Genomic DNA, 144179 nt, shown 5'->3' with positions numbered 1-144179 from the left:
ACAAAACGCTGGCCGCCGGGCAGGCCAGCACCTCCAAGGCATAAAAGGCTAGCTCTGGCCACGTGGACAATTTAGAGACCCAGAAGTTGAATGGGGCCGAACCATCAGTCAGTACGTGGAGGGGTGTGCACACGTACTGTTCCACCATGTTAGTGAAATGTTGCCTCCTGCTAACACGTTGCGTATCAGGTGGTGGTGCAGTTAGCTGTGGCGTGTTGACAAAACTTTTCCACATCTCTGCCATGCTAACCCTGCCCTCAGAGGAGCTGGCCGTGACACAGCTGCCTTGGCGACCTCTTGCTCCTCCTCTGCCTTGGCCTTGGGCTTCCACTTGTTCCCCTGTGACATTTGGGAATGCTCTCAGTAGCGCGTCTACCAACGTGCGCTTGTACTCGCGCATCTTCCTATCACGCTCCAGTGCAGGAAGTAAGGTGGGCACATTGTCTTTGTACCGTGGATCCAGCAGGGTGGCAACCCAGTAGTCCGCACACGTTAAAATGTGGGCAACTCTGCTGTCGTTGCGCAGGCACTGCAGCATGTAGTCGCTCATGTGTGCCAGGCTGCCCAGGGGTAAGGACAAGCTGTCCTCTGTAGGAGGCGTATCGTCATCGTCCTGCCTTTCCCCCCAGCCACGCACCAGTGATGGGCCCGAGCTGCGTTGGGTGCCACCCCACTGTGACCATGCTTCATCCTCATCCTCCTCCACCTCCTCCTCATCCTCCTCGTCCTCCAGTAGTGGGCCCTGGCTGGCCACATTTGTACCTGGCCTCTGCTGTTGCAAAAAACCTCTTCGTCACTTCGTCACTTCGAAGAGACTGGCCTGAAAGTGCTAAAAATGACCCCTCTTCCTCCTCCTCCTCCTCCTCCTGGGCCACCTCCTCTTCCATCATCGCCCTAAGTGTTTTCTCAAGGAGACATAGAAGTGGTATTGTAACGCTGATAACGGCGTCATTGCCACTGGCCATGTTGGTGGAGTACTCGAAACAGCGCAACAGGGCACACAGGTCTCGCATGGAGGCCCAGTCATTGGTGGTGAAGTGGTGCTGTTCCGCAGTGCGACTGACCCGTGCGTGCTGCAGCTGAAACTCCACTATGGCCTGCTGCTGCTCGCACAGTCTGTCCAGCATGTGCAAGGTGGAGTTCCACCTGGTGGGCACGTCGCATATGAGGCGGTGAGCGGGAAGGCCGAAGTTACGCTGTAGCGCAGACAGGCGAGCAACGGCAGGATGTGAACGCCGGAAGTGCGAACAGATGGCCCGCACTTTATGCAGCAGCTCTGACATGTCGGGGTAGTTGTGAATGAACTTCTGCACCACCAAATTCAGCACATGCGCCAGGCAAGGGATGTGCGTCAAACCGTCTAGTCCCAGAGCTGCAACGAGATTTCGCCCATTATCGCACACACCACCAGGCCGGACTTGAGGCTCACCGGCAGCAACCACTCGTCGGTCTGTTGTTCTATACCACGCCACAACTCCTGTGCGGTGTGGGGCCTGCTGACGTTTACCCCGGGCTGTGCTGAAGTTGGTGGTGAAGGTGTTTGGCTGACTGGATGAGCAGGTGGAAGAAGAGGAGGAGGAAGCTGAGTAGGAGGAGGTGGCAACAGGAGGCAAAGAATGTTGCCCTGCAATCCTTGGCAGCGGAAGGACGTGCGCCAAACAGCTCTCCACCTGGGGCCCAGCTGCCACTACATTTACCCAGTGTGCAGTTAGGGAGATATAGCGTCCCTGGCCGTGCTTACTGGTCCACGTATCTGTGGTTAGGTGGACCTTGCTACAGATGGCGTTGCGCAGTGCACACTTGATTTTATCGGATACTTGGTTGTGCAGGGAAGGCACGGCTCTCTTGGAGAAGTAGTGGCAGCTGGGAACAACATACTGTGGGACAGCAAGCGACATGAGCTGTTTGAAGCTGTCTGTGTCCACCAGCCTAAATGACAGCATTTCATAGGTCAGTAGTTTAGAAATGCTAGCATTCAGGGCCAGGGATCGAGGGTGGCTAGGTGGGAATTTACGCTTTCTCTCAAATGTTTGTGAGATGGAGAGCTGAACGCTGCCGTGTGACATGGTTGAGATGCTTGGTGACGGAGGTGGTGGTGTTGGTGGTACATCCCCTGTTTGCTGGGTGGCAGGTGCCAACGTTCCTCCAGAGGCGGAGGAAGAGGCCAAGGCGGCAGCAGCAGAAGAGGCCGAGGCGGCAGCAGCAGAAGAGGCCGAGGCGGCAGCAGCAGAAGAGGTAGCAGGGGGAGCCTGAGTGACTTCCTTGGTTTTAAGGTGTTTACTCCACTGCAGTTCATGCTTTGCATGCAGGTGCCTGGTCATGCAGGTTGTGCTAAGGTTCAGAACGTTAATGCCTCGCTTCAGGCTCTGATGGCACAGCGTGCAAACCACTCGGGTCTTGTCGTCAGCACATTGTTTGAAGAAGTGCCATGCCAGGGAACTCCTTGAAGCTGCCTTTGGGGTGCTCGGTCCCAGATGGCGGCGGTCAGTAGCAGGCGGAGTCTCTTGGCGGCGGGTGTTCTGCTTTTGCCCACTGCTCCCTCTTTTGCTACGCTGTTGGCTCGGTCTCACCACTGCCTCTTCCTCCGAACTGTGAAAGTCAGTGGCACGACCTTCATTCCATGTGGGGTCTAGGACCTCATCGTCCCCTGCATCGTCTTCCACCCAGTCTTCCTCCCTGACCTCCTGTTCAGTCTGCACACTGCAGAAAGACACAGCAGTTGGCACCTGTGTTTCGTCATCATCAGAGATGTGCTGGGGTGGTATTCCCATGTCCTCATCATCAGGAAACATAAGTGGTTGTGCGTCAGTGCATTCTATGTCTTCCACCGCTGGGGAAGGGCTAGGTGGATGCCCTTGGGAAACCCTGCCAGCGGAGTCTTCAAACAGCATAAGAGACTGCTGCATAACTTGAGGCTCAGACAGTTTCCCTGGTATGCATGGGGGTGATGTGACAGACTGATAGGCTTGGTTTTCAGGCGCCATCTGTGCGCTTTCTGCAGAAGACTGGGTGGGAGATAATGTGAACGTGCTGGATCCACTGTCGGCCACCCAATTGACTAATGCCTGTACCTGCTCAGGCCTTACCATCCTTAGAACGGCATTGGGCCCCACCATATATCGCTGTAAATTCTGGCGGCTACTGGGACCTGAGGTAGTTGGTACACTAGGACGTGTGGATGTGGCAGAACGGCCACGTCCTCTCCCAGCACCAGAGGGTCCACTAACACCACCACGACCATGTCCACGTCCGCGTCCCTTACTAGATGTTTTCCTCATTGTTATCGTTCACCACAACAACAAAAATATTATTTGGCCCAATGTATTGAATTCAAATTCAGGCCTTTTTTTACAGACACCTAACACTATCTGGCTATCTATTTAGGTACCGTATTACACTAATACAGGCACAGCAGTAACCACAGATTTAGCTGAATATAAATTTGAGGCCTAGTATTTAGGCGCTGGGTGACAGGTATAGGTTTACTGACAGAATTAGACTTGGAAATGCACAGTAGCGTGTGTGTGAAGTTATTCAGAATGACCCTATGTGCACCTTGAATCTGATATACCCTTTTAGGGATAAATTTAAAGTAGGCCTGATACAGCAGAAACCACTAAATTAGGAAATTGCTAAATTGGGAATTGTATTTCAACCCAGAACAAAAACTGTGCTTTGACGGACACTAAATAACTTAACCAGCCACAACAGTACAGCAGTAACGACAGATTTAGCTGGATATAAATTTGAGGCCTAGTATTTAGGCGCTGGGTGACAGGTATAGGTTTACTGACAGAATTAGACTTGGAAATGCACAGTAGCGTGTGTGTGAAGTTATTCAGAATGACCCTATGTGCACCTTGAATCTGATATACCCTTTTAGGGATAAATTTAAAGTAGGCCTGATACAGCAGAAACCACCAAATTAGGAAATTGCTAAATTGGGAATTGTATTTCAACCCAGAACAAAAACTGTGCTTTGACGGACACTAAATAACTTGACCAGCCACAACAGTACAGCAGTAATGACAGATTTAGCTGGATATAAATTTGAGGCCTAGTATTTAGGCGCTGGGTGACAGGTATAGGTTTACTGACACAATTAGACTTGGAAATGCACAGTAGCGTGTGTGTGAAGTTATTCAGAATGACCCTATGTGCACCTTGAATCTTATATACCCTTTTAGGGATAGATTTAAAATAGCTCTGATACAGCAGAAACCACTAAATTAGGAAATTGCTAAATTGGGAATTGTATTTCAACCCAGAACAAAAACTGTGCTTTGACGGACACTAAATAAATTGACCAGCCACAACAGTACAGCAGTAACGACAGATTTTGCTGGATATAAATTTGAGGCCTAGTATTTAGGCGCTCGGTGACAGGTATAGGTTTACTGACAGAATTAGACTTGGAAATGCACAGTAGCGTGTGTGTGTGAAGTTATTCAGAATGACCCTATGTGCACCTTGAATCTTATATACCTTTTTAGGGATAGATTTAAAATAGCTCTGATACAGCAGAAACCACTAAATTAGGAAATAGCTAAATTGGGAATTGTATTTCAACCCAGAACAAAAACTGTGCTTTGACGGACACTAAATAACTTGACCAGCCACAACAGTAACGACAGATTTAGCTGACTATAAATTTGAGGCCTATTATTTAGGCGCTGGGTGACAGGTATAGGTTTACTGACAGAATTAGACTTGGAAATGCACAGTAGCGTGTGTGTGAAGTTATTCAGAATGACCCTATGTGCACCTTGAATCTGATATACCCTTTTAGGGATAAATTTAAAGTAGGCCTGATACAGCAGAAACCACTAAATTAGGAAATTGCTAAATTGGGAATTGTATTTCAACCCAGAACAAAAACTGTGCTTTGACGGACACTAAATAACTTGACCAGCCACACCAGTAACGACAGATTTAGCTGGATATAAATTTGAGGCCTAGTATTTAGGCGCTGAGTGACAGGTATAGGTTTACTGACACAATTAGACTTGGAAATGCACAGTAGCGTGTGTGTGAAGTTATTCAGAATGACCCTATGTGCACCTTGAATCTTATATACCCTTTTAGGGATAGATTTAAAATAGCTCTGATACAGCAGAAACCACTAAATTAGGAAATTGCTAAATTGGGAATTGTATTTCAACCCAGAACAAAAACTGTGCTTTGACGGACACTAAATAAATTGACCAGCCACAACAGTACAGCAGTAACGACAGATTTTGCTGGATATAAATTTGAGGCCTAGTATTTAGGCGCTCGGTGACAGGTATAGGTTTACTGACAGAATTAGACTTGGAAATGCACAGTAGCGTGTGTGTGAAGTTATTCAGAATGACCCTATGTGCACCTTGAATCTTATATACCTTTTTAGGGATAGATTTAAAATAGCTCTGATACAGCAGAAACCACTAAATTAGGAAATAGCTAAATTGGGAATTGTATTTCAACCCAGAACAAAAACTGTGCTTTGACGGACACTAAATAACTTGACCAGCCACAACAGTAACGACAGATTTAGCTGACTATAAATTTGAGGCCTATTATTTAGGCGCTGGGTGACAGGTATAGGTTTACTGACAGAATTAGACTTGGAAATGCACAGTAGCGTGTGTGTGAAGTTATTCAGAATGACCCTATGTGCACCTTGAATCTGATATACCCTTTTAGGGATAAATTTAAAGTAGGCCTGATACAGCAGAAACCACTAAATTAGGAAATTGCTAAATTGGGAATTGTATTTCAACCCAGAACAAAAACTGTGCTTTGACGGACACTAAATAACTTGACCAGCCACACCAGTAACGACAGATTTAGCTGACTATAAATTTGAGGCCTATTCTTTAGGCGCTGGGTGACAGGTATAGGTTTACTGACAGAATTAGACTTGGAAATGCACAGTAGTGTGTGTGTGAAGTTATTCAGAATGACCCTATGTGCACCTTGAATCTTATATACCCTTTTAGGGATAAATTTAAAGTAGGCCTGATACAGCAGAAACCACTAAATTAGGAAATTGCTAAATTGGGAATTGTATTTCAACCCAGAACAAAAACTGTGCTTTGACGGACACTAAATAACTTGACCAGCCACACCAGTAACGACAGATTTAGCTGGATATAAACTTGAGGCCTAGTATTTAGGCGCTGGGTGACAGGTATACGTTTACTGACAGAATTAGACTGGGATATGGCCAAAAAATAACTACACTATTGATGGTTAAATGCACTTGGTGTGACAGCTTGACCAACCACACTACTGAGGGTTAAATGCACTTGGTGACAGGCGCAGCTTGCCCCTGATGTAGTATATGGCCAAAAAATAAACAGACTATTGCTGGTTAAATGCACTTGGTGTGACAGCTTCACCCTGATGTAGGATTTAGCCAAAAAACAACCACACCATTGAGGGTTAAATGCACTTGGTGACAGGCTCAGCTTGCCCCTGATGTAGTATATGGCCAAAAAATAACCAGACTATTGCTGGTTAAATGCACTTGGTGTGACAGCTTCACCCTGATGTAGGATTTAGCCAAAAAACAACCACACCATTGAGGGTTAAATGCACTTGGTGGCAGCTTGTGCTGGCACACCACAAGACATAAAATGGCCGCCGATCACCCCAGAAAAAAGTGACTGAAAAACGCTCTGGGCAGCCTAAAAACAGTGAGCAATTCAATAGCAGCAGTTCAATCATCCACAGCTGCAGATCGATCTCTGAATGAAGTCCTTTGGAGGAGTTAATCACTGCCTAATCTCGCCCTAACGTCGCGGCTGCAACCTCTCTCTATGCTGATCAGAGCAGAGTGACGTGCGGCGCTACGTGACTCCAGCTTAAATAGAGGCTGGGTCACATGGTGCTCTGGCCAATCACAGCCATGCCAATAGTAGGCATGGCTGTGACGGCCTCTTGGGGCAAGTAGTATGACGCTTGTTGATTGGCTACTTTGCAGCCTTTCAAAAAGCGCCAAGAAAGCGACGAACACCGAACCCGAACCCGGACTTTTACGAAAATGTCCGGGTTCGGGTCCGTGTCACGGACACCCCAAAATTCGGTACGAACCCGAACTATACAGTTCGGGTTCGCTCATCCCTAATCAGGATGTCTTCAGTTCAGTCACTGAACGGCGTTTTGGACGCAGGAAATACCGCAGCATGCTGCGATATTATCTCCATCCAAAATTCAGGATCAGTTGCCGGAATGCCAGATCCGGCATTAATTTACATTGAAAACACTGCAATGCCGGATCGGTCCTTCGCATGCGCAGATCGGTAAAATTGTGAAAAAAATATATAACGGATCCGTTTCTCCGGATGACATCTGGAGAGATGGATCCGTTCTTGCAAGGCATTTGTAAGACAGAAAAAAAAAAATATTAAAGAAGTGTTCGTCTTAATATTTTTGGTGCTCCATATGACAGCATGCTTATCAGTTAAAATTTAAGATGATGCCATCTATAGGTTTAATAAATCTGCTCCACTGTGTCATGTTTTGGGTAAATTCTGAAGGGTGGGGCATGATACAAGGATGCAAAGAACATCAGAAAATCCCTTTGTAATCCTCCACCCCCTATGGTCATGCAGTAGAACAGGGGGCAGCAACCTTTGACATTCCATCTATTGTGAAACTATAACTTCCAGCATACTTCATTCTCTTCTGTGGATGTTCTGAGAATGGCCAAGCAAGTGTACATGCTGAGAGTTCCAGGGTTTGCTGACCCCTACACTAGGCCTAAGTGGGACACAGTGAGCAGATTTAGTAATTCTATAGATTGTGTAAACTTAAGACCTCCATACACATTAGTGTATTGTCAGTGAGACCGTCAGATCTGGCCAATGGTCTAATATGTATGAGGAGCTCCTGACTCTACCCAACAGTTGATGTCAGGAGAGAGAAGAAAGGGGCAAACTGAATTTTTTTCACCTTTTTCTCCCAGAACATAAGCCACTGCCAGAAGTGTCTGGCAGCACCTTTCTCCACTCTCCTTACTGAAAACAGCAAAACTGAGCATGTGCAGCGGGCGTCTCCCCCCAGGGCCCTTCAAAGGGAACCTGTCAACTAGAAAATGCATATTAAGCCGCCAGCAGTACCTTATTGCAGCCTGTAGTATGATTATAAAGGTGTGTGTGTCTTTTCTGTGCAATGCGGCAAAAGTCTGTAAAAAGACTTTTATTCAACTGGTCACGCTATGTAAACGATTGTCTTGAAGTCAAGGGGGCAGCGGCTTTCTCGCCCGAAGTCAAGCACGCCCCGCCCCCTTTACCTCTTCATAGCGTTTGATTGATAGGATTTCCTTCACTACTGGACAATGTACTTGAATGTAGTCTTGCGCGTTCGCTGTGTCCCTGCAATACCGGCGCCTGCACACTGTTCCATTCCGCTATGAGGTATTGTTCAAAAGCTCAATGCTCAGGCACTCGCACACAAGAGCCCGCGCATGCGCAAGACTACATTCAAGCAACCAGCAGTGAAGGAATCGGGCATCCTATCAATTAAACGCTATGGAGAGGTAAAGGGGGTGGGGACGCGCTTGACTTCAGGCGAGAAGGTCGCTGCCCCCTTGACTTCAAGACTATTGTTTACATAACGTGGCCCGTTGAATAAAAGTATTTTTACAGACTTTTGTCACATTGCTCTAAAAAAACACAGACACCTTTATAAACATACTACAGGCTGCAATAAGGTACTGCTGGCGGTTTAATATGCATTTTCTAGGTGACAGGTTCCCTTTAAGGGTAAAAAGTACTTGTTTTTCGTGATGCCAGTTGCAATGAAGCAACAAAGGCACAGGTCCCTTTTAGTGATATACTATATGGTACCCAGGTGTAGGAATGCCAGAGTGGTGTAGGGTAGCCTATAATATCCCTTACAGTTGGTGCACGTGTCACGGTGCTCCTACCTTTATACGCTGGACCCCAGGCGTTGGCTCCGCAGCAATGAAAAGGGGGTTTATTGATGAAGGGCATGATGAAATAAATTGAGTCCAGACCTTGTGATGAAGTTCAATAACAGCTTTACTTCCAATAAATGTTCTCCAAAACGATTTACAGGATTTAACTTGGTTCCAGCAGGCGTTAGCATTAACTGTGGCAGGCAAACTCCTCTCTGCTGTGCTGACAGGATAGCTGTATAATTTAGCTTTCTCTGGGTGCTGCAACTTATTTCTTTAGTCTGACTCTAAACTGGTCCAGGGAACTTTACTCCTGGCTTCAGAGGCTTCAAGCTGTGGCCTTCACATCCAGCAGAGCTTGAAGGGGCTCTGTCTCGCTGAGACAGGGCTTCGCATGGGCACATCACACAGTGACGTGCCCAGCCCTTGCTTCCTTCCCCTAGCTGGGGGTAAGCTAGACTCAGTAGAAACTGAACTCCACCCTTCCTGCAGCAAGTGGGACCCGCCCACCACACTACAGAAGGAGGTGTTAGAATGGAAAGCTCCATTCTATCTACCTGTGGCTCTGCCATTTATGCTGCTGGTGAACCAGGCACATTACACTTAAACAGTTACATAACAATATTATGAATGCACATTGTGGAGGACCTGGGAATACACAGGATGACATTAGGCTAACTATAGGAGATAGTAGTGAGGTGCAGAAGTGGTAATGTGGTGTTGACATGTATGTGTATGGCCAGATAAAGACAAGCTTTCTAGATATGCAGAACATTTATCATCATTGCTCAGGTTGGATGATAAATCTGGTGCTAGGCTAGACAGTTTTGTCTACTTTATATGAACTATTGGTTGGCTTAGTCTGAGACAGAATTTTCCAGCAATTTAGAGCAAATATTTGGCCACACCCTTTCCCATCATGGCTAGCCCTTTTTCAGGTAAGCCACACCCCTTTTCAGGCAAGGCATAATAGTTTTCTAGATGTGCCAAACTGAGACATAGTAGGTTTCTAGATGTGCCAAACTGAGGCGAAATGTGGGCCATTTTATGTTTTACTTGGAGTGTTTAAAAAAAACAACTATAATCTATGCACATTTTTAAAGGGTTTTCCAGGAGTTTTATACTGATGACCTATCCTCTGGATAGGTCATCAGTATCTGATGGCGGGGGTCCAACACCTGGGAACGCCTCCAATCGGCTGTTTGAGAAGGCACTGGCCCTTGCAGTAGTGCCATGGCATTCTCTCAGCAAACCAAGAACAATGCCGTACATTGTATAGCTACCTTCTCAAACTGCTGATCGGCAGGGGTCTCGGGTGTTGGACCCCCACTTATCAGATACTGATGACCGATCCAGAGGAATAGAACTGAGTGTTAAACCAGCGCTGAGGTCCATAATTCTCAGGATTGGTAGGGGCCTTAGAAGTTGGACTCCCTAAAATCATAAGGTGATGGCACATATCCTAGTTACATGCCATCAGTTGGCAACATAGAAATAGCACTAACTTCCTTTCAGTCTAAGCACTGAAGTAAACTGAGGTGACCACTTCCTAATTTCATAAAACAACGAACCACAGTGATGGTCACCAAACTTTGACCCGCAGAAGCGACATGAAAATACCTTAGTATGAGTTAATATATGTTGTATTATAGAAACAAAGACTTTTGGTATGGCGGGGAAAATGTAAAAAGTCTAGAGAACCCCTTCAAGGAAATCAAAGATTTTCCTTTAAATACTAAGCATATCTAGAGAGATGCTATAGATTAGATTTGTAAACCAGGATGTGACAGTGAATTAGCTCAGTACGTCTTCCAAAGAAATAAAACACACAAATCTTATGTGGATTAATAATTGAAAGAGAGTTTGGAGCCTGGATTGCAGTAAATATTATCTGTCGCTTTACAGGATTCAAGTCACATCACTCATAGGTGTCACAAATCTTCTTTTAAAGTGTTGTGTCTCTTAGCAACATATATTAATCTGAAAAAGTAGCAGTACCTGATGAGTACACCCCTGCACTATGGAAGCAAGAAGAATTGCACTGAATAGGATTCTTTAAGGAAAGAAATCTCATTGTGAACTCTACAAAATGCAGACAGCAGTCATTAAGGCCTCCTGCACATGACTGGTGCGCCCCGCGACTGTGCTGCGGTCTGCAAATTGCGGGCCGCAATGCACGAACAATGACCGTGGGGCAGCCGCAGCAGATCGCGGACCTATTCACTTTATTGAGTCCGCGATCCGCCCGTTCTGCAAAAATATAGGACATGTTCTATCTTTTTGCGGAACGGAAGTACGGGACGAAACCCCACGGAAGCATTCCATGCTGCACCATTCCGCATCTCCGGATTTGCGGACCTATTGAAGTGAATGGGTCTGCATCCGTGATGCGGAATGCACAAGGAACGGTGCCCGTGTATTGCGGATCCGCAAATGTGGTATGTAATACGGCAACGGGCAGCACATTGCCGGAGGCCTGAAGTGGCCCTCTGATTTAACAAACAAATTGCGATGAACTGGAGAAGAAACTGAACACTTACACAAGGTGCCCTCCTTTTCATCTTTTCAGCTGCAGATCCATTGATTCCCGACCTTCTCTTCTACCATCCAAGATGGCTGCACCACTGAGAGGCCGGTGCTTTTTCCTATAGTATGCAAGCACGGCCACCACTGATGGATTGTACGGTGGTCGTAAGCCCTGGAAACGAGAAGTGTATAATGTGATGAAACAATGAATCAGGCCAACAAAGGAGGCAATATGGACAATCACAGTACATTAGTAAGTGCCTTGTGTTAACTTTATCTACATGATAAATGTAATTTGTAGAAGTGAGACAACCCCTTTAAGGAAAATGGAGCCAATGGAGCAGGTTACATAGTTACATAGTTAATACGGTTGAAAAAAGACATAAGTCCATCAAGGTCAACCAAGCGATAGGTGGGGACGCGAATCCCAGAAGGAAGTGAGACTCAGATTTCTACATGTTTCCATAAGCATTAATGTTGTTTACTTTTAAGAATTCATCTAAACCCTTTTTAAAACTGTCCACTGTTCCTGCTGTGACCACGTCCTGAGGAAGTCTATTCCACAGCTTCACAGTTCTTACAGTAAAGAAGCTTTGACGCTTTCGGAGACTGAACTTTTTCCTCTCCAATCGGAGGAAGTGCCCTACACTATTTTTCACCGTATTTTTTGTATGGCCCATTTATATATTTGTATAGGTTAATCATGTCTCCCCTTAGACGTCTCTTCTCAAGACAAAATAAATTCAATTCTTTTAATCTTTTTTTATAACTAAGATCCTCCATGCCCCTTTTCAGTTTAGTCGCTCTCCTCTGTACTTTTTACAGCTGCAGAGAGTCCTTTTTATGGACTGGCCCCGCGGGTCCATGCCTCGTTTAATGCATGATAATATCCTGGTGGCCTTAGAAGCAGCTGATTGACATTGTGTGCTGTTATTCAATCTATGATCTACAAGGACACCCAAATCCTTCTCTATAAGTGACTCCCCCAGTGTTATATCCCCTAGGACAGTGATGGCTAACCTTGGCACTCCAGCTGTGGTAAAACTACAACTCCCAAGATGCCCCCCTTGCTTGGCTGTTCTCACAACTGTATAGAAATAAATGGAGCATGCTGGGAGTTGGAGTTTCACCACAGCTGGAGTGCCAAGGTTAGCCATCACTGCCCTAGGACATATGAAGCACAGAGATTATTACTACCAAGATGCATAACTTTACATTTGTCCACATTGAACCCCATTTGCCAAGTTGATGCCCAGTCACTCAGAGTGTTTAAGTCAGCTTGTAGTGTGTGGACATCTTCCATAGACTGTACAGTTCTACATAGCTTGGTGTCATCTGCAAAAATAGAAATGGTGCTATTAATCCCATCCTCAATATCATTAATAAATAAATTAAATAATAGAGGGCACAGCACTGAACCTCGGGGTACACCACTTATAACCTGGGCCCATTCTGAATAGGAATCATTGACCACAACTCTCTGGACACGGTCCTTCAGCCAGTTTTCAATCCAAATACATACTATACTTTCCAAGCCTATAGACCTTACTTTATCTATTAAACATCTATGAGGGACAGTATCAAAAGCCTTAGCAAAATTAGCAAAATCCAGAAGCACTACATCCACAGCCGCCCCTCTGTCCAGGCTACTACTCACCTCTTCATAAAAACAAATTGGGTTAGTCTGACAACTTCTGTCCTTGGTAAACCCATGTTGGTTATCACTGATAATATTATTTACAGTCACATGCTCCTGTATATAGTCTCTTAAGGGTCATTCAAACATTTTTCCCACAACAGAAGTTAAACTAACCAATGTGGATTTGAAGCTCTCCCATTTATCCTCAGTATTATTATGTGACAGTAGCTGCTCCCAGTCTATGCCCTGAAATGCTGCCCTCAACCCTGGGAAATTAGCCTTTTTAAAATTTAGTGTCTTTTCTCTGCCTGACAGTGTTTGCTTTTTATAGTTTAGGGGGAATATAATTATATTGTGGTCACTATTACCTAGTGTTTCTCAAACAGTAACATTTCCAAAAAGCTCTGCATCATTAGAAATAATAATAAAAAAGAAAGCACCCGGCAGCCTGCGTCACATGAGCCAGTTATAGGTGGGACTCACAGCCTCCTCCCTCCTCCCATTGTACGTGTGATTTCACGCTGGAGGCAACTGGGAGCTGCTGGCTGTGTGTCGGACTTTATGCACTTATCATAAATTGCCCATACGGCATAGGTAGTTTAGCGTTAGGTCCTGTGCCATTTTGAGAGACCTTGGGGAAAGTTTCATTTTAATATCAGCGTGAGGGTTTAGCTATATATTGTCAATTGCATTTAACATTGTAGTGCACCATTTCAGTGTTTTTCTTATAGCTACATCCGCAAATTTGTCTTACATGTGGTCCGATATGGGCATCCTCCATTGTATTGTTGTGGTAAAAATATTAATAGTTGTAATCAGCCCGCATCATAGTTAGTGTAAGGAAAAGGCAAGTCCATCCTCCATCAGCCGCAGCCAGAGAACCACACAAATGCTACCATCTTCATTCAATTCTGAGCAACTCCTTTCTCCTCCTTGCCCAGTATCCGTCTTTTATTGACTACCACAAAAGGTGTAAAAGGGGCTGGCCCAAGACAAGGATACAGGAAGTGATGACATATCAAAGGACAGGGAGGGGCAGCCAATGTGGCTGTGCAGACAATGGACACACCCCATACAAACACATGTATACAATAATCTACCATTACCACTGAGAGACATGATGACAATCTATAAAACACACACACATCCTAAGATAAAATGTCCGCATAATAAAATTTCCACAACAGTATGCATTTTTGCTGGGGATTGCTGTTAGCAACAGATCACATGGGCAGGATTTGCTCCTCCGGATAAAAATGGGCAACAGAATTTGGGGTCTTGAGCATCTTTTGCCTTTTAGACCACTTTATTCTGTGATTTTATCATTAGAAATTACCAGATCCAACAGAACATTGCCCTTAGTGGGAGTTTCTACAAGCTGGCCCATAAAGTGTTCCTGCAGCAAGTTGAGGAATTTTCTCCCCTTTGCGGTTGAGGCAGAACCAAGACCCCAGTCAATATCTGGGAAGTTAAAATCTCCCATTATGACCAATGTGCCAGCCTGTGCAGCCCGCTCGATTTGGTTATACAGTTGCGTTTCTATCGCCTCTGTGATGTTAGGGGGTCTATAGATTACTCCAAGTATTCTTTTTTCTGTGTTTATATCCCTTTGAAATTCCTGATTTCAGAGTCCCAAAACCTTGCAGAGCGATGCATATACACCAGATATAGATTTCAATGGCCACAAAGTAAGGCCTCATGCACACAACCGTTTTTCGGGTCCGAATCCGAGCTGCAGTTTTTGCAGCGCGGGTGCGGACCCATTCACTTCAATGGGGCCGCAGAAGATGCGGACAACACTTCATGTGCTGTCCGCATCTGTTGCTCCGTTCCGAGGCCCCGCAAAAAAAATATAGCATGTCCTATTCTTGTCCATTTTGTGGACAAGAATAGGCATGTCTACAATCCGTTCCGTTCCGCAAATTGCGAAAGGCACATGGGCGGCTTCCGTTATTTGCAGATCCGCGGTTTGGTCGTGTGCATGTAGCCTAAGGCTTCACTTATCATAAAATAATAATTTTTTTAAATCACATTCTTCTGGGAATACTAAATAATAACAAAAGGTCTTGAGGAGCCAACGTCAGGGGTTTTATTACACTTAAAGGGAATGTGTCATCAGAAACTGACTCGTTTATATCATGTGTTGAGCATTGGTAATGTTATTTTTAACTTTTCATGTCAATATCTATATTTTTGCATCGGCCGCTAAGCCTTATATAATAGCTGCCAGTTCTTGGTCTGTACAGATCACTTTACTGCAGTCATCTCCTTATTACAAGCAATATTAGAATCAAAGATATCACACACATATATATATAAATATACAGTATATATATATATATATATATATATAGATTACACAGGATCCACCATTCACAATAGGTGATATCACAGCTTGTCTTTTCCTTCCTGACCTCTACACAGGTCACTGGGCATGCCTAGAGAACACTACCATAGAAGTCAATGAGGCCCCCTGTCCATTGTGTTTAGGGCCTGTGGTAGCTGTTGTAAAGCAATCTCTAAATGTAAGATGGCGGCCCCCATAATAATTTTCAGGAAATAGAATAAAAAAGTCTCCAATAATTAAATAATAAAAGATTAGTAAAGTATGAGTAGCTATCTGGTTTTAACTGGCATACAAAGTTGTCGGTGACACATTCCCTTTGATGTCGAGAATGGCATAGATAGGATTCAGCACTGTTCTTGCCCTCAATATTATGGAAAGCCCAAGTTTATCTTGCAGACCCCGTAATATACCTTTACATTAAAAATGTTGTAGTATCTTACATTTATATTCAACTGTGATTATTAGAAGTTACAGATCTACAGCCCTAATGGAGAATCTGGTGGCAACATAACCCTTCTGATCTCTGCCAGATTCAGAGCTGTCATGGTGACCTTCTGTGAATTCATATGAGTACATGTAAATACAGCAACTTCCTATCTGCCATGAATCATATCTGTTATATGTCCATATGTTGGGAACTAGATGCTTGTAGTATATGGATCAACACATGGCCCACATTTACTAATGTGTATGTCCCTAGAATTTGAAAAATGGTACAAATTGGTGCAAATTTAGTGCAATTTGAAGCAACTAGCGTTTCTAGAATTGCTTAAAAACGAGTTAGGCTTAGCGGGAAAAGGCAGAGCTTCACAGGAGATGGGGTGGGGGCTAAGAAGAACCTATTTGTGCCTGCTGGTCAACTGCAGGGAGAGTGTATTCAGAGGTGCACCTAGCCTTTCTGCTGCCTGGGGCAAAAACTGAAATGGCTCCTTCCCCCCTCCCCAGTGCCAATTTCTGTTTACATCACTGTGCATTGCAGTAACATGCATAGCTAGACAGGTTATTCACCCCGATTTGAGTATCAAGGGCAGGCCTAATAGAATTGTTTATCTACACTGCCTGTCCAGAAAAAAAAGTCGCCACCTGGATCTATATAAGCAAATAGTTATGAGCCTCCTATTGGATAATTACTGCATGGGCGATTATCTTTCAGCTGGCAATAAGTTATTTAACTCCAACTGGTGCAATGAGTTGCTTCTCATTTCGTAAGCAATGTCGAAAGACACATCTCGTGGTCGTGGAAAAGACCTGTTTGAAAAGGGTCAAATCATTGGCATGCATCAAGCAGAGAAAACATCTAAGGAGATTGCAGAAAATACTAAAATTAGGTTACGAAATGTCCAACGCATTATTAAAAACTGGAAGGATAGTGGGGACCCATCGGATTTGAGGAAGAAATGTGGCGGGAGAAAAATACTGAATGATCGTGATTGGTAAACACTTAAACGTTTGGTGAAATCAAATAAAAAAAACAACAACAGTAGAACTCAGGGCTATGTTTAATAGTGAAAGTAAGAGCATTTCCACACGCACAATGCAAAGGGAACTCAAGGGATTGGGACTGAACAGCTGTGTGGTCATAAGAAAACCACTAATCAGTGAGGCAAACCAGCAAAAAAGGCTTCAATTTGCTAGGGAGCATAAAGAATGGACTCTGGAGCAGTGGAAGAAGGTCATGTGGTCTGATGAGTCCAGATTTACCCTGTTCCAGAGTGATGGGCGCATCAGGGTAAGAAGAGAGGCAGATGAAGTTATGCACCCATCATGCCAAGTGCCTACTGTACAAGCCTGTGGGGGCAGTGCTATGATCTGGGGTTGCTGCAGTTGGTCAGGTCTAGGTTCAGCAACAGTATGTGCTCCAAGAATGAGGTCAGCTGACTACCTGAACATACTGAATGACCAGGTTATTCCATCAATGGATTTTTTCTTCCCTGATGGCACAGGCATATTCCAAGAAGACAATGCCAGGATTCATCGGGCTCAAATTGTGAAATAGTAGTTCAGGGAGCATGAGGCATCATTTTCACACATAGATTGGCCACCACAGAGTCCAGACCCTAACCCCATTGAGAATCATATTTTTTTTTTTTTTGTGGCGACAGGCAGTGTATTAAACAAGGTGGACACCCCAATAACTGTAGAACAAAACAGGTTCCTCAATTTGGGAATCAGGGCCTAATAGAATTGTTTTTGTATTAATCACTGTGGACACCGTTTAGTTAGATAACTTTCTGCGCTACACAGTGATTTATTCAAACTGTGCTGTCTCCTATGGATCCCTCCAGCTTCAGATTACAGTCCCTGCACTGTCCCTTTCACACTGGCAATTCAGTATTCTCTTTTTCTACAGATTCAGCACTACTATCCCTAGCGCAACAGTGCTTCCACGTCTCTCCCTATGCTCAGCTCACAGTGGAATGATGGAGACTGCACGGAATAAGGGTTTTAAAGGGCTGTTGCATTGCAGAGGATGGCTAACTGCGGATTGGCTGGCTGCATGGCATTATGGGTGATCTCGCGTTCACTGGCTTCTTACTTTCACTTTGTAACACGTGTAGCCTCCATTTTAGTAACAAAACGATTTATTAACACAAAGCATGATAAAATTCGGATTCGAGGAAATTCTAAACTTCGGATAGAATTCCACTTTGGATGCTTTGATTCGCTCAACACTAACTGTAACATCAAGTGATAATATCTCTGCACAAAAGTAAGATATTCGAAAACATTTACAATGTACCGTAAAAGGGTCTTTTATATGTTCGTCTTTTAGGTCTGCTTTTATTTTTTAAATAAAAGTTTTTATTTTGTAAAAGTAGTAAAATATAACAAAAATGATGTAAATTTTCTAATGCCATGATTCTACAAACACAAAACTGAACAAAAAATACCATAATATGTGCAATCAGTGTTTTATCCATTCTAAGCCACCAAAAAGTTTTGGTGCTGAATATGGTGCCATTAAAAAGCAACTCATCCTGCAAAAAACATGCTGTAACTCCAAAACTAGAGCACTCTACTTCTATGGAGCTCTGAGGTCCTGATTCAAACATACTCATACATGTACATACAAATGGCTGCCTTCTTCCATCTATCCATGAGTAGTGACTAGTATTGGAACTCTGCCCCACTGAATACATAGGGCTTAGCTGTAAGGCTGGGTTCACACCTGAGCGTTTTACAGCGCGTTCCTACGCGCTGTAAAACGCTCAACAAGGAGAAACCAATGATTCCCTATGGGAATGGTTCTCACCTGGGCGTTTTACAGCGCGTACGATCGCGCTGTAAAACGCCTGACGCATAATCAACTACTTGAGCTTCTTTGGGGCGTTTTGACGCGCGTTTGTGGCCATAGGACACTGCAGTCAATCACACAAACGCGCGTCAAACGCGTGTTTACTATTACAAAAAGACGCGCATAAAAACGCACGTAAAACGCGCGTTTGAGAAACGCTCAGGTGTGAACCCAGCCTAAGGCTATGGCTATATTTTCAGATTTCCTGAAGTAGTTTTGGTTGTAAATCTTTGTTTTATTAAGGAAAATAACAAAAAGCATTGTAAACATTATGAAATGCAAATTAGGGTATCCTTCACCATTATATAAGCATGGATCTAAAGGCAATGTCGATCAATGACAAAACTTAAATGAGTATAGTGTGTTCAAAAAGAACATATGATTAATATATCTAACGTATTCAATAATATTTTTAAGCTGTAAATATAGCATATAATGATAGGCAATCTTTATTTACGGTTACATAAGAAACCTAACATATAGTAGTCAAAATAGAAATGTCGAATGGTGAAAGTAGGGAGAAGGGAGGGGAAGGGAAAGGGAAAGGGAAGGGAAGCTAGAAAAAAGGAACAAAAAGAAACAAACAAAACAGAACGATGGAAGGAGTTTTGGAAGCCAAATAGGTCCTTTATACTTTCTCTCCTTTTATGATCCATTCCTGATTTCGGATCTGTATCTGTATACTACACACAACCTGTGGACAGGTGTAGTGCTGTTTTAAGAAGAAAGCAGCCATGTTTTGTAATCTTGTACAATGAGAACGTATAAACCCTATGAGGATGGTGACCTAACTAGATCTGAAACACTGCTCTACTTTACTAAGGCTAGTTTCACACTAGCGTTCGGCTGTCCGCTCGTGAGCTCCGTTTGAAGGGGCTCACGAGCGGACCCGAACGCTTCCGTCCAGCCCTGATGCAGCCTGAATGGATGCGGATCCGCTCAGACTGCATCAGTCTGGCGGCGTTCAGCCTCCGGTCCGCTCAGCAGGCAGACACCTGAACGCTGCTTGCAGCGTTCGGGTGTCCGCCTGGCCGTGCGGAGGCGTGCGGATCCGTCCAGACTTACAATGTAAGTCAATGGGGACGGATCCGTTTGAAGATGCCACAATATGGCTCAATCTTCAAGCGGATCCATCCCCCATTGACTTTCAATGTAAAAGTCTGGACGGATCCGCTCAGGCTAATTTCACACTTATAAAAATGTGTAGGAAGACTGAGCACTCACCAGCTGGACCAATTAGAGAACAAACGGATATATAGCAAAATATTTATTATTTATATATAGCCCTATATCTAAAATGCAGCAGAATCAATAATAATATGGTATATAAAAAATTGATGTTCAAAAATAAATACACCTATAATAAAATGCAGTCATATATATATATAACTTAGACAATATTAAAAATATAATAGGCCTAAAAAAAAAAAAAAAAAAAAAAGGGAGCAATTATTCACAGTACATATACAGATGATTAGAATAAATATTTGGTAGACTGCTGATAAGTTCGGGGAGTACGCCAAATAAAGTGTCCAGATCGGAATATTGTAATGAATGTGCGATAAGTCACTGGTTAGTACAATAGATGCGCCAGATATGGTATCCAATAGTTGTCAATAGTCAAAAGCAAATTAGTATCCCTGTGTTAGTTCACTTCGTATAAAGTGCTTTGATTCAATGTGGCTAGGTGGACATATATTTAAATGGGTATAATACACCTGTTATACGCCGTCTAATGTGAGTATAACCGTGGCGTCCCACGAGGCTCACTGTATTAGAATTCGGCGGTACCTGAGTCTGGTCGCTTGCTTGAGGTGGTTGAAATGAGCGTATAGCTCTCGGCGTGAGAAGTCTTCTGATGATATTCACCGATGCTGCAAGCCTGGACCTGGTTGATGAGTAACAAGGTGTTTCTTCCACACTAGCAAAAAAGGGTATACTTCCGGCAGAGTCAAAGTTCAATTGTCGGGATGTTGGGGTCTCGTGAGTTTTTTCATCAGCTGATGTCCGAGTGCAATAACCAGACGCGTTTCGGGGTCCTTTCCTGGCCCCTTCCTCAGTGGTGGTCTGTAAGAGGGTTTTGACCCTCTTTTTATACCCAACATCCCTTAAGGTGAGCTAGAGCAAAAAAGTGGATTTTGGATCTGATCGTATGGAAACTCTGGCATGGAACAGTCTAAATAGTTGTTATTTTTATATAAGGAAAGGTATTTCCAAGTATTGTACTAAAAATCGGTTTTAGCGGTCCTATTATCTGGCGTTTCTCAATTAGATCCCGTTTTCATTTTGCAGTGATTTCTATATAATTTATCAATGCAGTTTTTTTAAACGCAGATGCAGTTCCTTTGATGCATATGCGTTTTACTGTCCCCTATATTTGTGGGTGCAGGTTATGCTGGTTTTCAATAATTTTATATCATACAATGCAATATGGGGATAAAAAATTAATAGAGAGTACAAAATTTGCAATAAAAGAAAATATATATAAAAGTAAAAGTCTTGAATATAAAATGTTCAAAAATATACATTCATTACATTTATAAGCTGCAAATGTTTATCATATATAAAGGCACAGGATATAGCAGTTCTTATCGGTTCTATATTTTAAGCTGCTGCGTTACATGTGATGTAGCAATATTTCAGATATAACAATATGATTAAAATGATGCAGAACCTGTTAAAACTGTATTGATACTGTAATTATTGTTCATTGTTTCTAACTTGTTTGTAGGGTCATTGGAGAGGAGAATATGCGGATGGGGGCCGCCCACCCAAGATGGACCAGAGTGGGTATTAATTCCACCTCTGGGCCACATCGGGAGGGGGGCCTCCACCCCCACAAGAGTACTTTATAAGAAGCCGAAGAGTTCAGATTCAGCATTTAAGCCCAGGGGTATAATTGAATTAAAATTAAATATAAATCGTGTCTCAACACGAGACATATGTTTGATGTTATCGCCTCCTCTCCAATGAGGTTTGACTTTTTCAATAGCAGCAAGAGGAAAGACAGTCTGGGTTTTGATCATGATACACTTTAAAATGTCTCGACACTGTATGTTTATCAGATCCACCCCTAATTTTGTAAAAATGTTCAGCAATTCTTTCTTTTAAAGTTCTTTTCGTGCGTCCTATATATTGTTTTTTGCACGGGCATTGAAGGATATAAATTACATTTTTGCTGTTACATGTTAAAAAATCCTGTATTTCATGTTTAAAACCATTAGAGGTGGATGTGACATTTATTGTTTTTTTATTAAAATGTGTCTTTTTACAATTTGGACAGGTGTTACATCTGTAGAAACCTTTCAGATGGAGCCATCCATGTATAGATGGATCCTGAGTGGAGATACTAGATTTTACCGTAGGGGCAATTTTTAAGCCCAAATTTGGGGCCTAGGGTGTAAATTATAATCGGTTTATTAGGTAGTAGTTCTCCAATGGTTTTGTCTTTCTGAAATAAAGTGCCAGTGTTTGTTTAGAATTTTTTCAATTTTTTTGTATTGTGTGTTAAAAGGAAGAATTATGTTTGTACGTTCCAATCCTGGCATTTTTTCTTCTTGTTCTGTCAGATTTACAGTGTCTTTGGGCGTTTTGTTAAAAAAGGACTGTCTATCCAATTGTTTGATCTTGTTTAATGATTCTTCAATACATTTTATGGGGTACTTTTTATCCTTGAAGTGTAATTTTAGAAAGTTCTGCTTCTTGCTCAAAGGTTTCATTCTGAGTACAATTCCTCTTCAGACGTCTGAATTGGCTGCTTGGAATATTGAGCAGCCACCTGGGTAAATGACAGCTAGAATACAGGATAAAACTGTTTCTAGCTGTGGGTTTTTGGTATGTGGAACATAATAATTTGTTCTGTTCAACTCTAATATTCAGATCCAGAAATTCTAAGTTTGTCTTACTGATATTAGAGGAGAAACGGAGGTTCCATTCATTATTATTAGTTTGATCCAGGAAGGAGGTTAATGTCATTTCACTTCCCTTCCAGATAAAGATCACGTCATCAATATAGCGGTACCATAGCACCAGGTCCGACCCCAGCTTGTGGTCTATATTTAATGTTTCCCACTCGGCCATAAATAGATTGGCATAGCTGGGGGCGAACCTGGTGCCCATCGCTGTTCCGGTAATCTGTAAATAATAGTCTGCATCAAAATAAAAATAATTATGTTTTAAAATCAATTCTACTCCCTCCGATATAAAATCAATTTGTTCATTATGAAACAATTTACTGTTTTTAAGTTGGTTTTTCATCGCCGCTATTCCTTGTACATGATCAATTGATGTATATAATGTCTGTACATCTAGGGTACCTAAGATCCATTGAGGATCAAATTTTAATTTTTCAATAATATTTACAATTTGTGTTGTATCTCTGATGTACGACCTAGTTTTTTTCACAACTGGTTGAAGTAGGTTATCAATGTATTGGGAGAGGTTTGCTGTTAGGGAGCCAATTCCCGAAATAATGGGGCGGCCCGGTGGATTGATTGGGTCTTTATGCACTTTGGGTAAACAGTAAAAAACTGGGAGTTTACATTGTGTATCTAAAATAAATTTAGCTTCACGATCTGATAAAATCTCATTATTTGTGCCTTTATTACAATAATTTTTTAAAATAGTTTTAAAATCATCTGCAGGATCTGCATGAAGTTTAACGTAAGTATTTGTATCCGACAGTTGTCTCTTACATTCGTTAGTGTAATTTTGGGTATTCATAATTACAATAGCCCCGCCTTTATCGGCAGGGCGTATTGTAATATTTTCCATTGATTGCAGATTTTTTATTGCTTGGACTTCCGAATTTGAGAGATTGGACCTAGTATTTTTAAATTTTAATAATCTTAATTCCTGTTCTACATTTTTTCGGAATGTGTTCATTTCGGTACTTATTTCTTGTCTGGGATATTTTAAAGACTTTGGTCTTAAGTCTGTATGTCTATATTTTAAGTTTTCCTCTAGAGTTGGGGCAATTGGATTTTTGATGAAATATTTTTTAAGGCATAATTTTCGAATATATTTTTCGATTCCTATATATATGTCGAATTTATTCGTTTTAGGGGTAGGGGCAAATTTAAGGCCTTTGTTCAAAAGTTTAATTTGAGATTCGGTTAAATTGACATTGCTTAAGTTAATTATGGCATCTTGTTCCAATTTTATTTCTTCTTGTGATTGTGCTCTCTTTCGTTGGCTTCTCCGTGTTTTCCTCTTCCTGTTTGGTGTATGTGTTTTTTGTGAGTTTTCTGTTGTCTCTCTGGTGACCAATTGTGTTCTTGGTATTCGTTGTGTCTCTGAGATAGTGTTTCTCGATGAGTTCTGTGATCCCACATTATATTCTCCTGTCCGCTCCTCAAATTGTATGGGTGCAGACTGGGTGGGGGAGAGTAGTGTGTCCTGTTCGGTGAGTGTCTGGTATCTTTGTGATAGTGTCTCGTCCGTACTCTGTGGTGTGGTGGTGTACGGTCTAAAAAATGATCATTCATTAAAGCCTCGTATCTATTAGAGGTAGGAATATTAGGTTTCATTTTTGTAGTGTCTTGTGTATGATGATTTATATTTGTGTTAATTAATTCTAGAACTCTTGTGTTAGAATGTGTGTCTGGGGATGACGCATTCCCAGCAAGTTGGGTCTGTGGATAATGGTTTTTTTTTCTGTCATAATTAATAAATTTATTAAATTTTTTATCTATGATGTCATGTTCTAATTTATCAATACTTTTGCAGAGTCTTTCTTGCCATATGTTATATTCCTCATTTTTTGGAAATTTGTCTATAGTGTCTTTTACTTTAGAGATGTTGGTCGTAGTCTCCTCCAATATTTGGGTTCTTCTTCTAATAATAAGTTGGATCAGTGCTACTGATTGGTCAAAGAAGAATTTATCCCATTCTTTAGAGAAATCGGTATTCACAAGGTCTTGTGCTGGGATTTTTGAGAATGTTAGGCCCTTAGGGATATAGCCCTTTTCTATAAATTGTGTGAGGGATCTGATTTCCCATCTTTGCCTGAGTTGTTTGTGGAGGAGAGTCTCAAGCTCTCTAAATACCTCTGTGGTAGTTTGGTCCGTATTTATCCTTTCTTCTCTAGAGTCGAAGTTGAATCTTTCAACTTTTTGACGTTTGGTCTCCATATGATTCCAGATGTCCATAACTGGATGTAGAGGAGCTCACCAATTGGGTGAAAAAGATCAAAAGGAGTATATTTTGATGCAGACTATTATTTACAGATTACCGGAACAGCGATGGGCACCAGGTTCGCCCCCAGCTATGCCAATCTATTTATGGCCGAGTGGGAAACATTAAATATAGACCACAAGCTGGGGTCGGACCTGGTGCTATGGTACCGCTATATTGATGACGTGATCTTTATCTGGAAGGGAAGTGAAATGACATTAACCTCCTTCCTGGATCAAACTAATAATAATGAATGGAACCTCCGTTTCTCCTCTAATATCAGTAAGACAAACTTAGAATTTCTGGATCTGAATATTAGAGTTGAACAGAACAAATTATTATGTTCCACATACCAAAAACCCACAGCTAGAAACAGTTTTATCCTGTATTCTAGCTGTCATTTACCCAGGTGGCTGCTCAATATTCCAAGCAGCCAATTCAGACGTCTGAAGAGGAATTGTACTCAGAATGAAACCTTTGAGCAAGAAGCAGAATTTCTAAAATTACACTTCAAGGATAAAAAGTACCCCATAAAATGTATTGAAGAATCATTAAACAAGATCAAACAATTGGATAGACAGTCCTTTTTTAACAAAACGCCCAAAGACACTGTAAATCTGACAGAACAAGAAAAAAAAATGCCAGGATTGGAACGTACAAACATAATTCTTCCTTTTAACACACAATACAAAAAAAAAATTGAAAAAATTCTAAACAAACACTGGCACTTTATTCAGAAAGACAAAACCATTGGAGAACTACTACCTAATAAACCGATTATAATTTACACCAAGGCCCCAAATTTGGGCTTAAAAATTGCCCCTACGGTAAAATCTAGTATCTCCACTCAGGATCCATCTATACATGGATGGCTCCATCTGAAAGGTTTCTACAGATGTAACACCTGTCCAAATTGTAAAAAGACACATTTTAATAAAAAAACAATAAATGTCACATCCACCTCTAATGGTTTTAAACATGAAATACAGGATTTTTTAACATGTAACAGCAAAAATGTAATTTATATCCTTCAATGCCCGTGCAAAAAACAATATATAGGACGCACGAAAAGAACTTTAAAAGAAAGAATTGCTGAACATTTTTACAAAATTAGGGGTGGATCTGATAAACATACAGTGTCGAGACATTTTAAAGTGTATCATGATCAAAACCCAGACTGTCTTTCCTTTGCTGCTATTGAAAAAGTCAAACCTCATTGGAGAGGAGGCGATAACATCAAACATATGTCTCGTGTTGAGACACGATTTATATTTAATTTTAATTCAATTATACCCCTGGGCTTAAATGCTGAATCTGAACTCTTCGGCTTCTTATAAAGTACTCTTGTGGGGGTGGAGGCCCCCCTCCCGATGTGGCCCAGAGGTGGAATTAATACCCACTCTGGTCCATCTTGGGTGGGCGGCCCCCATCCGCATATTCTCCTCTCCAATGACCTTACAAACAAGTTAGAAACAATGAACAATAATTACAGTATCAATACAGTTTTAACAGGTTCTGCATCATTTTAATCATATTGTTATATCTGAAATATTGCTACATCACATGTAATGCAGCAGCTTAAAATATAGAACCGATAAGAACTGCTATATCCTGTGCCTTTATATATGATAAACATTTGCAGCTTATAAAAGTAATGAATGTATATTTTTGAACATTTTATATTCAAGACTTTTACTTTTATATATATTTTCTTTTATTGCAAATTTTGTACTCTCTATTAATTTTTTATCCCCATATTGCATTGTATGATATAAAATTATTGAAAACCAGCATAACCTGCACCCACAAATATAGGGGACAGTAAAACGCATATGCATCAAAGGAACTGCATCTGCGTTTTAAAAAACTGCATTGATAAATTATATAGAAATCACTGCAAAATGAAAACGGGATCTAATTGAGAAACGCCAGATAATAGGACCGCTAAAACCGATTTTTAGTACAATACTTGGAAATACCTTTCCTTATATAAAAATAACAACTATTTAGACTGTTCCATGCCAGAGTTTCCATACGATCAGATCCAAAATCCACTTTTTTGCTCTAGCTCACCTTAAGGGATGTTGGGTATAAAAAGAGGGTCAAAACCCTCTTACAGACCACCACTGAGGAAGGGGCCAGGAAAGGACCCCGAAACGCGTCTGGTTATTGCACTCGGACATCAGCTGATGAAAAAACTCACGAGACCCCAACATCCCGACAATTGAACTTTGACTCTGCCGGAAGTATACCCTTTTTTGCTAGTGTGGAAGAAACACCTTGTTACTCATCAACCAGGTCCAGGCTTGCAGCATCGGTGAATATCATCAGAAGACTTCTCACGCCGAGAGCTATACGCTCATTTCAACCACCTCAAGCAAGCGACCAGACTCAGGTACCGCCGAATCTAATACAGTGAGCCTCGTGGGACGCCACGGTTATACTCACATTAGACGGCGTATAACAGGTGTATTATACCCATTTAAATATATGTCCACCTAGCCACATTGAATCAAAGCACTTTATACGAAGTGAACTAACACAGGGATACTAATTTGCTTTTGACTATTGACAACTATTGGATACCATATCTGGCGCATCTATTGTACTAACCAGTGACTTATCGCACATTCATTACAATATTCCGATCTGGACACTTTATTTGGCGTACTCCCCGAACTTATCAGCAGTCTACCAAATATTTATTCTAATCATCTGTATATGTACTGTGAATAATTGCTCCCTTTTTTTTTTTTTTTTTAGGCCTATTATATTTTTAATATTGTCTAAGTTATATATATATATGACTGCATTTTATTATAGGTGTATTTATTTTTGAACATCAATTTTTTATATACCATATTATTATTGATTCTGCTGCATTTTAGATATAGGGCTATATATAAATAATAAATATTTTGCTATATATCCGTTTGTTCTCTAATTGGTCCAGCTGGTGAGTGCTCAGTCTTCCTACACATTTTTATACATTATCTAACCTATGACTGGGTGAGTCATATTAGACTTAGTAGCACCCATTTCCACACCTGTATGTGGAGTGAGCCACCATACTATAAATATACTAATTTCACACTTAGCTTTTTTTTGCCAATATAATGCAGACGGATCCGTTCTGAACGGAGCCTCCGTCTGCATTATTATGATCGGATCCGTTCAGAACGGATCCGATCAAACGCTAGTGTGAAAGTAGCCTAAGCTGATTTTTTGGGTATCTCTCCTCACTTATGTACACACTGACTAAAACATTAGTCATGGCTCATAACTAGCTCTAGTACACGAGGCAACACATTATAAAGCCGTATGCTGCCCTTCTTCATTCCTACCTTCATTTTAATTTACCTTCTCCTCAATTCAACCCTTTTCAAAGACCTACCAGAAGAAAGGTATAAAGGGTTTAAAGTCACTGTTAATGTATATTAAACACTTGTATGTATCCAAATCATCATTTATGTCAATTACCACACATATACAGTACATACGGTAGATCTTAGCTACTATTAAAGCCAGCTGTTACTGTTAAAGTAGATGTTGGGTCCATACCATATCGCTGTGAGTAGCATAAGGCTTCGTTCACATCACTGTTCAGCCTTTTCGTTCTCCTGCTCCGTTTAGGAGCAGGAGAACGGAAAGGACGGATTCGGCACATAACTGAGCCGAAAGGAACTTAAGGAACCCATAAACTATAATGGGGTCCGTTAGGTTTCCGCTCAGAAGATGATTTTGGAGCGGAGAAAAATTGTGCATGCAGGACTTTTGTCTCCGCTTCAAAAATCTTCTTCTGAGCGGAAACCTAATGGACCACATTATAGTCTATGGGGCCGTGGGCACCATTGGCCTCAGTTATGTGCCTAATCCGTCCTTTCCGTTCTCCTTCTCCTAAACGGAGCGGAGAACGGAAAGGCTGAACGGTGGTGTGAAGCCTAAGTTTGACAGAAATCAGGATAAAATAATCTAATTAAAAGAGCTTATGAGCAGTGGCGTGCTTAGAGTGTTTGGCACCCGGGGTGGGTCATTTCATTGGCACCCCCCCCCAATACTTGAGCACATACCTGTCATGTAGACCTTCTCTTTCCTCTTCTCCTCCGTTAGACCGCCATGAGAAATTCTTTCAGCCGCATGTCGTCTCTATGAATATGAAAGGTGAAATCTGATTGGTTGCTATGGGTAACTAAGCCAGTTCTACTTTACACCAGTTTGATAAATTATCCCAAATGTCCCTATAGTGTCTACAGCAGCTATAATGTCCCCTAGAGTGCCCCCAGTAATAATAACACCTTATATTGTGCTCCAGGTAATAATCCTTGTATAGTGCCCCCAGAAATAATAGAATGGCCCCTACAGTGCCTCCTTAATAGCAAGGCCCCCATGCTTCCCCCCACACAGTAATTTCCCCCATACTGCCCCCCACACAGTAGTGTCCACCACACAGTAATTTCCCCCACACTGCCCCCACACAGTAGTGCCCCCCACGCTGCCCCCACACAGTAGTGCCCCCCACGCTGCCCCCCACACAGTAGTGTTCCCCACGCTGCCCCCCACACAGTAGTGTCCCCCACACAGTAATTTCCCCCACACTGCCCCCCACACAGTAGTGTCCCCCCATGCTGCCCCCCACACAGTAGTCCCCCCACACAGTAATTTCCCCCACACTGCCCCCCACACAGTAGTGTCCCCCCACGCTGCCGCCCACACAGTAATTTCCCCCACACTTCCCCCCCCACAGTAGTCCCCCCACACAGTAGTGTCTCCCCATGCTGCCCCCCACACAGTAGTCCCCCCACACAGTAGTGTCCCCCATGCGGCCCCCAACACAGTAGTGTCCCTCACACAGTAGTGTCCCCCACACAGTAGTCCCCCCACACAGTAGTGTCCCTTATGCTGCCCCCCACACAATAGTGTCCCCCACACAGTAATTTCCCCCACACAGTAGTGTCCCCCCACGCTGCCCCCACACAGTAGTCCCCCCACACAGTAGTGTCCCCCACACTGCCCCCCACACAGTAGTGTCCCCCACGCTGCCCACTACACAGTAGTGTCCCCCACGCTGCCCCCCACACAGTAGTGTCCCCCACGCTGCACCCCACACAGTATTGTCCCCTACGCTGCCCCCCACACAGTAGTGTCCCCCACACTGCCCCCCACACAGTAGTGTCCCCCACACTGCAGTGTCCCCCACATTGCCATCCCTCCTATAATAAATTGCCCCACCCACTGTGTCACACAGTATCCCACCATATTCCCCCCACGTCCTCCTGTGTGCACCCCCTTCATGTCCCCCAAAGTTGCCACATTATAAAATAAAAGTTTTCCCCCACACGTCCTCTGTCCACCCCGGCCCCCTCATGTCCCCCTAAGTTGCCACATGAAAGAAAAAAGAAGGAAAGAAACCCTAAAAGCTAAATACTTACCTGCACTTGCTTGCAGAGTCCCGGCACTGTGCTGCTGAGTCCCGGTGTTCTGCCAAATCTCTATACCTTGCCAAAAGTCTATACCGGAAGTGACGCGGCCGCAACCGGAAGTGACGAGATCGCCAAGGAATCAGCTGGAGGAAGGTGTGCGCGGCGCTGCGCAAGCGTACATCCACCGGCTTAGCAAATAATTAGTTCACTACCGGCCTGAAGCCTATTGCGGTGATCGGAGGCGGGGCAGGGAACTATGCGCTCCACTCCCTGCCCTGCCGCAGTATGTGGGACTGGGTCACGGGTGTCAGTGCTTTAGCAATGAGCGCTTCCATCTGTATTGATGGAAGCGCTCATTGCTTCTGGGCCTGCTGGGCCCTGTCGGAGCCGGCACCCGGGGCGCACCGCCCCCCCTCCCGCCTTCCCCGGGGCACGCCACTGCTTATGAGTAGTGTAAAGTTTTCGGTTTGCAACTTTCAATCTTCATGGTTCCGCATAGATGTAAGATATTAAACAGTGTGTTGTCCTCTGGAAGGTCTCCCTTAATACACTATCTTGACTTTCCTACTTATGATTACCGTAATTCATGTTAACCTATTTTCCTTCAGAGTATTTATTGCTTTAAAGCTCTTATTTTCCTCTTACAGTATCTTACAAAAGTGAGTACACCCCTCACATTTTTGTGAATATTATATTATATCTTTTCATGGGACAACACTGAAGATATAACACTTTAATACAATGTAAAGTAGTCAGTGTACAGCTTGTATAACAGTGTAAATTTGGTGTGCCCTCAATATAACTTAACACATAGCCATTAATGTCTAAACCGCAGGCAACAAAAGTGAGTACACCCCTAAGTAAAAATGGCCAAATTGTGCCCAAAGTGTCAATATTTTGTGTGACCACCATTATTTTCCAGCACTGTCTTAACTCTCTTGGACATGGAGTTAACTAGAGCTTCACAGGTTGCCACTGGAATCCTCTTCCACTCCTCTATGACGACATCATGGAGCTTGTGGATAGTGATGGACGAACATCGATCGTGATCGCACGAACGTGATCAAATGTTCGCGAACAACAAGTTTCGCGGCAGGCCCCATTCACTTTAATGGTAGGCTAACCTGAAAAACCTTCAGCTCATATTTTCAGCCACCAAATACTTAGTAGAAGTTACAAATAGTCCCACAATGACAAAAATTCCAACAAAAAATATGTATCTTAATCAGGGGACATTTTTAAGCATCTTAAAGGGACATTTTCTGAAATGTGCCCACGGGAGTACGGGCCTTAAAAATTAGGCATTCACCTGACATAAAAGAAATTCTGATTATGTGGCTCGAGGTACATTATGTGGTCAATGGATAAAAATTGTACTGTAGGCCACAGGACTACAGGCCCAAACATTAGGCATTCACAGGACAGAAAAGATCAAGTGATTATGTGGCCGGAGGTATATTACACGGTCAATGGATATCAATTTTACTGCAGGCCAGTACAAATACAGGTCCAATACGTAGGTTTAAAATAACTAAAAATATAAAATTGGGTTAAAAACCTGGCTAACGAAATCCCCCCTCTGGAAAAAAAAACTAATGATAATAGTTATAATTTGATAACACAAATGCTGCACTACCCAATTGCGCTATATAGAAAGTATATTATTGGTATATCACACCCCTGCCTCAATCAGTTTTTTGGGGGGCAACTGGTATATCACACCAGTAGAAATTATTGGTTCCAATGTCGTTTGTCACTCTGTGTAGATGCGGTAACGCAGCAGAAGCGCACACAAATGCTGCACTACCCAAATGCACTATATAGAAAGTATATAATTGGTATATAACACCCCTGCTTAAATCAGTTTTTTTGGGGGGGCAATTGGTAAATCATACCAGTAGAAATTATTTGTTTCAATGTCGTTTGTCACTATCTGTAGCTGAGGTAACGCAGCAAAACCGTAAACAAATGCTGCACTACCCAAATGCACTATATAGAAAGTATATTATTGATATATCACACCCCTGCTTCAATCAGTTTTTTCGGGGGGCAACTGGTATATCACACCAGTAGAAATTATTTGTTCCAATAGCGTTTGTCCCTCTGTATAGCTGCGGTATCACAGCAGGACCGCACACAACTGATGCACAATACAAATGCACTATAATATATTTTCTATGTTAGAAAGTATATTATAAGTATATTACACCCCTCAGTAAGTCACACCTATCGATAGCACAACTGTACCAGTCCTTAAAAGGACTTTTGTGGCCCTATTAGCTAGCGTTTGGTGTCCCTAACAGTCGGTCCCTGCTCCACACAGCAACCTCTCCCTACACTGGCAAAAGACTGAATGTAAAATGGCGCCCAGATCAGGTTTATTTATAAGGTAGGGGTGTGTCCATGTGCTGAAACGTCTCAATTGGCTGTCCTGTACCACCTGATGGATGTGTCATGGGTCAAAGTTCTTCACAATGTAAAAGAATATGGCGCCGGTGGACATCACCATATGTTCGCCAGTTTGGCGAACCACAAGGCCATCTCTACTTGTGGATGTTAGAGACCTTGTGCTCCTCCACCTTCCACTTGAGGATACCCCACAGATGTTCAATAGGGTTTAGGTCTGTAGACATGCTTTGCCTTCCAGCACCTTTACCCTCAGTTTAATTAGCAGGGCAGTTGTCAACTTGGAGGTGTGTTTGGGGTCATTATTGTGTTGAAATATAGCCCTGCAGCCTAGTTTCCAAGGAGAGGGGATCATGCTCTGCTTCATTATGTCACAGTACATGTTGACATTCATGGTTCCCTCAATGAACTAGCTCCCCACAGCTCGCAGCACTCAAGCAGCCCCAAACCATTACACTCCTACTACCATGCTTAACTGTAGGCAAGACATATTAGTCTTTGTATTCCCAGTCCTCATCTGGTTACCGCCACACACGCTTTACACTATCTGAACCAAATAAGTTTATCTTGGTCTCATCAGACCACAGGACATGGTTCCAGTAATCCATGTCCTTAGTCTGCTTGTCTTCAGCGAACTGTTTGCAGGCTCTACGGTACATTCACATGTCTGCATTATGGGTCCACAACCGTTCCACAATTTTGCAGAAAGGGTGCGGACCCATTCATTTTTAATAGGGCTGGAAAAGATGCGGACAGAACACTGTGTGCTGTCCGCATCCGCACTTCTGTTCCTGCGGCCATGCAAAAAATAGAACATGTCCTATTCTTGTCCACAGCCACGGACAAGAAAAGGCATTTCCATTAGAGTGCCGGCCATGTGCGGTCCTCAATTTGTGTAACGCACATGGCTGGTGTCCGTGTTTTGCGGATCAAAAATTTGCGGACCGCGAAACACTTGCCAACATGAGAATGGACACTTATTGTGCATCATCTTTAGAAGAGGCCTCCTTCTGGGATGACAGCAATGCAGACCAATTTGGATGCAGTGTGCTGTGTATGGTCTGAGCACTGACAGGCTGACCCCCCACCCCTTTAACCTCTGCAGCAATGCTGGCAACACTCATACGTCTATTTTGAAAAGGCAACCTCTGGATATGATGCTGAGCACATGGACTCAACTTCTTTGGCCGACCATGTCGAGGCCTGTTCTGGTGGAATCTTGTTAAACAGCTGTACGGTCTTGTGTGGATACCTTTTACAGATTTTGCATAGGTGCTCTGGAACTTCATGTTATGACCTGTCATCTATACTATATTCCTTCCTTCCCTGTTTGCTTCACATCTTAATATTTACATTCTCCAATAGTCTGTCCTCCTTCTGTCCATATTTCCCTCCCTTGTTTTTCCAGTCTTCACGAGTCAACTATTCTTTGACATCTTGCAGACTCACTAGAACTCTTTTTTTCTCTCCTTGCTTCTCCATCTTTACCCCTTTCTTTTCACCCTCCTCCTCTCTCCAGTCCCCCTCCCCCTCTTCCCACTCTCCTTCCCTAGTCAATCACTTTCATACGTTTACTCATTTCCCTTCTTCCTCCTTTTGTCATATTCCTTATTTTCCATTACACTTATCTTTAGTCTTCTGTAAGAGCTACATATGCACACTCTTTCTGTTTCAGTACAATTTAAGACACTTTACACACTAAAAATCATTCACTTTTATTCCCACCATATTGTTCTTCCAATTATCTTTCTTCTCTACTTATGCAATGTACTGAAAGTAAACATTCCTTCCTTGCATCTATCAGTTTTTTTTTCAGTTCTTTCATTCGCCTTCTGTTCTTTTGTTTTGACTACCTTCATTATCTATCTATCTATCTATCTATCTATCTATCTATCTATCTATCTATCTATCTTTTATTCATTCCATCCTTCAATCCATGTGCTGGAAGTAAACATTCCTTCTTTTCGTACTTCCCTCTTGTTCTTTTTTTTATTTACTTTCTTTTCTTCTGTTCATGTTGTCTCCTTAACTTTCTTAATTTCTTCTTTCCTTCTGTTGTTCCTCCTGTCTTTTATACAGAAGGTAAACATTGCCCATAGTACAATATCATGTTCCCTCTTGATCTCCTCCCCTTCTTTACTCAGTACATTCGCTTGCATCACTTTTACTTTCCAACCTTATCATATTTGCTCACTGCCATCTGTCCTCCTTGTCTCATACTTCAGTTCTCCTCCAATCTCCCCTAAGAACTTCATATATCAACTCCGCCTGCATCACCTCTTCTCTCTCCCATCACTAACACTCACCAGCGGCCACTTACACTTTTCTCCCCCCTTTTGCACTCCCCTTCCTTCTACTCTCCCCACTCTACCCCCTCCTTCTCCCTACCCTTCCCCTTGTTTCTCTCTTCTCCCACATCCCCCTCCCATTCTTCCCACTCCCCCCCTTTCCCTTTTTCTCCTCCCTCTCTCACTACTTCTTCCTCCCCTCCCTCCTCTTTCCCTGCCCCCTCCCTCTCTTGTCTTTTGCTAGAGCAAGCAACAAGGATTTGGAAGTAATGCGGTGCTGCTGCGTGGAGATTAGGACGAGACCTGAATATTTATGAGCTGGCTTGGGGGAAACTGCCTTGCACACTCACTGTGTGTTTACTTGCTTCTTTGTTCCTCCCCATTTCCATCAAACTTGAAACACTTTCTTTATCCTCCTCCTCCTGTGACACTACTTCTCCTTTTTTTTTTCTTCCTGGATATACTTTGTTTGCGCAAAGAACCATAGATTCCATATTTTCCTCACCTCCTTATAAACTACTTGCACGGATGAAGCAAGATCCACAGGTAAATGAGGTTGTTTTTTGCATTTTTATGTTCTTTCTTCTGGTTCCTTTTGGTTGTGCTTCTTGGATTGGTTATGTTGTGATGGAGTACAGTTGTGCACCGCAAGGATGACAAACTTTATCAGCTTGGCATCTTTCATGGTGGGATCATGGTCATGGAAAGGAGTAGACTCATCTTAGTTCTTTTTCCATGGATATTTACAGGAAAGAGGTAGGAGATACTCATTGAGATCCATCTATCACTTTGCTTCCTTCCCCATCATTAACATCTTTCGACTCTCACCACGGGGAGGGGGGTTTGAAACCCATCTCCCTTCGAGCTCTTGTACTTGGACCATCAGAACTCTTTTAGATGGCTGTTACCTACAGTTTGTTGTCCTCCTGCATGGTTTCTGGTAAGGGAAGAAGAAGTTGTCACTGCAAGAGTCCATCCAAGATGAATCATGACATACCCCTCAATGACACACCAGTAACATGATGTACACTCATGTCTGTCGTATTCACTCATTCTCTACTTTGTGAACACCCTATAACAGTGTGGCATTCCAGTTAAGCCATGTCAAGGTTGTTGAGTTCATTGTGTGCACCATTTTTCTCTAGAACCACACTCACATAGGACTACTAGTTACATAGCTTTTCTTTGGCTTTTTTTTTCTAGGCGTCCATTTTGAGTTGGTCGACATGTTTTAGGAAGGTGTACAAAACGTGCACTCTTTGGATGACTTTGATTAGAGGAGGTGGGAGAGCGGGTGTTTATTTCATGAGTGGCTCAGCGGCAGCAGATGGGTGTTGGAAGTGCCCTTTGTTGCAGATTGCTGCGGCAGCCGATCCATTGAGCACTTTTTTTTCCTCCTCCTCTCTTTACTGAGACACTTTCACTCTCTTTTCTTGGCACGACAAAGTTAACTCTGTGCTTGCCAGAAGTAAAAAAAAAAATGGAAAAACTTTAGTGTGCACCTTCTATAAGATATAGTAAACAGGTGCCTTGAGGAAGGGTGCATAGGGATACAAGTAGATCGTAGAATATAAGTTGCATTGTATGGTATATTCATTGCTGCTATGTATAATAGTGTGGGGGTTCTTAGCACACATTTTGATGAAATTGCATGTGCCCACCTGCCACGTCATGGCAATCTGGGTTCGTATGCTAACATATTATTTGTATAACAGGAGACATACTTGCTTGCCAGAAGTGTAGTCCCCCCCCCCCCTTCTAGCCCTCCTCCCTGGTTGTTCTGTGCCGGAAATGGGAGGGGGAGGCAATGTGTGTTGTGTGGTCGTGCGCCTTTCAGCACCATGGACAGATGCCATTGAAAAGCTTTCTTCTTCCTCTCGGTGTAGTGCAATGCACAATCAGAACTTTCACACTGTGCCTTGTAGAAGAACCCCTGAGTGTGTGTGTGTGTACAGGGGGTACTGGTTGTTGTTTTGTGATACCCTAGGGTGTGTTTGTGCTGCTTTCATATTTCTTTCCACCCCCCACCCTCTTTGAATGAATCGATCGAGCTTCCTTAGGAATGCAGCAGTTTTCAGCACTAAACTTAAGACAGCTCCTTTTCCTTTCGACCTCTCCTAATCCCCCATCCCTCATTTATCCTCATCTGTTGCCTCAGGTCCTTGATTTAAGCTTCTTCTCCTACTTCTGCTCGAGTTTGGAAACCTTGTCATGTTAATGAGGGTCTGTCAGCACTCTCAGTTTGATAGTGGAAGCTTCCATTTTGTGTGTGGAAAGGGGTGTTGGTTTTTTTCTTAACATGGAGAAAAGTCTGCAGAGTTTGAGATGGGGGATGGGGCCCCATTCATGCTGAACATTACCATTTTGATTGCTTTGATGCCATTTTCGGAGGGGGAGGGGATAAAATCCACCCCCCCCCCCCCCCTTTCCACCTTCTACTCACATAGAACACACAAAGATGTTTAATCACAGTACGCAATCAGAAATCAGATACTTTCCTATTTAGCAAAACAAATCTTTCACCGAAGGTTGTTAGACCTTTAATGGAGTACCAGGAGCAAGCTGTTGACTTCAGTTCCTATCAATGGTGCAGATTTTTTTTTCTACCGCAACAATGCAATGCTGGGTCCTCTCAGCCTGTTTATATTCCGCTTTACGAAGCACATCTGCAGTCATTTCTCCTGCATGGGGAAGAAGTATAGGCACCCTACTCATATGCCTAGAAGATCTCCTCCCCGACTCCATATTGATATACATGCATATATTGGTGTTTTACTCCTATATTATGATGAAATATGATTGGGGGGGTCAATATAGATTGGATTGTAGTCAGCTGGAGCAGTCCATCTTTTTATGCATTTCTACACACACAAGTCAATTCATGATCAACAATTGTAGAGTTTAAGAAGAGTTTATGCTTACAGTATGGAACACTGTTGGGAATAAATGACTGTATTATTAGGCCTTCATCTATTAGTTTGGAGTAGCTACGTGTGTCATGTCCTCTCCACCATAATGACTGCAGACCATCTCACATTCCACTCCAGATTTTTTTTTTGCTTCTTAAGTTTTTTTTTTTGCTGTCTTTTTTCACCTGCTAATATTATCTTGTGTCCGTCCGCCACCGTCGCCGCCATTATCTTTCTTAGTTTATAGAACTGCTTCATAAACTGTACTTTGAGCGAGTGATTTATCGTCACACATTATCATTCAGTTCATTGCTCCATTTTTTCCATTGCTCTATAAATCTCATTGGCCGAGGTCTAATAATCTGATGCGTGTTGTCATCCCATCCCGCTACTGACTTAATTCTTGTCACACAACATGCAGCCAGTTAAATATGGAGCTTGTTGAGGAAGGGCTGCAGCACTGTGGGGGGATTGAGACCACAGCTGCTTGTTTGCATTACATATTGCCTTGATGATATTACCTTGCCCTTTGTTTTTTTGAATCCATCGGCTTCTTGTGTTCGGTGAAGGAACTTATTTACGCAGTTGCGGTTTCTGCCGTCGCTTTTAACGATGATCGATGATGATAAAGTTTATAAAACATCTTTATTAGTCAATCCCATGATTCCTCCGCACATAGCGTCAGTGCCGGGTATTGTCCTAGCACAAGTTTGCCCTTTAGACCTTTCATCATTAATGGATGTTTATTGCCTTCTTACGGTTGTCAAGTGTCTCTCTTTTGTATACTGTGTATGCAATGGTGACAACGTATTGACTGTTTTATCAATGTCATTTCATTTTGTCCTGATGTTCATACACCTTCGCCAATGTGATATGTGAAGATGTGATTAGAGGTGATCTCCAGGCCATCACAAGCTGGCCATACACATGAAATAATTTAACCAAATGTGAAGACTGGACCAAAGTTGGGGTGCTGTCCAGATATAACATAAGGAAAATCTCCCTTCAATGATGTGATTCAAGGACTATCCATAGGTTATAAGGTGTCCTGTTAGTTACCGTCTATTGGTGCGTAGTATACCATAGAGAGCATAAATAGTACTGTCATATAGGGCAAAAATATCCATACCATACACTACTTAATTATTATTATTATATAGTGCCCAAATAATGCCATACAGTGCACAAATGTCCTTACTAGGCTTAATATAGGGTGATTATAGTAAATCATGTGGGCCATGGGAAGCTCCGTCTCTACTAAGCCCCGCCCCTCTTCTTCACACTTTAGAAACGTGTCGAAAAGCACCCAAAAAATCACATTAGGCACAAATATGACATTCTCCATAACTTTTGTCACTTTTTTGGCCTGTAATGCTTAGTAAATCTCTCCCCCATGTGTCCACATAACAATGCCATGCAATACCCACGGAAGTGCGGCACATCGTGTGCTGTCCGCATCTTTTGCTGCCCCATTGAAATCAATAGGTTCGCATCTGATCTGCAAAATTGCGGAATGGATTCGGACAGAGAAATATGGTTGTTTGAATGGGCTCTAAGGAAGGATGCAGCTGTCCATCTGTTGGCCCATGGACCAAGAGTGGGATTGTCATGGTGTGCGTTCTGTGTGCTCAAGTCATCAGAACCAGTGGTGAAGTGCCTTGTGTGACCATACTAGCCACATACCCCTAAAGTCGGCCTCGTGAATTTTTTTATCTTGAAGGATCAAATGAAGGGGAATCAGTTGCCATGTCAACGTGTCTATATCTCACCATGTATGGCCACCTCAAGGGTGGTGCTTTACTTGTAATACTAATACTGTACAAGAAGTGTGTGGAAACATGAATGTGTACGATGAAAATGTACAGATCTTTAAGTGATTGTGATACCAGTAACTCACAATGTCTACTGAGTCAAACAAAATGGCTGCTGCCAATAGCCATCTTTCACGGACATCTGATATATGATATATGTAATAATAAAATGGCTGACCTGATATCCATGTCTACAGTCTGATACGCTGCCACCTGTAGGCTGGAGCTTGTAGTTCTACAACGGCCTAAAAGGTTTTCCAGGACTGCTGAAAACTTTACTTCTGGCAGAAGATGTTTCTTTTGTTGGGAGGGCTTCTGTAATCCTGGTAATGTATGCACACGTATCATGGCTCTTAGCAAATCCAGAGGGATCAGAGATTTGACTGACTCTTACCATCTGCATACTTAGGCTATGCTGGATAATAGTATGGTAATTGGATGGGGTGTTTGTGCAGTGGCCTGTCAGGGAGGTGCAGAGGATGAGAGTAGTGATTGTGGTTGGTGGTACTAAGGCTACTTTCACACTAGTGTTTTGGTTTCCGTTTGTGAGATCCATTCAGGTCTCCCACAAGAGGTCCAAAACGGATCAGTTTTGCCCCAATGCATTCTGAATGGATAAAGGATCCACTCAGAATGCATCAGTTTGCCTCCGTTCCGCCTCCATTCCGCTCTGGAGGCGGACACCAAAACGTTTTGGTGTCTGCCTGACGATCCGTCCTGGCACACAATGTAAGTCAATGGGGACGGATCCGTTTTCACTGACACAATATGGCACAATAGAAAACTGATCCGTCTCCCGCTGACTTTCAATGGTGTTCAAGACGGATCCGTTTTGGCTATGTTAAAGATAATACAAACAGATCAGTTCTGAACAGATGCATGACGGATCCGCACCAAACGCGAGTGTGAAAGTTAGCCTAATGTTCAGTAGTCTGCATTGGCAACCTCCCCTCTGGCGTCCCCTGGGACCGTACATTGAATGGAGGGCCCACCCATTGCTTCCCTCGGGGCACACCCTAGTGTTGGAGCTTATGACTGGTGATAATTTGGGTTCTCCTGATGTTCGGTATTTGGCAGGATGGTGAAAGACTCAGTAACCAGGCCGGTTGATATCAATAAAAAGTCTTTCTTTACTTAAATGCAGAATAGGAGTAGTAGTACAGCTGGCAATTGCAATAGCAATGCACAATTCCAAGGCATATAACACACAGTAATCAGTCCCCAATAGCAGCGTATGGACAACAGCAATGATGAGGGTTGTAGTACTTCTTCTCTTAGTCCTTCTAAAGTCTCTCAACAGAACCTTAGGCAGGTAATAGAGTTCTTGTTAAATGCTTCTGCTTCTATCCACTATCTATCTATCATCTATCTATCTATATCTATCTATTATCTATCTATCATCTATCTATCTATATCTATCTATTATCTATCTATCATCTATCTATCCATCTATCTATCTATCATCTATATCTATCTATCTATCTATCTATCATCTATCTATCTATATCTATCTATCTATCTATCTATCTATATCTATGTATTATCTATCTATCTATCATCTATCTATCTATATCTATGTATTATCTATCTATCTATCTATCTATATCTATCTATTATCTATCTATTATCTATATATTATCTATCTATCTATCTATTATCTATCTATCTATATCTATGTATTATCTATCCTATCTATTCTAGAGGAGCGAGCGAGAGGAGCGAGGAGCGAGCGAGCGAGCGAGCGAAGATCGAGCGAGCTATGACGAGCGAGCTAGGAGCGAGCGAGCGCCTAGCGAGAGCGAGCTATCGAGCTAGAGCTATCTATCTAGCTATCTAGCTATCGATCTATCGAGCCCACGATCTATCCAGATCTATCTATCATCCACTATCTATCTATCTATCTATCTATCATCTATCTATCTTTATCTATCTCACTATCTACTATCTATCTCTATCTATCAAATCAAATCAAATCAGCTTTATTGGCAGGACTAAATACATTAGCATTGCCAAAGCAAGTGGTAAATAATTGGGTAGGGTTGGGGGTGGGGACACGTCCAGGGTGGGGGTATAGGAGTCCATGGTATATCAGGCTCCTCTCAGTCTATGGCAGGCAGTAATATATATCTATCTATCTATCTCATATCTATCTATCTATCTATCTATCTATCTATCCACTATCTATCCATCTATCTATCTATCTATCTATCTATCTATCCACTATCTATCTATCTATCTATCTATCTCATATCTATCTATCTATCTATCTATCTATCCACTATCTATCTATCTATCTATCTATCTATCTATCTATCTATCTATCTCATATCTATCTATCTATCTATCTATCTATCTATCTATCCACTATCTATCTATCTATCTATCTATCCATCTATCTCTGCAAGCCTATGGAAACAAACTTAAAATAGTTTAATTAACAATGCAGTGAGATAAAATACCGATCATTACTCACCTCACAGATCTCACACAGGAAATGTCTTGGACTGGCCACTCAGCCGATCGCTGGCTGCAGTAGTGAACCACCTCGGTCAGTGATCGGCTGAGCAGACCGTCCAAGCAATTTCTTTTGTGTCGAGCCTGAGAACAGGAAGCGGATAGGACTATGGTCAAATTGCGGCCTCAGGGTGAGGTAAGTAATGATGATTCCATCAGAAACCCCTTTAAGATGAGTTGAGTATGTCAAATGCAATTATGTTGCATTAGCAAATTAAGTTCTGCTACTTCTCCATATGTTTAGAATTACACATATGTTAAATGGCATTCCTTTTTTTTCTCATTCTGTAGTATTTTTGGATTCTTCTTGTGCTTCACAAAAGTTCTCAAGGAGTAACATTTGTAGTGCAAGGAATAATATTATCAGCGCCCCGTATTATACCGCAATGCTATGAGACGTGGATAGTAAAGTATGTTAGAAAATCCAATGAGAAGGAGTAGAGACAGCTCCATCCTCTGTCACCAGACACCAGAAAATGCAGTTAGCGTGTCAGGAAAAAAGTTATATGATAGCAGTGCACACCTCCCACCCCTCAACCCAGTCCTCTGGGATTACTATGGCTTTTAATAGATAGGTTCATGTAGTTGCTTATCCATCCTGACCTTGTCACCTTGGTCTTTTTCCATCCTGTATGTAGCACTTCCTGTTGCTGCACCCAACCAAACCCATGATGCACTTCTCCTTTCTCTGCCACAGCCCCCTAACACCCAGCTAGGTTACAGCTCCTCCCACCCATCTAGTTACATAGACACTCCTCCCCTATCACTGCCCCTAACAACACCCAGCTAGGTTACAGCTCCTCCCACCCAGCTAGTTACATAGACACTCCTCCCCTATCACTGCCCCTAACAACGCCCAGCTAGGTTACAGCTCCTCCCACCCAGCTAGTTACATAGACACTCCTCCCCTATCACTGCCCCTAACAACACCCAGCTAGGTTACAGCTCCTCCCACCCAGCTAGTTACATAGACACTCCTCCCCTATCACTGCCCCTAACAACACCCAGCTAGGTTACAGCTCCTCCCACCCAGCTAGTTACATAGACACTCCTCCCCTATCACTGCCCATGTTGATGCTTTGACACATCCATGAAAATAACAAAGAGCTGCATGGACATGGTCATGTGACGGGAAAAGAAATACATTACAAAATTACAGCTGCCTTCCTAATTGATTATTTTAAACTTTTTAAAGGATGCTGAAGCAAACAGGAAAACCCCTTTAAGCCCCAAGTAACTACACTTAATGAACTCAACTGCTGCAATTATCTCTGCCTAAGGCCTCATGCACACGACCGTGGTGTGTTTTGCGGTCCGCAAATCCGCAAAACAGGGATGGCGTCCGTGCGCGTTCCGCAATTTGCTTGTTTCTTGGGGTTTTAATAAGATGGTACGTGTTGATTTTGGTTTTATCGCAATTTGGAGACTTGTGTTGATAACTTGTTTCTTGGGGTTTTCATAAGATGGTATGTCTGTAGATGTATACATAAAAGAAAGTATGTAAAAAACGAAGTATTCTAACTTATTATGTCTTTGATGTATTATATGAGAGGTTCTAGTGCTACTAAATCACAATGGATATTTGAAAATGTCTGTTATTGATTCAGCTATGGTAGGCCTCAGGAACAGTATGGACCCGAACAAAGTCCATAGGAAACGGGAGAGGTGGGGTTTTGGGAATAAGCCAGAGGATTTTTATTAGGACATACCTGTAATTAAAATATAACATTTATTGAAAAGTGATCTCTGGGTCTGCTGCTTTTTTACAAATATTAACTTTTTTACTTTTATATAAATGCTGCTTGTTCAGATAATGGACCTTCTTGGATACAATGAAGTTGCTTGGCCCAGATTCAAAATCACCACCGGCAGGAGCCACGTATAGTACTGCTTTGCTCCTACATGGCAGAAGAGTCACTAGGCCACCTCAAATTCCAGAGCTACTTGTCTCTTTTGGTTACACCTCTGTACATCTTGGCATACAGAATCAATGGGGGAGATTTATCAAACTGGTGTAAAGGAAAACAGGCTTAGTTGCCCATAGCAACCAATAGGATTCCACATTTCATTTTTCACAGCTCCTTTATAAAATGAAAGGTGGAATCTGATTGGTTGCTATGGGCAACTAAGCCAGTTCTACTTTACACCAGTTTGATAAATCTCCCCAATGTACCTACCTTGTCCAGGATGTTTCTGTGCACCAGCAAGTTCATAACTTCTGACCCATGTAGCCTTCTTGAATACAGTATATACCTATAGTCTGTTATGTCTTCTCCACATTGACCACTCAAGACCATTTACATTATTTGACCAGGTCGCTCTGTTTCTTTGATGCCATTGATGCCAGGCTTCTGTGGTGAGAAGGGAGCAGAGGTGCTGTTGAAATTCCCAATACTTGTGTATAATTGTAATGTGAAGCACCCTTAAGTGTTTGAGGACTCCATTTGACGCCGTTATAAACCATCATGTTGCTAATCAGCATTGTGCATCTCCTCTCCTCTTCTATCGCCAACACACCATTAAATAGAAAAGGGAGAACAGAGATAACACACAGAGATAGGCCGATTACAACAGGTATCATTAGCATGTATGGTTGCAGTGCTTGTAGGGGTTGTCACCAAGAAATGTCACATAAATCTGCCCTGATCTACAGAGTTCCAGTCCCACCCTGTCCCATGTTATACCATGCTGAAAAATTAGTCATGAACCAGGAAGCTCAGGATGAAAGGAGCTAGAGGTTTCTCCCATATCAGTTGTTGCTGCATCGCATGATAGTATAAAAAGAGAAAGTGAATAAAAAAAAAATGAAGATAATTTTCTAATATAATAAATGAAGTCTGATGGAAAAGCATGGGTGACGCATCCTCGTCATGGTTCTTCATGTTAAATCACAAACTTCCGAGGTGCTGAGTAACTTATTACTGCCACATACTGTATGTATCTCTGTTCTAAGGCTACATTCACATGATGAATGAAAAAAGAAAATGGCCATTAAAAACCGATACACTATTCATGGCCATTTTGCATCAGCGCATGCATCCATTTTCTGGTGCAGATGCCTTTTAATGGCCAATTTGCATACATTTTGCATTCGTTTTTAATGCCCGATAAAAACGGGCATTAAAAAATGGATCTAAGGCCTCTTTCACACGACCGTTTTTTTTCTTCTGTTTACGGGCTGTTATTTGCGTTCCGTATACGGAACCATTCATGTCAATGGTTCCACAAAAAAAACTGAATGTACTCCGTATGCATTCCGTTTCCGTATTTCAGTTTTTCCGTTCCGTTGAAAGATAGACCATGTCCTATTATTGTGCGCAAATCACGTTCCGTGGCTCCATTCAAGTCAATAAGTCCGCAAAAAAAGGAACACAGAAATGCATCCGTATGTCTTCCGTATCCGTTCAGTTTTTTGCGCAACCATCTATTGAAAATGTTATGCCCAGCCCAATTTTTTCTATGTAATTACTGTCATACGGAAAAACAGAACGAAAAAACAGAACAGAACCTAAATGGAAACACAACGGAAGCAAAAAACGGAACAACGGATCGGGAAAAAACGGCCTGCAAAACACTGGAAAAGACATACGGTCGTGTGAAAGAGGCCTAATTCATAGAACTGCAGTGCCCTCTGTGTATTTCATGCCCCCCACAGTTACCTCTGCACATTACATGGCCCCATAGTACCCTCAGTATTAATAATGGCCCCATAGTACCTCCCATGATGAATAATTGCCCACATAGTGCCCCCTCAGTATATACATATTTATGCCCCATTGTGCGCCCATTATAAATACCCCCCCCCCCCCCCCCCAGCCCTGGTAGTATCAGCAGATCCATTAAGAGGAAAAAAAAAAAATATATATATATATATATATACACTCACTTCTCATGACGTTACATCATGTGAATAACCCCATAAACTTCAAATGGTAATAAAAGTAATTGTGATGGCCGTTACACGAGCATTTTTCCTGTTCATGTGAGTGTAGCCTAAGTTGATAACTTTTGCACAGCGGTCACGTCCCTCTTACAACATGGTCATTTTGTCTAGTACTAAGATGCAAATCTATCCTAATATTTAGCAGAATATTACCCCCCATCATTCCAAGTTTCTCCACATGGCTTGAAGTTCCTGGGTCCCAATAGGAAATATGCAGTAGGGCCCCCCACTACCATGTGCAATTTATAATACTGATATCTTATTAATGTGGCAAAGAGGCCTTTAGGCTCCTTCAGGCACTAGAACTCTGCATCCCTCTGTATTTAGTGCATCTGTAATTCCTCTGCCCAATTCCTGTGGAGATTTCCATAAAGGCCATGAAGCTCCTGGACTCATGTGTCATAAATCCCTTCCACTGTAGAGCTGCTCAGCATGAGTGACATGATCTTGTGCAGCAAAACATGACGCGGGGCAGACTTATCAAAGTGCCATGAATAGAAAAAGTAGTGTAATAGCCGACAGAAAACTAATACTGAGTAATGGGCTGAGGAGGCCCCTGACCGAAACACGAAGGGCATGAAGAATATTAATAGCATAATACTGGTTAAGTAGTAGTAACATACTTTACTTTAATAATATCATTATATAGTGTAATAAAGTACTTTACAATGCCGTTATACAATCCTCAAATAATACTGCCATACATTGAACATATAAAGTGCTCAAATAGCAGTATAATACCGTATACTGCCCGCATAATACTACCCAAAAGACATCAGATAAAGTTGCCATTCACTGCTTGCATAATTCTGAAATACACATAGCCCCAAAATAATAGCACAATGGCATTGCCATACAAAGCCCATCCAATACTGCCACATAGAACTCAGATATTAGTATGGGTTTCCGTATTTTGCAGATCTTTTGTTAGCGGAATGAAATAGGGACAAGGCTGTGTACACGAAGCACATATACACGTGTACACAAAGCATTAAAGATTTGTACTAAATATAGATCTCTGATACAAATGTCCCAAAATAGTTTATTTGGGGGTCACTCAATATCCTGGAAATACCAGGACATACATTTGTATTATAATTTGTTACAAAACCAGCTATGTAACAACCAAGATAGTTGCCTCATTGAATGTCACCCAGTTTTCCTATAACATACAGACACATCTGTCTAAGTATACCCTCCTAATAGTACACTAGACATTCCTAAGAGCCACAATCTAGAGGCAGAATGGAGCAAGACCATAGCTGGGTGGATTGGATCCAGGTCAATGGGAAAGCTATATTAAAGGGCATCTGTCAGTAGATTTGTATCTATGACACTGGCTGGCCTATTACATGTGCGCTTGGCAGCTGAAGGCATCTATGTTGGTCCCATGTTCCTATGTGCCCATATTGCTGAGAAAAAGGAAGTTTTATTATATGCAAATGAGCCTCTAGGAGCAACGGGGGCGTTGCCATTACACTTAGAGGCTCTGATCTCTCTGCAACTGCTGCGCCCTCTGTGCTTTGATTGACAAGGCCAGGCACTATGAAAGTGGAGAGGGTCTGGCAATTGCAGAGAGAGCAGAGCCTCTACATGTCACCCAGCTTTTCCAGTTCAAGTAATAACGGCTACATAGGATTAATAGAACTGCTCCTATGGAAAACTGCATCAGTCCTGGAGTACCCCTTTAAGGTAGTAACTTGACTTTTGGGTGTGATTAACAACTCTATACGGTCTTGGAGAACCTTTATATAGAGCCATATTTCAGCATTAGGCCTCATGCACACGACCGTTTTTGTGGTCCGCATCCGGACCCATTCACTTCAATGGGGCCGCAAAAGATGCGGACAGCACTCCGTGTGCTGTCCGCATTCGTTGCACCGTTCCGTGGCCCCGCAAAAAAAAATATAGCATGTCCTATTCTTGTCCGTTTTGCGGACAAGAATAGGCATTTCTACAAAGGACCGCCTGTTCCGCAAATTGCAAAAGGCACCCGGGCAGCTTCCGTTGTTTGCGGATCCACGGTTTGCGGACCGCAAAAAAACGGAACGGTCATGTGCATGAGGCCTTACATGTGCCATTCGGGAGTCCAGGAAAGCTTGGTGACAAGTGGAGCTGCAGAAATTGCGTTGGTGGGCACCCAGCATTACAAGTTATGGTTGAACAGAAGATAAATCTTACAACTGTTACTGTGGTAAACTGCTTCAGTCCTGATTCGGGGGTCTTGAAAAGCTGACAGTTCCCATGAAATCTTTATTGGTTGTCACCTACCGTTCCAAGCATCAGAAATGTAGCACAATTTTCTTCCTAATTTGCTAACTTTTTCTCAGGTAACATTGCTTACAGCAGCTGGATCTCTGCAAGGAGAACCAGTACCTTCCAAGTTCCAGAAATAAATGAGTAAAATGGATTTCCTTAAACTGCTACTTCAGAAATCTGCCTCGGTGCTGGAGTTCCCCTTTAAGGCAGTACCCTCCTCGCCTAGGCTTGCTTCTGTAACCCGTTTCATAGTGATGCTCACAGGCACTGGTTAATAGTGCATGACGCTGCACCTGGCTGCTAGGGTCTTGGGTTGCCTACAGCAAGGGCTTCACTGAGAGATGACTATGAGCTACAACGCTCGGCACCAGCCCCAGCAGATCAATCACCACACAGCACCAATATTGCCACACATCGCTGTGCTCATAGCGACAGATTGTACAGTAATCTTACAAGAAAAAAAGTACATCTACTATAAACCTGGGCAGTAAAGAAATGGTTAAGAGTGGCCTTTACAGCAAAGACATGGTGGCATAGTAGTCCTGTGGTAAGTGGCAGGACCCCTGTTCTTCCAAGACATGAGAATCCCACCTATCACATGGGCTTTACACTGCCTAAACAACGCACATGATACCACCATATAATGCCCAAACAACAACATAATACGGTATATAGTACCCATATAATAGCGCAATTCAACCACCACACAATACCACCATAGTGTTGAGTAGTCCTGGGTCGTTTGAGCTTGGTAAATGGCTGTCCTGGGCAATTAGCTCAGGTTTTCCCCAAAAGGGGATAGGATCCAACAGGGCGAGGCCCTCCAAGGGCCCGTAGTGCCACATGGTCTGCCTTCCACAGATGACATGTACGTTCAGTCCTATCCTCTTCATGTCTTTCTGCCCATTGCTCAGCTGTTATCTTAGCATTAGCCTGCTGTTTGTAATGCATACACTATGAGGATGCTTACTCTGATATGACCTACTTCATTATTTTTGATTATGTCTGTGTTTTGGAGCAGTAATATTGCTGACGCCACTTACGGCTAAATACGACCTCTTTAGCCCGCTGAAATATAATATGCACAGATTTTGCACACTCATCACTTTGGGCCATGTAATGTATATTCACTTACGTCTGCCGTGCCAGGCCAAATTCTGCAGCTTGCGGTGCACATAGTGTTCACATGGCGGTGCACATGGCGTTCCTCTAGTAAGCCTCTAGAAGATGCAGCTCATGTTTGGCCTGTTGATTCAATCTTAAAGGGGTTTTCCGGTTTGCATCAATATCCTTTAAAATAAACATTTACGGAGGTAGCTGTAATTTTGTAATGTATTTCTTTCTCCTTTATTGCTCTTGTGTTCTGGACCATGGTCACATGACCATGTCCATGCACCTCTTTCCTGTGATGTTATGTCCATGGGCGTGTCAAAGCAGCAACTCTGGCAGTGATAGGGGAGGAGTGTCTATGTAACTAGCTGGGTGGGAGGAGCTATAAACTAGCTGGGCGTTGTTAGGGGCAGTGATAGTGGAGGAGTGTCTATGTAAATAGCTGGGTGGGAGGAGCTAGCTGGGCGTTGTTAGGGAGAAAGGAGAAGTGCATCATGGGTTTGGTTGGGTGCAGCAACAGGAAGTGCTACATACAGGATGGAAACAAACCAGAGGGATTGGTTTACATGGAGAAAACGGGTCAGGAGAGTCCAAATTGAGAAAAGAAAAGCATGGGGAGATGTACGGCACATGAGGTAAGCAACTACATGGGCATATCTGTTAAAATCCATAGTAATCCTGGAGAAGCTCTTGGTCACTTATTTGACACTTATACTATATTTTATTTGCTTTGCATGCAGGGAATTGCATCCTCTATTGAAAGCAAAAAAATATGGTTCCCATTCTCTTGGCATGTGCAATCCCTTCTCTGGCAGAGACATGCAGGGAAGCAGCTGCCTGGCATTGAGCATAACTAATAGACTCAACAGATTTTAGTCTCTAGTTGGATTCCTTTTAGTTTGTCCCAGAGGGCCATGTCCCTCACTCCCAAGGGTTCCTTAATTATATTGTAAAGAACCCAAAGTCATGAAAATACTTAGATAGCAGTTCCCAGATGTATAACATTTATCAGAACTGCTCCCTTGGCAAATGGGAATAGTTGTATTGTAAGGCAGGGAGATTCCAAATTCAGATGTCCTATTTTCACTCTGGTTCCTAAATGGTTTGTATGAGATTAGAAAACATAGCTATTGTCTTTCAGAAACAGCGCCACTCTTGTCCTAGGGCAAAGTGTGGTATTGCAGATCAGCCCCATTCACTGTAATACCAGACATAGGCATAGAGGCAAACCTGTATGTCTCTGTACAGTGAAGGGGGGCAGGAGGGGTACTCTTTCTAGACTGACTACTAGATGAGCCGCGATAGGTAAGAGGAGGATCCCTGCATTACAGGGTGACAGAATAATTAGCCCCACCGCAGTAAGGGCTCAAGCACATGAACGTATTTTCTTTCTGTGCCCGTTCCGTATTTTTTTTTTTTCATTTCAATGGGGTCCGTATGTTTCCATATATCCGTATGTCTGTTCCGCAAAAAATTTTAATATGTCCTTTTATTGTCCACATTACGGACAGGGATAGGGCTGTTCTATTAAGGGCCAGCTGTTCGGTTCCGCAAAATACACGAATGCACACGGACGGCATCCATATTTTTTATAGATTCGTGGTTTGCCGACCGCAAAATACATACAGTGGTGTTTTTGAAAACTTCCTGAAAACCTCCTACTCCATGTGTTAGCTGAAAGTCTATGAGAATTTTGAAACACAGTACGAAAATGCCTTTTTTGATGCCCAATTGTGTTGTCATTTTTCAGGCATTTTTACATACCCTTTTCTATATGGAAAAAAAACAAACCCTTAAAGGAATGCATTTCACACGTGTGACGAAAAAAGGTCACAAAAAAGCAATGACACAAAAAAAATCCTTGAATTTTCTGTCATTTTATTTTGCAGCAAAAAAAAAGTATAGGCCACAATATCTGAGTGGCGAGGGTCTGACAACCCATACCCCCTGCTTTTCAGTTGTTCTGCCATCAATAGTAAAATCCTGGACCACCCCTTTAATAGGTCTGGTCTGATGATGGTAGATGTTAGACTGCTTCCAGCTACTTCCTGTTCCAGAAACTGAAGTCAAGAGGTGCTAGTAGTGTACATCTGTTTATCATATGGTGTCTTTGCGATTAAGGGGTCTAGAAAAAAAACACCACAAAATCCACAGTTGTTGAGGTTATCCCCTTAAATCACCTTACAAATTCCTAATGTCTCATTCACAAAAATGACACATTTGGCCCTCATAGGTGTACAAACAATACAACATATACATGAAATAAAAGCTGCCCATAGGCAATGTGTTAACCTGGCTCAGGTATAACTATGGTAGCTGGAAAGGGCCCATGAATGATCCTTACTGTCCGTGGACCCAGACCTCTATCATTTTACCCCACTCATCCACTAAAATACAGAACCAGCATTTTTTTTTATATCAGACCATCTTGGGAGTAATAGTTTTGCAACAGCTGGAGGGCTATAAATTTAAGTCCACAGCCCTAGATTAAAGAAGCACTCCAACAAAAAAATGTATTCTCTGACTTTTTAGAAAAGTTCATGATTTAAACTGTAGTGAAGGTAATCTTCTTACCAGTGACTGTATTTGTGAGTTATAACCTCCCTACTGACTCTCAGCTGTGTCATGTGACCAACTCTCTGATCTCTAATTGACACAGGACAGGAAGTCAATTACTTCTCTATTAATTTCTATGAGGCTGACATTGGAATACATGGAGAACCTGGCTTCCTGTGTACATATAAGATGATGCGTTATTTGGAGAGTCAGAGTGTTTGTCACATGACGCAGCTGACAAACAGAAGGGAGGTTATATTAAAAAAATATATATTAGGGTCCCACAGTTTTTTTTAGCATTTTTTCAGGCCAGAAAAAACTCCTCAAAAACACCTGACTTATTCAGTGTTTTTTGTACTGCTCATATACGGTAATGTGTTTTAGCACCTGGCATTCTGCACATTTTTTGCATGCCTGACATTTTTAATGGTGTTTTTTAGCTTAATGTATGTGCCCCCTTTGATATAGGTCTATAGACAATGCTAGGCAATGGGGGAAAATATTCCAGACCCAGAGCATGCTGTGATTCCTTTTGAAAAAAGATTTAAAAAAAAGACTATTTTCCCTTCTATGCATCTTGAGCAGGTGTTTTTTTTTGCCTAAAAAAGTGGCAAAATATTCCAGCAAAAAGCACAACAAAAATGTAAAACTCCAATAAAAACTACGTGAGAACCCACCCTTAGGGCTCATGCACATGACCATATGTATTTTGCAGTCTGCAAAACACGGATCCGCAAAAAAAACTGATAACATCTTTGTGACATCCGAGTTACATCCGGGTTTTTTGCGGATCCATTGTAACAATGCCTTTCCTTGTCCGCAAAACGGACAAGAATAGGACATGTCCAATTTTTGGGGGCAGAATGGACTTGCAGACATACGGACACGGAATGCACGTGTTTTTGTGGTTCTGGTTCTGCATATGGGCCGCAAAAAAAAAATACTGAATGGACACGGACAAAAAAATAAGTTAGTGTGCATGAGCCCTTAACCTTATTTTACCAGCACAAAACTCTCACTGCGCAAAACTCACACATCTCTCCTCCGCTTCCTGCTGCACATAAGCGTGGTCACTTCAGTGGAAGAGTTCATGTTCTTTTCTCAATGGCAGGTCATACGTTAGAATCCTTGACTTTAATGAATGGACTATGAAACGGGACTAAAGGACCATCTCAGGAATGTGCCTGATGTATTCCTGCAGGAAGCCATCACTAACAAGCTGTCCTGTTACATATTTAGCAGCCAATTTAGCATTTAAGAAAAAGTAAGTGAACCCTCTCCATAGGGCACTTTCTCTCCAAACGAAGATCCCAATATCTAGTCTTTAGTTTCTCTATGTCTGGCAGCTTTGTCGAAAATGTCCTTTAATGAACTTCTCTAACAGCTTGTAGCTTAGCAACACGTATTATTACATTGCAGATCAGGAGAAACCGTTTGCAGATGGAGTTACACATAGTAATTTATTCACCTTCTTTATTTATTTTTATTTTTTTATAGACCTTTTCTCCGTCCTCCCCTCTTAAGAATATACTCCTCAACGACTTAAGTTGAATGTTCAGCGTGAGAGTTCAAGATACCTGGTTAGACTACCATTTTGGCACTGTGATGTTTCTATGCATAGTACCATAGAAATAGCTTGAAAAGAACATTCGCAATACGGCCCAAAGTTGTGGCACTGCTCATTTTAGGTGCACTTATTGTTCGGATGTGGCCAAAAGAACGACTTTTTCTGACATCCTTGATATTTTCTGGTTTTATACTAGATTGTGTCTATCTTTTAGATACATTTATGAAGCTGAAATCCATGATTGTGGAGCATAAAAGTGGTGCACATTAGACCAACAAGGGGTTTTCTGGGAGTTCAATTTTGATGGCTTTTCCTCAGGATAGCTCATCAATATCTAAATCGGTGGGGGGCCGACTCCCAATACCCCTGCCGATTAACTGCTTGAAGAGGCCACGGCTTCTTCCTAGGCCATTGATGTGACGTTAAATGACACTTGTTTGTATTCACTATCCTCACGTTAGGTCATCAAAATCTGATCGGTGGAGGTCCAACTCCTGGAACCCCTGCTGATTAGCTCTTTGAAGAGGCCGTTGCTTCTTCCTAGGGCATTGATGTGACGTTCAATGACACTTGTTTGTATGGACTATCCTCATGATAGGTCATCAAAATCTGATCGGCGGAGGTCCGACTCCTGGAACCCCTGCTGATTAGCTGTTTGAAGAGGCCATGGCTTCTACCTAGGCCATTAATGTGACGTTCAATGACACTTGTTTGTATGGACTATCCTCATGATAGGTCATGTCATCAAAATCTGATTGATGGAGGTCTGACTTCAGGCACCCCTGTCGATTAGCTGTTTGAAGAGGCTGTGGCTTTGTCCTAGGCTATTGATGTCATGTTCATTGGTCACATAAACTATTTGCAGCTCAGTTCCTTTTAAATGAATGGACCTGGACTGCTATACCAGGCATAGCCTCTAAATAATGTACAGCGGTGTGCTGTGAGGAGGCCGTAGCGCTCACCAGGGCACCGCAGCCTCTTCAAATAGCTGATCGACAGAGATGCCTGAAGTCAGCCCTCCACCAATCAGATTTTGATGACCTATCATGAGGATAGTCCATACAAACAAGTGTCATTGAATGTCACATTAATGGCCTAGGAAGAAGCCATGGCCTCTTCAAACAGCTAATTAGCAGGAGTTCCAGGAGTCGGACCTCCACCGATCAGATTTTGATGACCTATCATGACTATAGTCGATACAAACAAGTGCCCAACAGCACTCACCCAAATGCAGACTATTCCTGCAGGATCCACATCTAAGGGTACAGCTACAAGGCAACACTGGTCGCGCAACAGGATTAGAGGGGCATCGAAGTGTGGTGGTGATCCCATAGAAATGGGTCAGGGGTTGCAGTCGAGGCACACGTATGACTCGCACTGCAACCTCACTGATTTCTATGGGATCATTGCTAAACTGTGATGCCCGTGCAATCCTGCGCATGACAGTTGTCACACGGCAAGTGTCCCCATGTAGCCATACCGAAAAGATCCAGGAATCCCCACACCCCACTCTCATAGGCAAAATAATGTGACAGCATTCAGTAGCATAAAAAACTCTTTCTTATGGAATATCCTAAACACAAAGATGCAATGTTTCAACCCCTACAGGTCTTGATGGTTGACCTCTAGGGGTCTGAAAGTTACATCTTTATGTTTTGGATATGCCTCAATAAAGAAAAGGTTTTTATATACTACTGGATGCTGTCACATCGGGAGGACAGGTCATCAATACTGTACTTCTGAAAAAACCCTTTAAAGTTTTTGATGGTTAGAATTTTGATACAGATTTTCAATGTGAGCTAAGCCTACAAATTTTACACTGTCTACAAATTAGTCCGGATTAATTATTCCAGGCTGATAAAATTTTTTAGATATCATAGCAGAAATTTGACCTCTGTTTTTTATACGGAGCCCCAAATTTCTTACATAGTGTAAAAGATTAAATTCTGGATGTCACCACTAGATGGAGCTTACTGAACACTGCTTATACATTGACTAAAACAGTATACACTACACTCCTAAGCTCCCTCTACTGGTGGCTATAGGCAGACAGAATTGTGTCCTTTACATCTATGTCTGTGTAGAGGATTTGGTGCTCTGTATTATTAAAATGATGGGCATAACAACTTAAGGGCATCCAAGCTCCACATCGGTAATAGAGTCCATAACATTCCCATCTCTAAGGTTTTTGGAGACCAGATGTTGCGTATGACACATGTTTATTTGTAACATTGGTCTCTTCACACCTCTTCTTCCTCTGGTGTCTAATTGCGGCCATGACAGGTATGAATGACTCTGGAGGTCTATATAACCTTCATCACCCCACGAAACTGGTAAAATGATTCAGCAATATGGACTTTATTGACCTTTGGTCTCTGCCCTTTAAGATGACCTTATAAAGCTAGGTTCCCATAATGTCGTCCTATGAGGGGTTTCTGTCTGCTATGGCTTCATACTGAAACTGTTGCCAGGTCTGGTCCTTCAAAACTGGAGCATCTTTATGGTTGTCATTGTGCCCACAATAATGTCCTCAAGTGCCACAAGGAGGATGGGGTTATTGAGTGGATGGGATAGTAATGAGTTCCATATCTTGCAATAACGACTATCCCACCTCCTTTAAGGAAATCCCTAGATATTCTGCAGTTTACATCTATATAAAATACCTAAGATATTTGCATACTCCTTACTTGACTTATTTCAGGCTGATCTACGTCACATGTTTCTTCTCTATTCAGGTCTAAAGCTAACTTTAGAATTCCTGCATTGTGGGGTGACAGTGTATGATTAATAGTTGCTAAGTTGTCACATGGCATCCAACTGAGTGCATATAAACCGCATACAGAAATAAACCAGCAGAATGTGTACTTTGGATGTGAGTGGAGAAGAAACCAATATATAGTTAAGAATCAGTAAAAAAAAAAGTAAGAGTCTTGGTTGGATTGTAGTGTATGATACTATATAGTGTACTTTACTGTGTTTGGTGTGATTGGAGTTAGTGGCATTAATTGTATTATTTTCTCTCCAGCAGCACAATTCCTTTATTCAGAAGAAGCAAGGCTGAGTTTGTCATTTGGGGCAGGTCATTCTGGGTGGGTCTTCTGTGATGCAGGACTGCAGGCAAAACTATTGCATTATGTGAACCCATAACAAACAAAGTCAGCTCTGCTGCATCTGCATGTCAGTGCTGTTCTCTCACACTACCACTAATAGACTGCTTGGCAGTGGTGTTATTTTTGCAGCACATGGATAATAGTAGATGTGCTGTGTGTCTGCTCGGCGCCAGGAGATGGCAGGGTTGATCCAGTATTGGAGAATCGTATATATGGGAGGTCCAGGCTGAGCTGTAAGTCTTCACTCCTCTGCTGACTCTCCGCTCACATTCACTCCAGCCTGGGATAAATACTGCAGGATGATTTGGGACATAATAGACTCTCATTTCCTTCTAAATATGAGTTTTTAGGGGTCTATAAAGCCTTCCGAGCAGGCCTAACGTTTTATAGTGTTGTAAACATGTTCTGTGTTTTCCGGTATTTCTGAGATTGTCGCATGCAGTGGTTCTCAGTATCTGTGGAGGTATCTGTGCACACATAACATACCGGTGGTACTATGACCTGTACCAAGTGACAAAGTCAGCTCTTCTACATATTATCTATCTATCTATCTCATATCTATCTATCTATCTCATGTCTATCTATTGTCTATCTATCTATCTATTGTCTATCTATCTATCTATCTATCTAATATCTATCGATCTATCTATCTGTCTATTATCTATCTATCTATCTATCTATCTATCTATCTATTGTCTATCTATCTATCTATCTTATATCTATCTATCTATCTATAACATAGTACATAAGGCCAAAAAAAGACATTTGTCCATCCAGCTCGGCCTGTCATCCTGCAAGTTGATCCAGAGGAAGGCAAAAAGAAATACTGTGAGGTAGAAGCCAATTTTCCCCACTATCTATCTATTATCTATCTATCTATCTATCTATCTATCTATCCACTATCTATCTATCTATCTATCTATCTATCTATCTATCTAATCTTCCTACTTGCCTATCTATCTTGCAGTCATACATAATTTATTCAATGAACTGTCAGTGAATTGTGCAAAATATTGATATTAAATAGATCATCACCCTTCATCCCCTTTTTGTTATAACTATCTTTCTCTGTCTATCTAAATCTTGCTATTATACATAATTTATTATATGAACTTTCAATGCATCATTTGAGATACTGGATATTAAATAGTTATACTTTATCCATTTTCTGCTTTAAATATTTCATATCTTCTCATATCTGTCTCTCATTTCTATGTTGCTATCTATCTATCTTCTATCTATCTATCTATCTATCTATCTATCTATCTAACTATCTATCTATCATCTATCTTCTATCTATCTTATATCTAGCTATTATCTATCTTTCTATTTATCTCATATCTATCTATATAACAATATTTAAATTATTTAATCTATAATATTAATTTAATCATATTCATCGTGCCATTTGATGTATTTTATCCTTCAGAGTGTCGATCACTCTGTGTTAATATGCGATACTGGACCCTGACACAATTGATGACTTTGGCTAGTTACAAATCATTGCTTTGTGTGAAGAAAGATGGTTGCCAGAGGATATTATCAGGGGGAATGTCATGCCCGTCCCCTTTCTGTTTGCACCATCCCACTTCAAATTCTAATTGGGGGATAGTCAGAGAAGGAACAGCTGGCTGGTAATACAATGGTCTTAAGGAGGGGGCAGCAAACATTCTGGCAGATGGACCTTGGCTCCCAATTATCTAACTCTAGAAAAAGCAAGAAACAACACAGTTCACAGTAAGTTCTACTCATCTCATCCTCCCAGCTCCAGTTCTATACTGGGAGTTGTGTGGCCGCTGGTTGTTGGGTATCAGCATAAATAGACATACTGTATATGCCACACAAGAGGCTGGGAAAGCAGGGTGACAACCCAGGTTGTCAGCCATCTAGGTTTTAAAGTCATTGTGTAACCATAGGCCTAACTATGCAGTTTAAAAGTTGTATCTCTTACTGATGTAGGAGGTAATGAGGATATACGAATGTTGCTGAGATGAGTTCCTCATTTAGCACAACTGCATTATCAACAATATCATCTATGTTAGTTCTTTGTAAACCAAGCTTAATCATTGTATAATGAAAAGGTCTACAATGTTCTAATACTGTATAATTTGTGTTTCACCATTTTCAAGATCTTTGCTTGCTGTGAATGAATCAGAACATTGAAAGTTAGCTCTGCTACATATATATGCACAAGACTTAGATTTGCCCTTTATATCACTATTTTAATTCTGCTTTCCAGTTTGGTTTTCCTCCCCCATCTGTCTTGATTTGGTCTCATGCTTCTTGTCCTTCTCCCCTGGGGCCTGAGTTGATGCTCCATGGTCTTTTATGTAGATCAGCTTCCTTAGCCTCAAGTGAATGGGAGCTGAGATGTAGTAACTACACTTTGAATGGAGCTGTGCTTCCATCTCTGTTCCAAGTGATAGTTCTGGGTGGAGGTAACAGCTGACCAGCTGGTGTGCCAAGTGTCTGATCCCACTGATTGGATATTGATGACCTATCTTGTGGATACGTCAGCAATATTGAGAGCCCAGAGAACAACTTTAAGATATTGCTTTAACTATTGATTTGATAGATCTGGCCATATTGGTTAAGGATGTGTAGTTATGATGGGATCAGATTACAGTTTGGATCTACTAAAGTTCCTCAAGACCTAGGGGCTTTAAACAGTGACTACTATATGCTGTCCATATAGGGTCTAACTAGTTGGAGATAGGAACTCCCCCAATAAAGCAAGTTATTGTCCTTGTCACCATATGTACATTTGGCAAAGTACTCTAATGGGAACCCTATCAATGAGCTATCAACTCAAGTACCACTCCCCCCCCTTCCCCACTGGTCACACGGACATCCCATAGTGAGGTCACCCGTGACTATTTCTGACATACTGAACATTCTTATGTGACATATGCAAATCCCAACCTGTTAGGGGGGTTCTTGAGGTCTGGAGTACTGTGAAACTGCTGCAAATAACAGTTCTAATTTACATGATCTTCTCCATGAAATTGCTAGTGAAAAGTTGTTTATGTGTCATTTTTAGAGGCTTTGTTATCAAATTAGCCACATCTTGTAACATTGTCTTTTTCCTACTGACTTCACTCAGTAGACCAGAAGAACTTGTAAACTGGTTTGGACACTGCCTTATCTTGGCAGCAATGGTTTATCCATGTAGGTTATTACAGGCCCTATTGTTCAAAGTGAGAAATGACAAGGTTATGTCAGTAGAGATCATCTTCGATAAAGAGTGTAGTATTGGCGTGAAGGGCCAGAGGACATCTTGAACCTTCCTGCTACACAAATCCGTACTATCTTCATAGTACCATATATTCTGGTGGAAACGCATTAAATTATCTCTGATAAACTAAAAAAAAATGTGAAAAACCTCTGAAGGAAACAACCTGTACTACCTTCAGCTTGAAAAAGTGTTGTCCACAGTTGCACCTGGAGAGAAGGGAGAGTGGTTGTATGACTGACTAGTCTGAATGAGTGCATGGTCATGGCTTCACCTATTCAGTTTCGAAACACACTCAAGTAATTACGGGCAAATCTGGTAACACGACTCTTCTACTCAGACGCCAATAACGAGTAGGCCTCTCCTTTGAATTTGAATCAAAACAGTCAGAATAAAAACTACAGTAACATTTCGTTTTCTCAAGCTAAATATAGCTTAGATAGAGCAGCTTCATCCTAGTAGAATATTTTCTGAGATGGCTTGCACTTTTTTTCCACTGCTGGAATGAATTGATTCAGTGTTCTCTTGAGAGATCTACAGTAACATAGGATGTGTTACATAAAACTCCCTTCAAGAGTACTTTTTTTTTCAAAGGCTTCGTGTAGCATGGCTTGATCATGGCAATATCTGATCTGAAAGAGTAAATACATTACGATCTCGGAAGTTTCAAATTATTATTGTACAGAATGAAAATACTCAATGTTTGCTTAGATAAGGAGCTCTCACCATGAGCTCAATAGGCCAACGACCAGCTAAATCGATGTTTGTATGGACAAATGTCCTTGGTCATTTCTCCGTGTAGACATGTCCAGTAATTAGCTGTTGATTGCATCTTTTTTACAGGCATAAAAATCATATGTCGGCAGCACATTACAATGACCTGTGTTAACAGGGGACGTGCTGCCCAAAATATGCAAACTCCCCATACAGTACACTGATTGCTGCATTTAAATGCACTATAGATGCACCAAACAAGCTACTCTATCATCATTCAGCACTTTTTTATTCACAGATTATTGGCCTGTGCAAAAGGGCCATGAATTGTATGTTCATCCTGAGGTCTTTCCTGTCTTCCTACCAATCATAGATGTTCAACTGATATCTTCTGTCCTCCTCATTGATTCCCCTAGCTTGGATTACCAGCATTTTCACATTAAAGGGGAATCTCAAAAAAAAAAATCTCTTGACATGCTCAGAGGATTCCACCAGGGACAATCCAAGTCCTCAGATCCATGTATATTTCCATTTTAAAGAGATCCCACCATTATAAGGAACAAAACGGTGTATTCTGGTGTAGGAACTGTAAACTACCCTTGAAGCGGTTGTTGACTTTAGACTATCTCTACTTAGAAAGGTCCCTTGACAATTGGGCAATCACAAAGTGTCTCCCTGGTGGGACCCATAGCAATCTGCTGCATTCTGTGGGGAAACCTGGCATTAAAGGAGTTGTTCACTCCTTTATAAGTCATTATCTAACCTAAGGATAGACTATCACTGTCTGATCGTTGGGCATCTGACATCCTGCATCTTGCTAATCAGCTGCAGAAACCAGCTCTCTCCACTGCATAGTGAGGGAACTGTGCCTATTTCCAGCGCTCGAATTGTTGCAGAATTGCTGATCGGCACGGGTGCAGGGTGTTAGACTCCTGCCGATCAGATGGTGATGACCTCTCCTGAGGATAGGCCATTACTTGTACAACCCCTCCATAGACAACCCCTTTAAATGTTTAATTACCCTGCAGTGCGACTACAGGAGAAATTAAGTATTACACAGCGCTCATTCACTCACCAATTATATGTTTTTGTAATGCATGGACAGGATGGGCTTTCAAGAGTGCTATAAGTGCTGTTTTTTTAATATATATAAATGGGTCATGGTTGATTCCCAATATAAGTACAAATCAAGACATTTTGAAATTTACAGAATTTTTATCAATGTGTATATTCCAACTACGTCCTTATTTTGGGACAGGATAGTCCTGCTTTTGCTCCACACAATCTATTCCTCATGGTAGAGAAGGGCAATAGAGCTAGTTTAACCCTTTTATATTATTGTTTCGGTATCTGTAAGGATGGTAGAATCCATTATAAGTGCTTGCAACCCAGCAAGAAAGGAAAGCAGACAAGATGAAGCTTTGATCAACCCTATACATGGGTCCAGACTTCCATGCTACATCCAACCCTACTGGGTCCAGTATCACCAGGTAGATGGGGAATTGTTTCATGAACTAATCATGGCTATATGTATATATAGAGTTAATATCAAAAACTCTATGATATCTTTTAAACCTACAGAAGGCATAACTATAGAATAAAAGCTATAAGGAGCTGATGTGAGGAGATGTGGCAGCATCTCGGGGAGATAGAAATCATATAGACTAAAGAGCGAAGGGTCTTTTGTCACCTGCGTAAGGCCTCTGTTTTCCATAATCATTGACATCTTGTGAAAACAATAGCAGTGACTGGTGTTGTGCGGCTCTGTAATGAAGGCACTCGATAAAAAAAGAACAATATTGATTTGCAGGTTTTTGTTAAGATGTGGTTACAGTAACATCCAGATCTTCTTTTATAGAAATTCATGGAAAACACTATGTACAAATTCAAAATGCTTTATGGTCAACAGCAATTAAAAGAGATCTTCACCTATAGGCCTAGTCTACACCCAACCTCAAGAAATTCTGAGGTCTTCAGTAGTGATGAGCGAATTTCTCAAAAATTTGATTTGGCTGGTTCACCAAATTTTTCGAAAACATTTGGTTCGCTACGAGTTTATTAGTGGAGAATCGCATTACAAAACGGCTATTTCCTGGCTGCAGAGAGCTTTTATAGTGGTATAGAGCACTGTGCCTTGCGGTAACACGCATAGGGAGTCTGCTGTGGTAGTGAAGTCAGTATGACATAGAGATGACAGGTGTCGCTCTTAGAATCACTGCACACTTCACTTATTTGGGTAGTTACGGGGCAAAAACTGACCAAATAACTCAAGTATGAACTCAGCCTTACAGGTTAATGTTAGCGTCAAGAAGAAGCACACACCTTTTACACAGTTGGCAGTTGATTCCACATAGATGTGTACAGAACCTGTTCTATTAAACGCATATACAAGTAGAGCCTCCCCCCCCCCCCCACGACAGAGTGGAGAGGGTGTCAGCAGTAAGTTTGTGTTGACGTTAATGATTATTTTGCCCTTCCTCTGATCGGTCAGAACAATAACCCCCAAAAACGGATCCTGTCTGTGAAGCATCCACCTTCATTCGAGTGGATGCAAAACAGAGATGACATGTGAATGGAATATTTGCATGTCTTCTGTATTTTGTACCCACTCCTGCTTTTAGCTACCAAATCATAAGCCAATTCTGATGCAAAATAAGGACCATGTCATGCAGGCCTTACAGCTGTTACATAGACAGCATCCGTTGTGTCTCATTTTTCCTTCCTTCTGACAAATCAGAAGAAGGGTCAAATAAATGATGATGTCAGCCCAAAAGGCAAAATAGTGGCCTAGTCATGAAGTGGAGAGGGTGGGAACAGCATAAGAAGTCCACAGGGTGGCCCTATGACATAGTGGTGAGGTAGAAGCAGCATGAGGAGACCACAGAGTGGCCCAATGACACAGTATGGAGGTGGCAGCAGCATCAAGAGGAGGCCACAGAGTGGCACAATGACAGTGTGAAGGTGGCAGCAGCATCATCAGGAGGCGAAGAGTGGCACAATGACAGAGTGTGGAGGTGGTGTCAGCAGCAACATCAGGAGGAGGCCACAGGGTGGCACAATGACAGTATGAAGGTGGCAGCAGCAGCATCAGGAGGCCAAGAGTGGAACAATGACAGAGTGTGGAGGTGGAGGTGGCGTCAGCAGCAACATCAGGAGGAGGCCACAGGGTGGCACAATGACAGTGTGAAGGTGGCTGCAGCATCAGAAGGCCACAGAGTGGCACAATGACAGAGTGTGAAGGTGGTGGCAGCAGCAGCATCAGGAGGAGGCCACAGGGTTGCACAATGACAGTGTGGAGGTGGCAGTAGCATGAGGAGGCCACGGAGTGGCACAATGACAGTGTGGAGGTGGCAGCAGCATGAAGAGACCACAGAGTGGCACAATGACAGAATGTGGAGGAGGCGGCAGCAGCATCAGGAGGAGGCCACATGGTGGAACAATGACAGTGTGGAGGTGGCAGCAACAGCATCAGGAGGCCACAGAGGTGACAAGGTGACATACTGTGGAGATGGCACCAGCATCAGGAGACCACAGAGTGGCAAGGTGACAAAGTGTGGAGGTGGCAGCAGCATCAGACCACAGAGTGGCAAGGTGACATACTGTGGAGGTGGCACCAGCATCAGGAGACTACAAAGTGGCAAGGTCACAAAGTGTGGAGGTGGCAGCAGCATCAGATCACAGAGTGGCAAGGTGACATAGTGTGGAGGTGGCAGCAGCATCAGGAGACCACAGAGTAGCAAGGTGACATAGTGTGGAGGTGGCAGCAGCATCAGGAGACCACAGAGTGGCAAGGTGACATAGTGTGGAGGTGGCAGCAGCATAGTGTGGAGGTGGCAGCAGCATCAGGAGACCACAGAGTAGCAAGGTGACATAGTGTGGAGGTGGCAGCAGCATCAGGAGACCACAGAGTGGCAAGGTGACATAGTGTGGAGGTGGCAGCAGCATAGTGTGGAGGTGGCAGCAGCATCAGGAAACCACAGAGTGACCCGGCGATAGAGTGGGGAGGTGGGTGGCAATACCAGTACCAGCTAAAGATGGTGGGTGAAAGAAGGAGCACTTGGCATCAAATGTGTGGCATCAGGCGGGTGGCAGCATCAGAATAGTAGCTGAGGCAGGTATCCAATAGAAACTGGTCTCTTTTATCAAAGTGTTGGTGTGGCACCATGGATGATCTAGTCTGATGCGTCAGGCATCGGTGGGTGGAAATGCTGGCTGATCCACGTCTGAGTCATCTTGACAAAGGTCAGTCTCTCCACATTTTGGGTGGACAGGTGAGTTCTTCTTGGAGTAACTATGGCCCCTGCCGCACTAAACACCTGTTCTGATGTCACACTACTGGCCGGGCCAGACAGCTTTTCCAGGGCAAACTCTGCCAGTTGCGGCCACAAATCCAGTTTGGCTGCCCAGTAGTCCAGCGGATATTCAATGTGGGTTGGCAGGGTGCTGTCCAAGTATGCCACCACCTGCTGGTTCAGGTCCTGCTCCAGGTCTAGCTACTGCTGGTGAGTAGTTTCTTCACTAGGCAGGTGAATAAAGCTGCTCATCAGCGACTCTAGACTCAAGTTGCTGCTGATGGAGCTGGAACTGCTCCTACCCCCCCCCCCCCCACCCTGCTACAGCAGCCATGACAGAGAAACGTGAGCGCAGAGGGCTCCCCCGGTCAGACCTGCCAGAGGATGGACAATGGCGCAGATTGGCAGCGGCCAACTGACTACATAGGATGTCTCTATAGTAGTTCAGTTTGTCCTCCCTTTCAGTGGGTGTAAAAAAGGCCCCCATTTTGGACCGGTAGCAAGGGTCCAACAAAATGGATAGCCAGAAGTCATCCCTCTGCCGAATAGTGACAATTCGGCTGTCACTACGCAAGCAAATGAGCATGCATCGGGCCATTTGTGCAAGTGACTCATAGGGACTCCCTGCCTCCATCTCCACTGCATACTGCCACAGTGTGTCTGGGTCCTCTGCCTCATCTTCCTCATCGCCCTGTAGCTCCTCTGGCTGCTCCAGCTCCTCCTCTCCTGTCACCTGTGTAGAGAACCACCCATTTTGCTACATTGCTTGTGCTCCAATGTCCCCCTCCTCCAGTTCAACCCCCACAGGCCTCATGTGGCCATGAGATCTAGGCGCCACGTCTCCAGTCCCCTGACCAGCCAGATTTACCAACATCTGTTACAGGACATGAAGCAGTGACGTTGCTCATCCCATAGTCCTGGCGACTGACAAATAACGTGGCATCCTCAAAGAGCCTGAGCAAACGGCAGGTGTGACGCATGAGCTGCCACTGGCTGACATCGAAGTTATACAGGGGAGTACTCTTGTCCGCTTGGATCATCAAAATGACTGAACTGAAGACATCCTGATGCATCCTGAATGGCTTACTCTCCATTCAGAATGCATGGGGATATGCCTGATCAGTTCTTTTCCGGTATAGAGCCTCTGTGATGGAACTCTATGCAGGGAAAGAAAAACGCTAGTGTGAAAGTACCCTAACCTAATAAGCCCTTTTTTTCCCCCACTAATGCATGCCAAAGAAGGCTTTAGAACATATAACTGCACAGCTGAACGGCAAATAATATATATTTTTTTGCCACTAATACACGCCAAAAGGGGCGTTAGAACATATATATAACTTCACCGCTGAACGGCAAATAATATATATTTTTTTGCCACTAATACACGCCAAAAGGGGCGTTAGAACATATAACTGCGCCACTGAACGGTGATAATATATATTTTATTGGCACTAATACAAGCCAAAAAGGGCTTAAGAACATATAATTGTACTGCTGAACGGCAAGTAGGCGCTTATTTTTTTCCACTTATACACGCCACAAAAGGATTTAGAACATGTAACTACACCACTGAACGACAAATAATATATATTTTTTCCACTAATACATGCCAAAAAGAGCTTTAGAACATGTAACTTCACCGCTGAGCAGCAAATAATCCAATAATACAAATAATAGACGCCATAAAGGGCTTTAGAACATAAACTGCAACGCTGAAGGCAAATAATATATTTTTTTTTGCCTTTAATACACGCCAAAAAGGGCTTTAGAACATATAACTGCACCGCTCAACGACAAATAATAGATAATTTTTTGCCACTAATACATGCCAAAAAGGGCTGTAATTTTCTCACTTCACCACACAACGTCTAATAAGCCTTTTTTTCCCACTTTTACAAGCCAAATAGTGCATAGTACTGCACCGCATGAGGGCAAATAAGACATAGAAATATTTCCTTGTAATGAACCGTGTTAATGGCTGTATCAAACAGCACTTGCACCCCAATAACAAGAATGGTTTACTGAAATTACAGAGCTGTGTAATGGCAATTTGGATCGCCAGTCAGTGCAGCAAGGTGCAATAGGATTGTTCCTATTACCCAGGCTGTAAACTCCCCTACTGAACCCTGTTCTGCTTCAGTACTGTGGAATGATTCCTCCCTATCCTTTCCCTAAAATAATTTTTTAGCACAATGATGTCTTTCCTAGCACTGTCCCTAGCGCCTCCTGATGTCTCTCACTGCACTAAGTACACTCAAAAATGGCTGAATCCAAGATGGCTGAGGCTCTTTATAGGGCTGTGACATCACAGGGCTGGCTGCTGATTGGCTGCATGCATGGCATTATGGGTGATCTCTCGTTCCCAGAGTTCCTTGCTCCATGTCCCAACACGTGCAGCAGCCATTTTAGATAAAAATGCGATTCGTGGAAATTCGGATTCGGTGCAAATCGATTTTTTCTTGAAATTCTGATTGAATTCTACTTCATCAACTTTGATTCGCTCATCTCTAGTCTTCAGAATAGACTGTCACGGTAGGTGAGGGAAGGGAAGCAAACCAAATACAACCACCTAGCAATCCCTGAGCCTTTCCCTGACTGCTGACAACATGAGAAAATCCTTAGGGTGGAAGTGCTCATGTGCTGGAACCTAGCTGAAACTGAAGTAACCCCTCAGCTAGGGAGCTGGAGATAAGACAACCGGTTCCTAGTCCAAGGTGCAGGAACCAGTTTCTTCCTGAGGTCTAGCCAGAACACACAACAAAAAGAGAAGGAGTAGGACTTTGCTTAAGACAGACGGGAAGCAGGATATACACCAAACATCAGCTGAGAAATCCAGAAGCAAATATAAACCGCAATGGCTATAGTAAGAGGCGGGTATAAATAGCACCACTAAATAGCTAATGAGCAGAACCTGTGAGGAGGTGGGATCCTGCCCAAAACCACAACAAAGAGAAACAGAACAATCTGTCAGATAGACTCACATGTAGCAAGTCTGTCAGATCTTCTCAGGCCTCTCACAGGGCAGGGCGTGACATAGACTGGGTGGACATTATACACAATACCACAATTCATCTTAGCTTATTATGTCTTAATGCTTCTTTCTCATGTTCCCTTCCTTCCTTCCATGATTTCATAGTATAGCCACATTTTCCTCTGACTTGATATGGACAACTTTGCCACTTTTCACTTGATTTTTTAAAACGACTCACGTTGCTTGTGTTGCTGTAATAGGCATGCAAATTTGTTGGTTGCAACTAAGGATGACACAGTGGAAGTTGTGTGTTTAGTATGATAATAGTAGCACGTCAAAATTGAATCATGAAAAGTATTTCCGTGCCACATGTCATGTGACCTGTTTGAACTAAGCAAAAAGAGACAGTTGCGCTGCATCCTAGATGTAGGGTGTGTAAAGCTCATGAATATCTGGCAAAATTTTAAACAATTGTTCAGCTACAGTTACACTGTATTTAGGATATTATGCATTATTTCAAGTTGAAGTTCCTTTGCAAACAGATTGCGCCTCAATGCCAATGTCAGTTGATCTAAACATTGATTCCAATGGCAATTCTTTATTTTGTATATAGAGCACCATTCATCGTGCAGTCAAACTATAAAAAGATTAAATTATTATTTTAAATGTATTTATTGTATTTTATACACTTATATTTTATATAGTTATATGTGCACTTATGTTTTATATACTTATTTATACATTTATGAATAGTTCTATTTTATATACAGTACTTATATATGCATTTATGTATACCATATTTTTCGCTTTATAAGACGCACCTAGGTTTTTGAGGAGGAAAATAAGAAAAAAAATATTTTGAACCAAAAGGTGTACTTTTGGTGGTTTGGAACTAATGGTGGTCTGTGGATGACACTGTTATGGGGGGATCTGTGGATGATGCATTGTTATAGGGGATCTGTGGATGACGCACTGTTATGAGGGAACTGTGGATGATGCACTGATATGGGGGATCTGTGGATGACACACTGTTATGGGGGATCTGTGGATGACACACTGTTATGGGGGATCTGTGGATGACGCACTGTTATGGGGGATCTGTGGATGACGCACTGTTATGGGGGATCTGTGGATAATGCACTGTTATGGGGGATATCTGTGGATGACGCACTGTTATGGGGGATGTGTGGATGATACACTGCTATGGGGGATGTGTGGATGACACTGTTATGGGTGAATGTGTGGATGACACTGTTATGGGGGGATATGTGGAAGACACTGTTATGGGGGGATGACACATATATAGCATCTTATGCTGGTCCCCCTCATGGCCCTATGTGTAACAGTAATTATTAATGTGTCGCCTTATGTCCCTGTGTATAGTGACCCCATTACACCGGTCCCAGCTCACAGCAGTCTTTATATGTAAAGTTTATTTATTTAATGCTCAAGAAGTGGCTCTCTCTTTGTTAAACTACGCTAATAGTCTGTAGTAGTACTCACTAGCTCCCTCAAAGCAGCGGTCAGGCCGGCAGTGTAACGTCACTCACTCGGTCATGCTCCTCCCACTATACATTTTATTTTTCTTTATGTTCATGAAATGTTTTACCAAAGCTGGTCATGGACAGTCGATTTTAATCACTGAATCCTATCATTTCCGATCCTTTAACATTCAACTGTTTGAGGTGCTTCCTGTCACGACCATGTTTATGGCCGTGACTCCTTGGGAGCCGCATACAGTTGCCCGCGGTTTGGGTTGTAGTGTCAACCGCAGCTGGAGGCATTATGTTGTTAGCCTCAAGTGCGGTTGCCGCGGACAACAGCTATATGTGCGGTTCCCTTGGAGTTGTGTGCGTGTTTGTAAGCACTTTAGTATGACCAGAAGGATGGCCCTCACTGGCAGTTGGTAAGAAACCAGGAGGATGTCTCCAGCAAGCATGGCTGAAGCACCCTCTCTGGCTACTGCCTTCAACTGAGGCTTTATAGGGCCAAGAAGCCACACCCAACAGTCAGACACACCCCGTGACTCACACACACAGAAAGGGAGTTAACCCTTCCAATACCACAGAAGGGAAAACACAACTTAAAGGGGAAGTGTCCAAACAACAAACACACTGTGGCTGTTGCCGCAGGCAACGACATGGTTGGCAACCGTGTCCTGGGAGTCAGCCCGAAGGCCGGGACACTGCCACCACATATACACTATACAACCGAACGTTGCCACGGACAGCCACAGTGAAGAAAAGATGTCAGTGCACACCACACATAACACAGAGTGCACACAGACATACTAAAGTGCTTACAAACACGCACACAACTCCAAGGGAACCGCACACATAGCTGTTGTCCGCGGCAACCGCACTTGAGGCTAACAACATAATGCCTCCAGCTGCGGTTGACACTACAACCCAAACCGCGGGCAACTGTATGCGGCTCCCAAGGAGTCACGACCATAAACATGATCGTGACACTTCCAGACAGTTCCTTGAGGTCTACTATAGGTTAAGCAGGTACCTCTCCAATTATATTCCTCTACAATGAGTGTAGAGCTGTCTTGATATCCACCTCTGATTTACCTTGTAACTCTTCTTACAAAAGCAACCTCTATCACTATTTTGTGGAGGCTGATATATGGCAGGCCTCAATCAGTTCTTAGTTGAAGCTGGTATATCACCCTCAAGCAGTAATTTTGTGGACGCAGGTATATGGAAAACCTCAATCACTATTTTGTGGAAGCTGATAGATCGCTGCCCTCAATCAGTATTTTCTGGAAGCATACAAATGCACTATAATATATTTTCTATGTTAGAAAGTATATTATAAGTATATCGCTCCCTCTGTGTATCACACCTATCGATATCACAACATTACTAGTCCTTAAAAGGACTTTTGTGGCCCTATTAGCTAGCGTTTGGTGTCCCTAACAGCCTGTCCCTGGTCCAAAATGCAACCTCTCCCTACACTGGCAAAACACATAATGTAAAATGACTGCCAGATTGGGTTATGTTATAGGGTGGGGGTGTGTCCATGTACTGAAACGTCTCAATTGGCTGTACTGTCCCACCTGATCGATGTGTCATGGGTCAATGTTCGTCGCAATGCAAAAGAATATAGTGTGCGCGGACATCGCCATATGTTCGCATGTTCGGAGGATCGCCGGGCGAACCGCAAGGCCATCACTAGTGTTGCACCCATGTCAAGGTGAATGCCCAACTACTGTATTAATAACATTGATAAAAACACACTCCCAACATTTTTTAAGAGGCCACAGTCCAATACATATTTTTAATTTTGTGTTTGTCATATTGCTTTGAGGTGAATCACTCTAACAAATTGATTTGTTTTTACACTTAAAGGGCTTCTGTCACCCCACTAAAGTGTTTTTTTTTTTTTTGGGCTAGTGAAATTAGTTATATTGCGATATATCACAATATAATTGTGTTACTTACTTTGATCCAGCAGTTTCTTCAAAAAACGAAGTTTTATCATATGTAAATTCGGTCTCTAACAGCAAGTAGGGCGGCTACTTGCTGCTAGCTGCTGCAGAAATCCGCCCTCTCGTCGTGTTGATTGACAGGGCCAGCCGGGATCTCCTCCTCCGGCCAGCCCTGTCGGCATTTCAAAAATCGCGCGCCTCTGTTGATTCGGCGCAGGCGCTCTGAGATGAGGAGGCTCGTCTCCTCAGCACTCCCTCAGTGCGCCTGCGCTGATGACGTCTTCTATTTCGGTGATGTCATCGGCGCAGGCGCACTGAGGGAGTGCTGAGGAGACGAGCCTCCTCATCTCAGAGCGCCTGCGCCGAATCAACAGAGGCGCGCGATTTTTGAAATGCCGACAGGGCTGGCCGGAGGAGGAGATCCCGGCTGGCCCTGTCAATCAACACGACGAGAGGGCGGATTTCTGCAGCAGCTAGCAGCAAGTAGCCGCCCTACTTGCTGTTAGAGACCGAATTTACATATGATAAAACTTCGTTTTTTGAAGAAACTGCTGGATCAAAGTAAGTAACACAATTATATTGTGATATATCGCAATATAACTAATTTCACCAGCCCAAAAAAAAAAAATCACTTTAGTGGGGTGACAGAAGCCCTTTAATAATAAATATTATGGGGTGAATTTATCAAATGTTGCACATTCTTTGCTAGATTTGTCTCATCGCTAAACCTTAAATGTATAGAAAAACGTCTAGAAAAGCTAGTCCAATTCTTCTACTCCGCCCTCCTACTGGAGTGAAATTGCAATTTTTTTTAAAAAAAAGTCTCAGTGATAAATCTGGAGGAAAACTCAAAAGACTCATTTTGCAACTTTTTGAAGAAAGAATTCTGGAGTGAAGGCATGATGAATTACGGCCTATGTTTTAGTCCAGTAATACCTATTGACCTAAGTTGATCTTGTCAATATTTTAATGGGTAGTAAGAACCTGTAAAGGAATGGGTTCCTACAGCCACAATGTTAGCAAACAGGACCCTTGGACCTCCTGTCCAAAATGGTTAGGAATGTGGTGGTTTCAATCTGCAGCTAATGGTGTGTCTATGTTTATTATTGAGCCCCCATGTCCACTATGAATTCCACTGTATAGAAAGTTTGGGGAAGCATCTCTGCATACATTTGAAGAACATAGGGAGTACAAAGGTAACCAGAGCAATTTCATGAGCTAAAAATCAGAATATCTATCTATCATGAAATTGAAAAATTAAGGAGTGTGGAGAGTGAGCAAAAGAAATTATGAGTATCTGGACAAAATACATTTTGTAGATAACAAAATTACAAATAAATTTATATTTCTCTTTTTTCACTAGCTTTAAAGAGACACATTAGTAATTTCTCACAATTCCTGAATTACAAGTCAGAGCATGAAAAGATTGTGGTCAGCCGGTGTCTAATCAAGCGTGCCGCTCTCCTGCTGTTGTGTAAAATGTGCCCTGCACTGGGTAATGATAAAAAAATGACTCAGTTTCCCCTCACTCCTGCAATAAAACACCAAAACCCTACCTTTTTAATGTTGCCTATTAAGACTAGAATGCATCATAGACTCATCATGTTTACATCTATTATTTATGTTAATTATTTAGCAACTTAGCTTGAAATTAGCCATTAAAACTATAAAAAAATTAAAACATAATAATTGCAATAATAAAAAAATATATATTTTATTAAAACAAATATTAAAGTACCATGACATTTTAAAAACAAAATCCCATTTTTTTTGTGCTTTGACATTTTCTAGTTCTATATTCTAGACATTTAAAATCCATTAGATAGCTAGAAAATATTTACATAGCGAAATTGAATCCACGCATCAGTGTAGATTTTCATTTTATAAGCCGAAATTAAAATATGAAAAGATAGTTAAAATTTAAATTGATCCTTTAAAAATGGAAATGTAATGAAAAATAAACAATACAAATAAAAAAAGAATATAAAGTTGAATAATACATTGAATAATTAAGTAATAAAATTAAATAGAATATAAAAAATAAATAAAAAAAAGAATCATCTCCCCCTCGTAAAGTTATAGAAATCATATTCCCTACCCCCATAACAGTTTACCAAGTTAATACCTAGGTCTAAAATGAGAATAAAATATAAATATTCCTTATTTTCTCTCAAATCAATGAAACAACGGAGAGATGGATCATTCAGGTTCTGAAGCTTGTATTCTCCACAGGCAGCTCAGCTGGAATCACACAGGAACAGAAACCCTTGTGGTTAGAAATAAATGCAGCAATATTCATGCAGGAGAATCAGAATCGGTGCCCTAAATGTGCCCGGCTGGAGTCGTTTCATCAGGAGAATGCTGCTGTGGGATGTGGGTCGGCTTCCTTCTGTGTGCCATGAGCTACCTCAATCACCCGTCTTCTGCTGTGAGCATGTAGCTCTTAATGCAAATAGCAGAGCCAGATGGTGCTCTCTGATATCTGTAGTACAATTGCTTATTGTGCCTGTGCCTGCTCCAGTAGGTGGTGCAGAAGGAGGTGCATAGACACATGTAGGAGGGCACTGGGTTTTGTGGCTACTTCAACTCACCCCCTTTTTTTTTTTTTTTTCTTAACTCTCTTCTTACTTCATGTTTCTTTTTGACTGGCAGAAGCTGGCGGTCCGGAGCTGTCCTGTGGAAAGTGCCAAGCCCATCCCGCTCATCAAGGCACCAAACAGTCAGGGGGGCATTGCCATCTCAGTGGTCCCGGCCAAAGCACCTGTCACTATGGTGACTGCACACCTCAATGGCCAGAAAACAGCTACGGCCTCAGCCCCATCAACGGCCAACAGTGCTGAACCCCCACAGACTGCCCCCATTAACCTACAGACAACCAGCAAATTGGTGGGGGGTACCTTAAACATGACAGCAAGGAGAGTTTCAGAGATGCCCCATGCCCAGGTAAGTGAGACTTTTATCCAATCTTGTCATCTTTCTGAAATTTTGTGTTGGGACATTCGATTTGTGGTCTCTTCATTTTCTTAAAAGGTGAATGAAATCTATTTTTCGCCGTCATCAGCCATTTCAGGATTTGGAGGGGCTGACTGTAGTATTCTTCAATGGGATGATTAACAGGAGGTCCATAAGTTCCTTCCCCCATGATTATTACTTTAGCTCATGTATCTTCAGTCCTGAAGATTAGGACAGTCCTAAACCTAGCTGGTATTCCCATGTTTTTGCTCCCTATGTTTTAAGGGCTTCAGGGTTGGAGGACAATTTCAGAAGAGCAGTTGTCTTTGCTAAGGAATCTACTAAACATCAGAGTCCCCGTGGTCGCAGGATCCAGTTGACTTAGATTGAGATATGCAGCTGTAGCTGAGCTGTGTCTGTCAGGTTTGCAACCCATGGCGATATTGCAACTGATTTGCTGCATGTGTTTTTTTGTAATTATATAAGATGTTACAGTAATTTTCTGCTTTATGCTTATATTAGAAGCATGAATCACTTAGATTACATTGCGAGGCACCGCCAGAGGTCATATTGTACATTCACAGTCACTTAATGAAATGACAGCGGGATGATATCCTGCATCATATAGCATAGATTAAAATGTTCCTAGGGTTGCACATCTATCTATCTCATATCTAACTAGTATGTCAGACTGGGGTGCCTAGGGCCCACCAGTAAAATTTATTTTGGGCACCCACTGTACGGGTACATTAAAATATTACCTGCTCACACAGCAGCAATATGCTACTGGATGATTGAATATGGGGGTCCCTGCAGCAACTCTTAGAAGGTAGGTCCTGGGGAGAAGAGGACACTGGCAGCTTTCCTCTATACCTAGAAGTCATCTCAGCTCTGATCATGTCTATAATAATAAACTGGGGAGTTTCTTTAATAATCTATAAAACAAATAATAATATAAACATAGGCTGGTTGAGGAGCTGTACATTGAATATATATGTATTTAGTACAGTAAGTCTACTGTGTTATGTGCCACTTGTGCAGGGGGTGGGAGACTAGGGGCCTACCTTGCTCAGGGGCCCACCGGGGGATTCACCTGTACCCCTGTGGGCCAGTCCGAGCCTGTATCTATCTATGTCTATATGTCTATCTATCTATCTAGCCATCTCTATATATCTTCCAGTGCTAGTGCTCACTATTCCTATGATGGATAGTGGCTGTCTCTTTTAGAAGTGTTATGCTAATAGATACATTTGGTTTTGCCCACTCACCCCCTCATGCTTAGTTCTCCTAGTTTCCGATATGATGTAGCTGTGGAGGGTGTTGGGGAGACGTAACCGATTCAGTGGAGCAGAGACGGACTGTGAACATTAAATTGTTCCATGATTCGCATCTTGGCTGTGGACCATCAAGTCCATATTTTAAGGGTCCTGCCAAATAGAGAATCCGGCTTGAGTGTTTCTGAGCAGATTGTACGACCATAAAATTCTGTGCAGAACAAGACTGTTTAATTAAATAAGCAATTAGCAAATGTTACTTCCAATCGCTGCTGGGTTTGAAGTTTGGAGTTATGGGATCTGATTTACATCAGGGACATAGATTTGTGGCTTCATCTTCTCACGTTGATCCTCTAATGAACTTGGAGCTTCTCAGTTCTGTGGATCTTATATGCAGTCTCGTTGTATTGTGGCCTCCAATGTACCTCAAGTGACGTTTGGTGTTGCAAGAAATGCATGAAAAATGACTTACAGTATACACAAGGTATACATTGAAGTGAGAGAGGTCCTTCTTCTAGTGGGCCCTTAACCTGTGTTACAATGCCCTCTTAGTGCTTCAGGTTATGGGGAAATGTCACCCCCTTAGTGGGCACATTTAAAAAGTTTTCCTATTACCCTTGAAACCCCTCCTGAACAGTTTAGGAAAAAAACTGAGACAAATGAAACAAAAACATTGTCGCCACTAGGGGGAGCTGAATCCTTGGTCAGTTAGCTCCCTCTAGTGGCAGCTGCTGGAAGACAGAATTCTATAATTTAACTCTATTGGGGTGTGAAGTAAAGCAGATGGATCTAGAGCCAACCTAAATGATAATTCTTAATAAATTATAAGTACATCTGCCCTAGAAAATGGGAAGGAAGGTTTTCCAGCTCTGTCATGGGCAGTAATATGCTTGAAAACTCACCATTAACAAAGTGTCTTAGAAACTTGGATTTGCACCTTCTGTCTCCATTGGAAGATATCCTCTATAAGAACTATAGGCATCTCATTCTACTCTCCTAACACACACATATCAGTAGCAAGAGGTTGTCCCAGACTTTACTGTTGATGGCCTGCCCTAAGGCTAGGCCATCAACATGTAATCAGCATGGTCCAACCCCTGCAGTTCAGCTATTTGGGGGTAGTTCTGCTGCTGGAAGTCAGTTGTGGAGCTACAAAGCTCCATCCACTGTGTAAAGGACAGAACTGGTTACTTTAGTGCTGCTCCCATTCACTTCTATGGGAGCAACTCTGCAGCAACTAGCTCCATCTAATACACAATGGACAGACCTGGGCAGTTCCATAACGACTTCAAGTGCCAAAGCTACAGCAGAACAGCTGATCGTCCTCTAGGATGTCAGATATTGATGGCCTTTCCTGGACAACCCCTTTGATATATCATTCAGTTCCACCATTTTTGAGATCTCTGTTTGCTGTCAGTGAATATAAACCTGTCAGTAACAGCAGAGATGAAATACTAGTTGGTTAATGAGTCTGTCTTGCAGTGGTATTCACTCACTCTGTATCATTTCATGAATAAGATGGATTTGCACTGAGACACTTATTTTTTAGGTTACATAGAAAAGAAGGCCTCTGCAGATTTTAAAAAGGTTCATTGGAACAGACAAGACGGCACTTAATTACAAGCTTTTCATTAACATGACTAATGACATTTGGAGTCGATATTCTCCAGGCATTGGAGCATTCGTTTCCTCAAGCTGTTTAGAGTATTAAAGAACAAAGAAAAGACTCTACATTTAACATTTGCAGACTGTAAGAAGCTTCCGCCTATTGTTGGTCTTCTAAGATTCCCAAAAATTCCCAGGAGTATAAGTCCTTGACTTGTCTCCTCTTCTGTTTAATTACATATCCTACTTGGAAATTCTGGGTTCATAAAGGAGAGGGGGTCCGACGTTCAGGACCCTCATCTATTGACCAGGGTTAGAAGGAACTGTAGAGAACAACCTTCACTCTACACATACAGTCCGTGGATTTAAAGGGGTTGTCTTACTTCAGTAAGTGGCATTTATCCTGCAGAGAAAGTTAATACAAGCCACTTACTAATGTATTGTGATTGTCCATATTGCTTCCTTTGCTGGATGGATTCATTTTTCCATCACATTATACATTGCTCATTTTCATGGTTACGACCACCCTGCAGTCCATCAGTGGTGGTCGTGCTTGCACACTATAGGAAAAGACACTGGCCTCCCTGGTGGCTTGGACCATGAGCGTGCGCATAGCCTAGTGCTTTTTTCTGTATTGTGTAAGCCCGACCACCTTTGCTGGATTGCTGAGTGGCCGTAACCATGGATACAAGCAGTGTACAATGTGTGGGAAAAATGAATCCAGCCAGCAAAGGAGGCAATATGGACAATCACAATACATTAGTAAGTGCCTTGTATGAACTTTCTTTCCATGATAAATGCTATTTGCTGAAGTGAGACAACCCCTTTAAATATAAACTGTGCAATACTTGGAGGCGCTACAGGAAATTGCTGTCAGATTATCCCACAACTGATTGTTGGGGTCCCAGTGACCTAGCACCACCAGTAATTATTTTTAGTCTTCTAAATCTTTCCTATTTGGGGTGGAGATTAGGCTAAAACAAGGCATCTGTAGTGTCCATGTGCTGTATGCATCAGGAAAAATCCTAGTCTATAACATTAAATGTATCTGTAGATTCCCATTCACCTGACATATGGCAAAAGAGTGTTCTTCTGGCCTCTGCTGGGATGGTATATATTGATATACCTTATTCTCAGCGGAGCAGAATAGCGCAGTCTGCTGTGATATCCCTTAAAAGTATACAAACAGTACAATTTTTTAAATGTGGGAGCCTATGGGTAACGTGTGCTACTGTATGCCTACATAGTGTAGACATAGGGAAATTATCCTGACATATACAGTGCTGCCCATAATTATTCATACCCCTGGCAAATTTTGACTTAAAGTTACTTTTATTCAACCAGCAAGTAATTTTTTGACGGGAAATGACATAGGTGTCTCCCAAAGGATAATAAGACGATGTACAAGAGGCATTATTGTGGGAAAAAACATTTCTCAGCTTTTATTTACATTTGAGCAAAAAGTGTCCTGTCCAAAATTATTCATACCCTTCTCAATAATCAATAGAAAAGCCTTTACTGGCTATTACAGCAATCAAACGCTTCCTATAATTGTAGACCAGCTTTTTGCATGTCTCCAGAGGTATTTTTGCCCATTCATCTTTAGCAATGAGCTCCAAATCTTTCAGGTTGGAGGGTCTTCTTGCCATCACCCTGATCTTTAGCTCCCTCCACAGATTCTCAATTGGATTCAAGTCTGGACTCTGGCTGGGCCACTCCAAAACGTTAATGTCGTTGTCTGCTAACCATTTCTTCACCACTTTTGCTGTGTGTTTTGGGTCATTGTCTTGCTGAAATGTCCATGGTGCCCAAGGCCAAGTTTCTCTGCAGACTGCCTGATGTTGTCATTGAGAATCCTCATGTATTGCTCTTTTTTCATGGTGCCATTTACTGTGATTAGGTTCCCTGGTCCATTGGCTGAAAAACACTCCCAAAGCATTAGGTTCCCACCACCATGTTTGACAGTGGGGACGGTGTTCTTTGGGTTGAAGGCTTCCTTTTTATGCCAAATGAAGGAAACATCATTGTGACCAAACAATTCAATTTTTGTTTCATCTGACCATAACACAGAAGACCAGAAGTCTTCTTCTTTGTCCAGATGAGCTTTTGCAAAGCAAGCTTTTGTGTGCCTTATCTGGAGAAGTGGAACCCAGCAGTGTGCAGTGTCCGTTGGATTGTCTGCCTTGAGACATTGCCACCAGCAGAGCCCAGATTCACCAGGATGGCCTTGGTGGTGATCCTTGGATTCTTTTTCACCTCTCTAACTATCCTCCTGGCCAGCACAGGTGTAACTTTTGGCTTCCGACCACGTCCTCTGAGATTTTTCACAATGCGGAACATCTTGTATTTTTTGCTCAAATGCAAATAAACCTGAGAAATGTTTTTTTCCCACAAATCCACAATAATGCCTCTTGTACATCGTCTTATCTTTTGGGAGACACCTATGTAATTTCCTGTCAAAAAATTACTTGCTGGTTGAATAAAAGTAACTTTAAGTCAAAATTTGCCAAGGGTATGATTATGGGCAGCAGTGTATCTCTAACGTGGTTACACAACTGACAACTGACACCTAGGAAAAAAGCTCTGTAATAGGAAAAATGGAGATAACAGCCAGAGGTTGTTACAATGTAGCTTTAAAAGTTAAATGCTGCAACCCCACACTCCAATATACCTAAAAAAAGTTAATAGTCCCCTAGTACTTGGGTATGCAGACTCGGAGGACTAGTGGGGTACTGATGTAACTAGTGTTGGACTTTGATCCGAATTTCAGGGAATATTTGATTTGCTGAATTTCCTTGTGATTCGTGGTAGCAAATTAATTTTCCCTGAATGAAGGTATAAAATGTAAAAAATCGTACTCCGTTTGTGCACGAAGAACCGGCCGTCGCCAACTTGATTGAAGATCTCGCAAAAAATTCCCGTGCGTTGTCACGTATGATGCCATTACGCCAACTGATGTGATGATGTCATCACAGGCCGCACAAGATTTCGCACTAGATCTTCAATCAAGATGGTGCCGGCTACGTCTTTGTGATCAAATGGATAAGGTAAGTAAATGGATTTAATTTATTTTATTTTACACTTCAATAATAATGTCAGATGCCGCGATCGGCGATGAACGCAGCATCTGAGGGGTACAATGACAGAGAGCAGCACAATCGCCACTCCCTGTCATTGCAGCAGCTACTTACAAAGAAATGCACTTTGTGATGAAGTAATTAGTCACAAAGAGAATTATTTTGTAAAATTTGTCGAATCAGAGAATCCAATTTTTGCAATACTTTGCTCATTTCTACAAGTAATAGACAATCTAACACCTTCTAGTTGGAAACCTGAATGTGGACTGTTGCATGCACATGTCGTCAGCAAACCAACATCACTAACATCAACAGAGCATCGAGAACTGACCTGGATCTCTTCTGCATCCAAACTGTGTTATCCTCTTTACTTTTTCCTGTGTCCGATTTTCCAAGAAATGAACAGCCTTGTATAGAAAGGGTTATCCGAGATAATTAAAAATCTCACACAAGCTCTAAAAAAAGCATCTTATACTCGCCTGTTTTTTCAGCGCCATTCTCTGTTTGTTTTGGAATGCTGATGTGCCTGGATAAGGCACTGTGACCGCTGCAGCCAATCATTGTCATGAGTGGTCTACTGCTGAGCACAGTGATTGGCTGCAGCGGTCATGTCCCATATCCTGTCACTGTGCTTATCAGCAACTGTGGTAGACTACAGAGGACAGTGATTGGCTGCAGTTGACATGTGCATTATTCGGGAACATCACTGCTATTGTTTGTAAATGAACAGTGACAGGAGTACTGGACCAACCCAAAGAGAATAGTGCTGGAGGAAGGGGTGAGTATAATATGCATTTTTTTTAATTTTAAACAGGTTGCGAAAAGTAGTGTAAATTTTTCAAACCGGCACCTGGATCTGAATACTTTTGTAATTGCATGTAATTAAACATTTAGGATAGCCACTGAGTTTTATCATGACATCTGTCTGTACAGCGCCACCTGCTGTTTCCTCTTTTTCTCATTTATCTGTCCTGCTCACTGAGATAAAAGCACATGCTCAGTTCCATCCTTCAAATGCCACTAGCTGCTGCAGAAAGGACACACCCTCTAAGATAGGACACACCTACCCTGAGCTGCCAGCTTGAAATAATGGTGATATCTCTGGGTCCATGTGAGGTACAGAGCTGGTTCGTGTACTATACTGGATTTTTTTTTTTTTTTACATTAATCATGAGTTAGCTCCTTTAAGTATTTTATGTCTTGTCTGTGATTTTTTATGATCTCAGCAGGTCACACCATTACTGGAGACCCTCTGGCTAGTAGCATTCTGCCTGTGAGCCTGCAGCAGCACAAACACTGGACTTAGGCTACTCTCACATTAGCGTTTTGGCATTCCGGGTTTGAGATCTGGCAGAGGATTTGTTTAGGGCCAATGTATTCTGAATGGGGTATGCTCCGTTCAGGATGCATCAGGATTAGTGACTTTGATCCAAATTTCAGGGAAAATTCAATTTGCTGCAAAACCGAATTTCCTCATGCTTCGTGGTGACAAATAAATTTTTTCCCTGAAATGGTGGTAAAAACAAAACAAAATACCGTACAGACTCACCTCATCCATTTGCGCATGAAGAGGCTGTTGTGGCCATCTTGATTGATACTGCGCGAAAAAAAGTGTGTGGCGTATGACAGCACCACACTGGCTTGCTGGCCGGGGGTGGTGACGTCATCAGTTATATACTGTCATCACATCCGACCAGCATGATGATGTCATTATGTCACCGTGTAAGATTTTGCGAGTTGTCTTTAATCAAGATGGCCGTGACGGGCAGTAGACTAGCAGATGGATAAGAGAAGTATTTTTATATTTTTTTTTAACCATTATTAACTCCTGAAAGGTCTAAATGGAAGCCTCAGATACCGCGATCAGTGATGAACGCGGCATCAGATGGGTTCAATGACGGGGGCGGTATGATCACAGCTCCCTGTCATTGCACCCGTTACATTCAAAGAAATGCACTTCTTTGTGAAATTCGGCAAAGCAGCCGAATCTAATTTTTCATAACTTTGCTCAGGATGCATTCCGTTACGGTAGCATTCCATTTTGCAACCGGACACAAAACCAATGCAAGCTGCAGTTTTGTGTCCAGTCCTTGAAACGGAAAAAAACTGATCCGTCACAAAAAAAAATGTCAGTGGTGCCTGATCCGTCACCGATTCACTTACATAGTTTTTTTTCCATTTTGATTTAAAGGATAACTGTCACACAATGGCGTCCCCCACCTCCCCAATGCCAATTTCTTAACCTAACCCCTTCCCTTCAGCCCATGGCCCTTCGGCTGCCCCTCTCTTGCCCCTACCTGGTGCTGCCTGAGGCGATCGCTTCACCTGGCCTCATTGGTGGTGCACCACTGCCTGCTGGATCTCAAAACCGGAAACCAAAGCGCAGATGTGAAAGTAGCCTTTGTGATGTCCCCATTCTGGGTATGGTGTTCACAGGGGGGCAATACATTTTGGAAATCTAGCATGCTGATGCTAGTGTCCATACAGCTTTCCAACTAGGTGTGGATTAGATTGCATATTACATTGGTACCCACTAGCCCCCCCAGTCTGCATATCTAAGGAATTTATATGTGGGTACTATTAACTTTTTCAGAAAATATCTAGATAGTGATACCATTTTACGGTTTATTAGATCGGTTGTTCGTTTTTGGTAGTAGTGTATCTTTTTAATTAGATCATACCGTCTTTAGCTTTCTAGCGTTTTTAGCACTAGGTGCTCAATTACTGTAACAGTAAATACAGAAAGCACGAGCAACCTCATTTTATATCTGATGGTGTTCTTTAAATCTGCATGTCCAGAGCTGGTGCTGAGCCATTGCTACATTCTTTCTTTTTTTCTCTTTTTTTGCTAGGCAATCTTACAGGAAAATGTGATTCCCTCCAACGAGAAATGCTTTTAGTAGAACTTATAAATTATTTGACATTTATTTAAAAGGAAAAAAAAAACAGGCACTTATCTAACATCTCGGTTTTTTTAATAAAGACTCTAATTTCGGAAATGAAAGTATTTGGAGGGACGCCAACTCTCTTAGTTAAATTTGTTCTGTAAAGCTCTGTTCATTAATAATGAGAGAATATGAACAATTGCAGGAGAGGTTTCGTTCATATCCAGGTTTCATACGATTTCCGCAGTAGTAAGCAAATCCTTTAAGTGTTTTGCAATATTGCGCAGTTACTAAGTTGTATTATATAGCTGTCCACTGGTCCCTGATGTCCTGTTGTGTAAGGGAAAGAGATAACATATGAGACAAGGTCATTTGGATAATACTGCAGACCAAAAAACCTCAGCATTGGACATTGTCCATAGTTCTGCAAGTACAAGTGGGAATAGACCCAGAGAAATGTGTAACATGACATTTTATAATCATATATGAGCATTATGTGACGCTATGTATTTGGGCAATGTATACAATCATTACTGTATGTCAGTGATGTAGTTGGTTTTCATCAATGTTGACACTATTTATCTGGGCACTGTATGACATATAGTGATGAGCGGCAGGTGCCATATTCGATTTCGACGAAATTCGCGAATATTCGATAGAATATTCGTTTTATATTCGTCGAAATCGAATATTCGTCATTATTCTAGTTATCTCGAATAAATTCTAGTTTTTTTTTTTAAACTTAAAGGCTACTCTCCTATTGAAATCGCAAATGCGATTAATATAACACGAAATAATCGCATTTGCGATTTCAACGTAATTCTCAAATCCGACAGTACATTCTAGTATATGGAGACGTTACCATGGTGATGGGGACGCTCCATGAGCACGGAATATAGCAGGGATCAGCAACCTTCGGCACTCCAGCTGTGGTGCAACTACAACTCCCAGCATGCACACCTCCATGGCTGTTCTCAGGACTCCCAAAGAAGTGAATGGAGCATGCTGGGAGTCGTAGTTTGACAACAGCTGGAGTGCCGGAGGTTGCTGATCCCTGGAATATAGCATTACTAAGGTGAAATCGCAAATGCGATTATTTCGTGTTATATTAATCGCATTTGCGATTATCTATTTTTTATTTTATTTTTTACTATGGTTGGCTTCAATGGTAGAATTAGCGAATATGACGAATATATTCGTTATATTCCACAAAACGAATATACGAATGTATTTGTCATATTCCACAAAACGAAGATAATGAAGTATTCTGCATCTTCGTTTTACCTACCTATTCATCAACTTCGCTAATTCTAGCAATCATATAGGAAAGTTGACTATAGAGACAGCTAAGTATAATTCGCTATGCGATTATATGACTGCTTTTTTTTAATATAAATAGAATAATTATAATACCTGATAATTATTATAATCTATTTATATAAAAAAGCAAAGTAATATAATCGCATAGCGAATTATACTTAGCTGTCTCTATAGTAAACTGTCCTAAATGATTGCTAGAATTAGCGAAGTTGATGAATAGGTAGATATAACTGAGATGCAGAATACTTCGTTATCTTCGTTTTGTGGAATATAACGAATATATTCGTATATTCGTTTTGTGGAATATAACGAATATATTCGTCATATTCGCTAATTCTACCATTGAAGCCAACCATAGTAAAAATAAATAAATAAAAAAAATCGCAAATGCGATTAATATAACACGAAATAATCGCATTTGCGATTTTAACTTAGTAATGCTATATTCCATGCTCATGGGAACGTCTCCATATACTAGAATGTACTGTCGGATTTGAGAATTACGTTGAAATCGCGAATGCGATTATTTCGTGTTATATTAATCGCAATTGCGATTTCAACGTAATTCTCAAATCCGACAGTACATTCTAGTATATGGAGACGTTCCCATGGAGATGGGGACGCTCCATGAGCACGGAAGGCGGCAGAAGCGGCAACGGGCACTGACTGGAGCAGCCAGGAAGCCAGGAATCCAAAGGACAGGTAAGAACAACTTTAGGGAAGTGGGAAAGGAAAAAATATAACAATAAAAAAAAAAAAAAAAAATGAATATTCGAAATATCGAATTTATAGCACTATATTCGAAATATTCGCGAATTAGCGAAGTGCCGATATTCGCGAAAAAAATTCGCTATTCGAATATTCGCGCTCAACACTAATGACATAATCTAGGTAATGTATGTACTATGTATCTGGACACTGTATGACATGATCTAAGTAATGATGTATCATTTATCTGGACACTGTTTCACCTTATCTAGGTAATGTACATACTATTTATCTGGACACTGTATGACATTATCTAGGTAATGTATGTACTATTTATCTGGACACTGTATGACATTATCTAGGTAATGTATGTACTATTTATCTGGGCACTGTATGACATAATCTAGGTAATGTATGTACTATGTATCTGGACACTGTATGACATGATCTAAGTAATGATGTATCATTTATCTGGACACTGTTTCACCTTATCTAGGTAATGTACATACTATTTATCTGGACACTGTATGACATTATCTAGGTAATGTATGTACTATTTATCTGGACACTGTATGACATTATCTAGGTAATGTATGTACTATTTATCTGGGCACTGTATGACATAATCTAGGTAATGTATGTACTATGTATCTGGACACTGTATGACATGATCTAAGTAATGATGTATCATTTATCTGGACACTGTATGACATAATCTAGGTAATGTATGTACTATGTATCTGGACACTGTATGACATGATCTAAGTAATGATGTATCATTTATCTGGACACTGTTTCACCTTATCTAGGTAATGTGTGTACTATTTATCTGGACACTGTTTCACCTTATCTAGGTAATGTACATACTATTTATCTGGACACTGTATGACATTATCTAGGCAATGTATGTACTATTTATCTGGACACTGTATGACATTATCTAGGTAATGTATGTACTATTTATCTGGGCACTGTATGACATTATCTAGGTAATGTATGTACTATTTATCTGGACACTGTATGACATTATCTAGGTAATGTATGTACTATTTATCTGGGCACTGTATGACATTATCTAGGCAATGTATGTACTATTTATCTGGACACTGTATGACATTATCTAGGTAATGTATGTACTATGTATCTGGACACTGTATGACATGATCTAGGTAATGATGTATCATTTATCTGGACACTGTTTCACCTTATCTAGGTAATGTACATACTATTTATCTGGACACTGTATTCATCTAGGTAATGTATGTACTATTTATCTGGACACTGTATGACATTATCTAGGTAATGTATGTACTATTTATCTGGACACTGTATGACATGATCTAGGTAATGTATGTACTATTTATCTGGACACTGTATGACATTATCTAGGTAATGTATGTACTATTTATCTGGGCACTGTATGACATTATCTAGGTAATGTGTGTACTATTTATCTGGACACTGTATGACATGATCTAGGTAATGTATGTACTATTTATCTGGGCACTGTATGACATGATCTAGGTAATGTATGTATCATTTATCTGGGCACTGTATGACATGATCTAGGTAATGTATGTACTATTTATCTGGACACTGTATGACATTATCTAGGTAATGTATGTATCATTTATCTGGACACTGTTTGACCTTATCTAGATAATGTACATACTATTTATCTTGGCACTGTATGACATGATCTAGGTAACACATGTACCATTTTTTTTGGGCACTGTTTGAACTTATCTAGGTAATGTATGTACTTTTTTATCTGGGAATCCATATGACATTATCTAGATAATGTATGCACTATTTATTTGGTCACTGTATAGCTTGCTGTAGAGGATGGTAGTGGATCTGTGCATTATGTTGTCACATTTTTGTAGCTCTATATGACATGGTCTAGGTATTATACAGTATGTACTACAGTATTTATCTGGGCACTGTATGGGACTATTTATTCAGACAATGTATATTACATTTTTAGCCTCTATATGACATTGCTTGAGCAATGTGGATCCTACAGTAGTCCCTCAAGACACAAAGCCTCAGGATACAATATTTTCAACTTACAATGGTCTTTCCTAGATCACTGCAAGTTGAAACTAGACTAGAACCAGCCCTGTATTTCACATGTGGTGATGCCCATGATTTTTTTTTTCTTATGGTTTATTTTTATTTAGCGGAATGGGGTGGGTGGTCGATTTTTATATATTTTTTTTATACTTTTTTAAAAACATTTTTTGCTTTTATTTTTAACATTTTTTTAGGTCCCAAATTGGACCTCAACTTGCAATCATCAGATTGTAATTTTTATAGAATAATGGAATTTGCTCCATTATTCTATGCATACCGTAAATCACTATATTACAGTTCACTGCTGTCACGTGCTGGCCTGAACTGTAATATACAGGTAATGAGCCCAGAAGCCTAGTACAGGCTCATGCTCATTGCTATGTATGAACACCTTCCCCGATCTCCACCAGGGGAAGGCGTTCCTTTCGCCCTGGAAGCATATGCCAGTGAACACATACGACCAGCGCTTCTAAGCCCAGCATCCATGACCCAGTGTTCGATCTTGGAGCATTTGGTCCATGCTCAGTAATAGCAGGTGGACTTCGTAGATAACACTAGAGTCTCCAATAACAATCCCATTGGCAGGGTGGAATATCGAGTCGCTCATCTGAAATCATTCCCGTGATGTAGGCTAATGAATAAGAATCCAGTCAACATCAGTCAATAAATCAGAGATGATATTATATTACACTATATCTGACGCACATGATATCCAGCACTGGAGTAATATCAATGCTAATGTACTCTATACCAGAATAGATAATCAATTTCACACAACTGAGCTGGATATTTCAGCAATAAGCAGAGCCTTAGTATGGATTATCACTAACATTATTATAAAAGACCTAGAGATAGGTTTTCTCATTCCTTCAATAGTTGCAGTGAAATGATTTAGGGTATGTTTCATATTTGCATATAGTCAGATGGTCAGGGCCCCTGGGGAATAAGGGTTGAGTATCCCAAAGTGATTCTGAGTTTATAGAGGAGGGTTCCTCTGGTCAGGACCTCATCTATTACCTTCACATAATGCTGCGACAAGAGGATCTTTTCGGACTCACTAAATCAGTACATTATACAGATAGCCCACTGATTTCAAAAGGAATTGTGCACTGCTTTATGTCCCCTGTGGTGGCGCTGCAGGAGAATTGCTCACCTGATGCCTCACAGACACCAGCAGGATACTCACTGTGATCAGCATATTGTTGGGGACCATTCTAATAAACAGGATTTTTACCAGACCATAGAACCCCCTTTAACATGAAAGAGATGATATTGTTGTTAGAAGGTATATATATTTTTTAAAGGATTTCCAGGATTATGGCCATTTTTACCTAGTCCCTAAAGAGTGTTGTACTTAATTTAAAAAAATCGAACTCAACTGCTCTCCGCCACTCCGTTCCGGTACTCTGTCTCCTTACTTCAATCTTCCAGTCCTCGGCCTGTTTACTTCTGGCTAGTCCGTACCGGACAGGGTCATGTGCACTGCTACGGTCAGGGATTGGGATGTGTCCTCCGCTTGGCACAAGTGACCGGACCGGAAGTAAACAGACAAGGACTGGAAAATCACCAAATGTAGCCAGGGCACTAGAAAACAATCCAGGGGTTAGGTAGAAATGGCCATAATCCTGGAAACCCCTTTAATTGTCTTCTTTTAAAAATAGATTTATGGTGGCAGTTACTGTATGTATATGTACGTTTTTTTTGTGATGCTTTTATGGTCAAATATTTTTAACCAACTTTTTTATTTTCTTAAATGCTTAAAGGGGTTGTCTCACTTCACCAAATAGCATTTATTATGTCGAGGAAGTTAATACAAGCCAATTACTAATGTATTGTTATTACCCATATTGCCTCCTTTGCTGGCTGGATTCATTTTTCTATCACATTATACACTGCTTGTTTCCATTGTTGCGACCACCTTGCAATCGAGCAGCGGTGGTCGTGCTTGCACTCTATAGGAAAAAGCACTAGCCAGGGGCGTAGCTAAAGGCTCATGGGCCCCGGTGCAAGAGTTCAGCTTGGGCCCCCCTTCCCTCAGTGCTTTGTGGCCAGGGGTAGGGAAGCACATAGCGTTTCTGCTGCCTGAGGCAAAAATTGAAACAGCACACTAACCCCCCTCCCCAAAACAAATTTTTGACCTTACCTCTTCCCTCCAGCCAGAGGTGTAACTTGACCAGCATGCACTTTCTATAATACCAGTGTCTTTTTATGCACCGCAAGGGTCTTTGGGCCCCTCAGGCTCCTGGGCCCGGTAGCGACTGCTACCTCTGCACCCTCTATAGCTACGCCCCTGGCACTAGCCTATGTGCAGTCCTACGGTCCCGGCCACCAAAGAGGCAGGTATTTTTTCCTGTAGTGTGCAAGCACGACCACCACTGATGGATTACAGGGTGGTCGTAACCATGGAAACAAGCAGTGTATAATGTGATGAAAAATGAATCCAGTCAGCAAAGGAAGCAATATGGACAATCACAATACATTAGTAAGTGCCTTGTATTAACTTTCTCTACATGATAAATGCTATTTGCTGAAGTGATACAACCCCTTTAATTGTGGCACTATCTGTGGCACTACCCAAGGCCCCATTCTCACAACCGCAAACCACAGATCTACAAAACGCACACACACGAGCCATATGCACCTCTCATCCCGCTCCAAACCCATTGACTTCAATAGGATGCGGCCAAAGACAGAACATGTTCTATCCTTTGTGGCGTGGAGGTACAGACCCGGAAACACACAAAAGCATCTTGGCTGCATATTAAGGAATGCGAAACTGAAGTCAATGGGTTAACACCGCAATACAGGGTGAACATAGCTGGTGTCTGTGTATTGCGGATCTGTGGTTTGTGGTCCGCAAAACGGACATGGTCGTGTCCTGGGCCGGTGCAAGGATTTTTGCCAACACAAGCAAAGCTACATTTTTGTGCCCCCCCCCCTCGCATCTCATCTGGCCCAGGTCCCGTCTGCAGCAGCTGGCCTCTGTGTGTCCTGATATCTTTTCTCTGCTTCAGACAATCGCTGGTTTGAGGACCGTATTTTTCGCCCTCTAAGACACACCTAGGTTTTAGAGGAGGATACTAAGAAAAAAATATTTCCCATTACACCTCAGGTCAGACTAGCAATCAGACCCCCAATGTTAATCAGACCTCAGCTAACAGCCCCAATCAGACCCCCAATGTTAATCCGACCTCAGATCAGACCCCCATGTCAGACATCAGCTCCATCCATCAGCCCCCCATGTCAGCCATCATGCCCACATGTAAGCCATCATGCCCCCCATGTTAGCCATAAGCCCCCCATGTCAGCCATCAGCCCCCCATGTCACATTTCTCCCCCTCCATGTCAAATCACCCCCCTTTGTCACATCAACCCCCCTTGTCACATTTCTCCCCCTCCATGTCACATTTTTCCGCCCTCTCCCAGGGAGCGCCCTAAGGCAGCCGCTTGGTCTGCCTTATGGTAGCACCGGCCCTGGTCGTGTGAATGGGACCTTGAAGGGTTTTCTAGGTTCCAACATATTCCAAGGACACTGTCCTGCGGACCCTTACTGATTATTCAAAGGAGATGAACGGAGCAGAGCATTGTGGGTATTGACATCAAACATGAATCTGCGCTGATATTTTTTTACAAGTAAAAACATTCCAGAATAAAGACAAGAATTCTTTTTTTTGGCCAGCTGCGGTTTATGTGGCATTTATTCTGGCATTTTTTGCACACAGATTGGGGGAGATTTATGAAAACTAGTGCAAAGGAGAACTGTGTTAGTTGCCTATAGCAACCAATCAGAATCCACCTTTCATTTTTTAGCAATCTGATTGGAAGCTATGGGCAAATAACGCAGTTTTGCTTTGCCCCAGTTTTGAGAAATTACACCTGTAGGGAAGGTGTTGGCAAAAAAACGGAAACAAACATAAAGCTGCATTTTAAAAAGAAGCAAGAAAGACAAAATAAATGCCACCTAATTAACAAAAACTCCAGTAACAAATAAATGTTTGTGTTTCTATTATTTCATATTTCCTTTACACGCTAAAAATTTTGCAGCAAAAAAAGCTGCAAAAATTACAGGTGCAAAACAAAATGCAACAAAAAATGCAAAATTGCAGAAAAACCTTTAAATGGTCGCCTTATATCATTGTACCCGCATTAGGCTGGTCATAGACACATTATTGTGTAGCCAACAGCTACCAACCCCACAAACATGTAGGACTGAGCAGCTGCCTAACACCTCTGCTGTCCCTAATTTGAGGCAATTAACCATTCTTTTTGGTCCATTTTTTCCACTTATAGGTAAGTCGACAAGGACTTAACAAGTAAAATTTGATGTCATTTGTCAGCGTTGCTTACCGCAGGCAGCCATTTTGCATTCATGAACACAGATTTAACCTTAATACATAGGGAACTGACAGATCAAGACTTCAGTTTACAAGATGGCCACCTTGTTTTGTGTAGCTGACAAGTCCACTATATAAATGATATAATGGGAGGCCTATCAGCTGTCCAGACTGTATGCACCAAAGGTGACAATGCTGAAGTCCTGACTAATGGGTTTCTCCGGGGGTATAAGGTGTTTCGGGGTTTAATAGTTCATCAGGCCACTTATTCAGACTCAGCAGAGCACGATGGTCCCGCACAGATGCTCATCATTGTCCTCTTAAGAGAGCGACCACATTCCATTCATTAATCCGTGTGGTGGGAGAAGCAGCCATGGAACCGAATCCGGGCCTTAGAGCATCACTATGCAGCGCATTCTGCTGTCATCTGGGCAAAAGTGCTCTACGTGAAGACTTAGTACATGGATTATTGGGAAAGCTGCACTGTTAGATAGATAGATAGATAGATAGATAGACAAATAGCTACCAGATACATAGATATAAGAGATAGATAGATAGATAGATAGATAGATAGATAGATAGATAGATAATAGATAGATAGATAGACAAATAGCTACCAGATACATAGATATAAGAGATAGATAGATAGATAGATAGATAGATAATAGATAGATAGATAGACAAATAGCTACCAGATACATAGATATAAGAGATAGATAGATAGATAGATAGATAGATAATAGATAGATAGATAGATAGATAGATAGATAGATAGATAGACAAATAGCTACCAGATACATAGATATAAGAGATAGATAGATAGATAGATAGATAGATAATAGATAGATAGATAGATAGATAGATAGACAAATAGCTACCAGATACATAGATATAAGAGATAGATAGATAGATAGATAGATAGATAGATAGATAGATAATAGATAGATAGATAGACAAATAGCTACCAGATACATAGATATAAGAGATAGATAGATAGATAGATAATAGATAGATAGATAGATAGATAGATAGATAGACAAATAGCTACCAGATACATAGATATAAGAGATAGATAGATAGATAGATAGATAGATAATAGATAGATAGATAGATAGATAGATAGACAAATAGCTACCAGATACATAGATATAAGAGATAGATAGATAGATAGATAGATAGATAGATAATAGATAGATAGATAGATAGATAGATAGACAAATAGCTACCAGATACATAGATATAAGAGATAGATAGATAGATAGATAGATAGACAGATAGACAGACAAATAGCTACCAGATACATAGATATAAGAGATAGATAATAGATAGATAGATTAGATAGATAGATGGATAGATAGGTAAGATAGATAGATACTAGATAGATAATAGATAGATAGATAGATTAGATAGATAGATAGACAAATAGCTATCAGATACATAGATAGATAGATAATAGATAGATAATAGATAAATTGATAGATAGATAATAGATAGATAGATAGATATATAATAGATAGATAGATAGATAGATAGATGTAGTAGAGCTCAGTTTGTCAGAGCTAAATGAAATCCCATGCTCTACTGTGTTCATGCATCTTGTTGGATGTTTCCCTGCAGTCCCATGTAAAAGGTTGTCCACTTGCCTACATCTATGACTTCTCCTAGCCCATAATAATTAGAACATTTACTATTACCTGCGGTACCCACTGGACATTGTGTTCAGTCTGTTATTCTTAGTGTTACTGGATTTGATTGCACATGGATTTCATGATGTGCTGTACACAGTCCTCCCCCTCCCCCTCCCCCACTGTATATTAGAGCAAATCTGCTACCTTTACACAAGTATTGTGCTCATCCATAAAGTCAGACAGGGGATGCTAGCAATATATCATCATACATTTCGTTGCTCGTTGGATCTGATATTAAATGAATTTGATACGCTTTTGTGACACAAATGCGATTTTGGAAACAGAATATAATTTTGCTATAATACATTCGTGGCCTAACATATTTATTCTGTTTTAATGAATTTCTACACAATTTTGTGCCATTTGCGATCACGGTCCCATATATCACAGCAGAAAAGCGTCCTATATAAAATAATTGTGGCCATCAATAACGAGAGGCATATAACTCATATAAAGATGGAGTCCCTTCGCACTTACTAAATATTAATAGGACTATGATGGTGGCGGTGAAATGGACTGAATACAGAACCCTATTTTGTGTTCCGCAATATAATATTTAGATGCAGAATGTTACTTTTGTGCTCTTTACTATTTTGCGCTTTTGCACTCATGTATTAGACCACGCGGTCAGGTCGCGTCTGTCCTTCGCTCCTTTTATGATCCGCTCTTGATTTTGGCTTCCAAAACTGCATCAGGAAACCTGACGGTAGCTTTGTTTATAGGATAATTGCCCCCATTAATAAAGCGAGCCGTGCGTTCCAGCATGTAAGTGACAGGCTTGACTTAAAACGTTGCTGCGTTTGACTTTTGAAATCAGCCCCCCCCCCCCGTATATCTCTAGCTGTGTAAGAACACATCACTTCATTTGCTATTCCATAGCGTGTTTGTTGTCTACAGAAAGCGCTGAAATATGGGGGATCTGGCATACGCTGCAGCTCAAGGTTAAACACAACATTCAGGCAGATAAATGAATGTAGAAATGACTTTAGTAAATATCCATTCATATTACACATTGTCATCCCGACGGTTGCCATGGCGCCCCGGCTCTGCTACATTACAACTCTCACGTCTTTAATATTGAATAAACAACAGCGAAGAAGAGAAGAAGAAAAAAAAAGAGGTGAATTTAATGTAGAACGCAGTGGTATTGTGACAAGCCGAGCGCGCCTAATATGCTGGAGTAACGCGCCGAAATCTATATGGAAACATTACATACAGAGGAGGCTACAACAGCCGTAAAGAGGATGTATTACCCTGCTCTCCCACAATGCACCGCTGCCGGCTCGCCATTAACTTTCTATATAAGTCATTTAAGATTCAATAGATTCATTTGTGCCCTTTACTAGTCTTTCCCGCTCCGGATTTCACTGCTTCATAAGTTACACAAATGGAGATTTTGCATCAAGTTCTGCGCTGAACCAATCATACAGGCTCCTAGTGATTGCATCTATGTCTCTAATTACTGCGTACAAATCTATATCTATCTATCTATCTATCTATCTATCTATCTATCATCTATCTATTTCATATCTATCTATCTATCTATCTATCTCATATCTATCATCTATCTATCTCTATCTATCTATCTATCTATCTATCTCCTATCTATCTATATCTATCTATCTATCTATCTATATCTATGTATTATCTATCTATCATCTATCTATCTTCTATCTAATATCTATCTATCTATCTATCTATTATCTATCTATCTATCTATCTATCTATCTATCATCTATCTATCTTCTATCTAATATCTATCTATCTATCTATTATCTATCTATATCTATCTATCTATCTATCTATCTATCTATCTATCTATCATCTATCTATTTCATATCTATCTATCTATCTATCTCATATCTATCATCTATCTATCTCTATCTATCTATGTATCTCCTATCTATCTATATCTATCTATCCATCTATCTATCTATATCTATGTATTATCTATCTATCTATCTATCTATCTATCTATCTATCTATCTATCTTCTATCTAATATCTATCTATCTATCTATCTATCTATCTATTATCTATCTATATCTATCTATTATCTATCTATCTATCTATCTATCTATCTATCTATCTATCTATCTATCTATATCTATGTATTATCTATCTATCTATCTATCTATCTATCTATCTATCTATCTATTTTCTATCTATCTCTATCTATCTATCTACCTACCGTATCTATCTATCTCATATCTATCTATCTATTTATCTTCTATCTACCTATCTATTTCATATCTACAGGTGAAACTCGAAAAATTAGAATATCAGGCAAAAGTTCATTTATTTCAGTAATGCAACTTAAAAGGAATTGCATTAATGTAGCTTAAAATTAGAATTGTGTGAAAAGGTTCAATATTCTAGGCTCAAAGTGTCACACTCTAGTCAGCTAATTAATCCATACCCCCTGAGCAAAGGGGACCTCAAAATTGTGACTTTGGGGTTTCATAAGAAGTAAGCCATAATCATCCAAATTATACCAAATAAAGGCTTGAAATATCTCGCTTTGCATGTAATGAGTCTCTCATATGTTAGCTTCACCTTTTAAGTTGTATTACTGAAATAAATGAACTTTGCACGATATTCTAATTTTTTGTTTCACCTGTATATATCTATTATATCTATCTGTCTATCTCATATCTATCCATATATCTATCTATCTCATATCTATCTATCTATATCTCATATCTATCTATCCATCTATCTATCTATCTCATATCTATCTATCTATCCATATATCTATCTATCTATCTATCTATCTATCTCATATCTATCTATCTATCTATCTATCTATCTATCTCATATCTATCTATCCATCTATCTCATATCTATCTATCTATCCATCTATCTATCTATCTCATATCTATCTATCTATCTATCTATCTATCTATCTCATATCTATCTATCTATCTATCTATCTATCTATCTATCTATCTATCAGCCACTACCTAAAGAAAAGAGTGGTGCTGTTTCTTGTTCTTACTACTACTACACCAGTTATGTCCCACCATAGTGCCTGCCTCTAGTATACATATTCCCTTCTCAGTAATTCGCAGTAGATACGACCAAGATCAGTAAAGAACCTTCACTGCTGCTTTCAAGATTCTTTCCCTTTGAGAGAGCAAAATAGATTAGGTCAATAAAAATGTGTGTTGTATATCTGCATTACTGCCACCTTTTATTAAGATGCTTTAAGCAGGGATTGTAGTCATATAAGACTAATTTATCTACTCAGCTCATACAGTAACCTTTCACAGTTATTGTTTCTGCTGCTCTCAATTTACTCATTTAAAGGGTAAGCGATGCAAGTCTTTTTTCCCCCTTTCTTAACATGCTATTCAAAGAGAAATTACCATAAAAAGATCCCAAAACAGCAAAATATGTATTATAATATTATATTAAATATTTGTTAACACTTTACGCAGTTCAGGTTCCCATTTGCATTTCTTGTAATCCCCTATATATAAGGGGATATCATCTATTTGTCTTGTCCCTCAATGATTCTAAAGAATCAAAACTTTCTGTTGTATGGTGGATAAAATTATCTCAGTCTCATCAAACCCTGGAACCAATGATAGAGACAATTTTTATAGGAAACAAAATAAGTAACCTGTAGGATTTAGGACTAATGGAGGATATTTTCAGGAACTAAAAAAGAACATACCCCTGGGTTGTTCAAGCTTACATCCACAATGTTGTGAGGTGGTACTACTCAACATCAATCTACACTCACCTAAAGAATTATTAGGAACACCATACTAATACGGTGTTGGACCCCCTTTTGCCTTCAGAACTGCCTTAATTCTACGTGGCATTGATTCAACCAGGTGCTGATAGCATTCTTTAGAAATGTTGGCCCATATTGATAGGATAGCATCTTGCAGTTGATGGAGATTTGAGGGATGCACATCCAGGGCACGAAGCTCCCATTCCACCACATCCCAAAGATGCTCTATTGGGTTGAGATCTGGTGACTGTGGGGGCCATTTTAGTACAGTGAACTCATTGTCATGTTCAAGAAAGCAATTTGAAATGATTCGAGCTTTGTGACATGGTGCATTATCCTGATGGAAGTAGCCATCAGAGGGTGGGTACATGGTGGTCATGAAGGGATGGACATGGTCAGAAACAATGCTCAGGTAGCCCGTGGCATTTAAACGATTGCCAATTTGGCACTAAGGGGCCTAAAGTGTGCCCAGAAAACATTCCCCAACACCATTACACCACCACCAACCATTCTGTTTACGCCAAATTCGGACTCTACCATTTGAACGTCTCAACAGAAATCGAGACTCATCAGACCAGGCAACATTTTTCCAGTCTTCAACAGTCCAATTTTGGTGAGCTCGTGCAAATTGTAGCCTCTTTTTCCTATTTGTAGTGGAGATGAGTGGTACCCGGTGGGGTCTTCTGCTGTTGTAGCCCACCTTTCTTTCCCATTCTGATATTCAGTTTGGAGTTCAGGAGATTGTCTTGACCAGGACCACAACCCTACATGCATTGAAGCAACTGCCATGTGATTGGTTGACTAGATAATCGCATTAATGAGAAATAGAACAGGTGTTCCTAATAATTCTTTAGGTGAGTGTATATGCCTTAGCAAAAACATGTCAGTCCATAAGATTAGTGTACAGTATAGCGATAGAGTTGCAATCCATTATACAATTTGAGTTCTTTAAAATTGCCACTTGGGGGAGCTCAGGTGCTTACTGCATATACACTTACTATGAGATTCAATGAGAGCCTTATGCGCTAGACTCCTGCTAGTGAGAAGAGTATCAGGGGATTCGGGCCTGTTAATCAGAAAAGCAGAGCCCTGACTTCCGTAAACATATATTTTGAAATAATGCATTACAGAATATTGGACCTACTGTAAGAACAACATGTGTTAAAAGACTCCAAGTATTAGGGGGGGAATTTTTCAAGCTCTGCACTACAGAATTCCAGATTTAAAAATTCGCAAACTGGGGATTTACAACTTTATGGGCTGATTTGCACAAAAATTTTGCATTTTTTTCATACTGCTCATTGGTGAAAAAGCAGGTGTGGTTAGCTATGTTAATTAGTTTCCATCCAGATCTATCAACTGAGACTTAAATAGTTACAACTGTTTCAGTTTTACTCCACTAAAGGGGTGATGTAGAAAGTGTAGTAACGTCTCGGAACAGAAGTGTTAGCAGGGCCGAGTCTCCATAAATTTCCCCTAAATTGGTGGGCTGAAGCCGAGGAGGCCACCAGGGCCCTCCTCATGGCTAGGTTCATATCATTCTGATGTTCTCAGCGTTAATTAATGCTAGGACCATCAGGCACTTATGAACCTGGCTGGTGGCTGCAAGTGCCTTCCTGAATTCAACTGTATCGCCACTCTTAAGACAGAGATTCAGTTGAATAATACAGCTGGGGCAGCAGTATTTTGTGTTGCACTGTGGTTTTCGGTTCTGCTGGGGAAGCAGTATTTTGTGTTGCACTGTGGTTTTCGGTTCTGCTGGGGCAGCAGTATTTTGTGTTGCACTGTGGTTTTCAGTTCTGCTGGGGCAGCAGTATTTTGTGTTGCGCTGTGGTTTTCTGTTCTGCTGGGGCAGCAGTATTTTGTGTTGCACTGTGGTTTTCGGTTCTGCTGGGGCAGCAGTATTTTGTGTTGTACTACAGTACTGTTGGCTCCGCTTACTTCTGTTGTTCCTGCCTTCTTGTGTTGCCCCCACCTTCTATCCATCTAGACCCGCCTACAACATGGGGCCCTTTTTAGTTTTGTTTTTTCCAGGACCACTTTAAGTTCTAAGTCGGCCCCTGAGTGTGATGCACCAAATATGTCAACCATTGTGTGACATTCGATACATTTTATCCAAAATATGTCAACACAGACTCCTGCAAAACTGACTTCTTCCCAATGTCTTTGTGATACAGAGATACAGGAGGTAATTTGTCATGTGAGTAATATTTGAAGTCAGTTTTTCTTTATTCTGCGTTGGAATAATTTGCTCCAAATTTATCAAATATCACACGAAAGAACTACACTCAATTTCCCATCTACTTTTCAATACTGGAGTTAGTGGTATAGAAATGCTAAATATCACAATTATATTTTTTTAGGGTGCCAATAAGCAGGGCGCAATAAAGTTCCTCTATTTAATATAACTTCCAGAAAAAGTCTCAGCAATATCACCAGTTTTCCAGTCCAATCCCAAATTTAAAAACGAAGCATCCATGTCTTGGCATCTCTTTCTTTTTCTGGGAATCCTGGCTGTCTCGCCATATTTACAACATTCAGGTCTAATGTGTCACTGTAACAATACTGCTATTGTTAGACATAAATGTAGATCCAGCAGGAGCCTGCATATTTTTAAGAAAATTACATGTTAGCTTATTTATCAAAAATGTCAGCGGTTTTGCATTTGTGCTGTGATGTTCTGTGGCTGACATTTCTAGGTTCTGCAAATGGAGGATGAAAACATTAATGTACTGGAGTCTGACAAAATCCCTAACATTATTACCTCCCCCACCTCCTAGAGACAAGAAAAATCTGTTACTTTTATATATCCGTAAACATTCGGTCGCATCTACTTAACGAGGAGTATTTTTTTCCTAACTAAGGTATAACAGGTTTTATAGATGTAAAGGGGTATTGAAAGGGGTCTACTTTTTATACCTGCCATTTTCTGAGATAGCAGAATAGGTTCCCCATTCATGGACCCTACTAGCCAGTGTGCTGAGGGGTTTCTCTCTTTCTGGTGGATCCAGTATAATGCTACCGTGTGGTGGTCCAGTAGTGATTTTGAATACATTTAACTATATTTCCCTACAGAATATATATGTTCCTTGGAGGGTCCAGTAGCAGGACACATTGTGATCAGCTTATCATCAGGGGACCTTTCCAACATGGGAAGAGTGTCTCATTTGGAAACATCCAATGGGAATTTCCCCTTTGTATTTGCTGTTGTACTGGTTGATTTGCGCTCTGCTTGATCACCTCTTCTCCTAAGTACACCTATTTTACCCTTGTGTTGATAATGGCTTCTTGATGACTGTGTGGCACTGCTCCAAACTCTGACAGTGTCACTGGTCACCATTAATGAAAGAGCTTGTGCAACCACTTTGGGTGTGTACAACTTTACCTGGTTTGGCATCCCTCTCAACAATTGAAGAAAGTGCTGGGGGGGGATTCAAAAATTTGCTGTGGGGCCCGGTCATTTCTAGTTACGCCACTGGCCTTGTTCCTTGTCCCCATGTTTGAGTGTACTAACAACAAATCACCCGGGTTCGGACTGGCCAACCAGAGTACCAAACGATCCTCTGGTGGGCCCAGGTTCGTATTTAATAGCATGACCCAAAGGTCTTGGAGAAAACCCTAATTTGGAGATTCCTTTGGAGATAATCACTTACCATTAGAGTCTATTTCTTTGATTTAATAACTATTAAACATTATTGATGATATAGTAGATGGGTACCGAGACCAATTTCTCTGGTGGGCCCAAGAAACCCCAGTCCAGCAATTAATTCACCTGGGGGATTGAAACTAATCAACAAGCATCACAGTATTAGATACAATACCTAATAGTACAAGCAAACCCGGTGTACAGGTCCAATGGCATAAATAAGCTCAGAAGTACCAGCATCCAGACATTGGTTTGAAAGTCGCCTATGAAACTGTGTTCATACTGTGTTCATGCCACCATTGCCCCAAGGAACACTCCTGGGGCGGTACAGCATTAGGAAAACATGGCTGCTTTTTCCCAAAAACAGTGCCATACCTGTTTACGGGTTATGCATGGTATTACAGCTCTATTAATTTTAGGGAATAAAGCAGCCATGTTTTTCTCTGTATTTTCTTCTGCGGCATGTCCAAATGCAAACTTTGACTGATGAATTGTTTTCTTCTTTCTTTTTGAATTAGACATTGGGTACTATAACTGCAGTGCCAATTAAAGTCCCTCAGGTCAGCTCCTTGCACAGATTGGCAGGACATGGACCAGCAGTGCTACCTCAGGTAACTAAAACAGTAACTTATTTAACAGTAACGGTTTTCTTAAGATTATTTGCCTGCTTTTTTCATACAGACTGGAACATTTTGAACAGAGTCGTCTCATCATGAGAAAGTGTGCAAGTTATTGACAGGTCTGTTGTACTGCTGGAGGACGATATAAGGCAGGATAGTAAAGGTGGATTTAGACGGGCTGAGGAGCAGCAGATTGCCAGGAAAGAACCACTCCTTCCTGACAGCTGGCTGCTTGTTAAGTGGTAGTGAAGCGTTGCATTTACACACAGCGATAATCTCCACAGTATGAGGATGAGCGATCACTATTGTGATCGCTCATCCTCATACATCTGCATTGTTTCTGGGCTGCAGATCGCTGTTTAGACGATCTCCTGTCCACAAACAATAATGTAGGTGCCTGCACTAACGATAGTATCACCCAATGAACAAGCGTTTCGCTCGTTCATCGGGTGATCAGCTGCACCTTTAGATGGGCAGATTGTCGGGAATGAGCGTTCAATCCCGTCTAAATCCACCTTAAGGCCCTTTGCAGACAAGCGTGAGCGGATTAGATCCGGATGCGTTGCGAATGCGTTCAGTGACAAATGTGCGATTTCACAAGCAAGTTCATTCAGTTTTGTATGCGATTGTGTTCAGTTGTTCAGTTTTTATCGCGCGGGTGCAATGCGATTTAATGCATTTTGCACGCGCGTGATAAAAAAAAACTGAAGGTATATAAACAACATCTCTTAGCAACCATCTGTGAAAAACGCATCGCATCCGCACTTGCTTGCGGATGCGATTTTCATTCAGTCCCATTCACTTCTATGGGGCCTGCATATAGAACATGCTGAGATTTTCACACAATGCACAAGTGATACGTAAAAACCAACGCTCATGTACACAGACCCATTGAAATGAATGGGTCCGGATTCAGTGTGGGAGACTCACGCATTGCACACGTGTGGAATTCTTGCTCGTGTGAAAGGGGCCTAACACTATGCATACAGATAAGACTGGAAAGAACTGTGTGTCTCCAAAATGGCCGCTCCACTGAAGTTTATTTAAAAATAAAAATTAAATAGCTAAAACAAATAAATAAAGACAAACCAGTGCTCCAGACTAAAGAAAATAACCAGGAGCCATTGGCTCCTAAACTAAAAAATTTAGGAGCCAAATTAAAAAGCATATAATTAAAAAAAGGTCTTAACGGAGAAGATGAGACGCAGGTCACAGTAGTGAGCCAGCACTACATATAGGAGAGTACAGCACCACATACCTCTCACATCCAGTGACATCTTTTGGGGGACATGGTGACAAAAAATGGCGAATTGGGCGTTTTTGATTTTTTTTCTGTTACAACCTTCACCAGAGCGGAAATATTTTTTAATATTTTAAGAGCTCATACTTTTTCGGACGTGGCGATATGTAATATGTTTATTTTTTATTGTTTGTAAATTTTATATGTAAAATTGAGAAAGGGGGCAATTTAAACTTTTAGTATTTTGTTGTTTTTTTACTTTTATTTTACTTTTTATTTAATAACCATTTATCCCCTTAGGGTCTATAACCTGGATCTTTTCATCCCTTGTCCTATTCACCCTGATAGAGCTCTATTAGGGTGACTAGAACTTCACACTCTCCCTGCTGCCCTGTGCATAGTACACACAGCAGCAGGGAGATTACCATGGCAGCCAGGGCTTCAGTAGCCAAATGGATCCGTCCTGGCCCACAATGTAAGTCAATGGGGACAGAACCTTTTTCTCTGACACAATCTGGCACAATTGAAAACGGATCCATCTCCCATTGACTTTCAATGGAGTTCACGACGGATCCGTCTTGGCTATGTTACAGATAATACAAACGGATCCGTTTATGAAGGATGCATGCGTTTGTATTATTGTAACGGATCAGTTTTGGCAGATCCATAATGGATCCGCCAAAAACGCGAGTGTGAAAGTAGCCTTACCTCATGTACATCTTCCTCCATGTTTGTTCTTCAATTTGGACTCTCCTGATCTCTTTTCACCAAACAAATCCCTCTGGTTTGTTTCCTTCCTGTATGTAGCACTTCCTGTTCCTGTATCCAACCAAACCCATGATGCACTTCTTCCTTCTCTGCCAGAGCACCAGCACTAGTGCCCCTAACAACGCCCAGACAGTTTATAGCTCCTCCCACCCACCATGTTACATAGACACTCTATCGCTGCTCCTGTTACTGCCCATGGACATAACATCATAGGAAATAAGAAAGATCTGCATGGACATGGTCATGTGACCACTGCCCAGAATGGAAGATAGGCGCAGTAAAGGTTAAAGGAATACATTGCAAAATTACAGCTATCTTTATAAATGTTAAGTATATTTATGTAAACCAGAAAACTCCTTTACGCTAACATCTAGCTACATAACAAAACTAAAACATTGTTAAAAGCACTGGAAAAAAATCCAAAACACAGAGAAAACCAACAAGAAATGCAAAAATGTCCCCAAAAAACTGTGCGTGAAACTACCCTTTCTGACTATGTATCCGTGAATCCATACCTACACCTCTGACATTATTACGCCAAGGACAAATACACAGGCATATGGTATGTCCTCTTTTTAATAGATATGACGGATTTGTCAAGTTCCTGGCCACTAAAAGCTTTTTTTCCCCATCTAAATGATATTCCTGAGAGCGCTGATTATTTTCCCATTGGTTCACTGTCTAGCTCAAGCTCCTGCACAGAGGTGAACCGCCACCCCCCTGTATAATTGCTAGGTGTATTCCATTAGAATTCAAATGAATGTGTATAGACAATTAGTACTTTCGCTCCTCGTTTAAGCAGTCAACCGCTTATTCAGATTCACAAGGACAAGAGCTGCGAATGTTATAATGACAAGCTTGCCAACACTGCAAACGTCTCTAACAAAGACTGTGCCTTAATCAAAAATTAACAACTTAAGACTAATGCTGCAGTAACTAGCGACTGCAGCACTGAACCGAATACATTGTAATTAGTATTACAGAAATTAATATCTTGGAAATCAATACATCTAGAACAGGTTTAGCATCTTAGCCTACAGTCTAAGGGGGGCAATTATCAAGATCGGCGTTTTCTTCCCGCTGCACCTCCAAAGGGTGTACCAAATTTATGCAGAGGTGCAAGCCTCTCATAGATTTAGGGCATCCTACCGCCGGCCATTTTGCTTTTTTTAAGTTTTCTGGCATGAATAAAGATAAATGGTTTCTGTCGTGAATAAAATTAAATGTTATAGACCTGCTATGATGCCACCTCCCTGCCCTCGACATGCCAACTTTTCTTGTGACGTCTGAAAAGTGTCATACATCACATAGTAAATGTCCCCCTAATTCTTTATAAACACCATTAAAGACCGTTTTTGCTTTTTTGTTTAGGTCAAAAATGCTAGACTGATAGGTTTCCTGATAGGCATGATCTTTATAGTGGCTGGCACTACTTTAGTCTTACAGCTCCAGATCCCCTACGTGACATGGGGGAAGAGGGAGGGGGATTATCAATCAATTTGTGCCAGTATCTTAGCCTAGAAAAGTTGCAAATGATGGCTCACATTATAGTTGTGCTAAGATTTGTAATTTTTCTTGCCATTTGCCAGTTTCTGAAAGGTGACAAGAAAAGTGGGTGAAGTTACTAAATGGTTTTAGTGCAAATCTAAGGCCCCTTGCAGACCAGCGAGAATTCCGTGCAGGTGCAAAGCGTGATGCGAACGTATAGCACCCGCACTGAATCCGAACCCATTCATTTCAATGGGTCTGTGTACATGAGCGATGTTCTTCAAGCATCACTTGTGCATTGCGTGATAATCGCAGCATGTTTTATATTCTGCGATTTTCCCACAATGCTGGCCCCATAGAAGTGAATGGGGCTGCGTGAAAATCACATCGCTTCTGCAAGCAAGTGCGGATGCGATGCGCTTTTCACTGATGGTTGCTAAGAGGTGTTGTGCATTTTTCACTGAACGCATCTGCAACCTATTCTGCTCACGCTCGTCTGCAAGGGGCCTAAGCCTGCTCATAGCAGATATAAATTCCATTTTCTACCTTTTAGGACAGTCCAAGATCTGCCATATTTATTAGCCACTTAGGGGGTCATTTATTATGGGAAGTGCAGCAATTTTTGTCTTACTTTTGTCACAGATTTGGTCGCAAACGGGAATTGTGGCTGAATGTTCGGCTTTTCCCTGGTCATACCACTTTTCCGAGGTGGTGGAAAAAGGGGGAGTGACTCGTCTGATTCATCATTTTCTACGCCTCTTTTTGGTGTAGAAAATGACTTAGCGAGGGAGCTGGTGTAGATGTAAGAAAGTCACACGGCCGCTGGTAAAACGCCTAAGTTATAGAGAGGCCAGCGCCTCTACATAACTTAGGCGCATCAAACAGCAGTGGACGTGGACTAAGATCGGCATCTAAATTGCTGGTCAATCAATGTCCCGCCTTAGACTTTATACAACGGGGCTCCAGTCTTGCCATAGGAGTGGGTCCTATGGGTGGGACCTGCTCCTATTTATAACATATCCTGAGGATATGCTATAAACGTCCAGATGGGAATGGCCCTTTAAATCACACGTCCGTCCGGCTGACTGCAGCATCAGCCTTCATCCATTCTTCTGTCTGAAGTATGAGACTAAGCACACCGAAACCCAAACATGAAAATGATCAGGAGAAAATTAACCCCTTTGCTTCCTCTAAAATGCCTACATACTGATGAACGCAGAGAACAAGCTTACTACATCTCTTACTCATTTCTAGGCCTGCTGTGTAGCAATTATACAAGAAAGACTACATTTTGTTTATTACTCTTGGATGTTGATTTTTTGCATTCCACATCCCAGTGTCCCATAAAACGCTGTTGTTAAATCTATAAATTATTATGGGCGATCGCTTTAAAAGAGATTCTATTTTTTATTATGTGCTCCAGCACTACCCCCTATGAGGAAAATGAGAATTATTTGCCAAGTATACGCTGCTTAGTGTTTGTCACATGTTCTGTGGATGTTACTGAATGATGTTTGGCTGGATGTTTATGGTAATGTTCAATATTTGAAAGACTTTTGCTATCATTTTCTAAAAATTACTGTTTTAATACCAAATGCGCATTCTGTCCTTGAGGAAAATAATCTGTTGTGGGGGTTAGGAAACCTGCGGATCTTCAGCTGTTGTAGATTGTATGTGTCTATTGTCGTTGTTACGGCACACTGAGACTTATAGTATGTTACCTTTTGTATGTATGCCTGCATGATATATAGCAGGATTTTACCTATGCAAAATTGGCTGCGTATTCTGCATCAGGAATGCCGCAGTTTTTCACTTTGAATGCTGCATGCCCGTTTAGTGTTTAATCCTATGGAATAGTGCTAAATCGTGAGCAGATACCAGCCGCGGTTTGCTGCATCTTTCCAAAAACGATGCCAAGAAGGGACATGGTTGTGGTTTGAAACAATGGCACATTCCTACCAAAAGGGAGGCGAGTCGCTAGAAAGTCGTCCATTAAAAACATTAGGAAGCGGATACCATGCGTCTGCCACCAGAATCTTGGTGCAGAGTCCAGCAAAATACGCAGTGTGAACAAGGATAAAAAAAAAAGATTGCTATTTCCCAAAAATATCTCCCCTTTAAGCCTCATGCACACAGACGTTGTTTGGGTCCGCATCCGAGCAATCATTTTGGTGGCTCGGATGCGGACCCATTCACTTCAATGGGGCCGCAAAAGATGCGGACAGCACTCCGCTTTGTTCTGTGGCCCCGCAAAAAAAATATAACATGTCCTATTCTTGTCTGCGCTTTGCGGACAAGAATAGGCATTTATATTGAAGGCTGTCCGTGCCGTTCCGCAAATTGCAGAACTTGCACAGACGCCATCCGTGTTTTGCGGATCCACGATTTGTGGACCGCAAAACACACCACCACGTGTGCATGAGGCCATAGGTATGGCAGCGTAGCCCCATTTTTTTTATTTAGAGTGTGGTGCAACACCAGACAGTCTATGAACAAGAGTGACATTTGTAAAAAAAAAAAAAAAACAATCTCAATATCCCATCAACCCTTTTTCCGACTTCTACCGTACAGTCATGTGAAAAAATTAGGACACCCTTTGAAAGCATGTGGTTTTTTGTAACATTTTTAATAAAAGGTTATTTCATCTCCGTTTCAACAATACAGAGAGATTAAAGTAATCCAACTAAACAAAGAAAACTGAAGAAAAGTCTTTTCAAGATCTTCTGTAAATGTCATTCTACAAAAATGCCTATTCTAACTGAGGAAAAAGATAGGACACCCTTGCCCCTAATAGCGAGTGTTACCTCCTTTGGCTGAAATAACTGCAGTGAGACGGTTCTTGTAGCCATCTACCAGTCTTCGACATCGGTCTGAGGAAATTTTACCCCACTCCTCAATGCAGAACTTTTTCAGCTGTGAGATGTTTGAGGGGTTTCTTGCACGTACAGCCCTTTTCAAGTCACCCCACAGCATCTCAATGGGATTCAAATCTGGACTTTGACTTGGCCATTCCAGGACTCTCCATTTCTTCTTTTTCAGCCAATCTTTGGTTGATTTACTAGTATGTTTTGGGTCATTGTCATGTTGCATGGTCCAGTTCCGCTTCAGCTTTAATTTTCTAACTGATGGTCTCACATGTTCTTCAAGCACCTTCTGATACACAGTAGAATTCATCGTGGATTCTATGATGGTGAGCTGACCAGGTCCTGCTGCAGCAAAGCAGCCCCAAACCATGACACTTCCACCTCCATGCTTCACAGTTGGTATGAGGTTCTTTTCTTGGAATGCTGTGTTTGGTTTACGCCAAACATGTCCTCTGCTGTTGTGTCCAAATAATTCAATTTTGGACTCATCTGTCCAAAGAACATTATTCCAGAAGTCCTGGTCTTTGTCAACTTTATCTCTGGCAAATGTCAGTCTGGCCTCGATGTTTCTCTTGGAAAGCAAAGGTTTCCTCCTTGCACACCTCCCATGCAAGTTAAACTTGTACAGTCTCTTTCTGATTGTAGAGGCATGTACTTCTACATCAACAGTAGCCAGAGCCTGCTGTAGTTCTCGAGATGACACTTTAGGGTTTTTGGAGACCTCTTTTAGCATCTTGCGGTCTGCTCTTGGGGTGAACTTGCTGGGGCGACCAGTCCTGGGCATGTTGGCAGTTGTTTTGAAAGCCCTCCACTTGTAGACTATCTTCCGGACAGTGGAATGGCTGATTTCAAAATCTTTTGAGATCTTTTTAAATCCCTTCCCAGACTCATAGGCTGCTACAATCTTTTTTCTGAAGTCCTCTGACAGCTCTTTTGCTCTCACTATGGTGCTCACTCTCACTTCAACAGTCAGGAGCACACCAAACTAAATGTCTGAGGTTTAAATAGGGCAAGCCTCATTCAACATGCAGAGTAACGATCTACTAATTATGTGCACCTGGTGTGATATACCTGTGTGAGATCTGAGCCAATTTAAGAGGGAATACATGTCAGGGTGTCCTATCTTTTTCCTCAGTTAGAATAGGCATTTTTGTAGAATGACATTTACAGAAGATCTTGAAAAGACTTTTCTTCAGTTTTCTTTGTTTAGTTGGATTACTTTAATCTCTCTGTATTGTTGAAACGGAGATGAAATAACCTTTTATTAAAAATGTTACAAAAAACCACATGCTTTCAAAGGGTGTCCTAATTTTTTCACATGACTGTACATGCATGGTGAAGCAAACGGGTACTTCCGCCACAGTATACATGTATTGTGCAGTGACGACACAAGCTCAGGGACTGATCCAGTATGCATCAAGTGTCAGTTGTATATTATAGCTAACCCCTTGTTGCAAATGATCACATGTTAAAGACCCCTGGTATGGCTAGAAAAATAGGTTAAAAAAGTTTAAAGGGCTTCTGTCAGCCCACTAAACCGTTTTTTTTTTTTTGTTAATATTAATCCCTACACTGCAAGCTCCCTGTACATATGCTAAATATTCATTTTTGTTCAGTAGATTTTGTTAAAAATCAAGTTTTATAATATGTAAATTACCTTGCTACCAGCAAGTAGGGCGGCTACTTGCTGGTAGCAGCCGCATCCTCCTCTCATCATGACGCCCCCTCTGCCGTTTGATTGACAGGGCCAGGTACGGCGCAGGCGCGATATTTTGAATTCAAACAGGGCCAGCAGAGAACGATCCCGTTCCCTGGCCCTGTCAATCGCACAGCGGAGGGGGCGTCATGATGAGAGGAGGATGCGGCTGCTACCAGCAAGTAGCCGCCCTACTTGCTGGTAGCAAGGTAATTTACATATTATAAAACTTGATTTTTAACAAAATCTACTGAACAAAAATGAATATTTAGCATATGTACAGGGAGCTTGCAGTGTAGGGATTAATATTAACAAAAAAAAAAAACTGTTTAGTGGGCTGACAGAAGCCCTTTAATAGAAATGCAAAAAAAAAGATATAAGAAGAAAAAATAAGAAAATAAATAAATTAAATAATAACCTTTTTTTCCTAATTAAGTAAAAAAACAACAATATAATTGATATTACCAACTTAAAGAGAACCTCTCACCATAAGCATGCAGTCCAATCTGCAGGCAGCATGTTACAGAACCCGAGGAGCTGAGCAGATTGCTATATAGTTATGTGGGAAAAGATTCAGTATAACTTTTAATTTATTTATTTATATCCCTACTCTTTCAAGCTTAAGAGTCATGTGGGCAGTCCTACTTAAAGGGGGTGTATAATCTTGTACATTGGGGGCTTATTGCTAGGATATTCCCCCAGTGTCTGATAGGTGCAGGTCTCACCTTTGGTTGGGTGGAACCTGAAGTGTTGAGTTCTCGTTGTGATTGCTACTTCCACAACTCCATACCCAACCAACTCAATTTTATTTTTCATTACAAGTAATTTGATCTTACTTACTTACATATGAGTTTTTATAAATTTTATTACAGGTTAGGCCAAAGACTCTGATTCCAGAAAGCCTTCCCATCTCCCTCTGCAGAGACCAGCCTTCTAAACAACCCCCTACATTTCAAAAGGCCACGGTGGTCAGTATCAAAAACCCCAGCCCAGCCCTTCCCACTGCCAACAACACCGTCAGCCACCTCCAGGCTTCCAACGGCCAATCTCAGAGCTCACTGGAACCAACAATTTCTTCGCCTCTAAGTAGTGGAGGTGTGGCCTACGCAATTATATCCACCTCGCCAAGCAATGCAAACCCAATTAACACCAGCAACGTTTCTGTGGTGAATGATGGCATCAAAGTTCAACCGCTCCTAATCAGCGCTGACAGCAAGGTAGGTTGAATCCATTTTTTTACATTTTTTTCATCTACAACTCCAATTCCAAAAAAGTTGTAACACTGTGTAAAATGTAAATAATTGTAAATAAAAGTTATTGCAATGATTCATAAATCTCCTAGACCCATATTTTTTCCACAGTTGATCATAGAATACATATCACATTTTACAATTTCATGAACTCGTTAAGAATTTGATGCACCTCATAAAAGTTGGGACAGGGGTAATAAAATGGTGGAAAAGTAAGCTAATAAAAAACAGTTGGAGGAGGAATATGCTACTATAAGCCACATAAAAAGAAGCAAAGATGGGCAGAGCTTCATCAATCTGCAAAAAACTGTCTAAACATTGTGGAACAATTTAGAAAGATGTTTCTCAATGTAAAATTGCAAATATGTTGACTATCCCACTATCTACAACACAAAATATCATCCCAATTTTTTTTGAGAATCTTCAGATATCCGTGTGCTCAAGGGACAAAGCCGTCTGTCAATATTGGATGCTTGTGATCTACTGGACCTCAGGTGGAACTGCATTAAAAACAGGAATGATTCTGTACTGTAAATCACTGCATGGACTAAGGAACAATTCCAGAAATCTGTCTGTGAACACACAAATGCAAGTTAAAGCTGTATCATGCAAAGAAGAAGCCATATGTTAACATGATCCAAAATGTTTATTTAAAACGGACTGAGGCAAAATGGAAATCTATTCTGTGGTCAGATGAATAAAAATGTGAAATTATTTTTTGAAACCATGAGAGCTGTGTTCTGCAGACTTAAAAGGAGAAGGACCATCCAGCTTTTTATCAGCATACAGTTCAGAAGCCTGTATCTCTGATGTTATGGGGTTGCATTAGTGCCTTTGACATGGGTGGCTTACATATCTGGAAAGGCACTATCAATGCTAAACAGTATATAGAGGTTTTAGAACAACATATGTTCTTATCTATAAGTCTCTTTGAGGGAAGGTCTTGTGCATTTCAGCAAGACAATGCTAAACCACATCATTTTTTCATGAAATTGTAAAATGTCTCAATTTCAACATCTGATATGTGTTCTATGTTCTATTGTGAATAAAATATGGGCATATGAGATTTGTTTTTATTTACTTTTTTTGCATTTTAAACAGCGTCCCAAGTTTTTGGGAATTGGGATTGTAAATCTTTGATAACCATTTGTCAAGGTATAAATATAAAATAGAGGCAAACTGCAGTTTCTATGCGAATGAGAAAGGGAGCCTAAACCTGGTTGGCCCTCTTCCCTTTGCTATTGGATGGGAAAAAACTGTGCAGGACTACACTGTCCTAGAGGAACTATCAGGGAACTATGAGGATATGTATGTTACTTTGCCCATCTAATTGTGTGGAGGACCCATGTTATGTTTTGTCGTCTGATTTATGCTTTCATGCCACACTTTTAAAGGGATTCTGTCACCAGGTTTCACCCCTGTCAGCTAAACATATGCTGATGTTCAGGGCCTCATCAGGATTCCTAATGTGGGCTTCTAAATGTGATCCGTAGCCTTATTTTGCTAAAAAACAGGTTTTACTAACCTGTCACTCAAAGAAATAAGGTGCCCAAGGGGATGTCAAGGGATGCAAGGTGCCGGCCGCACCCACTGCCGTTCGTGCCCAGCGCTGCCTTTCCAGACTTCTGTACCGCCTCCTAATCCTCTGTGTTGCCTCTCGCTCTCCCTCCCTCCCCCTCCTCCTGCTGTAAGATCTTGCGCGTGCGCGCAGGGCTCTGAGAGGCTGGCGCCAGAGTGCAGGTCATACCTGGGTTGAGCGAAGTGCCGGCGCATGCGCACTTCGCTTTAAGAAGGCAAATCGAGAAGTCTGCACGGGTGCATCAGGCAGAGCCCTGTGCGCACGCGCAAGATCTTACAGCAGGAGGAGGGGGGTGGGAGGGAGAGCGAGAGGCGGCACAGAGGATTAGGAGGCGGTGCAGAAGTCTGGAAAGGCGGCGCTGGGCACAAACGGCGGTGGGTGCGGCCGGCACCTTGCATCCCTTGACATCCCCTTGGGCACCTTATTTCTTTGAGTGACAGGTTAGTAAAACCTGTTTTTTTTTTGCAAAATAAGGCTACGGATCACATTTAGAAGCCCACATTAGGAATCCTGATGAGGCCCTGAACATCAGCATATGTTTAGCTGACAGGGGTGAAACCTAGTGACAGAATCCCTTTAAGTTGCATTTCCAGCACTGTCTCATGTATGAGCTTCTATGGGTGACTTATGACCATCAGTTGACATCTTTAAGCAAACCTATGACTAGATCAGTTCTTTGTGCTATGGACATCGTTTGATTGTGCAACTCACTCTTCTTTCAATACAGGCTTCTGGTTCATGAACAGCCCACATTCCTTCACATCAGCAGCACTTTAGGGAAGCTATAAGATTCTAGCAATGAACCCATCTCATGTAGAATTCTTTTAATGTAAGGGTCTAGGTCAGTGGTTTCCTACTGGTGGCTCTCCAAGCTGCTGCAAACTACAACTCCCAGCATACCTAGAGCCATGTACCCATGTACTTAAAGGGAATGTGTTATCAGAAAATGACTTATTTATATCATGTTTTTATGTTTAATATATTTTTAAAGAATTTCCGATGATGTTATTTTTAATTTTCCATGTCAATATCTATATTTAAACAAAGAACATGAAATCCTGCAGTTATTACACTGGCCACTAAGACGAATAATAAACGCCACTTCTTGGCCTGTACAGATCACTTTACTGCAGTTACTTGCTTATCTATACACTGAGGTGATATTACAGAAAGGATTAGAATGATAGATAAGACAGGATCCACCATTCACAATAGGTGATTGTCAAAGCTCATGTATTCTTTCCTTGTACAATGCCCTCTGCACAGCTCACAGAGCATGCCTAGAAAACTCTCCCATAGAAGTCTATAGGGTCCCCTCGAGACCATTGTGTCTATGGCCAATGGGGCTGCCATAAAGCAATTTTCTTAATGCTTTATAAATGCTGTTAAGGACAGCTCAGGCAAGATGGCCACCCCCCACAATCATGTTCAGAAAATAAAATAACACAATCTGCAATCAGAAAACAAAAACAGAATAGGAAAAAAGGATGCACTGCTATCTGGGTTTAACTGGCAAGTCTTTGCTTTGGTCATTATTTTCCAATTAATGATTTTAGAACACCACTTTTTTTTTTTTATCAAGACTGTGTCATTTGTTTTAGGTAATTTTCATACAACCTCAAGTTCAGAGCCAACCAGAGATCAAAACAAAAATTAAGAAACCTTGTGAAGAACCTCCTCAGGGACCCCCAGCTACCAAAAAGAAAAAGGAGGAAAATCCTGAGGTAATACTTGAGCTTAGTACTCATTGGTTAATTTTGTTCCTCAGCAAAGAGATGTTGTTTCTTCTTTATGACAGGACCATATCCCTAGTGTATCTTTTTACTCTGGAAGACCTGACATATGCAAGAATTCTGCAGACAGCCCATTGACTTCAATAGGAACTTTCTAATGTCCATGTCAATTGCAGGGGAAACGAATGCTTGTTGCCAGATTCCTTCTCAGATTACATCTGAGTACTACCACTGTTCAGCTTATAGCTGGTATACCCTTCTCAAACAGGATTGTCAAGAACAGACAATTAGAGATGGCCTTGCGGTTCGCCTGGCGGTCGTTTCGCAACAAACTTTGCGTGTTCGCGATTCGCCATATTCTTTTACATTGTGAAGAACTTTGACCCATGACACATCCATCAGGTGGTACAGGACAGCCAATTGAGATGTTTCAGCACCTTATAAATAAACCTGATCTGGGCGCCATTTTACATTCAATGTTTTGCCAGTGTAGGGAGAGGATGCTGTGTAAAGCAGGGACAGGCTGTTAGGGACACCAAACACTAGCTAATAGGGCCAAAAAAGTCATTTTAAGCACTAGTATAGGTGTGCTATCGATATATGTGATACACAGAGGGGGGCGATATACTTATAATATACTTTTATAATGAGTCAAAAACACATATCTATATAGTGATCACCTGGAAGTCAGGGGCCTAGGGGCTAGGGGCTTACTAAGGCCATTTTTATATAGGGTAAGGTTCCGGACGGGGTCGCTCTTATCAGGGTGGGTGGTCTGTGGTTAGGCTATCAGGGCCAGAATAGCAGCCCCCTGTAAGGCAATATCACGGACAGTTCTTGGCCCAACCTGTCCTTCAATACCACATCATCATCTAGCCCAGGGATGGATGTTTTTTTGCTTTCCCTCCTGGATTCATCGATGTGCACTGGAACCCCCCGGATTGTGGTAGGACATATGGTTTCTGATTTGGTGCCGCCGAGCACCTGATTTAGTGCCGCCGAGCACTTGTTATTGCCTACCACATCTATGCTTTTTGGTTAACTTTAATAATTTAATATATTTTCATTTTGAGGGATATCTTTTCCATTCACACGTCCGCAAAATGGGTCCGCATCTGTTCCGCAATTTTGCGGAACAGGTGCAGACCCATTCTTTTTCAAAGGGGCCGGAATGTGCTGTCTGCATTTGCGGATCCACATCTGCATTTGCGGATCCACATCCGTATTTGCGGATCCGCACTTCCACATCTGTGCTTCCGTTTTCGCAAAAAAATAGAACATGTCCTATTCTTGTCCGCAATTGCAGACAAGATTAGGCATTTTCCATTATAGTGCCGGCGTTGTGCGGTCCACAAATTGCGGAATGCACATTGCCGGTGTCCGTGTTTTGCGGATCCGCAACACACTTACGGACATGTGAATGGACCCTCATAGTAAAATTATTAAAGGTTACGTTTTATCTTCATGTATATTCTAATGGATTGCCTTCCTTGTACAATGTTATAATATACTTTCTATGTTAGAAAGTATATTATAGTGCATTTGTATTGTGCGGCAGTTGTGTGCGGTTCTGCTGCGATACTGCAGGTATATAGAGGGATAAGCGTTATTGGAACAAATAATTTCTACAGGTGTGATATACCAGTCGTCCCCCAAAAGAACAGATTGAAGCGGGGTGTTATATACCAATATACTTTCTTTATAGTGCATTTCGGTACTGTATAGTGCATTTGCGCATGCGCATACGCGAAAATTTAATTGCCGATATTTCGCATTGGAAAAAAAAATGAATGGAGATTGGAAATTTAAATAATACATCTGGTATGTCACTGTCCATGTTGTGGGACTATTTGTGTCTTCTAGTAATTATTTCTTGGCTGCAAATATGAGCTGAAGGTTTTCAGCTTCGCCTGCCATTAAAATGAATGGGACTCGCCGCAAACTTGATCGCAAACCATCCCGGCAGATGTTAGTCCATCACTACAGACAATCAATTTAGTGTACTCCTGATGCTGCTGCCACCTCCAGACTCTGTCATTGGGCCACTCTGTGGTCTCCTCATGCTGCTTCCACCTCACCACTATGTCATAGGGCCAGTCTGTGGACTTCTCAAGCTGTTCCCACCCTCCCTACTTCATGACTAGGCCACTATTTTTCCTTTCGGCCTGGCTGACATCATCATTTATTTGACCCTTCTTCTGATCTGTCGGAAGGAAGAAAAAATTAGACACACAACGGATCCTGTCTGTGTAACAGCTGTAAGGCCTGCATGACATGGTCCCTATTTTGCATCAGAATTGGCTTATGATTTGGTAGACAAAAGCAGGAGTGGGTACAAAACACAGAAGACATGCAAATATTCCATTAACGTGTCATCTCTGTTTTGGATCCTCTCCTGTTTTTTTGGCTTTAGCAATACTGATGGATTACTGACCAAATGCTGACCGAGTGAAGGCGGATGCTCCACAGACAGGATCCGTTTTTTTGGGGTTATTGTTCTGACGGATCAGAGAAAGGACAAAATAATCAGTGATGTCAGCACAAACTTACTGCTGACACCCAATCTACTCTGTCAGGGGGGCTCTACTTGTATAAGCATTTAATAGAACAGGTGTGGAATCAGCTGCCGACGGTGTAAAAGTGCGCTTCTTCTTGACGCCAACATTGACCTGTAAGGCTGAGTTCACACTTGAGTTATTTAGTCCGTTTTGGCCCCGTAACTGCCCAAATAAGTGAAATGTGCAGTGATTCTATGAGCGACACCTGTCATCTGCATGTCATACTGACTCACAGTATTGTTTTACTACCACAGCAGACTCCCTATGCGTGTTACTACAAGGCACAGTGTACTACACCACTATAAAGCCAGGAAATATACTTTTTTGACACAATTCGCCACGAATAAATTCGGATCGAACCCAATTTTTTCGAAAAATTCTGCGAACCGGCCAAATCGAATTTCTGAGAAATTCGCTCATCTCTAACACCACGCTGTCCACAGGTTGCATGTGATATTGCAGATCAGTCCCATTCACTGAACTGAGCTGAACTGTAACACCACACACATCCCATGGAAAGGTATGGTACTTTTTTTTTTCTTAAGAAAATACAGCCATAGAACACCACCTTCCCATTCACTCTCTCCTTTAATGACATTGAACATGATCTCAATGTGTATTAATGTTAATTCTGTTTCCTTCCTTCTCCCCAGAAAATTGCCTTTATGGTAGCACTAGGCCTTGTTACAACAGAACATCTGGAAGGTGAGTTATATTTCATGGCTTTTGTATATTGTCTTTAGTATTCTTTTAAGCTGTTTTTAGATCTGTTACTAGAAAAGCTGGGTGACAAAAATATCCGGCATGAAAGTTCCTTAATCTGTTACCCAAATTTTCAAAACCCTAAAAGGAAAACCAACAGTGATAGTAGAATAGAGGATGTTTCACTGTAGATATATCACCACCATCACAGTCCCAAAATTGGCTATTACGCAGCTTCCCCAGATCCCAAAAAAGGCAATTTGACAGCATACTTATCGACCTTTAAATTGTGAAAATTTTGATATTTTTGTCCACTTTTGTGGTGCGGTTTACAGGATACTCCCTTAAACTGTAGGTAAGTATGTTACAATGATACTAGAGCAAAACATAATTTCCTTCATGGGAACATGGGAAAGGTTGGACCCTTATGAAATGCTTCAGGGGCCACCTGAATGGCAAATATGCATGGATAAGCAATGATGGCAGTGAATGGGGTTGTATCAAGGAATGGATGTGCTCATAGGCACATTAGGCCTAATGCATATTAAGGGGAATTGGGGGGGGGGGATTTATCATAGACCAGCATTTTTACGCCAGTCTGATATTTCTTACGCTGCTGGAAGATGAGCCTAATTTATGCCTAAAGTGAAATCTATGCCAGCTTGGAGCTGGTCTACATTTTAGTCTTCTTTCTTGCCAGAAAACTGGGGCTAAACAATAAAAATACGTTGGGCTTGCTGGCCCCGTCCTCTCCACACTTTTCTTGTGAAAATGGCAAGAGCGGCATAGAAACGCCACTTCTGCCAAAAATTAGATACAATGGCATTTAAAAAGTTGCAGACATGAGGTTTGCAACTTTTTTACACCAGAAAACTGGCAGTATATGTTCGGCTACTTTCACACTAGCGACAGCCTTCTCTGGCAGGCTGTCCCGGCGGGCCGGCCGCAGCACGGACATCATGCCAAGAGGCGGCCGGAATAAAACTCCAACATGTCATAGTTTTATTCCGGTTGCCTCTCGGCATGTTTGCCATTCTGCGGTCAGACCTCCGGCCCGCCTTCATTATAGTCAATGGGGTCGGAGTGGACTTCTGGCAGCACGGTGCACTAGCAGCAGCACAGATTCGGCTGCCGTTAGTGTGAAAGTAGCTTTAAGTAGGTACAGTGCTGTTATTGAGAGGAGGCTATCCAGGGGTAGGCTGCAGAGGCGGCTACATGTTGTGAGGCACCTACCGCTCTACCCAAAAATATGAAAACCATACATGATGTAAGTCGTGGTTGTCTTTAAGGGGTTATCCAAGACCTATAATGCCCCCCCCCCCCCATATGCTTAGGCCCCTCACACACAATGTACTTATCCGTGATGCTAGGGAGGGGAGACTCGTTCCTATCCGCATGACAGGGATATGCAGAGGCGCCCATGCCAGCATCAGAAGCTAAGCAGGTGGTGGGGATCGAGGTAAGTACAATCTGTGTGAGGAACCCAGGTATATGGGGGGGGGGGGGGGCATTATAGGTTGTGGATAACCCCTTTAACTGGTGGAGTCTAAGAAGTCAGTCTGTGCCTACAGGTTCCTGAAAGTCTTGAACGGCATATTTGACTGGCTAAGCAGCAATGCCAGCATGGGGAATCTATAGTTAAATATATTCGCCTTTCAGGAGGTTGGGAAAGCTGGGTAACACATGGTATATCAGAGCCACCCAAGAAAAGTCATTTAGGATGCAGCAGATACCTGTAAATGGCTAATGTCATTACCCATCTGCTGCTGACAGAGTGAGAGAAGCGTAGATCATTACCTAGGGAGCCATTAATGACAACTTTACCCACTTTCAATTAACATTACTGTTCAAACCAAAAGGAAAACACAGAAAAAAAACTGAAATGTGTTAATCTGCAGTAAATGGCATTAAGGCGAGGTATATTCCTTCCTCGGCATCTGCAAACTGACATCTGCCTTCCAACAGTAATAAAAATGATCCACCATTTCCATTAATAGCTCTTCACCGCTATGTTCTTCTCCTAATACCCAGCCACTTGTATATACGGCGGATACAGTACATCCCACAGTACCTATCACTTATACCCCTGGCTCGGCCGTGATGCACTCTTTACCATGTTTCATTAGCATAATGCATACACTTATATCAATCCCTTTCTGCATTCGTTACAGATTTGATGCATTTGCTCATTTAGAATGTTTTGCTGATGGTTGAACTTTTTCGATTTACCGCATACTACATCATGGAGACTGATCCCGCTATTTACATGTAGGCACAGGCATTGCTATAAGTATAAGGGGTGCATAACAGTTGCAAAAGAAGGCACCAGTATTGTAAACCGCCTATGATAGCTGTACCTGGGGGGGCTGTTAAAGATTAAAGAGAGCTTCCACTTACACCTCTACATATGAGTTTTATTAAGGCCTCATACACACAACCGTATTTGAATCTGCAAAATACGGATACCATCTGTGTGCTGTCTGTGTTTTTTTGCAGACCCATTGACTTCAATGGGTGCATGATCCTCATTTGAGGACCAGAATACGTAGGGCATGTTCTATAATTTGCTGAATGGACTTGTTTTACATGCATTGGATGGTAGCTACCTTACTTCAGTAAAGAATCGGTTGCCCTCAGCTTCCTAAATTCACCAGTATGGATTACGTCCTCACCTACATGGACTTCGACTTTAAGATATTGTATATTTTGGTCTCCAAAATGGCTAGTAAAGTACATATTTACCCTGTTTTGATTCAAATAACGTATGAACCATGTCCATGCTATAAATATGTCTATATAACGTAAATCATATCCTCTTCAAAGCCAGCCAAAAACTGGTTAGTAAAAGTGGGGGCACTGTGGTCCCCATCACATGTACCTGACTTTGGCAGGACCACCTGTCATGAAACTTGAAGGAATTATGTTCTAGGGCGAAAAGTAACATTTAACAGACCTGTTATACAAAATCAGAGGCAATGTCTAACTGCCTGGACACCCGCATAAGATGGGACACGGATGTACAAGCTCTCAATGGCCACACTTGCCAGTCTGTAGTCTTCCTGCCAGTGAAATTCTGTCAAGATTTCCAAAAATGGGAGGTATTTCCGAACCTCTATTTGTAAAAATAGTTATAGATGATCCAACACTCTCAGAAGTTGCCGATCAACAACCACTTATAGTTTTCTGGTGCATCTTAACAATTTGTGATATTCTAGTGAGAGGATGGTATAAGGTGACACAGGTAGATGGGAAAAAAAAACTGGTAGAAGGGAATTTTACCAAGGGGCAATTACTGATGAGGGCATTGCTATTTTTGTGAGAGGCTACATCGGACAATGCTGGAATTAGAATTTTGGAGGGTATGAATTGATAATTACAGATGTAATTACATGTAAGACACAATATGTGGTATACTCAATAACACGTGCGGCCCATATTATATAGAAAAAAACATTAGACCGATGCATAAGACCGATTAGGCAAACTTACATTCAATGCAGATGGAGTGCATAGACATAGGGACTCCTAATCAAGGAAGCGGAATTAATTATGAAAACTGGGGAGCTAGGACCACTAGGCCTTGGGCCTCATGCACACGGCCGTTGTTTTGGTCCGCATCCGAGCTGCAGTTTTGGCGGCTCGGATGTGGACGCATTCACTTCAATGGGGCCGCAAAAGATGCGGACAGCACTCCGTGAGCTGTCCGCATCCGTTGCTCTGTTCTGTGGCCCAGCACAAAAAATATAACATGACCTATTCTTGTCTGCACTTTGCGGACAAGAATAGGCAGTTATATTAAAGGCTGCCCGTGCCGTTCCGCAAATTGCGGAACGCGCACGGACGCCATCCGTGTTTTGCGGATCCGCGATTTGCGGACTGCAAAAATCACCATGTGCATGAGGACTTAATGATAGGAGTGACTTATATGCAATAAAGAGAAGATTTTACCATATGGTGAGTGCCGTGCTTCCTTCATTTACTAGCTGGTATTTTAAATATAGACTTTTCTAAATACCTTCAGTCACTCCAGTCATCCCTCAGGAGGAGCATTCTCCTCTCTATGCACCTTGTTGCCACCCGCCAGATAATGCACTGTATATGTGCTGCTAACAGGAGTGGGGGGAGGGAAGTAACAACAGCTCTGTGCACATTTCTTGTCCAGGCCAGATGTGACAACTTAATTGAATATCTTTACTACATATTATACTCTAATAGCATAGGAGGTGGTAATAAAGTCCTGATTGTGGTCCATATTCTCGCCATGTTTACCCCCTTCCACAACATGATGACCTAGCACCAGTCTTTCCACCCGCTGTAGGATAAGGCTTTTTATTTGGAAGCTCTTTATTCAGAGGATCTTGAGTAGCAGAACGTGAAGAAAGCTGGACATACAGATAAAAAGGATTCATATGGATACTATTGTATACTCTATATGGTCTACTACATGTTCTTTCCTAGGTGCCTCCTAGATGCAGAACACAGTGCAGACACCACAGCACAAGGAATTCCTACCGACAGGGTTGCCATTTAGAATAGGTGGGCCCCGTGCCATCATACATTCAGGGCCCACTGGACTTTATTATTCTTGTAGCTTATGCAGTAATGTACTGTGCTTATTGACTGTAAGTCCCTTCCTGGGAATGTTTACAACCCTCTTGGGACTGCCTACTTATGGTTGGGGATTACATAAGCCCCACCCAATTTGGTCAGGGACAGCGCAAATTTGCTGGGACAGTCTCTGAAAGGTAGGGACAAATCATTGCAAATTCAGGAATGTTGCCAACTTTGGTGTACATGTGATGGCCATGTCTAATAGAGGAGGTTGTTATTTTTTGGTCCTTAAGACGGGGAATGTAATGGTGATAGAGCAGTGAATAAGGCCTGACATGGCCTGCCTAAGGTCCTGTAATACAGACACATAGGGCCTCCTTATGGTGCCATGCAGGTTGCATCTAAACAGCTTTGCATCTGCATGAGGACCAAGGGCCACTGTGACCCTTGGGCATGTTTTCCTATAATGCACAGAACTTGCAGGAACTGTCTCTACTACATCCTGGAACAATGCATACAAGGCTTTACAGACTTAACTTTTTTATTTTTTACAAGTGTTTTTTTACATTTTCATTTTGCGTGTAGATTTTATAGTCAACTCTGCTTTATCTGTTTTTTTTTTTGGTTTTTTACAAGTGTTTTTTTACTTTTTCATTTCGCTTGTAGATTTTATAGTCAACTCTGCTTTATGTTTTTTTTTACAAGTGTTTTTTTACTTTTTCATTTCGCTTGTAGATTTTATAGTCAACTCTGCTTTATGTTTTTTTTTTGTTGTTGTTTTTTTTACAAGTGATTTTTTACTTTTTCATTTTGCTTGTGGATTTTATAGTCAACTCTGCTTTATTTATCTATGTTTTTTTTTTTTTTTAAGGGGCATGCATTCTCGTTCAAACCTGACCCTATTCTTTGCATTCCACTTCACTTCAACTTTGTTTTCCTTCAATGCACTGCATTTATTAAAGAGGTGTAATATCTATCCCTGCCTTTGACATATGGGGAATACTAATGTAAATGTGTTTCCACGGTTACAGAGATCCAAAGCAAACGTCATGAGAGAAAAAGGAGAAGTACGGCCAATCCGGCTTACAGTAGCCTCCTGGAACCCGAGGTATGACCAACCTCCACTCGTAATAATAAAAACTTTATGCCTTGCAGAAGTCAGGGACGAATAAAGGAAATTCATTCAGTACGATCGTCCAGCAATTTTCATCATGTATGATGGAATGGGGAGGGGGAAGGGAATACGGGAACCAGAATGAATTGTATGATCAACTCATGCATATTCAGAGCCCCAAGCAAGAGGGAATGGGGTGGGGTGGGGGGGGATGTGGTACAGACTTTTGACATTTGGAAAATAAATTGGCAAATGAACAGAAGCCAATGTAATTGCTTTGTGTTTTGTGACAGTCAGCTATGATGTATAATGTTCAGCGTAGTTTATATTCCATACCAGAAGGATTACCGCACACAGCAATTTTACCCCCTAAAACGCTGAATAATCAGATTGAACATTTCTATCAGAAGGGATTGAGGATAAAAACTTGTGTGCGCGAAAAACATAAAATCAGTGATGAGTAAGCAGAGAGAAGTGCTGAGCTGACAGCAAGCAAGGGGCCTGGAGACATTACTGAGGACACGGAGATTATTTCATTACGTTTGGTAGATATAAGCTGAGTTCTGAGGCTCCTCCACCAACAGTCCAATGTCGTCTTTCAAGGGGGTTGCACTTTTGTTTGAAAAGAACCCCATTGAAATCTCATTGTGTTCAGCCATATTTTGACTATTCAAAACATACTTTATTTTTTGTACTGATTACTGTGAATGGATTAATGGATCACAGACTTAAAGGGAATGTGTCATCAGAAAATTACCTATTGATTACCGGTAAATCTAGTTTTCATTATAAACATTTTTTTTGTATTTTATGTGATTTTATTTTATTTTTTCCATATCCCTATCTAGTTAAAAATTTCCTAAAATCCTGTCGTTTTAGCATCGGGCACTAAGCTTAAAATATGTCAAGACTTCCTGTTCTTTGAGTGCAGCCATATGAGCCATAGACACAATGGACAGGAAAAGGCTCAATGGGGGAGACTGGTGTAAACGAAAACTGGTGTAAACGAAAACTGGCTAGAGTGATCCGGCAAGCATTTCCGTCGCTAGAACTGGCTGCCAGATCCGGCAAAACGTACACCAACTGATGGCATTTGTAAGACTGATCAGGATCCTGATCAGTCTTAAAAATGCCTGATCAGTCAGAAAAATGCATTGAAATGCCGGATCTGTCTTTCCGGTGTCATCCGGCAAAACTGATCTGGCATTCCGGTATTTTGAATGCCGGATCCAGCACTAATACATTCCTATGGAAAAAAATGCTGGATCCGGTATTCAGGCAAGTCTTAAGTTTTTTTGGGCCGGAGAGAAAACCGTAGCATACGGTTTTCTCTTTTGCCTGATCAGTCAAAATGACTGAACGGAAAACATCCTGATGCATCCTGAATGGATTACTCTCCATTCAGAATGCATAGGGATATGCCTGATCAGTTCTTTTCCGGCATTGAGCCCTTTTGATGGACTTTTATGGGAGAGTTTTCTAGACATGGTCTGTGACCTGTGCAGAGGTCAGGAGGGGGTAGGTAAGCTGTCATATCACTCATTATGACTGGTGGACCTTGTGTTATCTCTGCAGAGATTATATCTGTCATTGTAATTCTGCCTATGATGATAAAGTGATGGCTGCTGATAAGTTATCTCTAGATTATATATTTTACAATATAAATATAAATAGGGATATGGAAAAATCAAAAACAAAAATCATCAAAAAAATATATTTAACTTAAAAATGTGATTTAAACAATAGGTGACTTTCTGATGACACTTTCCTTTTAACACTCTGACAAGTGAAAAAATACTTCATCCTTATGCTTCAATATTTTATAGCCCAAGCTAGGACTGGATTAGGAAACATGAAGAAAGGGTTTGCTTGACTATAGTTGATTTTTTTTAACCTATTTTTTGCCTTGCTGAGATTTTCCTTTACAATGTGCATTGAACAACCAACATATTTGTGAACATTAGTTATTGAGTGAAATGCCAGATGTCGAAGTCTTTGTGTCTCATGGCGTTCTTATTGTGTCTTCAGAGGAAACGCCTTGCATCAAACTATATGAGTAACCCGTTCTTATCAGGGAAAGGTAAGTTGCCAGCTCTGCCACCTGCTGTATATGTCCAGTTAAAAGCAGTACAGTCATCCCTCAAGATACAATGGCCTCAGGATACAATATTTTCAACATACAATGGTCTTCTCTGCCCCACCGCAATTTGAAACCAGACTCAACATACAATGTCTCAAACTCAGATCCAACCAATCAAGAACACTTCTCTGGTAAACCAGCTGTATTAGTTGCTAGTTAGCAGCTATTCCTGACTGTTATGTGTAAGGACTTGTTTTATCTGTCTTAGTTATCTGCTTATTTTTCTTAAATCTTCATTTTCCCTTATCTTGGATGACATTTTGGGGCTTTGGAACCGATTACTCAACCTACAATGGTTTCAACAATGGTCGTCCTGGAACCAATTAATATTGTAACTTGAGGGACCACTGTATACAGTTGGCGCTGCCATAGTTCCAGTTTTTGCTTTGTTGCAGGCCGTTAATTGTTATAATCTATGTATCCACTTTATGCCCTATCCCTAACAGTTAGTTATACATGAGATAGTGTACCACCCTTTCTCCTAAGAATATTCTGTTACCGCAGAGTTTCAGGACCCCCTAAAGCATGAGGCTATACACAACTCCAAGTTAACATCCAATATTCTTAGTATTTACAATAATGGGCAATTATTCCTCATGATGCATGCCTCAGTTGCTGCAGAATCTCTTTTGGAAAACATAATCATTATAATTCATTGATTAATATGAATTTCAATAGTTTTACAAGAGCTGTGTTGTTTTCTACAGTACCAGTCACATTCCATCTGAAACAGTGCCAGCCACAGAGTCCTCATAAAGGCTGGAACTTTACAAAATATAAAAAGATTACAAACAGTATCATAATCACAAGAATAATCTTTCAGAAGCTTCCATAAAGTGCACAAATAAGAGTCTATTCACATGACTGCATTTTTTGTCTGTGTGCTCTCCTTGTCAGCAATCAGACCAGCAGTGCTATTTACAACACTGTGTCAGGTCCATGCCAAAACACTAAAGCATGCCCTATCTTGGACTATGTTTCCTTCAACATGAACCTGGAATCTCCAGTGGTCGCCATGTCCATTTCCTACATGAACATAGGGACCTCACTGCCACACTAAAATCTGACTGCAGCAGCCACAACCCAGAAAGTTTTCAATGCGGACATTTGAAGAAGCCCTAAGAATACATGTAGTGTCCAAATAACTCTACATCATATATTTCCCAATTAATAATTGTCCTTCAGATGGTAATGAATCATGAAGGCCACAGGGCATTTGGCCATTTTGTCTTCCCTGGCCCAAACAGTGCATCATTATTTCCCTTGTGTCCCTCCAAAATAGCACCAGGCATAATCCCTCTTTATAAAGTGCTAGCCACATATTTTCACTAAAAGAGCAAGCCACAGAGGAATCCATAAACCAAAAGAGTGTCTCTTAATGGAGTTAACCACATATGGCCCATAAAGCAAACAAAGGGGAGCCCACAATCAGTGCTGGTTTGATACTCTAGTTAACAGTTGCTCACATGTAACCTCCTCTTTATGGTAGATGCTATTTGGTGTCAGATGCTTACTGCAGCAGGAGATATATGACATCTATGTAGTGTCCCTCAATTTTGTCTAGTTAAACTGATCTGACATCAGAATAGAATGATAATACACATATAATTACAATGACAAATTACATAAACAGTAATACAAACAATACACACTTTAATATTAAGACCTAGATTTCATGCTGTCTTGTGCCATGTGATGACCAGTGCATATCATAGTCACAATGATATATTTTTGAGCATGTTCTTCTCTGGATGACCCAGCATGTTCATGCATTACACAGACTGCCCATTGATTTGAATGATAACTGTGTAATTCTTCATGTCTCCTGTGGTGGTGCTGCTGGAGAAATGAACTGTTGCCCCACAGATTACAGCTGATCACTCGGGGGGCAGCTTATCATCAGAGGGAGGTTTGTAGCTAAAAGGGATTATTTTTAAAGAAAGTGAATCCTATGAAGGAAGCAACCATCTTTATGAATATTCATGATTCTTGGACCTCGAAAGGGTCAGGGCATGCCCTTAAGAATGTGTACAATGTGTTTTTTTGTTTGTTTTTTTGCTGAAATATGGATTACCACTTTTTTGTGCCCAGTGCTATTCTCTAAGGCCTTGAAGATCCTCCATCATCTCTATATTTGGATGACAGATCTCATCGCTATTTTTCTAGTGAACATAAAACAGTCTATTGGGTTTTATTAACTGATGTCCCGGAGTTATTAGGATCCTCATCTTAGGGTTGATAGCTATGATTAATGTACCTCAAGCAATTCCGTGAGCAAATTGATTAGTTGCTAATAGGAAAATAGGATATTTTCAGGTAATTCATTTTACCGGTTGAATGTCATGGAAAGTCAACACCTTGCGTGATCAGAACGTTGACCTTATACAGTCATGTACAGTATACCTCAGAGCAGCATACTCATTAGTGTACAATATGCAAAAATTACTGTTTTGCAAAAAGAAGTTCTGCTGTATGCATATGGGTTCAGACAGCATAGACTTTGAGGCTACTGACACTAAGGGAATGTCAATGAGATCCACAATCGTCTTTAATGATAATTGGGCAAAAGATCAATTATGAGTGGTAATGATATCATTCATCAGTGGCGAAACTGAGTTTGAACTATCTTCCACCCATCTTGCATGTAAGTTTATCATTCTGTCTATAGGTTTAACCGGAAATGTAAACAAATTAATCAATATTAGGTGACCTATGTTGTTATAATGGGTCCATCATGTGGCTTAGATATTAGATACTTGCAAACAGATCCTGTTGTCAGTCTAATGTTTTTAGGGACTAGCAGACCCTCGTCAGGAGATGGAGGGGAGGTTGAATTCGGCAAAGTTGTTGTTTTGCCAGAATAGTAGCAGTAGCCAGTAAGCTCCCTTGGTTGTAAAGAGTTGACATAACTGTTCTACAGGGCGAACAGACATGGAGGAGTGGGCAACATTTATGACCTACCAACAGCTGGGCAACTATAGAGTCAAGCATTTTTTTTCTATAGCTTAACCCTTGTAGATATACTGGATATATCATTTTCACTGTAGAACTGCTTTGGTTTCTTTGCACTCAAAAAACAGCACACCCTTAAAGGGCAATTTACACTTCAAAGGGGAACTTTTTTGTTCATTAACTAAGTCTGCTCATTAACTAAAAGTCATGAGATGAAGTCATATCTACAAAGGCCTCATGCACATGACCGCATTACAGATCCACGTTGTAACGCTCCGTCATATCGTGCCCATAGCCTGCTATGGATAATTACACAATTTTATATGATCCAATGTATTTAATATCACTGAGGTATCCTTCCTTTAAAGTATCCCACCCAGGGGAGAAAAGGATGCCCTATGGAGGCACCATCTAGCACTTCAAGGAGTAATATGGCTCTGTGGGGACTTTGTGTGCTATTATACAAGGTTCTAAAGCTCCGGTCACACTGAATTCTGAATAATTCCAATGACTTTTATTAGAATCCTATGGTATTCTGATCATCAGAGAGCAACTTGAAAAAATGAAATTACTCAGGTGTGGACATATGGCAACTGTTGACAAATATATATTGCTTCCAACCACCTTCTTGCTCCGAGCATCACATGGCACAAGTAGCTGCTTACCATAATAACAGCTAGGGTTATTTAGTAAAAAAAATTGTACTTGTTGCTCATACTCACTAGTACTGGGCGCGAATATTCTAATCACGAATTTTAATCGCGAATGTCACCACTTTGAGAATTTGCGAAGATTTAAAATATAGTGCTATATATTCGTATTCAGGAATATTCTAGATTTTTTTTCATCTGAACCCATGATCCCTCCCTGCTTCTTGCTTGTGGGCCAATGAGAAGGCTGCAATGTCTTTGTCTGAGCTTTGCAACATCCCTAACAACCAATAGGAAAGTTGCCTACCCCTTACTATATAAGAACCTCCCCAGCAGACATTTTCTATAGTTTTTTGCAGTTATGAGAGAGAGCGAGCAGTGTCATTGCTGTGCTCTCTGCTTTCCACTCATTACATTAGATAGTTAGTTAGCTCATATATATATACAAACCGGATTCCAAAAAAGTTGGGACACTAAACAAATTGTGAATAAAAACTGAATGCAATGATGTGGAGATGGCAAATGTCAATATTTTATTTGTAATAGAACGTAGATGACAGATCAAACGTTTAATCCGAGTAAATGTATCATTTTAAAGGAAAAATACGTTGATTCAAATTTTCACGGTGTCAACAAATCCCCAAAAAGTTGGGACAAGTAGCAATAAGAGGCTGGAAAAAGTAAATTTGAGCATAACGAAGAGCTGGAAGACCAATTAACACTAATTAGGTCAATTGGCAACATGATTGGGTATAAAAAGAGCTTCTCAGAGTGACAGTGTCTCTCAGAAGCCAAGATGGGTAGAGGATCACCAATTCCCACAATGTTGCGCAGAAAGCTAGTGGAGCAATATCAGAAAGGTGTTACCCAGCGAAAAATTGCAAAGACTTTGCATCTATCATCATCAACTGTGCATAACATCATCCGAAGATTCAGAGAATCTGGAACAATCTCTGTGCGTAAGGGTCAAGGCCGTAAAACCATACTGGATGCCCGTGATCTCCGGGCCCTTAAACGACACTGCACCACAAACAGGAATGCTACTGTAAAGGAAATCACAGAATGGGCTCAGGAATACTTCCAGAAACCATTGTCAGTGAACACAATCCACCGTGCCATCCACCGTTGCCAGCTGAAACTCTACAGTGCAATGAAGAAGCCATTTCTAAGCAAGATCCACAAGCTCAGGCGTTTTCACTGGGCCAGGGATCATTTAAAATGGAGTGTGGCAAAATGGAAGACTGTTCTGTGGTCAGACGAGTCACGATTCGAAGTTCTTTTTGGAAATCTGGGACGCCATGTCATCCGGACCAAAGAGGACAAGGACAACCCAAGTTGTTATCAACGCTCAGTTCAGAAGCCTGCATCTCTGATGGTATGGGGTTGCATGAGTGCGTGTGGCATGGGCAGCTTGCATGTCTGGAAAGGCACCATCAATGCAGAAAAATATATTTAAGTTCTAGAACAACATATGCTCCTATCCAGACGTCATCTCTTTCAGGGAAGACCCTGCATTTTTCAACAAGATAATGCCAGACCACATTCTGCATCAATCACAACATCATGGCTGCGTAGGAGAAGGATCCGGGTACTGAAATGGCCAGTCTGCAGTCCAGATCTTCCACCTATAGAGAACATTTGGCACATCATAAAGAGGAAGGTGCAACAAAGAAGGCCCAAGACGATTGAACAGTTAGAGGCCTGTATTAGACAAGAATGGGAGAGCATTCCTATTTATAAACTTGAGAAACTAGTCTCCTCGGTCCCCAGACGTCTGAGTGTTGTAAGAAGAAGGGGAGATGCCACACAGTGGTGAAAATGGCCTTGTCCCAACTTTTTGGGGATTTGTTGACACCATGAAATTCAGATTCAACATATTTTTCCCTTAAAATGGTACATTTTCTCAGTTTAAACTTTTGTTCCGTGACTTATGTTCTATTCTGAATAAAATATTAGAAGTTGGCACCTCCACATCATTGCATTCAGTTTTTATTCACGATTTGTATAGTGTCCCAACTTTTTTGGAATCCGGTTTGTATATATATAATACAGATAGTTAGTGGGAGATAGTCAGAGTAGGTTAGTGATATAGTGTAGCTGATAGGTTCTGCTGTCCATACAGACATGCTACATACATAGTGCTGTGATGTCACAAGTTCACAACAATACTTAGTACACCAATCAGTAATATGTAGTCAGACCTGCTAAAATGTGCAGTTGCCAATTCGCAATGGCGAATATATTGGAGCACTCCATCTGCATATAAAGCTATTGTAATGTTCTGCCGTGCCAACCATTTTCTCCAGTCTCAAGAAACTTCTAGCAGCTTGAAAAATGTAGCAAAAGTGACCCACGCCTGTATTGCGCACACAATACGCGCATATTACATTGCCGATTTTCGCAATCAAGAAAATAATGGCAAATTTGTGAATTCACGAAATTATGACGAATATTTGCCCAAATATTCACGAAATATTGCGAATTCTAATATTGCCCCTGCCGCTCATCACTAATGGTCACATTTATATTCAAGTTGTGAGTATAGCAACCAGTGACATTTGAGCTGCGCCCATAGTTTGTTTCAAGCTGTGCCAATAGCAACTGGTCCCATTCGGAATGTGCTCATAGCAACCAGTCTCATTGAAGTTATATCCATAGCAACCAGACACATTCAATATATGCCCATAGCAACTAATGATGATTTTTTTAAGCTGCCTAAACAGATTCAATTTCTAGGGAAGGTTCCAAGATGCCAAAACTAGATCCTGAACACTGTGGGCAAAACTGCACTACTTCATAATTTGTGTCTTTTACACCTTGATACTGTATGTGCCCTGCCTTAGCCATTGACCACACTTCCTCAAAACATAATACTATACATCCTTCATTAATCCTCCATCATGACAACTGCATTTTAGTGTCCATAGTTCAAATGATCAAAGTGGCATGGACAGTAAAAGGACTAATCCCACAATAACTAATGCTTATAATATATGCTTGTATCTGTACTACCACTCTGATTTATTGCATTTGTCTTGTGAATTTTGACCACTAACCTATTTCTGCCCTTCTTTATGTGCTAGCGATTGCGGATTCCTATTGGAAGGTATGTTGGTTCTTTCATCATTACATTAAACTATTATGCAAAATATCAGGATTTAGGATTGTAACTCAATGGAGAAAATAGCCATATTGTTATGATGGTTTATATCAAGTCCTAAGAGTAAAGCTGCCCACAGACATTAGAAAACTGGAGTCAGGAGAGTGATTCACATTTTGGATAATCCATGGAGAATAGAAATAGTCAGCTCTAGGTGGATATCGTCTTAGCCCCTAGCCCTCCGAGTATATGCCCTCTACTTTCCTTTGCACTAATCCTGATTGCAAAAAATGTGTGATCGTGTTGCACAAAAAATGTGCTAGAATGCAGTTTATGGCAAAGCCATCTCCCAAAAGCGTCCGACCATCCACATAATCCGAACCAAAAAACCTTGCAAGGATCAGTACTTCTCCTTACTAAGGCTTGAAGTAGCATTCTGTGCCTTGGGGTTAGCCTGACCAAGCATCCCACCAAGGATCGACAAATGGCTGGTACTGGCTGCCCCAGATGGATAGGCTGTGCTTTGGAGAGTGGGGTGAAAAACCTGATGACTACACATTGCACCAAAGAACATATCTCATAATGGGACCTCATTCCAGAGTCAATCTTTTCAGTCTAAGATTCAAATTTAACAGAATCTTTGATTTGTGTCAATGTGGTTTATTTTCTTCATATTATCAGTTTATATTTTATCATCTGTTTTGTGTAGCATTATCTGGCATTAACTCAACAGCTAATGTTTTAAACTCATCAGCATTTTACACTCAAATGGGAAAAAATACCTTTCATTATCATGAATTGGACATGATGGAGTCTTATAAATTATTTATCATTTTGTCTTAGTTCGTATAGGATCGGGCTATGGTCATCAAGACATCCCAACCAACTTATCTTGGGGAAAATGATCACTTGTGGGGGGGAGGGGGGAGGATATATATAGAGAGGATAGTCCTTGACAAAAATAATGGACTTTTAACAGCCTTGTCATCCCTGGTAGAAGGTTGGAGTGTCTCATGACCAGTTCATCTGTTTCTTATTTGGTAAAGTTATTGTATTTTATAGAGAGAGGAGCCTTGTATGGGTTTACATTAGTTGCTCCTTTGGCCCATACACACATTGACCTGGGATATAGTAGGTAATTAATGTTGCTCCTTTCGCCCATACACACATTGACCTGAGATATAGTAGGTAATTAAAGTTGCTCCTTTGGCCCATACACACATTGAACTGAGATATAGTGGGTCATTCATTTTTGTTCCCACCTTTTTGGATCTAAACATAAATGCCAAGGTGATTTGAGCGCTATTGTTTATGGAAGATTATTGAGTTACTGAGATGACCAGTCTCCATCTAATGTCAATACCTTATGAAAGCCAATATGAATATTTTACAAATTTTACTAATTTACAGGTCAAAATTAAAATTAATTTGTTTTTCTCCCTTAGAATGAGATCATTCATGATGAACACTGCTCAGCATGCAAACGGGGCAGTAATTTACAGTTGTGTGGAATGTGCCCAAGAGCTTACCATTCAGACTGCTTAGATTCACCAGTCAAAGTAGCACCCAAAGGAGTCTGGATGTGTCCAAAGTGCCAACAGAAGGTGAGGAGAACTTAATATCAGTAACTGTGAAAATTGTAATCTAGGCTAGCTGAATTTTTATTTTTTCCTGGCTAGAAGATCTCAAGTCATCCAGTTTTCAACAACTGCTCTATGCACCATAAAATGGCCAAAAAGTATCCAACAGAAACTGCTCAAAGATGAGATTATTGGAAACCCTCTCTAAATGGAGAAGGCAAGCAACACTGCTTGACCTTTGTAAGCCTAAGGTCCACACAATGATCAAAGACCAGTACTCCCTCCCCTCTTCAATGAAGCTTAGACATGCACTTTCTGCCCTGAGATCTGGCTGGCACAGAAGCTTCCAAACAGGGCTTAACAACTGGTTTTCTCCCCAAAAAGAGGGAGCCAGGGGTTGAAGGGTGGTAAGGACCTGAAGGTCATCACCACTTAAAAAATCAGTGGATCATAGGCATGTATAACAAAACACTTTTTCCAAACAATTTTGTTCCATCAGCATACCACATTTTAACATTTCTGCAGTGCCTTGGACCCCATGTTAGGCCTGCATAGCCATGTACCCACCCCCTGCATGTTCTAAGCCACTATTGTTCCTTAAAATATCAACATTTTTATTTTTATAAATTTTATTTTTAATACAATCAAAAAATCTTATCTATCCTGGACCCTGCATTTGATTTATTTTATTATCTTATAGGTATTAAAAAAGGAAACCGTGCCATGGAGTGGGGCCCTCGCCATCGTTCAGTCTTACGTCACACATAAATCTGGTGGGGACCTTTCTGTTATTTCTAATTTTAAAAATGAGGCTTATGTGGTAAAATGGAGCATTAACCAGCTATTGAAAAACCACATCTCACATCATGCCTAGACAGCATCAAGACATGCTAAGAGTTGTAGCTTAGTAAGACTTGGGGGACCACAGTTTGGAAAAAGTTATCTTTTGTATGGTTAGTGTGGTCCATACTGTCCTAGAGGAGCATACAAATCCATACCCAATAAATTTACTAACCTACTACATATATATATATATATATATATATATATATATATATATATATATATTTAGATATATTTGATATCCAGCTAAATCTAATTTCTTGTTTTACAGTGAAAGAGGAGGAGAAAAGGAAATTATTGAAGAAAGGTAATGAATTGAAAAATGAACAGAGACAGCTTGAAGACCAAGAACGACGGCTGAACAATGCTATAAAGGTCAGCATTCATTGTCTTCATCTGCAGAAATATGAAATGGTTAGATAGGACCATGTTCTAGTTAATATCATGTTTAGGCAAATATTTAGTTTAGAAGTAGTGGATGGGCTCCTCATTTTGACCACCATCTCTTTCCGAAGGACCTAGCACATCCTTCTGTTACAGGGACAGCTCACAACTCATTTTACCCTGTAGTAGTACTGCAGTTATTCCCTAATTCAGTGTCCATGTGATCATTGTCTCTTTGGGGTGGAGATGAAATATAGGGTGAAAGTTTTTAATACAACTGTTCCATAAGTTTGGGATACCCGTGTAAAGGTTCCTCACCCATGGTTTTATATAGACTAAACTACATATAAATAACTGCTATTTTCTGATCCTATTGTAAAATTTAAAGTTAAATTGGTTGATGAGGATTAGAAAAACATGGCAGCCTTCTTCCAAAAACAGTTTACATGCAAATATTTGTATCATATACAGTACAGACCAAAAGTTTGGACACACCTTCTGATTCAAAGAGTTTTCTTTTTTTTTCATGACTATGAAAATTGTAGATTCACACTGAAGGCATCAAAACTATGAATTATATACAAAACATGTGGAATTATATACATAACAAAAAAGTGTGAAACAACCAAAAATATGTCATATTCTAGGTTCTTCAAAGTAGCCACCTTTTGCTTTGATTACTACTTTGCACACTCTTGGCATTCTCTTGATGAGCTTCAAGAGGTAGTCACCTGAAATGGTTTTCACTTCACAGGTGTGCCCTGTCAGGTTTAATACGTGGGATTTCTTGCCTTATAAATGGGGTTGGGACCATCAGTTGCGTTGTGGAGAAGTCAGGTGGATACACTGAATAGACTGTTAGAATTTGTATTATGGCAAGAAAAAAGCAGCTAAGTAAAGAAAAACGAGTGGCCATCATTATTTTAAGAAATGAAGGTCAGTCAGTCCGAAAAATTGGGAAAACTTTGAAAGTGTCCCCAAGTGCAGTCACAAAAACCATCAAGCGCTACAAAGAAACTGGCTCACATGCGGACCACCCCAGGAAAGGAAGACCAAGAGTCACCTCTGCTGCGGAGGATAAGTTCATCTGAGTCACCAGCCTCAGAAATCGCAGGTTAACAGCAGCTCAGATTAGAGACCAGGTCAATGCCACACAGAGTTCTAGCAGCAGACACATCTGTAGAACAACTGTTAAGAGGAGACTGTGTGAATCAGGCCTTCATGGTAGAATATCTGCTAGGAAACCACTGCTAAGGACAGGCAACAAGCAGAAGAGACTTGTTTGGGCTAAAGAACACAAGGTATGGACATTAGACCAGTGGAAATCTGTGCTTTGGTCTGATGAGTCCAAATTTGAGATCTTTGGTTCCAACCAACGTGTCTTCGTGTGACGCAGAAAAGGTGAACGGATGGACTCTACATGCCTGGTTCCCACCGTGAAGCATGGAGGAGGAGGTGTGATGGTGTGGGGGTGCTTTGCTGGTGACACTGTTGGGGATTTATTCAAAATTGAAGGCATACTGAGCCAGCATGGCTACCACAGCATCTTGCAGCGGCATGCTATTCCATCCGGTTTGCGTTTAGTTGGACCATCATTTATTTTTCAACAGGACAATGACCCCAAACACACCTCCAGGCTGTGTAAGGGCTATTTGACCATGAAGGGGAGTGATGGGGTGCTGCGCCAGATGACCTGGCCTCCACAGTCACCGGACCTGAACCCAATCGAGATGGTTTGGGGTGAGCTGGACCGCAGAGTGAAGGCAAAAGGGCCAACAAGTGCTAAGCATCTCTGGTAACTCCTTCAAGACTGTTGGAAGACCATTTCAGGTGACTACCTCTTGAAGCTCATCAAGAGAATGCCAAGAGTGTAATCAAAGCAAAAGGTGGCTACTTTGAAGAACCTAGAATATGACATATTTTCAGTTGTTTCACACTTTTTTGTTAGGTATATAATTACCACATGTGTTAATTCATAGTTTTGATGCCTTCAGTGTGAATCTACAATTTTAATAGTCATGAAAATAAAGAAAACTCTTTGAATGAGAAGGTGTGTCCAAACTTTTGGTCTGTACTGTATATATATATAAATATATATATATATATATATATATATATATATATATATTTATATAAAAACAGTTGTGTTCAAAATAATAGCAGTCAGACATCACTAACGTGATCAATCACTGTTTTTGGTAGAAATGATATTTCTACATGGCAAATAATTTACTAGCAGGAGTAGTAGAGTAATAGAAACCCAACAGACCCAACAGTTATGGCATGCATGCTGCTGATTGTCTGTAATTAAATCACTTATTGAAAGGGGCATGTTCAAAATAATAGCAGTGTGGAGTTCAATGAGTGAGGTCATTTATTCTTTGAAAAACAGGTGGCAATTATTGCCCTTATTTAAGGAAGGAAGGCAGCAAATGTTGCACATGCTGGTTACAGTGCATTTCTCTCTGAAATTCTGAGGAAAATGGGTCGTTCCAGACATTGTTCAGAAGAACAGCGTACCTTGATTAAAAAGTTGATTGGAGAGGGGAAAACATATAAAGAAGTGCAGAAAATGATAGGCTGCTCAGCTAAAATAATCGCAAATGCTTTAAAATGGCAACCAAAACCTGAAAGACGTGGAAGAAAGGGAAAAACTACCATTCGAATGGATAGAAGAATAGCCAAAATGGCAAGGACCCAACCAATCAGCTCCAGGAAGATCAAAGAAGGTATAAAGTTACTTGTGACTACTGTTACAATTAGAAGACGCCTATGTGAAGCCAAGCTATCTGCAAGAAGCCCCCGCAAAGTCCCACTGTTGAAAAAAAGACGTGCTGAAGAGGTTACAATTTGCCAAAGAGCTCAATGACTGGCCTAAAGGGACATTTTGTGGACTGATGAAAGTAAGTTTGTTCTTTTTGGGTCTAGGGGCCGGAGACAGTTTGTCAGATGACCCCCAAACACTGAATTCAAGCCACAGTACACTGTGAAGACAGTGAAGCATGGTGGCGCAAGCATCATGATATGGGGATGTTTCTCATACTAAGGTGTTGGGCCTAGTTATCGCATACCGGGGATCATGGATTAGTTTAAATACAGCAGAATACTTGAAGAGGCCATGCTGCCTTATGCTGAAGAGGAAACGCCCTTGAAATGGGTGTTGCAACAAGACAACAACCCCAAACACACCAGTAAACGTGCAACATCTTGGTTCGAGACCAACAAGATTGACGTTATGGAGTGGCCAGCACAATCCCCAGATCTTAATCGAATAGAAAACGTGTGGGGTGACATCAAAAATGCAGTTTCTGAGGCAAAACCAAGAAATAGAGAAGAACTGTGGAATGTAGTCCAATCATCATGGGCTGGAATACCTGTTCACAGGGGCCAGAAGGTGGTTGACTCCATGCAACACAGATGTACAGCAGTTCTCAGAAACAGTGGTTATACAACTTAATATTAGTTAAAGGGAACCTGTCGTCACCTTTATGCTGCTCATACTAACAGTAGAATAAAGTAGAGACAGGTGAGTTGATTTCAGTGGTCTGTCATTTATAAGTTAAAAGTAAGTGGTTGCCGAGAACCGACATCACAATCATTGCAGACTAGGTCTGAAAAAGAGTCACGGCCACCTGAGAAGAGTCATGGTTATTCATGAATTCCTGCTCTCCTGCCCACCTGCTGATGAGTGACAGTCTTCTACCTACTTTCTCCCTTTCTCTCTAGGAGAGAACTGCCAATCATCAGCAGATGGGTGAGACTGCAGGATATTATGAATAACCAGGCCTCTTTTATAGGTAGATTTGACTCTTATTAAGGCCTGGGCTGCAATGATCATGATGTCGGTTCTCGGCAAACACTTACTTTTAGCTCATGAGTGACACACCGCTGAAATCAACTCACCTGTCTCTACTTTAATCTACCGTTAGTTTGGGCAGCATAAAGTTGATGACAGGTTCCCTTTAAGTGATTCAAAGGAAAGCAAAATCTTCAAACATTTTTCAGTTTATATAGTGAATGTAAAGAAAAATACAAACTGCTATTTTTTTTAAACAGTCTAATATTCACTTTTCTTCATTTTTTTCGAGGAACAACACAAATTTGATATATTTTTATTCATGTTTTGATTTGGAATAGAATGTGTAGTGTTCCCAATGCATTTGTGTGTTTGGAAATAAAAGCTATTAGAAGGATTTTGAGCTTTATTCACTTTTTTTAAACACACTGCTATTATTTTGAACACAACTGTGTATGTATATATATATATATATATATATATATATAAAGCTGAGTGTATGTGTGTGGGTGTGTATGTATGTCTGCTAAAGGAATCCGCACCGTCGCATTTACAATCACGAAATTTGGCACCCCGGTACATCAGGTGTTCGAGAAGGCTTTAGACCGTGTCTCAGCCTTCTAGATATTCCCAAAAAAATGCATTAGGCAATAGAAGCCTGGTCACATGACCCTTATCAGCCAATAGAACCTTAGTCTCCACATACACACAGTTTTAAACCAGGTTTCCATACAACCGAGCCATTTTTATACAAGGTCAGCTTTAAAGGGGCAGGGCGCTGTGGATGACACTGTTAGGGGAGTGGAGTGCTGTGGAGGTCCCAGTTCAGGGGCAGGTAGGGTGGCCATTCAGGCCACCCTTAAAATACAGACTTAAAAACTCTTCCAGGCCCGCTAAGCCACGCGCCCGGTCCGATTAGGACAAACACCCTCCCACTCTGCAGACGACAGGGATTGAAAAAATGAAGATAAAAATCAACTTCTGTCAGCTACAGTGGTGGGAGGAAGGGTGACTAGGGTGACCTCTGGCCACCCTAGTGGCAGGCTGCTGTGGAGGTCACAGTTAAGGGGACGGTCCGCTATGGAGGTCAGTGTTAAGGGGCATATTTCTGTAGAGGTCACTGTTAAAGGGGTGGGCCTCTGTGGAGGTCACTGTTAAGGAGGCAGGATGCTGTGGAGGTCACTGTTAAAGGGGTGGGCATTGTGGCGGTCTCTGTTAAGGGAGCAGAGAGCAGTGGAGGTCACAGTTAAGGGGATAGTCCTCTATAGAGGTCAGTGTTAAGGGGTGGGGTGCTGTAGAGGCCACTGGTAAGGTGTTGTGGAAGTCACATTTTAAGGGAACGGAGCTCTGTGGATATTATGGAAATCATTGTAAAGGAGACGGGGTACTGTGGAGGTCACTATAAAGGGGAGGCTGCTGTGGAGGTCATTGTTAAAGGGGAGGGCACTGTGGATGTTACTGTTAAGGGGGCAGGCTGCTGTGGAGGTCACTGTTAAAGGGGCAGGCAATGTGGAGGTCACTGTTAAGGGAGGAGGGGACTGTGGAGATCACTGTTAAGGAAGCGGGTACTGTGGCAGTCACTGTTAAAGGGGCAGTCGCTGTGGAGGTCACAGTTAATTTTATTTTCAGTATTAAAACACAAGAAAAACTATATAAATGTAGTATTGCTTCAATCATACTGACCCAGGGAATGAAGGGAACAGGTCAGTTTTACCGCACAGGGAACGCGGGAAAAACAAAACACATAAAACTGTGGTGGAATTGAATTTTTTTCCAATTCCACCTCATTTGGATTTTTTTTTACAGCTTCCCGCTACATAGTATGCAATTCTAACTGGTGCTATTAGAAATTAGAAGTAAAAAAGGCTGGGAGTAAAAAGCAGAAAAGCAAAAACGCAAAATGGCTCGGTCCCGAAAGGATAAAAATAAACTGAAACCAGTTTAAAGTTTATTATGTAAAGTTAAAGCATACAGAGCCCATTGAGTACATGCTAAGGCACCATAACTGAAGATATATAAGGTATGTAAAAAAAAAATCACGGCTGAAAAATTCACCTACTGACAAGTAGATCTAGCCTATGCTATTCTGGACTCTATGATACAGTGTAATATTTACTAGAACAAGGCCTATGGGACATTGCATGCTCATCCGTGGTTGTGTGTTATCCATTCATGCAAAGAGCCTGTTTTTAATATAACTATCACATTTTATTCTTTCCCTATGTGACAGAAATGCTTAGAGCTAAAGAATAGCTTGCTGGCCCAGCAGAGAGGAACTCAGTCATCTTTGGATCGTCTGAAAACTCTCATTAGACTGATTCAAAGCGAACAGATGCTTCAGGTCACCATGACGACAACCGCCACCGCTTCATTGCTGACGGTCCCCTGGATGAAACCCTCATCTGCAACCCCTACTATTCACAAAGGTGGCCTGCAGCAGTCTCAGAGTAACAATTGACATGGGCAGATGAGACTAAAACTTTAAGTGAATTTCGCCAAGAAGGAGAAAAAAGGAGCAGTGTGTGTTTTTTAAATCTACAAGTACACAAGCAGCATTGACGTAACAACAACAAAATCTCTCGCAAACAACCAACATGGTGGCAATAGAGAGGAAAGCAACGTCTTCTGCGTCTCGTGCTAACACTTTCAATGCTTATGAGTTTGTTCACTTCATTTTTACTTTGGCCATAAAAAAAATGCCGGATTCAAGCAAAAAAAAAAAAAAAACTTTTGAGAAAGGGCCAAAGTAAGCAAGTACCACAGAGATGAGTGGTTGGTTCATGCTTAACGATTTCATTTATTCATCAAGAGGATTGACATATTGTAGAGTTAGTATATAACTGATTCATAACTCTATTTTGGGAGACATGAATAATTAAGAAAAAAATTATATTATTTTTGGACTCTTTTTAGCCTTTTCAAATCAAATTTGCCACATATTCAGGTTTATTTTTCAATGGGGCTATTGAAAAGGGTTATGTTAGGAAATACTCAGAGCCTTCAAACAAATGCTGAACTTTTAAATTTTTACATTTTTTCTTTATTTTTTCCTCCCAGTATTAATACAGTTGAGGTCTGCAGCTATATTTAAAGAGAACTGTATAAACTAAGCATTTCTAGTGGGACATTGAAGTATTTTCATGCTTATGCTTGTGTATATGCGCGCTGAACTATTTATCAAAGTACGACTGTACGACTCCTTCATTTTTTGCAGGTTCTTTGTACTTATTTTGCTATTAATGTATTTTCTCATTGAACTTTTTTTTTTTTTTCCTGAAAGGTTTAAAGATGACAAAGTGAGTAACTTTGGTCAGTTGATTTACAAAAAGAAAACATTTTTTTACAAGTATCTTTATTTCTATTTTATCTTCCATTTATTAATTTTACCAGTACAGACAATATGCCAAAAAACTTTACCTTTTTGTACTGCATTTTTATTGTAAAATATATAATGTGAAAGGAACAATATGTGTTTTTATTTTATGCTTGCAGAAGTATCTGCTATATGGTACAGGAAAAAAACTGCCTCATGGAGTTTCTCATATCTGATATATCATGTTTTTAGATTATGATTTTTTTTTAAATTAGTATATAGATGGGGATGTGGGAGCAGGGGAGAAAAACATTATTTTTAAAGACTCCGCTTCTACAAAAAATTACAATGAATTCAACTATTTACCGTATTCATTAGCTAGTCTTCCTGATACAACAGTGGTCAGCTTAGCCTAGCGCCTTAACAGGCTTTACAATTCTGTGGATTCTATTAGGATGTAAAATACACATATCAATGGTTCAATATCAAATTGAAGACAGACTTTTATGTGTTGTTCCCTTCATTAAGACAGAATATTGGACAGTATATTGTATAACAGTTTGGAATTTATGATTTAAAAAAGTCCAAAACACATTAACGCACCTTTAAGAAAAAGTCTTTTTTTTTAAATTGTATTTTACTACAATTTTACCATTTATTTTTATTTGATATATTCAAGCTATGGTAGCTTTGCTGGAAAAGTTGGATGTTACTTATCAGTGTTAGAAGTTTTTTATTTTTTTTATTTTTCAAATGTTAATTTTTTTTATTTATATATATATAACAGAGTAGTCTTAATGTGGTATGTAAAATTGTACTCGGGTTCCTTGCTCATACTGACATGTTATAATTTTTTTTATACAGGACTTGATACATGCTTTGAACATTTACAGGCTGCTTATATCATATCACACTAATCTCATATTGAGAGAAAATTTGCAGTTTCAAAACTACATAAAACAAGGCAGCTCCACTGTACATCTGCATATCACACAGTTGTGAATGTCTTACTTAAAAAAAGGGGTTGATGGCCGTTAATAGTCCCTACCACCATTCTCACAACTCCGGGAGAAACTGTGCAGTACTATACAAATCTATTTTAATACACTTAACCATGGGTTGACCAAGATTTTATATTCTTTTACTGATGAACAAAAACAAACTTGACTAAAAAAAATAAAAAACACAGTTGGTTGTTTTATGCCAATTACACATCCAGATGCAGCTTGCAATGTAGTTTTTTAGGTTTAAAAGGTTTTTTAAGTTATTTTATTCTTGAATAAAACCTACAATGTGCAGATAGAAAAATAAAATGTGAGCGGATGTATGAAAAACTGTATTGGACTGTTAAAAGTAGTATTATTTATTTTTGTTTTAATTTAAAGGGACAGTCCATTTAGTGTGCATAGACAAAAAAAAGTGTTTGTCCTAAATATTCCAATGTAGTTTTACTTCTCTATGATGCATTAAAACTTGATTGACATTTTAATGGTGTTTGTGTATAAATAATTTCATTTAATGGTCATTGGGCAGGGGTGTAAACATTAAGGTCATGAACATAGCTGTACTATGGACCTATTTTGTACTCATCTGTAATTCAGTAGCCAAAGATATGTATGGGACTGTACTATACCTTTGTCTGCTACAGGATGAATAAGTGCCATACAAAGGTATCATATGGTGCCAGTGTGCAAGAATAGTGTATGAGCCCCATGCTCTCCAGTCATAGAGTATTCTCCTTATGATAGACCTTATGTCTCATCAACAATATGTCAGATAGTGTAGGCCACATTCTAGCTAATGGATTCTGCTTATGGCTTTTAAGGTTGTAGAGGATCCATGTACCTGCTGGGCTACCGTGTAGCTGCACAGGTTGCACATATGGTATGTCCACGCCTGTACTGCAGGGAAGCTGATCACTTGTTGCTGGGTTCATCCACACATTTCAAATGATCTTTGGTGTTCCCAGAAGCCAAAAGTCAAAGAGACAGTCAACTTATCCTCAGGGGAAGCATCTCCAATCCCTTTAGGGTAATTAGGATAATACTTATATCCAGATGAAATCCAAGGTCAGACAGGTCCACCAGACAACCAGAGGATTCTTAGGTGAACCCATGCTCTGATACCATAGTGGGCCCCAAAGGTCCAGGAGAACAAAAAAACATTTGGAGCTGCCTTTTCAACTAATCCCTTACCTATACAGTATATTTTATTAGTCAAAACATCTTAGTTTATTAAAGATATAATGGTTAAGTGCCAAGAATAATTCCCCTGGCCGGGCCCAAAGCCCAGCCAGTGGATCTTTTCTTATTTATGATGTAGTACAGCACAGTTTGCATACTTAGGAACATATCTAGGCATAGGTTTGGTGGGGAGTGGCTGGGGGGTAGGGGGCATGGACGGGCCACTCTGCTTTGGTAAGGTTAATTACATACAAGGCAATGAACTGAAAATTTTGCCAAGAAGGAAAGCCTAGCTACTGCCTCGTTTTGCAAACCCTAGTTGAGACACACTGAGCTAGTCGATAA

The 144179-nt window shown here is 41.3% G+C and overlaps 1 protein-coding gene across 1 annotated transcript; it reads left to right on the top strand.

Moving 5' to 3' along the window:
* The first annotated feature begins 24954 nt into the window (after positions 1-24954).
* PHF21B (PHD finger protein 21B) lies at positions 24955-140843 on the top strand. The gene is made up of 15 exons (XM_044277442.1): positions 24955-25540; positions 30954-30965; positions 35296-35546; positions 74077-74367; positions 101249-101341; positions 110279-110623; positions 113837-113959; positions 117180-117231; positions 122811-122887; positions 124922-124973; positions 131719-131741; positions 133181-133339; positions 134016-134088; positions 134430-134533; positions 140569-140843. The coding sequence occupies exons 1-15, from the start codon at positions 24955-24957 to the stop codon at positions 140794-140796; spliced, it is 2469 nt and encodes an 822-aa protein (XP_044133377.1). The 3' UTR covers positions 140797-140843.
* The last annotated feature ends 3336 nt before the right edge of the window (positions 140844-144179 follow it).

Source organism: Bufo gargarizans, chromosome 2, assembly GCF_014858855.1.
Source record: "Bufo gargarizans isolate SCDJY-AF-19 chromosome 2, ASM1485885v1, whole genome shotgun sequence".
NCBI classification, from domain to species: Eukaryota; Metazoa; Chordata; class Amphibia; order Anura; family Bufonidae; genus Bufo; species Bufo gargarizans.
The sequence above is the reverse complement of the archived record's forward strand: the minus strand, read 5'-3'. Positions and strand labels throughout refer to the sequence as shown.

What these genes read in the sequence shown, in the direction of transcription:
- PHF21B (XM_044277442.1), top strand. Translation starts at nt 24,955, where the DNA reads ATGGGCACCAGGTTCGCCCCCAGCTATGCCAATCTATTTATGGCCGAG. An exon ending in TTGCGGATTCCTATTGGAAG is followed by an intron (nt 131,742 to 133,180) that starts GTATGTTGGTTC and finishes TTTCTCCCTTAG; the next exon opens with AATGAGATCATTCATGATGA. An exon ending in TTACGTCACACATAAATCTG is followed by an intron (nt 134,089 to 134,429) that starts GTGGGGACCTTT and finishes CTTGTTTTACAG; the next exon opens with TGAAAGAGGAGGAGAAAAGG.